This window comes from Aphelocoma coerulescens, unplaced genomic scaffold, assembly GCF_041296385.1.
Source record: "Aphelocoma coerulescens isolate FSJ_1873_10779 unplaced genomic scaffold, UR_Acoe_1.0 HiC_scaffold_46, whole genome shotgun sequence".
Taxonomy (NCBI): Eukaryota; Metazoa; Chordata; class Aves; order Passeriformes; family Corvidae; genus Aphelocoma; species Aphelocoma coerulescens.
In genome coordinates, this window is record NW_027183804.1 from 1,429,740 (window position 1) to 1,551,635 (window position 121,896).

Sequence of the window (121,896 nt, forward strand, 5' to 3'; positions counted from 1 at the left end):
GGCACAAAGCCTTTTCCACGTGCCTCCCTCACGTGGCCGTGCTCTCTCTGTTCCTCAGCACTGGCTTTTTTCCTACCTGAAGCTCCCCTTTCATCTTGTCCATCCCTGGATGTGGCACTGTCAGTTCTGTACTTGGTGGTGCCTCCAGCCCTGAACCCCCTCATCTACAGCCTGAGGAACCAGGAGCTCAGGGATGCCCTGAGGAAAAGGATCACGGCTGGTTTTCAGCAGCAATAAACTCTCATTCTCCTGCAGAGCTGCTCTGATGTGACTCATTAACTCCCACTCTGTGTCCAGTGTTTGTTGCTGCTGACACAGGTGTTACAATGCTGTGAATTTGTTCTCACAAAAATCTTTGTCTGTTCCAGTTTTAATTTGGTATTTGCCTTTTCCGTGTGACCCAGAGACTATATAAACAGGGAGCTGCACTACAGTATGTGTGTGCTGGAACAAAAGAAAGAGCCCTGTGTTGTCTTGTTTCCCTGACATCTTTCCTCCCTGACTTCTCTGGAGCTGCAGGGTCGGTGCCTCTGGGCAGAGCTGGGGGAGAAAAGAGTCCCAGCAGGAGGGCACTGCCAGGGAGCCCCAGGGCTTCTCCTCCGTAACTCCTCTTCCTTCCCTTCCACACTCCCCTGCAGAGCCCCTGCGTTGGTTTCAGGCCTCAGTGCTCTGTCAGCTGGGTCCCAGTCCTGCTGTGTGACTGCCCGGGGGCTGCAGGCAGGGACAGGCCGTGGGCACTGCTGGGACAGAGCTGGGCTCTGCAGCAGCATTTCCATCATGCGAGGGCATCTCCCCAGTGCAGGGCCTGAAAGCTTCAATCTCCTTCCCAGTTTTGTCTCCAGGATGTGCCCAACGCAGCGCCCTGGAGAGGAAACCAGCCCTGAGCAGCAAAGGGTGGCAGTGCTCAGGGTGGGGGCACCCAGCAGTGCCCTGGCAAAGCCAGCGCCGCTGCCAGCAGGGGCCTCTCTGCCCAGCTCACAGAGGTTGTTCTTCCCTCCATGGAGGGACATCCAGGGACCGGGTCAGGGCTCCGTGTTTGCAGTGCACGGACAAGACACAGCCCTGAACACCCTGTGTGTGGGGGGGGACATAAACCCAGCGAGCACAAACACCTTCAGCTGTTCCTGGAGTTCCCGGAGAGTGCCGTCCCCTGGGAACCCCCTGGATGCGGGGCTGGGATGAGCTCCTGTGCACAGAGCTCCCCGTGCCCATCCCTGCGGCCGTGGGGCACGTCGGGCAGGGACAGGGCAGGGTGACACCCGCAGGGCTGAGCTCCCTGCCAGGCTCTGGCAGCGGCAGCAGAGCCCAGGGAGCCCCTGCCCGTGCTGCAATGAACTGTCTGTGAGCGTGCCAGGGAAGGACTCGTGTCCCTGAGCAGCCCTGGGGCTGTGAGCAGGGCATGAGCCCAGCTCAGGGCTGGGCACCCGACAGAGCCCTGACACTTCTGGGTGTGCCCATAAGAGAAGGCTTGGGCAAGGTGACCCTGGTGAAACCTCTCAGTCCATCAAGTGACAACCAAGTGTCTCTGGCACTGTCCCTCCCCAGCCAGGCACCAGGAGAAAAGAAGCTGAGAAAACTGTGGGTCACCATAAGGAGAGGTTAATGGTTGGGGCAGGGAAGTAAAGAGCAAAGGCCAAATGCAGAAGCAAAGCAACCACAGGGAGGCAAGAATTCAGTGCATGGAGTGGCTGCTTTGAAAGACAAATGGATCAATACAGAAAATCCAGACACCCTCTGGCCCCCTTCCTTTCCCCAGTTCATTGCTGACCATGACGTCCCATGGAATGGGAGATCCCTTGGGTCAGTCCAGCCCAGCTGTCCCCTCCCTGTGCCCTCGGGAACACTTGCCCACCCCCAGCCCATGGTTTGGGGGGGCTGCAGGGACGCCTCATGCGGGGCCAGCCCTGCTCAGGGACAGCCAAAGCCTTGGGCTGGGACCAACCCCGCTGCAGCCACGAGTGCCAAGCACAGCAGCCCAGGGGCTGCTCTGGGCAAAGGCAACTCCAGCCCAGCCACAGCCCGGCCAAGGGGGCTCAGGGGGCTCTTCCCACCTCTGTCATTCCACGATTCCAAGAATCTTCTACCTGCAGAGCTCAGTGTCGACACAAGTGACAGAGAGGCAGAAGCAGAGCTATAAAATGCACCAGTACAAACACAGCAGCTCCTGTGAGGAATGAACCCTCCCAGGGCAGCGCTGGGGCAGGAAAAGCACCCAGAGGGAGGATGAGCTCAGGGCATGTGTGTGTGTCCAAGGCACAGAGGGGCAGGAGAAGCACCCAGAGGGAGGATGAGCTCAGGGCATGTGTGTGTGTCCAAGGCACAGAGGGTGAGGCTGGGCAGAGGTCAGGGCAGGGCTGGCAGTGGCAGGGCAGAGCCGGGGACAGCGAGATTGTCCATTGGGACACAGCAGAGCCTCATGGAACTCAGCAGGCCACTGTGCCAACATGGAATCTCATGGAAACACGGCTCCACTTTGACCAAGTGGGGCCTCATGGGACACCGGTGCCACTGGGCCATTGCCAGCTCCTGTGGAATCCAGTGTCCATTGGGACACAGCGCAGCCTCAGGGCAACCTGGAGACCACTGTGGGGCAAAGGAATCTCATGGAACCAAGGGTCACTTGTGACAGAGAGGGGCCCCATGGAACACAAGGGCCACAAAAACATTGCCAGCCCGAGTAGAAACAAGGTGCCATTGTGGCAGAGCAAGGCCTCGTGGGACCTAGGGGAGCACAGGGTCACAATGGATTCTCATGGGACCAAGGCCCCATTGGGACAAAGCGCGGCCGCATGGAAGGAAAGCCGGTGCCACTGGACATCTGCAGCCTTGGAGGAAGCAAGTGTCCACTGTGACACAGCACAGCCTGATGGATCCCAGGAGAGCACAGTGACGCCAGGGAATCTTGGGGAACCAAGTCTCAGCTGTTACAAAGAGGGGCCTCATGGCACCCAGGAGACCATTGTGACACCGTGGAATCTCATGGAAGCAAATGTCCACTGTCCCATGGTGTGGCCTCAATAGAGCACTGGAGACCATTGTGGCACAGGGGGAAAATATGGAACAAAGGCTCCTGAGGGACACAGCAGGGCCTCATGGAATCCAAGAGAGCATTTTGATGGAATGGAAACTCATGGAACCAAGTGTGCACTGTTTTACAGCGGGGCCTCATGGCACCCAGGACACCACTGTGACACAATGGAATCTTGGGGAACAAAGTGTCACCTTCAAACACAGCGGGGCCTCGTGGAAGCCAGGTGCCACTTGGACATTGCCAGGGCACGTGGATCTCAGTGTCCACTGTGACACAGCACAGCCCCATGGAACTCAGCAGGCCATTGTGACAACATGGAATCTCATGGATCCAAGGCTCTGCTTTGACAAGGCGGGGCCTCAGAGGACGCAGGTGCCACTGGGCCATTGCCAGCTCCTGTGGAATCCAGTGTCCATTGGGACACAGCGCAGCCTCAGGGCAACCTGGGGACCAGTGTGGGGCAATGGAATCTCATGGAACCAAGGGTCACTTGTGACAGAGAGGGGCCCCATGGAACACAAGGGCCACTGTCATGGTTTGACACTGTTTAAAATACCAGGTAGCCACAAAAATCGTTAACGAAGGAATCATGAGTTGAGATAAGGATTGGGAGAAAAACATTCTAAGTTCAAAACAGGCTCAAACTTAAAGGTATAAAGTAAATTTATTATTAACAGAGTAGGATAATGAGGAAGAAAAGAAGCCTTTCAAACACCTTTTTTCCCCTCCATCCCCTCCCTCTTTCCCTCCGACAGCGCACGGAGACAGGGCCTGGGAGTGATTAAGCCAGTTCATCACTCGAGATCTTTCTTCAGGTCCCTCAGGGAGGGGAGTCTCTTTCTTCTGGTGTGCCATGGGCTCCTTCCCACGGGAGACAGTTCTCTGTGCACTTCTCCAGCATGTTTCTAATTTCACGAGTATCAGTCCCGCCCAGCCTGCTGTAACCTGAGTCCCTCCCACGGGCAAAACAGCCTTCCCAAAACTGCAGGCGTGGGTCATTAGTCCATGGGGTGGAGTCTTTTAAGGATCAGCTGCTTCAGTTTGGAAGCAAGGGCCCTCTTTCTCTGTCTCTGGAAGCAGGAGCCCTCTCTCCCTGTTCAGGTCTCCCCCTGGATTACAGCTTTTGTAGCATCCACCCGCTCTGGCGTGAGCACCTTTTCCCACGGGCTGGGAGTGGATCTCTGCATCCCCCGTGGACTTCATGGATCCCAGGGAGACAGTTTGTTTTATCCCAGTCCTCACCACGGCTTGCAGAGAAAATCCCGACTCCCACCCTGGGAGCATCTCCTGCCCCTCTTTCTTTCCACTGACCTTGGTGCTGCCAAGTTGTCTTTCTCTACAAGTCCTCACTTCCTCCTCTTTCTACAACTAGGAGGAAAAAACTGCTGCTCGTAAATGATGTGTAAACATGTTAAGAATAACCTTTCTATGCAGGTATTAACTAGTTAACATTATAACTGGGGTCAAAGTTACAAGATGCTAATATAGCTTGAGTTATAAGATACCGGTATAATCTGGATCATAACCTCCTGTACAATGTAATAGCTGGTACAGGGTTAACTGCTGCTCCTAAGTGCCATTGCCACCAAATGCCCCCAGTTGCAGGATTTCTGCAGGGTTTCGCAGCACGGAGAAGTTGATTTGGTCTCGGTGCTGCCCCGGGCAATCGTTTGCCGTGTTTGCCCTGCCGGCCCCGTGGCCCCGCTGCCCCTGCGCGGGCGGTCGCAGCCGCCGTTCAGCGCCTCTCTTCATGCGGGCGCTGAGAAGGAGAAGCCGCCGCCGCCGCCCCGGCCTTTCTGCTCGCAGCGCGGCTGGCTAACAGCGGCCAGGCAGGCCAAGCTCGCCGCTTCATCCGTCCTCGCTCGCTCACTGGGCTTGGGGAGATCCTTGGTAAGTGATGCCCGGGAAGCCTGTGAAAACAGGAGTCAATCTGATTTTACCACTCGTGTGCTGTAATGCAGCCTCCAAAAGGAGCGATGCTTTTCTGCACCTGTGCACACACGTGTCTAAAGCACGTGAATCCTCCATTAGCTCCACATTCATTCTGAGGCTTTGCACCCAACTGTTGATTTGGTCCTGATGTTGCTCATTTTAGCTTCAATGGTTGCAAAACAAAGCAGATCAGAGGAAACAAGTAATACAAAATTTTTTAAAAAACCAAGAACACCCACTGACAGCACTGCAGAAGATTTTTTTCTAGTATAGTTTTTTATTAAATCTTCTGTCAGTAGATATGTTCCTCCTAATTCCTTTATGCCTTTTGAACCACAGCTATTTATCATTATTCCTTTTTAGTATTTATTATGCTTTTAAATCCCGTGTATAACAGGCTGATGCAATCAGAAGTAGTCTCCTATCGCAAATAGACTGAAAAACTCACTTCTTCATCCCAAAGAGACTAAAGCCGGTGTGTTTGGCGTCCCATCTCCCACAGCCGGTCCCGGTATCTCCGCAGGGGATTTCTGCCCTGGGGCAGCCCCGTGGCCATGGTGACACCCTGAAACATAGATTTAAAAGAAACATAAAGATTTTAGTTATAGGCTAGCTGTGTTGAAATGAGTTAGAATAAGAAAGAATTTGAGCTGGACTAGAGTTAATTAAACTAATTAAGAGAAAATAATAAGAGATTTGAAATGGTTTTTAAGATGTTAGTAATTGATTACGGAATAATTGATGATCTGTCATTTGTATGTTTAGCTGTGCTTAGAATGAGGAACAGAAATATTGATCAGTTGGTGTAGGGAACAAGGACAATTCCCAATTTCCTCCCTCTGTGGGAACCTATTCAAAAGTCAGGCAAGAGGAAATTGGGAGGTCACTAAAGTAATTAAGGTTGTTAAAGTTCAGAAAGGCAAAAAAGGTCCAAGTGAGGGAGATGAGCTTACTTCATCTGTCTGGGACCACCGACCCAATTCGAGAGCAGCGACTCAATTCAGAGCACGCACTGCGCATGCTTAATGCCATTAAAGCTCATTTCCATACGAAGCGGAGAATGGGAGGGGTCACTGTTAGAAATATGTATTTGTAGTTTGGATATTCATCACTTTTGTGGCTAAATGAACTCTGTAACCGTTCATACCTGGGCACTGCGCATTAGGAAGCTGTTCCACGCCGCTGTCCGGCGCCAATAAATCATTCACTTTCTAACTCTCACCTGTTAGAGAGCTTTTGTCTGTCTCAGCTGGATATCGATATGAGATCGATATTCACATCTTGGTAAATCAAGCCCCGAGCACGGACACTGGGGCCGGTGTGCAAAGGCGTTTGGGGCTGCACGGACGTTCTTTAGCAGCAATGTTTGTCTTTATTCTCTCTGTCTTTTCTCTCTCTATCTTTCCTCTCACTCTATTCTCTTTCTTATCGTCTCTCTTTTCCCTCCTCTCTTTATTCCCTCTCTCTTTACTCTCACTCTATTCTCTTTCTTCTTATCGTCTCTCTCTTTCCCCCCCTCTTTATTCCCTCTCTCTTCACTCTCTCTAGTCTCTTTCTGGAGAAAATGAATACAAAAGCTGAATTTTTTAGCAATATAATATTGAACATTTATTAGTTGAACAAAGGCAAATCACAGCGCTGGGGCGCTTGGCAATATTGCCAGAGGCGCCCTCCATTCATTTCACTGTGGACTTAAGGACTCTCTTAAACTGTTCCATATTCATTAAGCCCAGAAAGTCATTTACACTTCACTCAACTTTCCCCCTCTCCGGTCTCTGCCCCTTCCCCCAGCACGCCGCCGCCTCGGTGCTTGGGATCGCTTCAGAACTGAAGGCAGGCACCCCCCTCCGGTGCCTCCCCAGTCTCCAGCCTCATTTGCAGCTGCCAGTTCCCTTGGGAGGTGTGAGTTCTGAGGAGAGAACAGTCTTCCTGGGATCCACGCGGTTTGTCTTCTTTGTTCCTCTGAGATATCTCGGTTCCTGGCTCTGTAGTTTCTCAGCTCAAAAGACATTTATTACCATGTGTTTATAGAGAAATAAAACGATGTAATAGAAGGAAAAAAGAAAAAAAACCCTAAAAGTAAAATAGATTTTACAGTAAAATAGCATAAAATTATTATGGGAATAAAAAGAAAATAATGGCAGAGGTCATTCCGTTCGGACTTTGGGTCTCTTCTCCAAGCTCCGAGCTGGGTCTGAGCCAAGAACCGGTGGGCTGGGACAGATATCGCTGCTGAGGGGCTGAATATTTCCGAAACTGTCTTGGGGTGACCTTATGATGTGTATCCCATATCGCTGCCTATGCCCAGAAATTAACTTTGTGCCTTTCTATGCCTCTAAACTGAGCCTGAGAGGGGGAAGGAAAAAACTGAGCAAAACTTTCTCAAAGCAGTTTGCAGCTTGTTCAAGGTCACACAGAGATAGCAGATTTTTTTTTTCCCCAGCTGCAGCAGGGGAGCGAGGAAGCACCCGGCTTGCTGCTTTCCAGTCAGCTTTTGGCCAGTTGTTTCAGTTTCTTGTTCTCCAGAGAGAGACTGAGAGTTGGACTTTGCTTTTCCTTCTCTGGAATTCCAGATTTTCTCCCTTTACTACTGGACTGCTTTCAACCTCAGAGCACATCGGGAGGACTTTCCACTGGGCACAGACGGCCTGGCCCTGGCCCAAGCCCCAGCTCCGAGGAGACCAAAGGGAGGACTCTGACACTTTCCCAGGTTTTTCCTCCACAGCGAAACATTTCATTATTTAGCATTATTTTCCTTTTCCTGTGATTTTGGTAAATAAATAGTTTTATCTCCTTCACTTTCCTTCAAGGAAAATTTATTTTTTCCCAAACCTGGGGGGGGGGGGGGGGGGGGGGGGAAGGGGTGGTTGTGCCTTCTCTCAGAGGATATATTTCTAAATTTGGCCAAACTGGAAAAAATTTAGTGGCGCCCAACTGCGTGGCTCGAAGGAAAGTGAAAATAAAAAACTGTGCTAATTACATTTTGGTTTGAATTTACTTATTCTGTGTTGGGGTAAAGTAGTCACCATTCTGGTTGAGTTCATAATGTCTCTCTGGATCAATGTACTCATGTCTTTCTGGTCCTTAGGCTTCATTGAGGTACTAGTGCTTTTTTGGTCCCTAGGGTTGTTTGCCTATCCACAACTTGCTCCAATCTTGTCCCTGATATGTAAATTTTACAGAGCAGGGAGACAAATCAGGATTTCTATTTTGCTGTGCTCGGTGATAATGATTTATAAGAAGTTGACAGAGGCACAGGCAGCTGTTTGAGGTGTGTGTGATAAGTGGTTTCTCCGTCCTAACCCCAGTCCTAGCTTCGGTAGCCTGTTTTGGGAATTTATTAGTAATTGTACCCAGATTGTTAGAGGAGGAGGAGATGCGGTTTCCCTTCTCTTTAAATTTGATAGGTTATCTTTTGAGAATGTTCAGTATCCCCTGGATGTTAAAGAGACCACCCTCCTGGTATTTAATCTGGTAAGTTTCCTCTATGTGCTCTGTATGTCTCGCAGCTTGTCTAGAATAAGAGCTCAGATTTCCTGGGTGACTGCTGAGACACCTGACCCAGAGGTGGAGCATCCTCAGTGGTGTGAGGAATGGGAGGACATCAGCCAAACCCTAAAGAAATTCTCCGACCCGATAGTTTGGGATTTCCCATCTGGACAAATTCAGAAACCAGCTGAGGTGGGGAAATATCTGAAAGAGAAATACAATGACAATTCCAATGAGAACAAGCTCCTTGTAATATGTTGGGCTTTGGCATATGCCTATCGCACACTGCAGCCGGTAAGGGTAGAGAGGCAGGAAGATCAATCAGCAAAGCCTGCAGCCACCCCAGTCACTCAGGCTGCAGATAAACCAGACAGCCAGCCCAAACCAGATGGAGAGTCTAAGCCACTGACAGTGGCTCCTGTCACGAGGAAAAAGCACATAACCAAAACTGATTGCCCAGTGAAAGATGATGATGATGCAGGGGAAGGGACCTCAAAAGATGCAGGGGAAGGAACCTCAAAACCACCAACGGACTCAGGCACAGAAACCATTACTGAGTCCATGTCCATAAAGGACCTTCACAGCCTAAGAAAGGATTACACCCGACGGTCTGATGAATCCATAATAAGTTGCATGGTCCGTATTTGGGATGCAGCAGGTGATGATGTGATGCTGGATGGTGCTGAAGTGAGGCATTTGGGATCCCTGTCACGTGATCCAGTGATCGACCAAGCAATGAAAAGGGGGGCTGACTCTACCAGTGTCTGGAGACGTGACTGAAAGATACATGTGCGGAGATGATCTCTACATGCAGCAAACCCCGTGGAAGACCATAGAAACAAGGGATCCAATGCCTGAGAGAACTAGGGGTGGTAGAGGTTATCTTCGCAAATGACCCAGGATTGAAAAGTCCAGACCGGGCCAAAGTTATTCCATATATGCGGCGAAAACTCATACACCTTGGGCCACCAGAATACGCTTCTGCTTTAGCAATAATGAAACTGGACTACGGTGCGAATGAGACTGTGAGGGATATGGCAGTGAAGCTCCGAGCATCTGCAGACTCTGTGCATGGCCCAACACATGCAAAAATAGCAGCTGTGGAAACACATATCCAGAAAATGGAAGATGAAATGAAGAAGAGTCTCCAGGAGATTAAAGAGTGCCTTCCCCAGAAAGAAGGTACATCCCACGAAGTGAGCTGTGGAATTTCCTGTGTGACAGTGGGGAAAACATGAGGAAGTGGGGTGGACAACCCACTTCTGCTCTGGCAGCACGAGTGAGTGAACTGAAGGAGCGCAAGTCTCAGAAAGGAGGATCTACCAAAAAGGAAGTAGCTCCAGTTGCCTGTAGCCAAACTGCCGGAAATGATGGAAAAGAAGATGGCATGTCCAATTCCCATGAAGGAACCTCTAAGATACAGGCCCAGGGAAAGAAGGATAACCAGGCATAGAGGGGCCCTGCCTCTAGCCAGGTAGAGGTCAGGGAAAACCGTGTTTTTTGGACTGTGTGGATTCGTTGGCCTGGTACATCAGAACCACAAAAATACGATGCCTTGGTTGACACTGGTGCGCAGTGTACAATAATCCCATCGCAGCATGTGGGGGTAGCATCTGTTTCTATTGCTGGTGTAACAGGTGGATCACAAAATTTGACCTTGGTGGAAGCTGAGGTGAGCCTGACTGGAAATGAGTGGAAGAAACATCTCATTGTGACTGGCCCAGAGGCCCCGTGCATTTTGGGCATAGACTTCCTCCGGAACGGGTATTTTAGAGACCCAAAGGGACTCAAGTGGGCTTTTGGAATAGCTGCTGTGGAGACAGAGGGCATCAAGCAATTGAACACTTTGCCTGGGCTATCAGAGAACCCGTCTGCAGTCGGCCTTCTGAAGGTGGAAGAACAAAGAGTACCAATTGCTACCTCGACAGTTCATTGCCGACAGTACCGGACAACTCGAGATGCTGTGATTCCCATCCACAAGGTGATCCGTGAGCTGGAGAGCCAAGGGGTGGTCAGCAAGACCCACTCACCCGTCAACAGCCCCATTTGGCCTGTGCACAAGTCTGATGGGGAATGGAGATTGACTGTGGACTATCGTGCCTTGAATGAAGTGACTCCACCGCTGAGCGCTGCTCTGCCGGACATGTTGGAGCTCCAGTACGAGCTGGAGTCCAAAGCAGCAAAGTGGTACACCACTATTGACATTGCCAATGCATTTTTCTCCATTCCTCTGGCAGCAGAGTGCAGGCCTCAGTTTGCCTTCACCTGGAGGGGTGTGCAGTACACCTGGAACCGACTGCCCCAGGGGTGGAAGCACAGTCCCACCATCTGCCATGGACTGATCCAGGCTGCACTGGAAAAGGGTGAGGCCCCAGAACACCTGCAGTACATTGATGACATCATTGTGTGGGGGAACACCTCAACAGAAGTGTTTGAGAAAGGAGAGAAAATCGTCCAAATTCTCCTGGAAGCTGGTTTCGCCGTCAAGAAGAGCAAAGTCAAGGGACCTGCCCGAGAGATCCAGTTCCTGGGAGTAAAGTGGCAAGATGGACGGCATCAGATTCCCACTGAGGTTGTCAATAAGATCAAAGCAATGTCTCCACCGACCAACAAGAAGGAAACACAAGCTTTCCTAGGTGCCATAGGCTTTTGGAGGATGCATATTCCTCAGTACAGCCAGATTGTGAGTCCTCTTTACCTGGTTACCTGAAAGAAGAACAATTTCCACTGGGGCCCCGAACAGCAACAAGCTTTTGCCCAAATCAAGCAGGAAATTGCTCATGCCATAGCCCTTGGCCCAGTCAGGACAGGACCCAAAGTGAAGAACGTGCTCTACTCTGCAGCTGGGAGCCATGGTCTGTCCTGGAGCCTTTGGCAGAAGGTGTCTGGTGAGACTCGAGGTCGACCACTGGGATTTTGGAGCCGAAGCTACAGAGGGTCTGAAGCCAACTACACCCCAACAGAGAAGGAAATCTTGGCAGCTTATGAAGGAATCCAAGCCGCCTCAGAGGTAATTGGAACTGAGGCACAGCTCCTCCTGGCACCCCGACTACTGGTGCTGGGGTGGATGTTCAAAGCAGAGGTTCCCTCTACCCACCACGCCACCAATGCCAGATGGAGCAAATGGATTGCTCTCATCACGCAGCGCGCCCGTATCGGAAAACTGAATCGCCCTGGAATTTTGGAAATAATCACAAACTGGCCAGAAGGTGAAAACTTTGGTCTCGCTGATGAACAAGAACAAGTGACATGTGCTGAAGAAGCTCCACCGTACAACCAACTGCCATCAGAAGACACACGCTACGCTCTTTTCACCGACGGTTCTTGTCGCATCGTAGGGATGAAACGAAAGTGAAAAGCAGCCGTATGGAGTCCCACACGACGGGTTGCAGAAGCTACTGAAGGAGAAGGTGGATCAAGCCAACTCGCTGAACTCAAAGCTGTTCAACTAGCCCTGGACATTGCTGAAAGAGAGAAGTGGCCAAAGCTCTACCTCTACACTGATTCATGGATGGTAGCCAATGCTCTGTGGGGATGGTTAGAGAAGTGGGAAAAAGCTAATTGGCAGCGTAGGGGAAAACCAATCTGGGCTGCTGAAGAGTGGAAAGACATCGCTGCCCGAGTAAGAAAGCTGGTTGTGAAAGTCCGCCATGTAGATGCCCATGTCCCCAAGAGTAGGGCTAATGAGGAACACCAAAACAACAAGCAGGTAGATCAGGCTGCAAAGATAGAAGTGTCACAGATAGATTTAGATTGGAAACGTAAAGGAGAGTTGTTCCTAGCTCAATGGGCCCATGATGCCTCAGGCCATCAGGGCAGAGATGCCACCTATAAGTGGGCACGAGATCGAGGGGTGGATCTAATCATGGACAGTATCTCCCAGGTGATCCATGACTGTGAGACATGCGCTGCGATCAAGCAGGCCAAGCGGGTGAAGCCCCTGTGGTATGGTGGGCGATGGTCCAAATACAAGGATGGGGAGGCCTGGCAGATTGATTCCATCACACTGCCTCAAACCCGCCAAGGCAAGCGCTGTGTGCTCACAATGGTAGAAGCCACCACAGGATGGCTGGAGACCTACCCTGTGCCTCATGCTACAGCCCAGAACACCATCCTGGGCCTGGAAAAGCAAGTCCTTTGGAGGCATGGCACCCCTGAGAGAATTGAATCTGACAATGGGACTCATTTTAAGAACAGCCTTATTAATACCTGGGCTAGAGAACATGGCATTGAGTGGGTGTACCACATCCCTTACCATGCACCAGCTGCAGGCAAAGTGGAACAGTGCCATGGATTGTTGAAAACCACCTTGAAGGCACTGGGTGGGGGAACTTTCAAAAATTGGGAGCAGCATCTGGCAAAGGCCACCTGGTTAGTTAACACCCCAGGTTCCACCAAGAGAGCTGGTCCAGCCCAATCTGAATCCCTGCATACAGTAGATGGAGATAAGGTCCCAGTAGTGCATGTCAGAGGTCTGTTAGGAAAGACTGTGTGGATAAATTCTGCCTCGAGTACAGACAAACCCATCTGTGGGGTTGTCTTTGCTCAGGGACCTGGTTGCACGTGGTGGGTAATGCAGAAAGATGGAACAACACGTTGTGTACCGCAGGGAGATCTGATTGTTGTGTGAAAACCATCTGTAATGTGGAATGCCTGGGTACCACTGCTTGCTGATTGTCACTCTCACTGTTCGTACATAGCTGTGTATATGTATATGTATATGTATATGTATATGTATATGTATATGTATATGTATATGTATATGTATATGTATATGTATATGTATTGATGTGTGTGTGTAGAGTTAGAATATCTTAGTTTGGGCATTGAGCCAATGATATGGGATAAGGGGTGGAATGTCTTGGGGTGACTTTGTGATGTGTATCCCGTATCACTGCCCTATGCCCAGAAATTAACTTTGTGACTTTTTGTGCCTCTAAACTGAGCCTGAGAGGAGGAAGGAAAAACTGAGCAAAACTTTTTCAAAGCAGTTTGCAGCTTGTTCAAGGTCACACAGAGATAGCAGATTTTTTTTTTCCCCAGCTGCAGCAGGGGAGGGAGGAGGCACCCGGCTTGCTGCTTTCCAGTCAGCTTTTGGCCAGTTCTTCAGCTTCTTTTTCTCCAAAGGGAGACTGAGAGCTGAATTTTTTTTCATTCCCTGGAATTTTGGATTTTCTCTCTTTTCTGATGGACTGCTTCAATATCAGAGCACATTGGGAGGACTTGCCACCGAGCACAGAGGGCCTGGCCCTGGCCCAAGCCCCAGCTCCGAGGAGACCAAAGGAAGGACTCTAACATTTTCTCAGGTTTTTCCTCCACACTGAAAGATTGTATTATTTAGCATTATTTTCCTTTTCCCGTGTGTTCGTTAAAGAAATAGTTTTTATCTCCTTCACTTTCCTTTGAGGAAAACTTATTTTTTCCTGAACCAGGTTCAGGGGAGGGGTGGTTGTGCCTTCTCTCACAGGATATATTTCTAAATTTGGCCAAACTGACACATATGCAAATGAACCAAACTTACAAAACTGTGAAGAACTCGTGACCTGTTGTCCATCTTGGGGTCCCTCTTGGCAGTAGCCTCTGGCTACCCTGGGTGTACCTTTGAAGGCCTTTCAAATAAATACCTACCTTTATTCCCTTATTCTGGTCTAGCCTCTGTTTTTAGGTGGCCTCTCAAGGCATCAGGAGGGGCTGCAATTCCACACTTGTGGAGACCAGAACCACCCCCAGGATCCCAACACTGCCTGACAGCACTCTGGACACCGGGATGGTCGCGTGTCCGAGTCTCGGCCACTGTGCTGCTGCTTCATTTGCTCGTAGGCACACCCAGAGGCCACTGTTAAGCCCGGATGGTCTCTGGTTCTGCCCTCTCCCTGATCCCGTGCAGGGATGGAGCACTGCTGTGCTTTCAGGAAGCTGCTCTTGAAAGCTTCCAGCATTCCAAGCTCCTTTGCCCTCTGTGGAGGCTTGCCACGGAATCCCTCACAGCTGCCTCCGGAGCATACTCCTGTTGGCTGTTCTAAAATCCAGGGCCTTCGGGGTGCTCAGCAAGACCTCTGACTCCACAGTGTTGTGGAACTGGACCTTCAGGACAGGGACCTTTCCAGCCTGAGCTGCCCTCGTTCCTCTGTGTCTCTGCATAAAATATGGCATGGTGTGGATACAAAAATGCTGCTAGCAAGGATTTTCTTGCTATTTTCTAAGCCCGTGAGAGACTTTTCTCTCTCACAGAAGAGGCAGCAGAGTTATGTAAACAACCAAACACCTGCAGCCTTGAAAAGTCTTGTTTATAGTACAGTAGAAAAATATTTTGACAATGGATGCTTTAGGATTTTAGCCAATCACCCCAAGGGGTGGCTGATCCTTTGTCCAATTAGACTATGAAGGAAAAAGTCTATGAAAGAGTTTGCAAAATAATTAAATAAATCAATCTTGCTGCACAATTCCTGCCTGCTGGATCTTCTCTCCTCCTCCCTACGGCTGCGGGACACGGTGATATACCCTAGGGTTGCAGTAATAGCATGGAAGAGAGCGGCAGGAGGGGCCTGTGTGTCCCAGGGCTCAGGTTTTGCGCCGCTTCAGCACCACAGAGATGCAGGTCAAGTGAAGAAGCCAAACTGTTTATTAATATGAGGCGAAGCAAAGGGGATGAGCTGGGAGGAAAAAAGGGGATGGGCAGGGTCTGAGGGCTGGAGTGATGGAGCTGTCAAAAGGGAGGGAGGGCAGGAACTATGGGAGCTTCCCACAGGCTCAGCTGTGACCATCATCAGCTGTGCCTGGAGGTCCAGCTGCTCTACTCTGTCTCCAGATGGTCTCATCTTGCAGGATATCTGGAGGTCTTAAAGGGACTCTGGTTCTGAGCCAGCAGATGAACGTAGTTCTGCAGCTCTTTTGTTGAATATTTCCTGAACTACGATGTTTGTCTGGGAAGGGCTGTCATCTCTCCTCAGGGCTTGAAGGGCTGGAAGAGACAGGAACAGAGCCACGGTCAGAGCCTGGATCTGCGGGAATCCAAGCAGACCTTACTGCCAGGGCCATCTCACCCAGCTCCTGCCATGGCCAGAAGACAGCAGGGGCCAAGGAGATCAGCCAGAAGGTGCTGGCCATGAAGCTCCCCACCGTGTCCCTGAAACCTCTCTGTGCTCTGCCCACTTCACCCCAAGTCCACACATGGAGCAAAGCCCCCACAGCCAGGGCAGGGATTGCAGCTCCCGAGCCAGGCATTGCAGCTCGCCCCCGCCAGCCCCCGCTGACAGCCCGCTGCCCTCACTCACCCTCACTGAGGACCTGGAGCTCTTCCTTCTGCCCCCTCAAGAGCACCCTGGCAGTCGCTGGGAGCACAGAGGCGGTCACGGCCCCGCGGCACAGCTCCCTCGCAGCGGCGCTGCCAGCCCCGTGGCCACTCGCTCTCCTGCCCTGGCAGGGCTCAGCCCGGGCCCGTGCCGCATCCTGACGCCCGAGGGCACGGCTGCGAGAGGGCGGCAGCGGCCCCGAGGGCAGGCGGGGCTGCACGGCCCCGGGCCCGGATGCCGCTGCCGGGGCAGCAGCCGGGGCTGGGGCCGAGCTGCGGCGGGGCGGGGAGGGGCCCCGGGCTCGTGGCTCACCCATGAACCTGGCGGCCGCCTCCCGCAGGGACTCCTGTGGGCTGCCCACGAACGGCAGGGCCTGGTGCAGGAGCTCGGCCGCTCGGCTCCTGTCCGCTGCCAGCTGCAGAGAGCGCCAGGAGGGAAGGGTTGGCGCGGGCTCAGCCCTTGGCCGGGCTCTCTGCGCCCAGCCCTGGCCTCCCCTGCCCGCACGGCCCCGAGGCCCGGCCAGCAGCCGCTGGCGCCGGGCTCTGGAGGGGGCCGAGGGCCGGCTGCTGCCCGGGGAGCCGCGGTGCCGCCCCGCGCCACAGCCCAGCGGGGCCGGGGCTCCATCGGCAGCCGGCTCGGGGCCACAGGAGCCTGGAGAAGAGCCCAGGCAAGGGAGCGGCGTGTGGGGCGCAGGCTGGCGCTCCTGGTGCAGCACCGCAGCCAACCCCACACTGGGTACCAGGGGCAGGGGGCTTCTCCAGGCTCAGCTTGGGCTTCCAGGCAGTCCTTACCAGGCACTCGGCAAACTTCAACCTCTGGTCCTTCTTCAGCAGCTGCTCGAGATCTGTCCTCTTCAGGAACTTGGCTGCACAAATCAGTGTTTCACGAGAAGCCTGGAGAGCAGCAGAGACCCAGAGATGGCACCACGGCCCAGGGCACAGGACTCGTGTCCCTGTGCCAAGGCTGGGAGGAGGCTGCAGCCCGGGAGGCGCCAGGGCTGGAGGCAGCCGAGCCCCCTCCCAGGGATGCAGCAGCATCCCACAAAACCTTACCTTTGCCACACGCCAGTTCTCATCATCCCAGTAGATTAAAAGTGGGTAAAGGCTCTGGTTCACAATCGTCTTCAGGGGCTTTTTTCCCTCCTCCACTACCAACTCCATCACCTTGGAGAAGAGGTGAATGGAGAGCAGCTGCACATGGCTATTGTCCTGGAGGAAAGGAAACCAACTTGATGCCATGATGATTTTTTTGCCTTTTCTTTCATACCCCGTTTATATACCTTTTTATAGCTTTTTGTATTCTTAGTGGTTTTTAGCCTACATTCTTAGACTTATTTTGTTAAGCTAGGAGACTAAACATCTTAGAAACGCCAGACACCAATGTCCTCTCCAGAACACATTTTGTCAACTAAGATAGGACCATTGAGGGGGAAGGTTCCTTGGGAAGGGGGGCTCAATTGAGCCTCTCACTGGGGAATCTTTGATAGATATGCTAATTAGTAAGATCTATAATGTTATACCCAATCTATCGTGTGTGTGCATTGCGGGGCGCATTTTGGCCCATTCCACGTGGGCGTGGTGCACCTAAGGATCCTTATAATAAATACAGAGGTAAAAGCCCTTTCTCCCTTCTAAGCGTGTTTGACTCTTGATTTTAAGACCAGGAAAAGGCATCAAACTACTCCAGGCCCACCTAGGCAAAGGCCTGAAAATGCAAAAGGCACAGCATTTCTGGGCAGCACCCAGTGCCTATGGCTGGGGCACAGAGCCTTACATTTGCAAAGAGTGGCAGGAGCGCCTCAGCCAGTTTCGGGGCGGTGGTGCTGGATACCAGGATGTCTTTGTTCTCCAGCACATTCATGAACACAGAGAGGGACATCCTGACCACCTCTCCGTCTGCATCATCCAGCAGCTCCACAAGCCGTTGGGACAGGCTGCCCATCCTTCTGGTCTGTGTGGAACACAAGGCTGTGCTGTGAAGCCATGAACGGCTGCACTGCCTACACCACCCCGGCCCTGCAAGCCCACCCTGCTGCCGCAGGGCCCGGTGGCCAAAGGCCTGTCCCGAAGCACTGGGGCAGCTGAGCCGGGAGGCAGGAGAGCTGGGAGCAGCTGCCTCAGCTCCTGAAGCCCAGCCAAGCCCATGTGACTGCTTTCCCCAGCGCAGCTTCAGCCGCTGCCGCCTTCTCACCATCGCGGGATCCTTGCTGAGCACCACGAGGCCTCTGAGTGCCAGGCGACATCTCTGCCTGCACTCGCTCAGCAGGTACCTGGACATCATCTCCAGGACACTGTCACTGCATTCCCTCAAGTCCAGGCACTCGAGGACCTGAAAGGCACAGGGCAGTGACAGGGGAGCCGGCCGGCAGGAGCCCGGAACCGCCCAGGGCTGGGCCCAGGCAGCAGCGCAGGGCGCGGGCACCGTCCCAGGCAGCTGCGGCTACGAGAGGGCAGAGAGGCGGGAGGCAGCTCAGCGAGGCAGTGCTGGCCATCAGGCTCACCTCCACAAGGAATGCCAGGAAGGGCAGATCCCAGCGTGGCTCCTCCCTGCTGAGCAGCCTGAGCAGGTGGAGTGTGATGCGGGAACACAAAGGCATCAAGATCTGGCGCATCTCTCTGGCAGAGGAAAAAACGCACCAAGACCCTGATGTGAGGGGCAAACGTCTCCCAGGATTGACTCACAGAGGTCTGGTCTTTCCCCAGCACCCCTGCAGGGGATGTGGGTGCTCTGGGAGGTGGCTGCTCCTGAGCACCCTTCTCCAGCCTTTTCCAGTGCCCTTGGCCATCCCTTATTGACCAGGCCCTCTGGCCCATGACCACAAGGACGATGTGGGGCACCTCGGGCACAGGGCACAAGTGCCGGGGGCAGTGGGGAGAAGGGGGTCTCACCTGGCCAGCAGACCCACTGCATAGTGCTGGGTGTCAGCACACAGCAGCGTGTCCCAGCCACGCTTGCGCTCCACAGCAACCACCTCATTGTCACAGCGCAGTCGACAGAGCAGAGCCTTCATGGCCTGCACTGCAAACCTGTGTGCAGAGCAAAGCCCAGGTCACACTGGGAGCACTGGCGTTGGCCACAAGGGCATGGGAAGGACAGGAGGACTGGGACCTGTTGGGGTTGGTGGGAAGGCCGTGTTCCTCCCGGCACGCTCTCCAGAAGTGATCAACTTCCTCTGGCGTCTGCTGTGTGGTGATGACAACATGGGAGAGCAGAGCCACAAAGATGCGGGAGGAGTAAAGGTTCATTGCCTCGTGGCACCGAGGCACCTGGACAATCACCCACAGCGCCAGAGTTGCCTGCAAAAGAAGCAGCCCGAGACAGCGCTCAGTGCCGAGCTGTCCATGTGGCAGGGCCCGAGGGGAGATGCAGGGGGAGCACCGGGCCTGGTGCCCCCTGAGCCTGCCCCTAGCCCAAGTTTCACCCAGCGCCTGAGTCAGGGAGAGGATGGAGAGCTGCTGGAGCGGCAGCTTGGGGGTGAACAAAGGCCAGTTCCAGAAACTCACAGCCAGGGCAAGGACAGGTGTGTCGTCCCCATCAGAGGTGGACATGCTGTGCAGAGGCCAGTCCTCCATCACACAGAGCAGTGTTGGCAGCACCTTCTCCAGTGTGCTGCCTGACAAGCCTATGAGACTCCACATCATTGTGGCAGCTCTGTGGGATCAGAGCTCTGAGTCAGGGGCGTCTCAGTCACAGTACCATGCCCTGTGCAGCTGTGGGGGCCCAGGTGACAGAGCCCCAGTGCCCTGAAGGGCAGGGAGGGAGCATGGCAGCAGGCTCAGGAAACAGAGGGGCCCGAGGGTCCTGGAGCTCTCCACCTGTCTGGCAGACCCCATAGGACAGGCGGCACAGGGCAATGGGCCCTAAGGGCTGGTGAGCCCTGAGCTCTCAAGGCAGCTGGGCCCCGTACCTGTCGCACGATGGGGCACAGCGCAGGAGGGTCAGCACCACATCAGCGGGGTGCTCTTCAGCCAGCCTCAGAAGGTTAATGGGCAGCCTGGCATCCACAGTGACATGGGACCCGAGACTCTGGTGAATGTTCCTCACCATGGCTGGCACCTGGAGGAGGCATGGGGAAGACTCGGAGCACTGTCCAAGGGAGCAACTTCCCCAGCCGCCCCCAAGAAATGCTTCCCTTCTCGACTCACTGCTCTGGTCTCAAAAGCTGAGGGGGCCCAGAAGCCGTGGCTTGAGGGGGCACACGATCCTTGGAGTGTCCAGCCCTGGCCCCAGGCTGCTTACCTGCTGCTGAGGAGAAACAGCACTCTCTTCAAAAAAATCCAGTTCGGGAGCATGAATCCCAGTGGGAGTGGGCGTGGTGTCAGGATTTGCGATGCCCTGAGTCTCTCCGGTGTCGGTGTTTGTGATGGCCATGTCCTCAGTCCCTGCCAAGTCCTCAGTCCCTGCCATGTCCTCAGTCCCTGCCACGTCCGTCTTCACCGTGTGATCATTCATGGGACTGTCAGAGTCTTCTGAGCACTCAGGTGAATCTGTGCTGACACCAGGCTCTGCCTGGAGCTCGGTCAGCCCAGAGTCAGGCTCAGCTGTGCCCTCAGTTGCTGTGGTGCTGGTCATTCCACGCCGAATGCGGATGAACTTCCGGAACACCTGCAGGAGAACAGAGGACAGGGAAGAGAGGGATGTTCCAAGGGGTGCTCCAGGTGCGGTGCTCGGCTGAGCAGCGACAGCAGGCCCAGCCCAGGTGGGGATGGCTGCAGGTACCTGCGCTGTTCTTCTCCGGAAGTGGCCGTGGGCATGGTCCTGCTCTTGTGTCCGGTCCAGGGCTGCATCTGGCAAAGAGAGAGTGCAGCCAGAGCTGAGGGGCTGCGGGAGAGGCCGGAGAACGCAGCCCAGCCCTGCGCTCCCCAGGTAGGGACAGCCCCAGGATGCCCAGCGTCTGGCCTGGCCCCTCTTCCGTCCTATCCATGGGCCTGTTCTCCAGGGATGGGATGGGATGGGATGGGATGGGATGGGATGGGATGGGATGGGATGGGATGGGATGGGATGGGATGGGATGGGATGGGATGGGATGGGATGGGATGGGAGCCACCAAGCTGGCTTCTGCCATCAGCCCTGTGGCCCAGCTCTGTCACTCACCTTCCTGCTGTGGCTGGAACTGCTCCAGCTCTTCGGGCTGTTGTGCTGGGGCAGCTGCAGGGCCTTTTTTCCCCCTGAACACTTTGAACAGGCCACGGAATCTGCCCGCCATGCCACAGTCTGGCCTCGAGGGCACCTTCAAGAGAGATGCCTGGGGAAAGCTCTGAGTGAACAAGTCCTGCACTTGTGCCTTGAAGGCACCAGCAGCAGAGAAGCCTCAGGAAGGCTACAGGACAGCAAGTCCTGCACTCTGGTCTCAGAGGGCTCTTGCCACAAGGACAGGAGACTCCTCGTCAAGGATTGTGGTCAGCAAAGCCAACGGTCTGGCCTTGAGGGCACCGGCCACAGGGATGGGAGATGCCTCGGAAAAGCTCCGGGGCACCAAGTCCCATGGTCTGCCCTCGAGGGCACCTGCAAAAGAGAAGCCTCGAGAAGGCCACAGGTCACCAAGTCCTGTGGTCTGGCCTCGAGGTCACCTGCAGGAATAACGCCTCGGAAAAGCTCCGGGTCAGCGAGGAACGAGTGCGCTGTGCGGGGGCTCCTCACGGCACCGCTCTGTCCCGTCCTGTCCCGTCGCGTGCTCCGAGCACTGTGGCGTGGCCGCTTCGCTGCCAGCCCCAATGTCAGCACGTGTCACAAAGGGCCCTGGGACACCCTGTCCCGTTCCATCCCACGGTGACCGTGCTGCGCCGTGTCACAAAGGGCCCTCGCACACACCCCACCTGCCCTGGGGCCGCCCCCAGCCCACCCCAAGTGGCCCAGGTTGGAAGGAATGCCTTGCCCCAAGTGTCTAAGGCAGCCCGACAGGAACTTTAGCATCAGCTCCAGCCATAAGCAAACGCTCCCCTGCTCTGCGGGCTCGGGGTAGCACCAGGAGCCCCCACGGCTGCCGCCGCAGCTGCTGCGGGAAGGGCTCGGGGTCTTCCACAGAAGCTGGCACGGCCTCCCTGGGACACGTCCCGGCCGGTGGCCATCCTAAAGCCAGGGCTGTGACACAGACAAGGAACGTGTGGGCCAGGGCGCGAATGCTGCTCTGACCCCTGGGGCCCGGGGAGCGCTGAAATCAGCAGGGGTGGCAGAGTCCCCTCCGAAGCAGACCTGCCGCCCCCGAGCCCTGGCAGCGCTGGTGCCCATCTCCTGCCCCAGAGACCTGTGCCCCCGGGGGCTTCTCTGCCAGAGGGCAGCCAAAGCCAAGGTGCATTGGGGTCTGTGCTCCTTCCTACAGGGGGCTGTTGGCAGGAGCAGCTGGAGTGACTGGGGCCAGCGCTTGGTATCCGACAGGAGATGTTGCTCCATCCTGGAGTGAATTTTTTCATGGAAGGGATTAGCAGTAGCACCAGAACAGCATCAGCTGCTGAGTTTCACAGGGCAAAGAGATTCTACAGAGACACTGTGACGTTTCCTTGTGCTTTTCTATCTTTCTTGCATTCTGGAAATGAAAGAATCGGCCCAGCCTCTGATATTCAACATTCCCGTTGCTGCGTGTCTGGCTGTGGCAGCTCACGTTCAAACACAACTGCGTCCCTGCTGAGCAGGGCAATGGACGGCCACAAACAGGGAGGTTCCTCAGGGAACATCAAGGGAGACACCTGGGGAAGCACAGAGAATAGGGATAGCTGTGGGAGGAGAAGCTGTTCTGTGTCTCTGATGATGGTGCCAGCACCCTGAAGGAGCAGCCAAGACAGGCGCTGGAAGCACACAGGTCCCACCCTTTTCTGCTGTCACATGGACTCGGGACACACAGGTCCAGCAGTCGTGATGCAGGAACAATGGAGGGCCATGCACTGGTAGGGAATGGCCTCCAGCAAGAGCAAAGCAGGATCCTCTGGCAGCAAAGCCTGAGCTTGTGAACCGGGCCATCTCCTCTGCACACAGCAAAGTGCTTCCCTCCGCCCCCGAACGTCTGCCAGCACTCCCTGCTTTTCTTTAGTGCCAGCTGCATCTTCCTTTGTTCCAAGCAAGTCCAGGATTTCGTTTGGAAGCTCATGTACGTGTCTTTAAGGGGCCTGCATGCAGGAGAGGGATGGCACCTGCAGTGCAGGGCTTGTGTCCCATCAGAGTCTCTCTCTCACGATGGCACCAATGCCGCTGCCTTGGGACGCCTGACTGTGGAAGGCGAGTCAGCCCTCAAGCACGGCCACTGAAGTCAGTCAGGGGCACAGGCTGCAGCTGAAGCTGCCAAGCGTCGCTGTGAGGCTGGCAAGGCAAGAAGAAGCCATTGTGGCCAATTCTGCTGGAGCCTTTTGCCAAGCCACGTGCAGCTGCGCCCACAGTATGGCCCCGTTTGGCGTCCCGGCTGGTGCGGATGCCTTGTTGAGCTGGTGCCGGCATTGGGGCTCCTGCTGTTCCTGTGCACGCTCTGGTGCTGTTTCTGTGGCGTCCAGAGCTGTTTCGGCAGCAGCGACTCGGCAGCCCTGCTCGAGGAGACATCGCCGCCCTCCCCATGGTGGCAGCAGCTGTGCGGGCCCAGAGCTCTGTGTCAGGGGGGCCTCGGTCACAGCCCCGTGGCCTGGGCAGCCGCGGGGGCCCGGGCTGGCCGCCAGCCCTGCCTCTGCCCACCGCCCCTTCTTGGCAGCAGCCAGGGGCCGTGCCCCAGCAGGGCCCCCCCGCCCTCCTTGTCCCCAGCCAGCCCAGCCTCGGCACCTCGGGGTGCTCCCCACCCTCCTGCTGAGGCCCGGCCTTGAGGGCTTCTGCCGCAGGCCTGGGAGATGCTTCGGGGAAGCGCCAGAGCAGCCGGGCGGCAGGAACGAGGCGGCTGCCTGGAGGCTGCTTATGGCCTCTGACAGCCACTTCCTCGGGCCTTCCCACCACCCCAGCCCCTCAGGGGCCTCCTGTTGTTCTGCCAAGGGGCAGAGGCGATTTAAAGGACACAGACAGCACTGGAAAGAATGCTCTTATTTTACTGTGAAATTAAGGAACCTCAAACGTAAAACGATACATTCAGTAAAACTAGGGGCTTGGATTTAGCAACAAGCAAAAATAAGCAAGGTAATGCACCTAATTATTACTATCCAAGAGAAAGGAGAGTGATTTAGAAAGATGCATCACCAATTGCCTAAATACCTTACCATCATCCAGATCTGCAGTCGTTGGGGAGCCCCATTTCGCAGCAAGGATCTGGAGAACCCTTCCCATCAATTGGGAGAATCCTATGGGTGCATCTACCCGTATGTGAGGCTTCCACATTTGCCCCAAATGTGGGTCCAGCTTTTATAGGCCCAAATCAGGAAGTCCAAGTGACTTGATTGTGTTTTTAGTCCGGAAACACCTGGGTCTGATGGCACACTTTGCAACCAGCAGGGGCCACAGCTTGGCCAGTGCCCAGGCCTTGCCTGGGAGGGTTTCCCCTCAAACACCCTGCAAACAAACCTTTATTCATGTCAGCTGGGGAAAGTTTCTTAAATTATCCATTTCTTGCAGATAACTGTACACGGTTATGGGAAAGTTTCTAAAGCAGCCCATTTGGCGTTAAATGGCTAGCAGAAGCATCTTTGTCATCTGTTTTTAGCTAAATAATACTGAGGGTGTTAGTCACAGATTGGCCAGGGTTCATCTTGTAGGTCAGCTCCGGCTGAGGCCTGCTGCTCAGGCCTCAGCACATCAGTCGCTCCTCTGACTTACAGGATGAATCACGGCTGTCAGACGGCCTCTGCAGTTGTTGCACATAGGGTTGGTTGATCTTGAGGTGTAGCTGCGAGCTGCCTTCCCTGTACTGTGTGCTGGATGAGTCGTACAGTACAAGGAATGAAACAAGGAATAAACAAGAAGGTAGCAGCTTCACAAAGGGAAAGGAGAAAGGGCCCCTTTGAGCCACAGACTCCCTGGCAGCCACAAGAATATATCTGGTTCCCAACATTCCCATGTCTGGGTTGGTACATGGGCTAATTTTCTCATCTCCCGAGTTGTCTGTTTTCCTACTTTTCCATTGTCATCAATTTGTAAGCGACAGTTGGATTCATTTTCTTTCCTGCAAACTCCTCCTTCTTCTGCCGGTAGTCTAAAACCCCGTGATGCTGGAAAATCGCATTCCGTGTTTGCGTGGATTGGCCGGCCATAAGGTCAGGGGTGGCAGCTCTCTGGTTAGTTATTATCTCCGAGACAGCTTGCAGTCTTCTTATCCAATTCAGATGATAGGCAGGTTCTCTGGCCCCTGGCACCAATTGGCTAGGGCTCCATGGAGCCGGTCCATAATGTTGTAGAACTCTCTCAGGTGGCCGTTCATCATGTCCCCATCTTTGGGAGCTTCCCTTACTTAGGGAGGTGTCAAGAGACCATGTTTCTCTGACCAGATCATGATATACTTTGACTCTGAGCGCCGTCCCCTGACTTTGTGTCCATGTCCCTGATGGGCCTATTGTTAAGGATGTGCAGTGCATCAGTGAGATGGGTTCTCCACCAGGACAGGTGTCCATCTCCCAGGTTTCTCCACTGCTCTTTCAATAGCCCATTCATTCGCCCAGGTAATCCCACAGCTTGGGGATAATATGGTGTGTGAAAACCCCACTGAATGTTTTTCTGCTCAGCGTACTGCTGAATGAATTTGTTCTGGAAATGAGACCCATTATCTGTTTGACTCGGTAATGGCATTCCGTAATACAGAATTACTGTGTCTATAGTACAGATGGTGCTATGCTGAGTGGCCTTCTCACAAGGATGGGCAATCAAATACCCAGGATATGTGTCTATGGCAGATATATTTACACCCTCGGTCCTGGGGTAAAGGTCCAATGTAATCCATTTGCCAAGTTGGTCCGGGCAATTTTCCTCTCCCCAGCTGTCCTTTTACAATGTTTGGCACCGGGCGTTTGTACATATGTTGGCACACGGGGCAGTGAGCAATTCTAGTTCTACTCATATCGAGTATGAGCCCACCTGTAAGTGGCTCACACTCTTGAGCCCACCTGTAAGTGGCTTTTTGTCCAAGGTGCACACATTTTTGGTGTGCACATTTTGCCAGGCCTTCGTGATCCTCCTTTGGAGGGAACTCCGGTCTGGCTTGGGAAATCTTTGCCCGGTTGCCTGCAACAGAGTTATAAAGTAGCTCTAAAGTGTCTGTGTCACTATGGGCATCAACATGAATCACAGTCACATCAGTTCTTTGCACCATTTCCCAAAGGTCACTCCACAGTTCCTTTCCCCAGACCTCTTTGGAGTAGATTTTCCAGGCTCTGCCTACCCATGTCGGTAGCCACGGAGCGAACCCATTTAGCTACCGACCAAGAAGCAGTATAGGAAAGGCATTCTCCTAGATCTTCTTGTTTTAAAGCCATATCAATTGCATAGAATTCAGCATATTGACTGCTTTTCCCTTCTCTGGTCATTTCTAAAAACTTTTCTGAATGAGGATGGTCAGCTACTGCTTTCCAAAACCTTTTCCCTCCTATATACTCAGCTGACCCATCCGTAAACCAAGCATGTTCTTTTTCCTGTGGCATTAGTTGATCTGAAGGCTTTTCCCACTTCCCTGGAGATTCCCTCTCAGCTGTGAAGCTGGCACTCACCTCTTGGTCCCTCCCGGGGGCAGCTGCTACTGGCTCATGAAGAGTGGCTATCCGCCCCGTTCCCACCTTGGCCCTATCCTGAATATACCACTTCCACTTTACAGTACCACACTCCGGAGCGTGCCCAATCCAATGGGCTTTTGGGGACCTTCTGACCCACTGCACAATAGGAATTTCCGGATGAAGAGCCACTTCGTATCCTATGGTAAGTTGTTCTGTTTCCATCAGTGCCCAATAACCTGCCAATAACTGTTTCTCAAAAGGTGTGTAGTTGTTTCCTGCTTCTGGCAACTTCCTCCCCCAAAACCCCGGGGGAACCTTTTTCTTTCCCTGTTTCTGCCAGAGGCTCCCATCAGCATGTGACCCATTAACAGGTACATTTAACTCAACTTCTCCCTTTTGCATAGGCCATAGATCTAAAGGCCTTTTTGGCTAATAGCCTCTTTGGCTAATTCAAAGGCAGCCTGCTGCTCACTTCCCCATTCCAATTCCCTATTTCCCCTGGTTACTTTATGCAGAGGGGTTGAGATTTGTCTCAGATGCAGAATATGTTGTCTCCAAAAGACGAATAATCCAATAAACCTTGGTGCCTCCTTTTTATTTTGTGGCACGGCAAACTCTAAAATTTTCTGTCGGGCTTTGGGGAAGATTTCCCGATGCCCGCATTGCCACTGAATTCCCAAAAATTTCACTTGAATTTTGGTAGGGTTAATTTCCCAGTCTTTCTGTTTCCTATGATCCACAACTAATTCAAGGACTTGTTGCACTTCCTCCTCATTGCTGCCCTGGACCAAGATGTCATCTCTATAATGAATGAGTTGCGTATCAAAGTCAGTTTGATTTAATCCAAGTGCTCACCGCTGTTCGATGACAAATTGTTGGGCCGTGCACACATGCCTGGGGCAATGTGCTGAGTGCGTAGTGTCGTCCCTGCCACGTAAAGGCAAAGTGACGCCCCTGCTCCTCGGCAATGGGCACTGCAAAGAAAGCATTAGCCAAATCACTTACTGCATACCAGATTCTTCCAGAGTGTTCCTGGATTTTTTCTATTAAAGTAACACTATCTGGTACAGCTGCCGCAAGAGTGGCTGTGTTTATTTGATTCTCTAAAGTCCACGGTCGTTCTCCATGACCTGTCCCTTTTCTTGGCAGGCCAGACAGGGTTATTCCAAGCTGTTCTAGTGGGTTTTAAAACATCCACTAAGTCTTTAATTGCCAGTGAAATGTCTTCATGCCCCCCTGGGATTTGGTGCTGCTTCATGGTTACCAATTTAGCTGTGGTAGGAATCTGCACAGGGGGCATTTTCACCTGCCTGACTAAAACTGGCTGAGCACTGATATACGGCTTTGTCCCAAACTGATATAAACCATTGGATAAATTTAAAGCCAGTCCCATTAAGATACCAATCCCAACTATATATTCAGGGACCAGGACATTCATAACTGAATGCAATCATCTGGGAAGGTTCCCTAATTTCATTTTGATTTGTGTTTGCACAGCTTCAATTTGTTTCCCCCCACCAAACCTGTAATAATCACTGGTTGTCCTTTAAATTTCTTGGGATTCCCATAAATGTAAAGAGGCCTCCGCTCTGCTGTCAATCCAGGCTTTTACAGTTTGTGAGGACCAGTTTTTCCAAAGTATCTGAAGCTCCACGGGAAGCCCGGCCGGGGCTCCCGGGCACGAGCAGCAGCAGCGCCGGCCCTTCCCGCCCGCTCCTGCCTCGGCTTCCCAAGGGCTTTTTCCAGGTGAATTCTGGAGCAGAGCAACCATCACCCCCAAACAGCCCCGATTCCGCAGGGCCCGGCTGTGCTGCCCTGAGCCAGCCTTCAGAGAAAGGAAGGATCGGGTTCCAGCGCTGCTCTCAGAACGGTTTTACTCCCCCTGAGCTGACAGCACGGGGCTGTTGTTGCCTTTGCCTTGGGAACTGGAGATCGCGGCCGCTCTTGCCCCTCTTCTGGTTGCCACCTGAATTTTATCAGGAAAACTGCAATTGCCTCTCTCCATCAGTGCTACCCACGGTGCTTTCGTGACAGTGAACTCAGTATTTTTGTCACAGGCATCATGATTAGCAGAGACTGAAATGCTCACAAGTCCCTGAGCGCTCAGTTGAGGGGAATTGAAGCCATCCAGACCACATTCACAGTGCTCAAACACAGCCCTGTTGCTGGTGCTGTTGAAATAAAATCAGCTTACAGAGCCCGTTTCAGAAATTGCCTCTGGAGTGGCAAATAAAACTAAGAAATCCAGCAGGAGAAAGAGAAACCAGAACTTCTTGACTCTCTTCATGGCTTCTTCCCAGCAGCAGAAATGGGAGATGCCCAGAGATGTTTGCAGCTGCTGCTGATCCCAGCTGGAGCCCAGCCTGCCGCAGGGTCCCAGCGGAACCGGAGCCCAGCCCGGGCAGCTCCCGCAGTGTCGGGAGCTCAGCGCACGCGGGGCCAGGCCCGGAGCCCTGGGCACGGCCGCTGATTGCGGGGCAGCGGCGCAGAGGGAACGTACTGCGGCCCAAACCTCCTGCTCCTCCCACACAGCGCCCATCGCTCTCCCCCTCCTGCTCTCCCAGCACGGCACAAATTCCAGCTGGGAGGAGGCTTCCCAAGAGAGGGCTCGGCTCCTGTTTCAGCCTGAGTGTCCCTGCAGAAGAACAGGGCATCTTTCAGGCAGTTCCACAAGCTCAGGGTTCTCATTTGATGAGGAATCTGGCATGCAAATGGCCTTGTTAGGAAGGATAAAAGCAGAGGAAATGGATTAGAAATTATTAGAAAAAATTATCCTTCTTCTAGACAAAGCTCACCAAATCATTCTCTGCATTTCTCCTTTTCAGATTATTTCAGTCTGAGAGGTCCAGCTTGCATGAACTGATTGTGCTCTTGATTTATACCAGTGCAAGAGATGTAGACTGATCTAAACTGAACACAGAAACAAAGTACCTCTGTCAGCCCATTTTCATGTTCTAGATCACTTTCCAGATGCCCATGGAGATGTGGGAATGATTATCACACACCTCTCCATTTCTGGCTGCAGGCTCTGGGGATTCTTTCTCTGAGTTCAGCCAGGGTTGCAGTGCCTAACAATTCCTGGTTCCACCTCCTGGTTTCTTAGGTTACAACAGCCACAATGAAAACCTCAATGATGGCACAAGTGCCCAGCCCACAGGGAAAAGAAAGGACAACTTGTAAAGTTCTCCCAGCAGTTGTCCTGCTTTGCTGCAGCAGTCGTGCTGCACTCACAGTGTGGGAAGCCAAGAGAAGCTGCAGTTGGGGGCACATCTTGTGACAGGAGCTGCACCTCGTTCGCCAGGAAAGGTTCTTGAAAAGAGCAGACAGGACTGCGGAGAAGATTCCCAGAAAACTGAAACAGCTTTCCAGAAGTGAAATGAAAATGGAAAGAAACAATCCGAGGTGTTCTCCTCTCTATTTCTGTGCTCCCCTTTTCCATGTTGCACTGCTTCTCCATGCCATGAATTCCAAATGGATCTCACCTCTAAGATCTGTGCCTTAGCGAGTTTTAGACACTCTGAAATACCGTGAGCTGCACACAGTTTGCCTTCCCCTGTTTTTATTGGAAAGCAATGCTGGAGACAAAAGTGCAGAGCTTGGGTGGGGCACGAATTCTACAGGCAGGGAATGTGGCCCGGCAGTGTCTGACCCTCAGCAGGGCCAAGGCACAGCAGCAGCCGAGGGGATTCCTCTGCCACCGTGCAGGAGCCAGGACTCTGGATCCGGGCTGGACACGGCAAAGTTGCCGTGTTTGCACAGACTCAGGGGCTGCCCCCGGGGCGAGCGGGGCTCGGCCGTGGGGAGCGTGGGGCGAGCGGGGAACGGACACGCGGACACTCGGACACGCGGACACGCGGACACTCGGACATGCGGACAAACGGCCCCGGCGCTTCAGTTGAAGCGGCAGCAGCGACAGCACAAGCGACTCTACAGACTCTCTCCTCTTCGTGCTCTTGCTCCTCCTCTCCCTCTCCCTGTGTTCCGCACCTTCCCCCCGCCTCCCCTTCCCGGTCTCCCCCTCGTCTCTCGGTGTCCCTTTCCCGGTGTCCCCCTCCTCTCCCGGTCTCTCCCCCTCCCCCTGCCGGGCCGGGCCATGCCCCAGGCCCGCCCCCGGCCCCGGGCGGGGCCGCCCCCTCCCCGGCCCCGGGCGTCCCGCCGCGGTCTCGCCTCCGCCCGGCTCTCGCCGTCCTGGCTGTGGCGCTGCCGGGCGGGCATCGGTGCCCGGGGCTGGGGCGGCATCGCCACCCTTTGGCTCCGCCTGTGCCGAGCCCGGCCCTGGCCCCGACGCGGGCTCCGGCTCCGGCCCCGGCTCCGGCCTCGGCTCCGGGCCCGGCTCCTCCCGGGGCCCGCGGAGGACACCCGGGGCGCGGCCGCTCCCGCCGCCTCCGCTGCGGCTTCCCCGGCCCGAGCTCCGCCGCTCGGCAGCGCGGCCGCCGGCCCCGAGCCGCCGGTGTCCCGTTCGGATGGGGATGCCCGGGCCGGGGCGGTCGGGGGGCGGTCGGGGGCCGTGTCTGGCCCCGGGCCGAGCGCTGACGGCCGCGTGTCGCCCGCAGGGAAGGCGCAGGAGGCCCTGCAGGAGCGGTACCGGCTGGGTTCGCTGCTGGGCAGCGGCGGCTTCGGCAGCGTCTTCTCGGGCACGCGGCTCGCGGACGGCGCCCCGGTGAGTGGCGGGGCCGGCGGGGAGGAGGAGGAGGGCGGAGGAGGAGGAGAAGGAGAAGGAGAAGGAGAAGGAGAAGGAGAAGGAGAAGGAGAAGGAGAAGGAGAAGGAGAAGGAGAAGGAGAATGCAGGAGGAGGGCGGAGGAGGAGGAGGAGGCCGGGGCGCGGCGGGGCGGGCGGCGAGCTCAGCCCGCTGCTGCCCCTTGCTCGCAGGTGGCCATCAAATGCGTGCCGTGGGACCGCGTCCGGCACTGGGGCGAGCTGGTGAGTGAGCGGGGCCAGCGGCAGAGGCGGGGCGTGCCGGGCGGCGAGGAGCCGGGGCCCGGCGGGGTGGGAGCCGCCGGGAGCCCCGGAGGGAGAGCGGGCGGGGGGTGAGCGGGGGGCGCAGAGCGTCCCGGGCTGGGTGAGGGGTCCCAGAGCCCTGGCACGGCCTCAGCCCCACCGACGGCACCGTGCTCCTCCCGCAGCCCGACGGCGCCCGTGCGCCCCTGGAGATCGTGCTGCTGGACAAGGTGTCCACTGGGTTCCGTGGTGTCATCCGGCTCCTGGAGTGGGTTGAGCTGCCCAGCAGCTTCTTGCTGGTGCTGGAGCGTCCGGAGCGGTGCCAGGACCTGTCGGGTTTGCTGGCGCAGCGGAGGTTCCTGCCCGAGGAGGAGGCGCGGGGGCTGTTCGGCCAGGTGCTGGAGGCCGTGCGGCACTGCACCAGCTGCGGGGTCCTGCACCGGGACATCAAGCCCGAGAACATCCTGCTCGACCTGGCCACCGGGCAGCTGAAACTGATCGACTTTGGCTGCGGCGCCTTCCTCCAGGACACAGCCTACACTCAGTTTGCAGGTGAGCCCTCCCAGGGGATGCTCCTGGGCATCTCATGGCCCAGCCTGGGTGTAGCACCGGGCTTCCCCTCATTGTTGCCAGGATGGGATTAATTCTTGAACCAAGTTGCTTTTGGGTGGGGCTGGGAGGGGGCCAGTTCCCGGCCCTGCTGCCAGCCTTCAGCACCCACTCTGCCCTGGGCTGGGGCTGGAGCGGGGGCAGCCAGCCCAACAAAATCCCCCGTGGGGGTAGCAGAGAGGGGGGTCAGACCCCGTGCACCGGCCGGTTTGGTGTGCAGGCGAGGAAGGGCCTGGACTGCTCCGCTGCCCTGGTTTGCCTTGGCTTATTGATGTATTTTGGGGCACTGCAGGCAGGGAGGAGAGTGGGTTTTCCCCACCACTGGGTGGGTTTTTCATTTGCATGTCATGGTTGGGCCTCCCCAGGGATTCCGCTGCCCTTTCCCAACACCAGTGGCCTCTTTTCCAACACCAGTTTGTACACAAGTCACAGGTGCAGGCGAGAGGGCAGCGGGTCACCCCGTGTGCCACTGGTGCAGCCCCTGCGTGCCCAGGGATGCTGGGGCGAGGCTCTGGGAGCAGCAGCATCCCCCAATGGACTCGGTCTGTGTTCCACAGGAACCCTGTTGTACAGCCCACCCGAGTGGATCCACCACCAACGCTACCACGGCGAGGCAGCGACGATCTGGTCCCTGGGCATCCTGCTGTACCAGCTGGTGGTGGGGAAGCACCCGTTCAAGAGGGGCCAGGAGATCATCTGGGGGCGGATCCTGTTCCCACGACGGCTCTCTCCAGGTGGATCCTCATCTCTGCAGCACAGGGGGAATAGCAGTGCTGGGAGCCAGCAGCGGGCTCAGGAGCATCCCGCTCTGGCAGCTCTGAGCAGGTGGCACATGTCCTGCTCTCCTGCTGCCCTCCAAAGCACAGAATCCATGAGCAAGTTTAGGCCCAGCTGTGGGCACAGCCAGCATGGCCTGGGCACGGGAACGGGGGGCAAAGCGGGCGGGATCCTTCTGCAGCTGCCTGGTGGTTTCTGCTTTCTGTGCCCAGAGTGCCAGGATATTCTTAAGAGGTGCTTGTCCATGCAGCCCTTGGACAGGCTGTCCTTGGAAGAGCTCTTCAGTGACCCTTGGCTGCAGGGTGTTCATGTGCCCTAGAGGATGGCAGAGAGCCACGGGCACAGTGTGATCCAGGGGCCTGGCAGGTAACAGCCCCACACATCTCTTGGCAATCAGTGGCAAAGCAAAGCAGACTATTTTGTCCTGCCTGTAGCTCTGAGCAGGAAGCATCAGAAGGGAACACGCAGCTCTTGGGCTGCAGCTGAGCTGGAGGCCTGCTCTGGCAAGCACTGGTGGCCACCATCCCCCCTGGTTTTGCTTGTCTGGTTCACTGATGGCTGGGGCCCTGGGCAGAACCCTGAGAACCTGGTGTGGCTCCAGGGAAGGAGAAGGAGCCCCTGGAGAAGCTGTAGCAGGTGGGGCTGCTGCTGCTGGAGACACCAAGGACGAGCTCAAGGCCGACAACCTCTTCCTGGAGCTGGCCAGCAGCAGCTGAAGATGATGGCCTTTGATTCTGGCACCTTCTCCAAAGACACGCTCCACGGCCAGTGTGCAGGTGAGTCCAGAGCCAGGGGGATGCTGCCAGAGGTGGGCATGGCACGGCCTGGCCGGGCACCAAAGGTTCCCCCTTTGCTGGGGCGGCTGCAGGGAATTCTTCAGTGGCTGCCAAGCTGCTTTTGGGCTCTGGGCAGCTGCTGAGGAGGTGGCTGTGCCATGGCTGGCTGCAGGCTGGGCACATGTCCTGCCCTCCTGCTCTGCTCCCAAAGGCAGCAATGCTGGGCAGCTTTGGGCCCAGCTCTGAGCACGGCCAGCACGGCCTGGGCACTGCGGGCGGCTGGGACAAGGGGACAGGAGGCTTCAGCTGACGGGCGGGTTCTGGTTTCTCTCCTTGCAGCCGGGCTCTGCCGATGCTGAGGCTGCTCCGGGCTCTGCCAGGGCTCTGCTGGGGCTCAGCCCCGGGCACGGCTGGGCCCGCTCTCCCCTCACAGGGCTCTGACAGCTTTGCATCAGACGAGCCCCTTGCGAGCACAGCGACGGAGCTTTCTGCTTTTGCAGGTGAGTGAGACTCTGGTGCAGGCCAAGAGATTGCAGTCAGGGACACACATGCCACTGGAAAGAACCCAAACTCTGCACAGTCACAGCTGAACGCCTGGATCTGCACAGGATGTTCTGTCTGTCCCACTCTTCCTTCCTTTTGGGCTGGAATTGTGCCATTGCACTTTCTTCCTCCTCTGGAAGTGCCACGAGTGGGCCCAACCTGGCAAGTGGGCCGTGTTCCTGAGGCAGTGCAGCCTGGAGCTGATGGATGAAGGATTGCCCTTCTCCAGTGCCAAACCAGAGCAAAAAGCCCTAAGTGGGACTTTACTTCTTTAAGAACCCCCTGACAATTTCCAAGGGAATGTGCAGCTCACTCGCAGGGTGAGAAGGAAGGGCATCTTCTCAGTGAGTTGGGATGGGACAGAGTTTAGATTGCCAGTCCTGCTCGGAGCTGGCAGGGCACAATCAATTTCCTATTGCTTCAACCACAATTTAAAATAACAATGTTGGAGACAAAGCCCAAAGTCTTTAAAAAAGGGCTGCTGAGGTCAGTAAGATGGATCAATGCCACCAGCATATTTACAAATACCTGAGTTGTCTTTTTGAAAAGATCAGTTACCTCTTAATCCAGAGTTACAAAAGATTTTTCACTCCACATTTGGGTTTTGGTTTTATGTTTCGTAATATTTTCTGGTCTTTTTCTTTTGTTTTTTTCTATCAATTAAACCAAAAACGTCCTAAATGATGGAGCAGCACTGCTGAACACGGGGACACGCAGAGGGACCAGAAGCAGCTGCCTTTGTCCCCCTGCAGCTCCAAGGCCCAATCTCAGAGCAGACAGGGCTGGCAGAGACTGGCAGGCTCCCTGTTTGCTGTGCTGCCCCACTTGTGAGCGGCCCAGCTTTGCGTGAGGCACAGGGAGAACAAGGGGCAGCTCCCTGCCAGCCCCGCAGCCCAGGCACCCCTCGGGCCCCGGGGCTTGGGGCACTGTCAGCACCCGCTGCTCCAGCGCCCGCTCCTGCTGGCACTGACAGCAACCCCCAAACTGTGGCTGATCCCGAGGGAGCAGCAGCAGGGCCTGGATCTGATCCCTGACTCTGGGGCAGGGCTGGACAAATGACCCCCACAGCAGCAGCAGCAGCAGCAGCAGCAAATGGAGCTGACTTTCAGCACAGCCCCTGCCGCTGTTCCCTCCCGTTGGCAGCGGTGCCACAGCAGCCTGGGGCACCTGGGAGCCCTCAGTGCCAGCAGGGACTGGAGATGGCAGCCCTGGGCTCCTGCAGGGTGTGCAAGGAGCAGAGGTGGGCACTCCCTGTCCATGTGGAGCTTGCAGGTGGCAAAGGCTGCTGTGAGCAGGCAGCTCCAAGGGCAGAGAAAGGAGGGTCTCGAGCACTGGATCTGTGCCAGTGCCACAGCCCTGGGCAGCAGCCACCGAGCCCCGGGGCCACAGAGGGCACAGCAAGAGGGACAAAAGCAGTCAAGGGCAGAGACTGGGCAGGGCGAGAGCTGGGAGCAGGAACAGCTGCTTCATTGCACTCTTGGAGAAAGCTCTTGGCTGTTTCAAAGCGCTGAAAGGCGTCAAGGGCACAGAGGAGGCCACAGCAAACAATGCTCCTGTTTTCACAGCCTCCCCTCTCCGTGTGCCAGAAGGAATGGGATGAACTGTATTCTTCTCTCCGAGTCGTCTCGTTCAGCATGAGCAGCTCAGCAGCAGGAGCTGAAGGAGCTGAAGCCTTAGGCCACAAGAGCTGAGCAAGAGGAGACTTTTGGGCAAAGTAATGCAGGTGCCATGGACCTGGCTGAATGCAGCAGACAGAATCCTGGAATTACAGACTCCTTTCTGTTAGAAAAGACCTCTGAGCTCATCGAGTCCAACCATTAACCCAGCACAGTCAAGCCCAGCACTAAACCACGTCCCTGAAGTGCCAAGGCCTGGACAAGAGGCCTGACTGAGGCCTGAACAACAGGCCCTGAGCCAAAGGTGACCTCTGGATGAACCTTCCAACCAAAGGTTATCTTTGTATCTGCTCATTACCGAAATTTCCATCATCATTAGTGCTGTGATTGATGTATCCCCTCATTAGTGAAACATGTATTGACCTTTCTGTGTTTAGACACCAGACAAGGCCATGAAATCTGACATCTGGCCTTGTTTGGGGCTGTATGGTCAAAGTCAGCTCCCTTGGCTCCTCCTTGAGCCCTGGCCAGGCTTAGGAGGAAGCCAAGAGGAGGATGAAAGCAGATGTTCCCGCACTGGAAGTGCTGTCAGTTTGTTTCTCCAGCACTGTCAAAGCTGGGCCCTCTCGCAGCTGGGTTGGAGCCTCAGCTGTGGCTGGAGGCAGCTGCAGGAATTCCCAGTGTCCGGGAGTGGCTCTGCAGTCCTTGGCTGGGACAGCTTCCCCCAGCTGATGGGTGGCTCTGGGTGATGGTAAAGTCTGAGGGTCACTGGGGCTGGATCTTGGTTAATCACTGCAGGCAATCTTTGGCACTGATGACTGGGGGCTTTGCTGAGCTGCTCCTGCTGTGATTCTTTGCTAATGATTATGTGCTTTGCTGAGCTTATGCTTTTGTAATTCTTTGCAGCTTTGCATTTTATAAATTGCACAATCCCTTCAGTTGGTGTCTGTGTCTTTGGTGCTGACCCTGCCCACTGGCAAAACAGGGCCCCATCCTGCCTGAGTGTTACCTGGGAAGACAAAAACCCTCACTCCAAATGTCCCCCCTTCCTCCTTGTTCCCCCCACTTTATACACTGAGCATGATGTCCTGTGGTCTGGGATATGCCTGGGGTCAGTTGGGGTCACCTGTCCTGGCTGTGACCCCTGCCAAGCTCCCCTGCACCCCCAGCCCCTCCCCAGCGTGGCCGGACGAGGGGCAGGAAAGGCCTTGGCTCTGTGCAAGCTCAGCAAGAACAAAACCATCTCTGTGTGAGCAACGCTGTGCTCAGCACAGAGCCAAACACAGCCCCAGAGAAAGGCCTGGCAAGGAAATTCCCTCTGCCCCAGCCCACAGCAGCACCCCATGGCCACCCACCATCACCACGGCTCCACGGGTTCCTTTCCATGGCCCCGGCCCTGGCCACGGGACCTTGGGCTGGTGGCCACGGCAGCCGACTGTGGCCCAGGGCTCCGTGCCCGTGTCCATGGCAGCAGTGGCCGGCCACGGGCCCTGAGTGCAGGTGAGCGTGCCAATCCCCATGGCAGCGGGGCCAAGCGTTGGTGTCCGTGGCACCAAAGTGAGGAACGGGTCCCTGTGGCCGCTGCCGTGGCACCTGAGGGCATCAGCGAGTGTCAGTGCAATTGTAGCTGGCACCAGCCCCGGCACCGCTCTGTCCTGAGGGCTGCCATGGCAGCCGAGGGCAGCCACAGGTCTGTGGGCAAGTGGCCACGGACCCTGAGTGCAGCAATGGCTCCTGGGGGGGTTCCCAAGGGAACTGGAACTGATGAGGGTTGCCATGGCATCCAACCCCTGGGATGTCACACAGCCACCCTGGGATGTCGCACAGCCACCCTGGGATGTCACAACCACTCAGTGATGTCATAGCCTGCTCTATGATGTCAGACCTCTACCCTGTGATATCACAGCCTTATCTGCAATGTCACAGCTCACTCTGTGATGTCACATAGACACCCTGTGATGTCATAGCCACTCTGTGATGTCACACAACCTGGGATGTCACAGTCATCTCTGTGACATCACACAGCTGCTCTGTGATGTCATACACCCACCCTGTGATGTCACAATCCACTCTGGGATGTCACAGCCTGTTCTGGGATGGCCCAGCCCCCCCCCGTGACATCACACCAATACTCTGTGATGTCATACAGCCACCCTGTGATGTCACACAGCCCCTTTCTGACATCACAGCTGCTCTGTGGGTCTGGGACACAGGCACAGAGGTGTTGCCAAAACTTCAGTGAAACAAAACCTCCTCAGCACCAGCGCAGCACGAAGCAGCAGCATTCTTTATTGGGCCGGATGCACGAGGGGAGAGCCCCTCCCAAAGTCGTGTGTGCCGAGTTCAGGAATGTTCCTGTTTGCAGACTGGGTTTCACAGACACATTCCCAGACTGTCCCACAAGAAACACACACACGATAATCATTGCCCCAAAATCATTGCATATTTCCCCCACCCCTTTGCACATCCCTTCTTCTGCCCTGGGGCTCTCTTTGGGGGTCCCTGGTGCTCGGTGACCCCAAAGCCAGCCCTGACTGCCCGGTGAACTGGTGAAAGTTGGCACACCTGGGCTGGTTGCTGCCTACAGAATCAGCCTTGTGCGGTTCCATGGCCAGTGGCTTTTGGAGAAGAAGCATTGTATGAACCCACCAGGTGCAAACGCTTTTTCATCTGGCAAATTTCCCCCCCTTGGAGGGTTGTGAAGCTTCTCTTCCCTTCAAGCCTTCAGAAGCCTCACTCTTCTCCTTTACTCACATCCCACGAGTTCCTCAGCTGCTTTCACAACCATGTTCTTTACACAGCTCAAAGCAAGTGTCAGAAGCACAAGTATTGCTGTGATCCCAGTCAGACTTTGCAAAAGTGAGGCCAACCATCAGTCAGGGGAAATCCAAGTCCTTTAAATATTTTATCCAAACAGTTACTGTTGAACCCTCCCCTTAATTCCCTGCTGGATGCAGCAAGCGATTTTATCCTCTCTACCCGATCATCCAATCCAGCATCACATTTGGAATGTGCACACAACAAGTGTTGCTGTTTCAGTTCAAGAATCCACATACTCCCTGTCCATGTAGCAGCAATAGGGCTAAAGCCAATCTGCTATGTAAGGTCATTTTAGCTGTGGCTGGCAATTGTTCCTTTATTTCAGCAAACCCCAAAGGAGCTGCATTCCCTAAAGTTTCCATCTGCAGAGCCCAATGGTGTGTGGCTGGTCTGTTCCTAAAGGCAGATCTGTGCGGAGCAGAGATGGATTCTAAAATCCATCCCGCTGTAGTTCCCGCACTGGGATGTTTCCAAGTTCCATCCCCTTTAACCTTTCCCCACAGTCGGGTTCCCGGTGGTGACTCCTTGCACGAGGGACGGAACGTTAATACCCCCAGTGTCCATGGTGCTCCTGATTCTCCCAGGGGCAAACATCTGCTCCAAATTCCATCACTTCCCACCCATCCTGGGGCTCCTAAGGATCTGACCGTGCCCTGCTGACACTCTGTGCCTCTCCAAGGCTCGCTGTTTGTTGGCTGAGCCCAGGTGTCCCTGAGAAAGGCAGAATCATTTCTACAAACACAGCCCAGCCTCAGAGCCTGGGCCACAGCCAGGAGCTGCTGGACCTCAGGATTCCAAACAGCTCAAGTGTCTGTCCCAGGGCAATCCCACTTTTCCTTTGTCCTGGAATCCTTTGACCTTGACCTTGTTCAATCAGGATATTTTATCCCCACCTGTAAGGGGTCCCGTGGAAGGCCTGGGCTCCCTTCCCAGCCCAGACACCCCTGAACTGGCTGGAAACATTCCCATTGTCCTGTCTGAGGGCAATTCCATACTTCTGGAATTTGACAGCGCCAGGGGGTATCAGTGCAATCTGTCAGCTGATCAATATTTCCTGAGGTAATTTCCTGACCCGGTTTGGAAATGTTACAATTCTCAGCAGTATTGTTCTGATGTGCCCATGGTAAGGAATATTCTCCTTCCATCCCTGTCCAGGTGCCCTGGGTGCTATTTCCTTCCCACACGTGTTCCCAGATTTTTGTCAAATTGCTGACTGAAGCTCCCCACAGAACTGGATTTTCTGCAGAGGTTGGTGTTGGCAAACAAGCTGTTACAGGGGTCACATTCTGTCATCTGCCAACACCTTGCACTGACTTTGAAAACCACATTTCCCTTCCCCGAAGTCAGGAACATTGTTTCTATTATTATTATAAATACACAATTATTGATCATCTTCATCCAGATCCAATAAATAGTATCCCCTTAGAAAATCCTATTCAATACCTAAAACAATAGGATTTATGTAAAAACCCCAAACTCCATGGTGTCAGACAGTCTTGTTTCTGCTGTGTTTAATGTGTGCTCGCTGGTTTTACCCACATGTGATGAACCCCGAGTTTGATTCCTTCTACCTTGAGTGCAGGGTAGGTTACCAGGAGGACTTGAGATGGTCCCTTCCACTTTGGCTGGATTGTTCCAAAATTCCAGGTTCTGATGCACACCGCATCTCCTGGTTGGAAAGGATGTACAGGCGAGTCCAGCCCCAATGATCTGTTGAGAACCATGCACCTTTTAAGGCTTACAAGAGTTAGTCCCAGTGCTATTAAATATTCATTTCAGCAAAACTTCTGAGCCTTCCCTTGTCTTGTTGGTGCCACATGGGAAAGCTTCTGGCCATCCAGAAAAAGGATCCACCAATACCAAAATGTGCCAGTCCCCCTTCTGCCTGGGCAGTTCTGCAAAATCCGTTGGCCAAAATCACCTGGTGATTCCCATGTAATGAGCCCTGGAGGCAGCCTTCTTCCTTCAAAACCAATCCCATCTTTCTCAACAACTGATCTATTATTTTTTGCCATTTTTGTGCTTACTAGATGCCTTTGTAAACTGGCCACCATATTCTCCATTTCCTCATGTGTTTCCTGATGTTTGAGTTCCGTTATACATTAATTGTGGAGCTACAATTACCTGCCCACCCATTGCAGGTTACCAATCACCTGCTGGGATTTTCCATAGCTGCTGCTGCTGGGGCTGACTGCCTGTCCTGATCACTGGAATCTGGTTTCTGTTGCAGAACATTCCAGTTTTTGCCAGGTATTAGTGCAAGGAGAGCTTTTTCAGCACCCTCTTGAGCTGTTTGGTAAGCCAATGGATTCCCTGGATTACCTGGGGAGTCTCCAAACCCATGGGCTTTACAAGGGCATCAGGGCCACTTCTTTTGGCTTTGGCACACTCTGCAGTAGGTGACTGATTTCTTGTTGTACTCACTGGAGACCTCTGTGCCCTTTCCTTCCATGTGGCTCCCTGGGCGTGTATTATTCCAAACCCAGAGTTCAAATCAGTCCATATGTTCACCCTTTTTCCTTCAGTGATTTCTAGGAAAGGTCATTCATTCTGCTTTTTGTGCTGCTGTGTTCAAAGCTAAAGCCTGGGCTTCTATGACCTGGCTCGAGGTTGCCACTGCACACCCAGCTGCCCGTTTCCCATCCGTACCACGCTGCTCCCACCAGGGTGCAGGTCCAGTGCTGGCTCCTGCATGGGATTGCTGTGGAGGTTCCAGAGTCTGCCAGAACACACTTGTTCCATGGATCCCAGGCAGTCATGGCACAAAGAGTCCAAGCCTTCTCTTAGAAGGGACTCGAACACTTCCCTGTTCCAACCTTGGGTACCTTGAACCAAACCCTGCAAAGCTTTTGCTGCACCTTACAGGCAGGTCAACAGTTTACACCAGGAAAGGAAAAAGGATAGGGAAAGGGAAAAGGGAAAGGGAAAGGGAAAGGGAAAGGGAAAGGAAAAGGAAAAGGAAAAGGAAAAGGAAAAGGAAAAGGAAAAGGAAAAGGAAAAGGAAAAGGAAAAGGAAAAGGAAAAGGAAAAGGAAAAGGAAAAGGTGCCTTTATCTTACCAGGGGTCTTTCTCTGATTTCCTTTGGAGCAGGGATCAAAGGTTCTCCCCAGAATCCTTCAGGGCTGCCTGCAGGTGCTGCCATCCCTCAGATCTGTTGAAATTCAAGAGGATGAGGCCACGGGGTGTCCCAATGGTGCCTTGGTTCCATGGGCCCTGTAGTGTAACCATGGTGTCCTTGGTTCTGCAGTGTCACAATGGACCCTTCATTCCATGAGGCCCCACAGTGTGGCAATGGTCCCTTGAGTCCATGAGGCCCCACAAGGTCACAATGGTCCCTTGGTTCCATGGCCCCGCACTCTCACAAGGCTCTCCTTGGCTGCACAAGGTCCTGTAATGGAGCAAGGGTTTCATTTTCTTCTTGATTTCTTTTAGCTTTCTTTCTTTCTTCATTCTTTCAACTTTTTTCTTTCTTTTTCCTATTTTTTTGGTTGCTTTCTGTCTTTCTTCTTTCTTTCTTTTCTTCTTTTATTTTTTCTTGTCTTTCCTTTTTTTTCTTTCTTTTTGATTCTTTCCTCTTTTTCTAAATTTTTTTTTGTTTCACGTTACTTAGTCTGTCTTTCTTCTTTTCTTTTTCTTCACTTTTAAAATTTTCATGTTGATTTCTTTTCATTTTCTTTCCTCCTTTTTTCTTTCCTTCATTTTTTTTACCTTTTTTCTTTTTCTTTCTTTTTTGTTGCTTTCTGTCTTTCATCTTTCTTTCTTTTTTTGCTTTTGGGACATGGGAAAGCTTCTGACCATCCAGAAAAAGTATCCCATCCCATCCCATCCCATCCCATCCCATCCCATCCCATCCCATCCCATCCCATCCCATCCCATCCCATCCCACCTCTCCTGGACACCAATTCCCCTTCTGTGCTTCCTGACTCCCCACAGCCGGGCCTTGGGGCTGACGGATCGAGCCATTTGGGGCTGCCATCAACACATTGGGGCTGGGATTGGGCTTATTGAAGGCACCCGCTCAATCCCTCCATCCCAAATGGGAGCTTGGAACCTCTCCTCAGCCCTTGCTGTGCCCGTGGGCTCACCTCAAGTCCCAAAATGAGAGCCAGGGCCCCACAGCCCATTCAGAACCTCTCAACATTGCCAGAAACAGCAGCATCCTTCCCAAAATGGGCTCCCCGGCTCCCTGACAATAGGTCCCCCTTCCAAGTACCAGAGCCCCCCTCTCAGAACCCCTCCCGAAGCATTGGGGGGACCCCAAAACTGCCTCAGGAACGGGACATACCCTGACATCCCTTCAGGAATGTGGGATACCCCAGAACCCACTGAGGAACGGGGTCCCCCCGGCCTCATCATGCGCAGCCTTCAGCTGGCTCAGCCAGAGCCCATCCCGCCCTCAGCAGCCCCAGCCCAGCCCTCCTGGGCAGGAAGCCCCAATGGCCGAGCCGGCCTGGGACACTTGCAGGGATGCGGGGGCAGCCGCAGCTTCTGGGGCCAGCCTGTGCCAGGCCCTGAGCGCCCTGCCAGGGAACCATTGCTGCCCCACATCCCATCTCAGCCTGCCCTCGGGCAGCGGGAAGCCGTTCCCTGGGGCCCGGCCCCGCAGGCCCTTGGCAAGAGTCTCTGTCCCCCAGCAATTGCTGCTCCTCCCTGCTGCGGGGCCCGAGCTGCAAGTTGATTTTCTGCCGCTGGCCCCGGCCCAGCCCCGAGCCAGGGCCAGCACCTTGCAAGAACTGCCCCCAGCAGAGCTGTTCCCTCCTGCAGTAGTTACACCTGCACACCCACAGCGCCTGAGACTGCAAGCAATGAGCATTCCCTGGGCACATGTGCAGCCCAAGCAGCTCGAGGACAGCCTTGCAGCAGGACTGCTCTCAGCTGAGCCAAAAAGGCCCCTCTGGCAGCTGCAGGGCCATTGCAAAGGGCAAGGGCCAGAGCCTGGGCCCACGGGGGAGGAAAGGGCTCTGAATTCCCCTGCCCTGGCACAGAAACCCTGTTCCCAGGCTGCTTCCCACACAGGATTCCTCTGCACGACTGCAGAAAGCTGAGAGGCAGCTCTGGCTTCTCCACTTTTCCTGTGCTAAAGCTGCCTGGCAGAAGAAATGGAGGGACAGCTCTGGTGGCACAATCCCTCCCAGCCCAGGGCACAGCACTGGGAAGGTCTTTCCGTGCCGAGGCTTTGCTGCGGCCAAGGAAAGCTCCTGGCTCAGGGTCACCTTTCCTGCTGGGCCAGACCCCCCGAGTGGCCCAGCAGCAGCAGAGAATTCCAGCACAGCCCCGGCACGGGCAGGGCGGCCCTGGGCGGGCTGCGGGAGCCGGCAGCGCCTGAGCTCAGAGCAGCTGAGCCCGGGGGCTCTTGGCCAAGGCCGAGGCCCAGCGAGCATTTCTCAGGTCGCAGGGCGGCCTGGAAAGGTGCTGGGGGGGATCATTCACCCCCCAGTGCGGTCCCAGTGGCTCCCAGGATTTCCATGTCCGTGGTCCCAGTGCTGCTCCCAGCCCTGATGCGTGGGGATGGGAATGTCCCGCTCCCTTCCCGGGGCAGGCTCACACCTGAGCCAGGTGTGCAGGGCAGGACCTTGCCCTGAGCCCAAGCCCTGTCCCCCCTGCAGGATCTGCTTCCCATCGGCCTCTTCCTCCTGCGGCCCCAAGCCCAGCTCGGTGCTGAACGAAGGGCGCTGGGCTGGGGTCATCCCCCGGCGGGGGCTGCGCACCCCCTCTGCCCCCTCCCCAAATTCCCTCCCGGGGCAGCAGGGGCTGGCTCAGGAGCCCTGTGGGCAGGGAAAAGGGGGTGACACCGGGATGGGGGGGTCACACACGCTCTGGGGGGACACACACGGCCCCTGGGGACCCCCCTCACCTTCTCCTGCAGTGCCAGGAGGATGAACCCCAACATGGAGCCCCTGACCCCCAGCAGCATTTTGGGGCTGGGGTCTGGTGGCAGCTTTGGGGCCTGGGGGAGAGGCCCTAAAACCCCCTTCCCAGTCCCACAGCCACTCCCAGACCCCTCAAACCACCCCACAGCTCCCAGCCAGGACTCCCCCAACCACTCCCTGCAATAGAAATGGCCCCAAAGCCACCAAATCCCCTTCCCATCCCCCCCAACACCCACCCAAATTCTCTGCAAGCCACAGAGCCATGCCAACACCCCAAAAGTCCCTTAAAGACTGCCCAAAAACCCCCCCAAACCCCCTCCCAACACCTCAAATGGCCCCAAGAGGCTCAAAAGCCTAGTCCATGCCCCTCAGACCCCCTCCCACCCCCCACGGCACTGACCAGGACAGGCTGGGGGACAGGAACATCCACAGCCCTGAGCAGCTCAGGCGCTTCAGCAGCGATTTGGGCACTTTGGGGGGGACACCCCCGATGGGCAGACCCAGGGCACAGGTTGGGACAGACAACCGGAATTCCTGGAGAACAGATAGGCTCAGGTGGACATGTTCTGCCAGCACAACTGTGAGATTGTGGCCCCAATCTGCCTGGCTTCACAGCCCCACAACACTCAGATCCTCCCGAATATTCCCCTGAACCCCAAATTCACCCCAAATTGAAGGAAAATGGTGCCGCTTTAGATGCCTTTGTTTAATTTCTTTATTTTTACCCCAAATTTTTGCTCTTTCAATGGGATTAACATAGAAATTACTTAGGTTGCAAAAGACCTCCAAGATCATCCAGGGTGGCTTGATGCCACCAGAAGAAACATTTGGACAGAGCAGATGAAAATTTTGGGGTGTAAAGGTAAAAAATCAGCTCTTCCCAATGAATTTCCAATGTTGATCTGAGTCCTGATGGATGTTCCTGCCCCTGCGTTCACCCAGGTGCCTACAGGGATCCAGGAGAATGTGGAGAGCACCAGCCAGGGGTCTTCCCAAACTGGATCACAGGGAATGTGGGCTCCTCCCCGCATGGGTCCTCTGATGGGGGATGAAGTTGGAGCAGAGGACAAAGCTCTTCCTGCACTCAGGGCACTCGCAGGGCTTCCCTTAGTGGTGCCTCCGTTGGTGTCTGGTCAACGCTGAGCTGTCTGAGAAGCTCTTCCCACACTGGGGACACTCGTAGGGCCTCTCCCCGGTGTGGATGCGCCGGTGGGTGACGAGGTGGGAGTTGTACCTGAATCCTTTCCTGCAGTCGGGGCAGCGGAAGGGCCTCTCATCCGTGTGAATCCGCTGGTGCCGGAGAAGAGTGGAGCTGGTCTGAAACCTCTTCCCACACTCGGAACACTTGTAGGGCCTCTCCCCGGTGTGGGTGAGCCGGTGGATGATCAGGTGGGAGCTGTACCTGAAGCTCTTCCCACATTCCCCACACTCGTAGGGCCTCTCCCCGGTGTGGACCCTCTTGTGGCAGATCAGGTGAGAGCTGTGGCTGAAGCTCTTCCCACATTCCCCACACTCGTAGGGCCTCTCCCCGGTGTGGACCCTCTTGTGGCAGATCAGGTCAGAGCTGTGGCTGAAGCTCTTCCCACATTCACCACACTCCCAGGGCCTCTCCCCAGTGTGAACCCTCTGGTGGTCGATCAAGTGGGAGCTCCGTCTGAAGCTCTTCCCACATTCCCCACACTCATAGGGCTTCTCCCCAGTGTGGATCCTCTGGTGGTTGATCAGGTGGGAGCTCCACCTGAAGCTCTTCCCACATTCCCCACACTTGTGGGGCTTCTCCCCATCGTGAAGCTGCTCATGAACCACCAGCTCTGATCTCTGGCTGGATCTCCGGCCGCCTTCCCAGCACAGGGTGGGTCTTTCCTCCTCAGAGCACCCTGGGCTGTGTTTGCAGCCCCTCCTCCTGCGGGATCTCCGGGGCTTTTCCTCCCCGTTGGATTCCTGCGCCATGGAGCCGCTCAAAACGGCCTCTTCCACCAGGTTCTGCCACGGGGATTTGTCCTCCCTGGGCTCTGTCCTCAGCTCCTTGTCTGGGGAGGAAGGACAAGGAGAGGATGGGATTTGCCTCCGTGCCACAGGGAAGGGGAAGGAGATCCCCCCAGTCCGTCCCCGGCAGGACGGCGTCGGCAGCGGGGTTGTCCTGCAGCTGGGGGTGATGCTGGGCTGGGAGATGGAGCAGGAGAGAGGGGGAAAGGGGCACTGACTTCCTCCTCACCTGCCTGGGAGTCCTGGGGCATCTTCCTCTTCCTCGCAGCCTCCTCCTCCATCTGGCCAAGCGTTGGGAATGGGAAATCCTGGTTTGGGGAGAAACAAGGGATGAGTGTGTTGGGTTGGGGGTTCCTATTGCCCAAGTCCAGCTCTAGAAGTCACCGGGTGCCTGGTGTCCATAAAACCAACAAAAAACCAAGAGTGATGCCAAAAAAACCCTCCAGGAGTTCCCCCTTTCCAGTCTCCTCACTTTGGGGTTCTGGGGGTCCCCCTTGTCAGGGCTGCTGGGGGTCCCGTGGGTCCTGGGGATCCCCCTCTCCGGGGTCCTGCTTAGGGATGCTGGGGGGTTTTGGGGGTCTCACAGGTCCCTTTTTTCCTGATTCTGCTTTGGCTCCCAGAGGTCCCAGGGTCCCCTCTTCAGCCTCCCTCCACTCCAGGCACTTGGGGCTCCCCCCTCTCCTCACTGCCCCTTTTAGGGCTGAGAGATCCCAACTCCACCTCATCTCCAGGCCCCCCCACCCCTCCAGGCTCTTGGGGGTCCCCCAGCTCTGGTATCATCCCTCTCTGCTCTCCCCACTCCAGGGGTCCCGTATTCCAGCCCCCAGCTCTCCTGGGGATCCCCAAAGCCAATGTCCAACCCCGCCAGGACCAGGCAATCCTCACATGGACACCCCAAGACCCCCAAGGGGCAATTATGGCTCAGCTTTGGAGTCCTGCAAGATCCACATATCCTCTCTGGCCCAAAAATCCCTCCCAGGGACATGCAAGGACATCTGGGGCTCGATTCCAGAATCTGCAAGCTCCAAACACCCCTCAAAAAAAACCCCTCCTGGTGACCCCCGACAGATTTGGGGTGAGCTCCCCCTCCCCGCTCACCTGCAGGATGGGGGGGAAGATGCTACCGGGGCTGGGGGTGCTGCGGACACAGTGGGCGGGCGGTGGAACCTCGTGGTTCTCCAGCTCCTCCTCCTCCTCTCTCCCTCCTCTTCCTCCCACTCCTCCTCCACTCCCACCCTGCCCCCCCCTTTCCCACCCCCTCTGCCCCACGGCTGCCACAGCACCGGCTGCTGTGTGGGGGGAGCCCCCGATCAGCCCCAGGGATGGACAGGGGGGTTGGGGACCCCCCCAGTGCGGATCCCTCCCTTCCCCAGAGCCCCAGGGAATCGCTCCAGAGCTCAGGTGCTGGGGGACAGGGCTGCACCCCCATGGAACCGCTCGTCTTCTGTCCCAACCCCACCTTTCCCTCCCCTCCCCTCTCCTCCCCTTTCTCAGCGTTCCCCCAATCCACAGCCCCATTCCAGCTCAATTTGGGTGTCCCATCCCGCTTTCTTTGGGGGTCCCAGCCCCCTCTTCCCCCCCACCTCCTTCTGCACCTTCCCCATCCCCAATCCCCACCTCCCCTCCCCCGGCCTTGGTTTTGGGGGTTTCAGGCCCCTCCTGCTCACTTTGGGGGTTCCATTCCCCATTTCGCTCCATTTGGGGTCCCAGACCCGCCCCCCTTCTCACCGCTCACCCCGCGCCCGGTGGGGCTCCCAGCACCACCAGTGCCACCAGTGCGGCCCCAGCTGCCCCCACACGCCCCATGCCCAGCGCCGGGCGCTGCCGACAACCCCAAAGCAGCCGCGCTGTGCCCTGGGGGGTCCCCAGAGCGGCCCCGCCCCGCACGGCACTGGGAGCACCAGTCCGGACCAGTGCGGAGCGCGGGCGGGCGGCATCAGCCGTGCCCGGGCAGGGCCGGGCCCCGCGGGGCTCCCGCCCGCACTCGGCCCCCGCCGGGACAGCGCGGGGGGGCCCGGCCTGGCCGCCCCCACCTCCCCCTCCCCAAATTCCGCTCCGGGGGGCGCTGGGGGCGGGGGGGGCTCAGCTGGGGCCAGAGGTGCCGGAGCCACGTGTCCCCCGCTGCCAGCACCGCCCCCTCAGGATTAGGGGTGCCCCAAAACTCCCTCGGAGCTGGCGGATACCCCGCAGGCCCCTGAGGACTGGGGTCCCCCCGGCCTCATCATCCCCAACCTTCGCCTGCCTCATCCCAGGCCCCATCCCGCCCATCCCCCTCCCCCACACTTCATCCCACACCCCAATCCACATCCCACCCTTCCCGGGCCCCATCCCGCCCCATCCCGCCCCATCCCATTTCTCCCGGCAGCCGCTACCGGGACCCCCAAAACCCCGCGTGCCGGGGGCTCCCCAATATCCCCCAAGGGGCATTTGCGACTCCCATTCGGAGCCCTCCAAGATCCAAACATCCGCCTCCCCTCCCCCGCCCCACCAAACCCCCCTCCCCCAGGAACCAACAAAGATATTTGGGGCTCGGTGCTGGAATCCTCCAAGCTCCAAAAATCCCCTCTCCCAAAACAACCCCAGGCACCGCCCAAGATATTTGGGGCGAGCTGCCCCTCCCCGGTCACCTGCGGGATGGGGGGAGCGGTGTTCCCGAGGCCGAGAACTGCGGACACAGAGAGCGATGGATGCACATGGAGGCTCCTCTTTCTGTCCCCTCTAGCCCACCTCTTCCTCCCGCCCCTCCCCCTTTATCCCTCCTCTTCCTCCCACTCCTGCTCCTGCTCCTCCAGCCGTCTTCCGTCCAGCAGCTCCGCTGCCGCCCCCAAACCTCGGGCTGGAGCGTGGGGTCTGGGACACAGCCCCGTGCTGGGGGGCAGAGCCGCTGCTGGGGCCATCGCTGTGTCCAGGGCATCCTTTGTGGCCCTCGTGCAGCTCCAGGCTCCCGAGGGCTCCCCGAGGCTTTCTGTGGCTGTCCCTGCTCCCCAAATCTGTCGCGTTTAGTGCCCGAGCGCGGCAGCCCCGTGCCCTGTGGCAGCAGCCGGTGCCGGGACACAGCCCCGGGAGCTGCGCTAATGCCCGGCCGTGCCCAGGAGGGACTGAGGGGAGGGGACTTCATAAGGATCCCCCCTCTGCGCCCCTGGCTGCGCACGGAAAGGTTCTTTAGTGCATGGGAGCGATTTTCCGGGGTTTCTGGGTGACACGGGCCGGCGGAGACGCCCCTCGGTGCGGCTCTTTGATCGGATTTCCTTCTTTTCTCGCGGTTTTCTCTCGTTCCCAGCTCGCCCGTCCCGCCGAGCGGCTCTTTCAGGGGCCCGGGGCGGCACCGAGCCCTCGGGGCGGCTCCAAAGGGCCCCGCCCGCCGCCGCTGCCCGAGGCCTCCCCGCTGCTGCCGGGGATCGGACACCGCAGGCGGCCCCGGCCCCTTCCTCTTCTTCCTCTTCTTCCTCTTCTTCCTCTTCTTCCTCTTCTTCCTCTTCTTCCTCTTCTTCCTCTTCTTCCTCCTCGCTGCTGCCGGGGTTCAGCCCCCGCCGCCGCCCGGCTCCTTCTGCCGCTCCTGCCCGGCACGAAGCGGCGCTGCCGCCGACGGGGCCGGAGCGCGGCTGCCCCGCGACTGCCCCGCGCCTCAGGGCCGGGCCGGGGAGTGACCGCACGGCTGGGGAGGGACCCCCCGCTGGCCAGGGCAGGGACTGAGCCCATGGCAGGGACCCCCCCGCTGGCCAGGGCAGGGACTGACCCCATGGGAGGGACCCCGCGCCAGAGCAGGGAAGGATTCCTGTTCCCGAGGGGGAAGCAGCGGCACGAACTGAGCGCGACTCCCATCCCTTCTCCCTGCCCCGCTGGGCACAGCAGGGAGGAGCCGGGCATAAAGTGAACTCCGGCAAGGAGAAAGAGGTCGGGGGAAGGTTCTGTTCCAGGGTTTATTTTCCTCCTCACTCTCCTGTTCTGATCCGCTCCGTCCCAAATCCAGTTCATTCCCCACGTCGGGGCTCTTGTGGCCGCGATGGCGATCCCTCAGTGACCTCTCCCTGCCCTTAGCCCGAGCCACGAGGACTCGGATCTGTTCCAGTTCCGTGCAATTCACGGGCATTTGGGGCAGCTGGAGCGAAGCAGCTGGAAACCACAGCGGGCTCGAGAGGGACTCAAGCAGGGCAGGAGCCGGGGCTGCCCCGAGGGACCTCTCCCGACACGAACCTTGCCGGGCTCTTTCGACGGGAATTGCGGGGAATGTTTCCATTCATCGCTACAAAGCAGAGTCACGAGTGGAGCTGAGCTTTCAGCTTGAAATGAGGGAATCGAACGTGTGCGCGGGGACTGCTGGAACCTCCAGGTGCCACTTGACACTTTAGTTTCGGAAATATTCAGCCCCGCAGCAGCGATGTCTCTCCCAGCCCACCGGTTCCTGGGTCAGACCCAGCTCGGAGCTCGAAGAGACCCAAAGTCTCAACGGAATAAGCTCTGGCGTTATTTTCTTCTTTCATAATTATTTTATGCTATTTTATTTTATAATCTATATTACTCTTGGTTTTTTTTGTTTTGGGTTTTGTTTTTTTTTTTGCTTTTATTCTTAGTTTCTTTCTTTCTTTTTTTTTAAAATTTTTTTTTCTACCACAACTTCGGTTTTTTTCTCTATTTTACCCACTCAGCCTTTGTTCCCCTCCCGGAGGTTTGTGGTGAGATGCTGCCCTACCGTTTCTCCCCCGGAAACCAACGAAATCAATCGAAATAATTATGGATTTTTGAACTCTTCCCGCCGCTGTTTCCAGAAGGTCCCGAGCGGATCCTGCCGGGAGGAGCCGGGGGCGGGGAGGGGCCTCAGGGCTTAATTGGGGAGAACAGTTTAATTGGGGCGAGAAACACTTCAATTCTGGGGAGAAAATGTGAATGGAGGGGAGAGGAAATGAACTGCGGGGAGGAGCCCCCCAGCCCCCGGCTGTGCCCCGAAGGTGCTGCCCGCGGCTCCCCTGCTCCCACCCCCGGGCTGGGGGCGCGGAGCTGCCGCTGCTCCCGGGAACGTCACGGGATAAAAACTCCATTCAAGCTTTTCCAGCCGCGGCAGCGACGCTCAGCGTTCCTTGGACCTTCCACGGTCCGTGGACATCCCGTGTCCCTCGGCTGTTCCGCGTCCCCCGGGTGTTCCATGTTCGCCCAGTTTGCTGCCCCGCACGCCTCCCAGTCACTCCCAGCTGCTGCCAGCTGCACTCAGCACGCTCCCAGTTTCTCCCAGTCCTCAGAGTGGTCCCTGTTGCTCGCAGTGTGACCTCTGTTACCCAGTTCTGGTCCCAGTGGGTTCCGGTCCTGGTTCTGGTCCTGGTGTATCCTGGTGTCCCAGTCCATCCCAGCCTGTCCCAGTCCATCCCAGCCTGTCCCAGTCCGTCCCGGTCCCTTCCCGGCAGCCGCCGCCGTTTCCCGGATCCTGCCCCTCCCGCCCCCGGAGCTACCGCCGGATGCCCCCTAAGATGCTGACGGGGGCCGGGGGCTTCGTGTTGGGCTTCGTCCTCCTGGGCTGGGGCTCGGCCTCCGCCTGCGGGAGGAGGTGAGGGGGGATCTCCGGGGGTCGTGTCCCGCCAGGAGCCCTTGAGCCCCTCCCAGAATTGCTCCTATGCTAGGGGTTGCCCCCTTTTCACTCTCCTAGAGCTCCTGACCCAGTTCGTGCCCCTGCGGGAGGGGGCTTTAGGGAGCCCCCCCTTTCCTTTACCCTGAGACCCCCTTGAATCCCCATTCCTGGGCACTGGGACCCCCCTGCACCCCTCATCCTGCACCAACACCCCCTGCACCCCCTGCCCCGGGTATCCTCCTCTCCCAGCTCCTGCATCCCCTATTTCCCTGACCCCGGGGACCCCTGGACCCCATTCCCGGCCATCCCGGAGCACCTCAGCCCCAGGCCTCCCTTTCCTGGGAAACCCGAGCTGAGCACGGGGCTCTGCAGCCGCTCCGGGATTTATGATCACCCAAAGGAAAGGGAGAGGAGAAGAGAGAGAGAGAAGGAGATTGGGAGTTAGAGATCGGGGGTCACAGCGCCCAGTCCTGCTCCGCCGGGGGCAGTCCCCGCTCGCCGGGCGGATCCCGGTGGCGCAGCTTGGGAGCCGCGGAAGTGCCCGAGGGAGCGCGGGGGCGGGGGAAGAGGGGGTGTGAGGGATTATCGGTGCGGGATAAGGGGGCTCGGGGGGGTCTCAGCGCCGGGGATGGAGGTGCCGGGCGGTCCCCGTGCACGGGAGTGGGGGTTCAGACCTGGATATGGGGGTGCAAGGAGGTCCCGGTGCGGGGAATGGGGGGGGGGTCAGGTGGTCCCTCTGCCGGGAACGGGCAGATAATTCATCATTATTTCAATTGATTTCGTTGGTTTCCGGGGAGAGCCGCTGGGACAGCACCTCACCACAAACCTCCGGCAGGGGAACAAAGGCTGCGGTAGGTGAAAATAGTGAAAAAGCCGATGAAATGGAAGAAAAAATAAAAAGGCAAAAAGAAAAAAAAGACAAACTAAAAGTAAAATAGATTATAAAATAAAATAGCATAAAATAACTGAAAAAAAAAAAAAAGAAAACAACAGCAGAGCTTGTTCTGTTGGGACTTTGTGTCTCTTCTTCAAGATCCGCGCGCCGAGGCGGCGGCGTGCTGGGGGAAGGGGCAGAGACCGGAGAGGGGGAAAGTTGAGTGAAGTGTAAATGACTTTCTGGGCTTAATGAATATGGAACAGTTTAAGAGAGTCCTTAAGTCCACAGTGAAATGAATGGAGGGCGCCTCTGGCAATATTGCCAAGCGCCCCAGCGCTGTGATTTGCCTTTGTTCTACTAATGAATGTTCAATATTATATTGCTAAAAAATTTAGCTTTTGTATTCATTTTCTTCAGAGAGAGAATAAAGAGAGAGAGTAAAGAGAGAGTACAGAGAGAGAAAAGAGAGAATAGAGAGAAAGAGAGAGAGAAAAGGGAGAGTAAAGACATAATAAAGAGAGAAAGTAAAGAGAGAGAAAGACAGAGAGAGTAAAGAAAGAGGGAATAAAGAGAGAGGGGAAAAGAGAGTGACGATAAGGAGAAAGAGAATAGAGTGAGAGTAAAGACAGAGAGAGTAAAGACAGAGAGAATAAAGACAAACATTGCTGCTAAAGAACGTCCGTGCAGCCCCAAACGCCTTCGCACACCGGCCCCAGTGTCCGTGCTCGGGGCTTCATTTACCAAGATGTGAATATCGATCTCATATCGATATCCAGCTGAGACAGACAAAAGCTCTCTAACAGGTGAGAGTTAGAAAGTGAATGTTTTATTGGCGCCGGACAGCGGCGTGGAACAGCTTCCTAATGCGCAGTGCCCAGGTATGAACGGTTACAGAGTTCATTTAGCCACAAAAGTGATGAATATCCAAACTACAAATACATATTTCTAACAGTGACCCCTCCCATTCTCCGCTTCGTATGGAAATGAGCTTTAATGGCATTAAGCATGCGCAGTGCGTGCTCTGAATTGAGTCGCTGCTCTCGAATTGGGTCGGTGGTCCCAGACAGATGAAGTAAGCTCATCTCCCTCACTTGGACCTTTTTTGCCTTTCTGAACTTTAACAATCTTAATTACTTTAGTGACCTCCAAATTTCCTCTTGCCTGACTTTTGAATAGGTTCCCATAGAGGGAGGAAATTGGGAATTGTCCTTGTTCCCTACACCAACTGATCAATATTTCTGTTCCTCGTTCTAAGCACAGCTAAACAAACATACAAATGACAGATCATCAATTATTCCGTAATCAATTACTGACATCTTAAAAACCATTTCAAATCTAGCTAACTATTTTAATTAACTCTAGTCCAGCTCAAATTCTTTCTTATTCTAACCAATTTCAACACAGCTAGCCTATAACTAAAATGTTTATGTTTCTTTTAAATCTATGTTTCAGGGTGTCACCATGGCCACGGGGCTGCTCCAGGGCAGAAATCCCCTGCGGAGATACCGGGACCGGCTGTGGGACATGGGACACCAAACACACCGGCTTTAGTCTCTTTGGGATGGAGAAGTGAGTTTTTCAGTCTATTTGGGATAGAAAACTACTTCTGATTGCATCCGCCTGTTATACATGGGGTTTAAAAAGCATAATAAATACTAAAAAGGAATAATGATAAATAGCTGTGGTTCAAAAGGCATAAAGGAATTAGGAGGAACATATCTACTGACAGAAGATTTAATAAAAAGTATACTATAAAATGATCTTCTGCAGTGTTGTCAGTTGGTGTTCTTGGTTTTTATTTTAATTTTGTATTACTTGTTTCCTCTGATCTGCTTTGATTTACAACCATTGAAGCTAAAATGAGCAACATCAGGACCAAATCAACAGTTGGGTGCAAAGCCTCAGAATGAATGTGGAACTAATGGAGGATTCACGTGCTTTAGACACGTGTGTGCACAGGTGCAGAAAAGCATCGCTCCTTTTGGAGGCTGCATTACAGCACACGGGTGGTAAAATCAGATTGACTCCTGTTTTCACAGGCTTCCCGGGCATCACTTACCAAGGATCTCCTCAAGCCCAGTGAGCGAGCGAGGACAGATGAAGCGGCGAGCTTGGCCTGCCTGGCCGCTGTTAGCCAGCCGCGCTGCGAGCAGAAAGGCCGGGGCGGCGGCGGCGGCTTCTCCTTCTCAGCGCCCGCATGAAGAGAGGCGCTGAACGGCGGCTGCGACCGCCCGCGCAGGGGCAGCGGGGCCACGGGGCCGGCAGGGCAAACACGGCAAACGATTGCCCGGGGCAGCACCGAGACCAAATCAACTTCTCCGTGCTGCGAAACCCTGCAGAAATCCTGCAACTGCTGGCATTCGTTGGCAATGGTACTTAGGAACAGCAGTTAACCCTGTACCAGCTATTACATTGTACAGGAGGTTATGATCCAGATTATACAGGTATCTTATAACTCAAGCTATATTAGCATCTTGTAACTTTGACCCCAGTTGTAATGTTAACTAGTTAATATCTGCATAGAAAGGTTATTCTTAACATGTTTACACATCATTTACGAGCAGCAGTTTTTTTCCTCCTAGTTGTAGAAAGAGGAGGAAGTGAGGACTTGTAGAGAAAGACAACTTGGCAGCACCAAGGTCAGTGGAAAGAAAGAGGGGCAGGAGATGCTCCCAGGGTGGGAGTCGGGATTTTCTCTGCAAGCCGTGGTGAGGACTGGGATAAAACAAACTGTCTCCCTGGGATCCATGAAGTCCACGGGGGGATGCAGAGATCCACTTCCAGCCCGTGGGAAAAGCTGCTCACACCGGAGCGGGTGGATGCTACAAAAGCTGTAATCCAGGGGGAGACCTGAACAGGGAGAGAGGGCTCCTGCTTCCAGAGAGAGAGAAAGAGGGCCCTTGCTTCCAAACTGAAGCAGCTGATCCTTAAAAGACTCCACCCCATGGACTAATGACCCACCCCTGCAGTTTTGGGAAGGCTGTTTTGCCCGTGGGAGGGACTCAGGTTACAGCAGGCTGGGTGGGACTGATACTCGTGAAATTAGAAAGACGCTGGAGAAGTGCACAGAGAACTGTCTCCCGTGGGAAGGAGCCCATGGCACAGCAGAAGAAAGAGACTCCCCTCCCTGAGGGACCTGAAGAAAGATCTCGAGTGATGAACTGGCTTAAACACTCCCAGGCCCTGTTTCCCTGCAATTTTGGAGGGAAAGAGGGAGGGGATGGAGGGGAAAAAAGGTGTTTGAAAGGCTTATTTTCTTCCTCATTATCCTACTCTCTTAATAATAAATTTACTTTATACCTTTAAGTTTGAGCCTGTTTTGAACTTAGAATGTTTTTCTCCCAATCCTTATCTCAACTCATGAGCCCTTCGTGACAATTTTTGTGTGTAGCTGGTATTTGAAACAGTGTCAAACCACGACAGTGGCCCTTGTGTTCCATGTGGCCCAGGTCTGTCACAAGTGACCCTTGGTTCCATGAGATTCCATTGCCCCACACTGGTCCCCAGGTTGCCCTGAGGCTGCGCTGTGTCCCAATGGACACTGGATTCCACAGGAGCTGGCAATGGCCCAGTGGCACCTGCGTCCTCTGAGGCCCCGCCTTGTCAAAGCAGAGCCTTGGATCCATGAGATTCCATGTTGTCACAATGGCCTGCTGAGTTCCATGGGGCTGTGCTGTGTCACAGTGGACACTGAGATCCACGTGCCCTGGCAATGTCCAAGTGGCACCTGGCTTCCACGAGGCCCCGCTGTGTTTGAAGGTGACACTTTGTTCCCCAAGATTGCATTGTGTCACAGTGGTGTCCTGGGTGCCACGAGGACCCGCTGTAAAACAGTGCACACTTGGTTCCATGAGTTTCCATTCCATCAAAATGCTCTCTTGGATTCCATGAGGCCCTGCTGTGTCCCTCAGGAGCCTTTGTTCCATATTTTCCCCCTGTGCCACAATGGTCTCCAGTGCTCTCTGAGGCCACACCATGGGACAGTGGACATTTGCTTCCATGAGATTCCACGGTGTCACAATGGTCTCCTGGGTGCCATGAGGCCCCTCTTTGTAACAGCTGAGACTTGGTTCCCCAAGATTCCCTGGCGTCACTGTGCTCTCCTGGGATCCATCAGGCTGTGCTGTGTCACAGTGGACACTTGCTTCCTCCAAGGCTGCAGATGTCCAGTGGCACCGGCTTTCCTTCCATGAGGCCGCGCTTTGTCCCAATGGGGCCTTGGTTCCATGAGAATCCATTGTGACCCTGTGCTCCCCTAGGTCCCACGAGGCCTTGCTCTGCCACAATGGCACCTTGTTTCTACTCGGGCTGGCAATGTTTTTGTGGCCCTTGTGTTCCATGGGGCCCCTCTCTGTCACAAGTGACCCTTGGTTCCATGAGATTCCATTGCCCCACACTGGTCCCCAGGTTGCCCTGAGGCTGCGCTGTGTCCCAATGGACACTGGATTCCACAGGAGCTGGCAATGGCCCAGTGTCACCATTGTCCCATGAGGCCCCACTTGGTCAAAGTGGAGCCGTGTTTCCATGAGATTCCATGTTGGCACAGTGGCCTGCTGAGTTCCATGAGGCTGCGCTGTGTCCCAATGGACAATCTCGCTGTCCCCGGCTCTGCCCTGCCACTGCCAGCCCTGCCCTGACCTCTGCCCAGCCTCACCCTCTGTGCCTTGGGCACACACACATGCCCTGAGCTCATCCTCCCTCTGGGTGCTTCTCCTGCCCCAGCGCTGCCCTGGGAGGGTTCATTCCTCACAGGAGCTGCTGTGTTTGTACTGGTGCATTTTATAGCTCTGCTTCTGCCTCTCTGACACTTGTGTCTCCACAGAGCTCTGCAGGGAGAAGATTCTTGGAATCGTGGAATGACAGAGGTGGGAAGAGCCCCCTGAGCCCCCTTGGCCGGGCTGTGGCTGGGCTGGAGTTGCCTTTGCCCAGAGCAGCCCCTGGGCTGCTGTGCTTGGCACTCGTGGCTGCAGCGGGGTTGGTCCCAGCCCAAGGCTTTGGCTGTCCCTGAGCAGGGCTGGCCCCGCATGAGGCGTCCCTGCAGCCCCCCAAAACCATGGGCTGGGGGTGAGCAAGTGTTCCCGAGGGCACAGGGAGGGGACAGCTGGGCTGGACTGACCCAAGGGATCTCCCATTCCATGGGACGTCATGGTCAGCATTGAACTGGGGAAAGGAAAAGGGTGAGAGGGTGTCTGGATTTTCTGTATTGATCCATTTGTCTTCCAAAGCAGCCACTCCATGCTCTGAATTCTTGCCTCCCTGTGGTTGCTTTGCTTCTGCATTTGGCCTTTGCTCTTTACTTCCCTGCCCCAGCCATTAACCTCTCCTTATGGTGACCCACAGTTTTCTCAGCTTCTTTTCTCCTGGTGCCTGGCTGGGGAGGGACAGTGCCAGAGACACTTGGTTGTCACTTGATGGACTGAGAGGTTTCACCAGGGTCACCTTGCCCAAGCCTTCTCTTATGGGCACACCCAGAAGTGTCAGGGCTCTGTCGGGTGCCCAGCCCTGAGCCGGGCTCATGCCCTGCTCACAGCCCCAGGGCTGCTCAGGGACACGAGTCCTTCCCTGGCACGCTCACAGACAGCTCATTGCAGCAGGAGCAGGGGCTCCCTGGGCTCTGCTGCCGCTGCCAGAGCCTGGCAGGGAGCTCAGCCCTGCGGGTGTCACCCTGCCCTGCCCCTGCCCGAGGTGCCCCACGGCCGCAGGGATGGGCACGGGGAGCTCTGTGCACAGGAGCTCATCCCAGCCCTGCATCCAGGGGGTTCCCAGGGGACGGCACTCTCTGGGAACTCCAGGAACAGCTGAAGGTGTTTGTGCTCGCTGCGTTTATGTCCCCCCCCCACACACAGGGTGTTCAGGGCTGTGTCTTGTCCGTGCACTGCAAACACGGAGCCCTGACCCGGTCCCTGGATGTCCCTCCATGGAGGGAAGAACAACCTCTGTGAGCTGGGCAGAGAGGCCCCTGCTGGCAGCGGCGCTGGCTTTGCCAGGGCACTGCTGGGTGCCCCCACCCTGAGCACTGCCACCCTTTGCTGCTCAGGGCTGGTTTCCTCTCCAGGGCGCTGCGTTGGGCACATCCTGGAGACAAAACTGGGAAGGAGATCGAAGCTTTCTGGCCCTGCACTGGGGAGATGCCCTCGCATGATGGAAATGCTGCTGCAGAGCCCAGCTCTGTCCCAGCAGTGCCCACGGCCTGTCCCTGCCTGCAGCCCCCGGGCAGTCACACAGCAGGACTGGGACCCAGCTGACAGAGCACTGAGGCCTGAAACCAATGCAGGGGCTCTGCAGGGGAGTGTGGAAGGGAAGGAAGAGGAGTTACGGAGGAGAAGCCCTGGGGCTCCCTGGCAGTGCTCTCCTGCTGGGACTCTTTTCTCCCCCAGCTCTGCCCAGAGGCACCGACCCTGCAGCTCCAGAGAAGTCAGGGAGGAAAGATGTCAGGGAAACAAGACAACACAGGGCTCTTTCTTTTGTTCCAGCACACACATACTGTAGTGCAGCTCCCCGTTTATACAGTCTCTGGGTCACACGGGAAAGGCAAATACCAAATTAAAACTGGAACAGACAAAGATTTTTGTGAGAACAAATTCACAGCAGCGTAACACCTGTGTCAGCAGCAACAAACACTGGACACAGAGTGGGCATTAATGAGTCACATCAGAGCAGCTCTGCAGGAGAATGAGAGTTTATTGCTGCTGAAAACCAGCCGTGATCCTTTTCCTCAGGGCATCCCTGAGCTCCTGGTTCCTCAGGCTGTAGATGAGGGGGTTCAGGGCTGGAGGCACCACCAAGTACAGAACTGACAGTGCCACATCCAGGGATGGGGACGAGATGGAGGGGAGCTTCAGGTGGGAAGACATGGCAGTGCTGAGGAACAGAGAGAGCACGGCCAGGTGAGGGAGGCACGTGGAAAAGGCTTTGTGCCGGGCCTGCTCAGAGGGGATCTTCAGCACGGCCCTGAAGATCTGCACATAGGAGAAAACAATGAACACAAAACAGCCAAAGAGCAAACAGGCACTGACAGCGATGAGCCCAAGTTCCCTGAGGTAGGATTTGGAGCAGGAGAGCTTGAGGATGTGTGGGATTTCCCAGAAGAACTGGCCGAGGGCATTGCCCTGGCACAGGGGCAGGGAAAATATATTGGCCGTGTGCATGAGAGCGTAGAGAAAGGCACTGGCCCAGGCAGCTGCTGCCATGTGGGCACAAGCTCTGCTGCCCAGGAGGGTCCCGTAGTGCAGGGCTTTGCAGATGGACACGTAGTGGTCGTAGCACATGATGGTGAGGAGGAAATACTCTGCTGAGAGGAAGAAGAGAAGCAGAAAGAGCTGAGCAGCACATGCTGAGTAGGAGATGTGGCTGGTGCCCCAGAGGGAATTGTGCATGGCCTTGGGGACAGTGGTGCAGATGAAGCCCAGGTCGGTGAGGGCCAGGCTGAGCAGGAAGAAGAACATGGGGCTGTGCAGGTGCTGGCCGCAGGCTCCGGCGCTGATGATGAGGCCGTTGCCCAGGAGGGCAGCCAGGGAGATGCCCAGGAAGAGGCAGAAGTGCAGGAGCTGCAGCTGCCGCGTGTCTGCCAATGCCAGCAGGAGGAAGTGGCTGATGGAGCTGCTGTTGGACATTCCTTCACTCTGGGCATTGTGGACTGTTGGAAGAAGGCATTGACAAGCTGGGACAGATTCCCCTGAGTCGATCCTGTTCTATTTTCTTAGGAATTCCCGCAAAACCACTTCTCCTCCTGTGAGGGAACTTGGCTAAGCTTTTTGATTTCTGAGCTGAGGTTTGTGCTGCTGCCTCATCCTCAGCATTGCTCTCAGCCTGAACACTGGGGGCCCTGAGGGAAAACAGGGCTCCCTGTGCCCCAGTGCAGTCGGACCTGCTGGTCCCCACACAGGTGCCCTTTGCTCATTTCACCTCCCTCTATTTCCCGGTGATTGTACTTAAAATGAAAAATAAAGTGACTTTTTGAAAGCTCCAATTTCAAAACCATTGCTCTAAACCCTTCTCCCTTTCCCTGTGCAGCTGGGGTTGCTCTGGCTCTCTGCTGCCTGCAGTTGTGCCTCCTGGCAGCTGTTCCTCTGTGTCCAAGGCTTATCCCTGCCAGTGCTGCCAGAGCCCAGCCCAGCCCTGGGGGCTCAGCCCTGCCCTGCAGAGCCCTCCCAGCACAGGGCACTGCCCAGGGGCATCTCCCTGGCAGCAGGGCCTGAAGCGCAGCTCAGACAGAGGGAGATGCTGCAAGCCAAGGTGCTGCTGGTGGTGTCTGCAGGCAGAGGAGTGTGAGGAGGCACTTCCTGAGGGAGATCTGAGGCAGAGCTGCTGATCCCCAGGGTGGCAGTGCAGGAGTCTCAGTGACACAGACAAACCTGAGAGCCCCTTTCCCTTCCCTTGAGGAGAAAGCTGAGAGCAGCCCTGGCCATGCAGCACCACCTCCCCAGCAGGAGGAGTCTGCCCTGAGGGGGGTCGCTCCTTCCACCTCCAACTCCTCCCCACAGCCCATGGGGAGCTCCCAGGCAGGCTGAGAGCTGCCCCTGGCAGGTGGCAGATGCCCTGGCCTGGCAAAGAGCCCTCAGGGCTGCAGGAGCTGCTCTGCAGGACAGCCCTGGGCACCCCTGGCTGCTGCCCACCTTCAGAGCCTGCAGCCGGCCCTGGCAGCAGGAGCCGTCCTGCCCTGTCCCTCTGACGGTGCCCAGGGCAGCCCCGCTCTGCAGCACATCCTCCCCCAAGGCAGGAACGGCAGCAGAGCCATCCTCACAGCCATGGCAGCCGTGTCATGGGCCAGAACGATCTCTGGGAGCAGAATTCTCTGAGTCTTTCCACTTAATTCTCTGTGCCTGTCCTTTCCCTGGGTGTCTGTTGCAGATGGAAGCTGCTGGTGCTATTCTCAGCTTGAAGCCCTCTTTTGATGCAAGCAGATGTTGCCAGCTGTGTTCAGCAGCTGTTGCTCAATGTTTCTGCAAAGCTTTTGTGTTCCTCATGGAACCAAGGAGCCTTGGTGACACTGCAGGGGCTGATGGCATCAAGGAGACAATTGTGACAGTACAGAACCTCCTAGAAACAAGGCTCCATTGTGACACCGTGGGGAATCATGGACTCAAGGAGCCCATTGTGACACGGCCAGGCCGCATGGAACCAATGGTCCATTGTTACACTGCGGATTCAAGAAGACCATGGTGACACCATGCAACATCATGGAACCATACGTCCATTGTGACACAGCGGGGCCTCATGGAAACAAGGGCACCATTGTGGCAAAGCAGGGCCTAATGGAAGCATGGAGAGCATTGGGACATTGTGGGGAATCATGGAAGCATGGAGAGCATTGTGACACTAAGGAAACTCCTGGAACCAAGATGACCACTGGCACATCATGGAACCTCATGGAAGCAAGGCTCCATGATGACTTTGGAGGGCCTCATGGAGCACAGGATCCATTGTGACACAGCAGGACCTGGTGCAACCAAGGAGCCTTTGTGATACTCCAGATCTGCATGGAAGCCAGGGTGCACTGAGACACAGCGGGGCCTTGTTGGAACCAAAGACACCTCTGCAAAAAGCAGGCGAGCTCATAGAAGCAAGGAGTCCATTGTTACAACATAAAACCTATGGAACCAAGGGACCATTGTGACACTGCGGGGCCTCATGGAACCAATTGTCCATGATGACAATGCGAATTAAAGGAGACCATGGTGACACTGCGGAACCTCATGGAACCAAGGAGCCAGTGTGACACAGTGGGGCCTCATGGAATCAAGGAGCCATTGTGACCCAGGTGTTGCATGTGAAGGCAAGGAGCCATTGTGCCACTTTGGGCTTCTTCCCTTGAGCTCTGCAGCTGGCTGTCTATTGGGGTTTTTAGTTATGCCTAGTTTTTTTCCTGTTAAAGGAATTTTTTCCCATTTGCATGTTGCTAGGGGACAAATGGCCATACTTAAGAGAAGACAAAAGGCTTTTGTTTTCTCCTGGGTGTGAGTTCAGTTCGCTCTCAGTGCCTGGAGAGAGAAGCTCCAGAGAAAGGAGCTGCTGGTTCCTGTTTTCGGCCGTCTTTTTTCTGCTGGAAACAACGCTGGGATCCCAAAGCTGCTTTCCCTGCCCTGCTGGAGGCTGGGCTGTGGCCGTCCTGCCCTGCTGCTGCTTTGAGCCTTCGCTGCATTGTAGCCGTGCTCACCCTGCCTGCCTGGACCTCCGGGGGGTTCCCCTTTTGGATACATCTCGTCTGCCACCCAGGATTTGTGTTTGTGCCTGCCACTCCAGCCTGCCGTTCCAGCCTGCTGTTCCCGAGAGTCCGGGATCGGCTGCCCAGGGGTTTGTGAAGCTCCTTTGTTCCATCCCTTCCCCGGGATCCCAGGGCACCGGTGCCGCGTGCTCCCCGAGCTCGCTCCGGAGCGCCCCGTGCAGCCGCGGGGGAACCATCGCACCTGCCCTGCTCACCGGGAGCCGCCAGCGCCCCTGCCGGCTGCGAGCGGAACTGCACCCGAGGGGAAAGGGCCTGACAGCCGAGAAGGCTGGGACTGGGTTTGTGTTTGCTGTTACTGCCAGAGTTGTTGTTGTTTGTTTGACTGGTTATATATCTATCTATCTATCTATCTATCTATCTATCTATCTAATAAAGTACTGTTATTCCTATTTCCCACATCTTTGCCTAAAGGCCCTTGATTTCAAAATTATAATAACTCAGAGGGAAAGGGGTTATATCTGCCACTTCAAGGGAGGCTTCTGCCTTCCTTAGCAGACCCCTGTCTTTCAAAACCAAGACACTGTCCCAGCCCAGTGCACCATGTGCCACCTGCTCTCCTCAGGGCTCTGCCTGCACACAGGCCCAGGAGAAGTTTTCCTGTTTGGAAGAAAAGAATGGAAAAGCCTGAGCAGGTTTCCTAAACAACAAACCCCACTCAGGAGCTGTTGGGGAAGATGAAACAGGAAAGCCTTATAAATATGATTGCCTGACAAAAGATTTTGGGAATATGAAAACTATAAGCGACATTGAAATGAAGGCCACCTTTGAGATACCAAGCCGTAGTTACTGAACAACTGGAAAACAATGGTATGCCGACTGAAGGTAATCCCCTCTTGATTGAACAATACCCTCTGCTTGCAGACAGGTCCAAGGGTCAGAGCAGACGCTACTAGCTCAGCAGAAGGGTTCCAAAGAGTCGTTTTTAGGAGTTAAAATGTAACACTCTATGGTAGTATAATAACTCTTATAGGCTGTATGTAAATGCTATAGGATTTGTATCTTGTACTAGATTGGCTAGTGAGAATTAGAATATTCAGTACAGAAGATGATTTATTGTATTGTAATGTGGACTTCGGTCTCTCTCTCTCTCCCTTACTTAATTCTCCTTCGCTCATTCTTACTCTGCTCTTACCTACTTGCTTTTACTTTTACATTCTTGCTCTCTTGGGCCTGCTCCGAGCTGCAGCTGGCAGCTCTAAGCAGTGCCCCTGTACCCATGCCCTTTGCAATAAACCGCATGTTCAAAGATCTGACTTCAGAGATCTCTCGTCTCCGTCCGTCCCAACCGTCCAACCCACCCCAAGCTCCTACAGCAGCCCCTCCTCCTGCGGGATCTCCGGGGCTTTTCCTCCCCGTTCGCTTCCTGCGCCATGGAGCCGCTCAAAACGGCCTCTTCCACCAGGTTCTGCCACGGGGATTTGTCCTCCCTGGGCTCCGTCCTCAGCTCCTTGTCTGGGGAGGAAGGACAAGGAGAGGATGGGATTTGCCTCCGTGCCACAGGGAAGGGGAAGGAGATCCCCCCAGTCCGTCCCCGGCAGGACGGCGTCGGCAGCGGGGTTGTCCTGCAGCCGGGGGTGATGCTGGGCTGGGAGATGGAGCAGGAGAGAGGGGGAAAGGGGCACTGACTTCCTCCTCACCTGCCTGGGAGTCCTGGGGCATCTTCCTATTCCTCGCAGCCTCCTCCATCCAGCCAAGGGTAAGAAATGGGAAATCCTGGTTTGGGGAAAACAAGGGATGAGCAACATTGAGTTTGAAATTCCCTCTGCCCAAGTCCATCTCTAGAAGTCACTGAGCACTGTGTGTCCATAAAAATCTGCTCTCAAAAAGCCTCTCAGGAGTTCCCTGTCTCTGGTCTCTCCCCTTTGGTGTTTGGGGGTTCCCCCCTGTCCCAGCTGCTGGGGGTCCCTCTTTTATTGGGGTCCCCCTCTCTACTTGGTCTCCACCCTCCCCAGGCTGCTGGGAGTCCAGGAATCCAAAAGCTCCCCTCTTTGGTCTTCCCACTTAGGGATACTGGGGGTTATGGGATCCCCAGGTCCCATCTCCCCTTATTCTCTGTTTTGGGGTGCAGGGGGTCCAAGGAGTCCCCCCTCCCCCTCTCCAGGCTGTTGAGGGTCCTGCGAATGGCGGCGCTCCCCCCTCTCTGGGCTCCCAACTTTGGGATCCTGGGGCTCACAGGGGTTTGCTCCTCCAGACTGCCGGGGCTCCCCTGGTCCCGGTACTGACCCTCTCTGCTCGTCCCACTCTGGGGGTCCCGAGGTTCCCCCTCCGGCTCTCCCAAGGGGTCCCACAGCCCCCCTGGCTCCGGGCTGGAGGTGACCGTGCCTGACCCGGGCAGACCCAACCCCCACCACGGGGCGTACCCCACATCCCCCTGCCCGCTGCCAGGGCTCTGCTGGCACCGCCACCGGGACCCCCAGAAACACCTCCTGGGGACCCCCAATGTCTTCACAAGGGGCATTTTCTGCTCAGCTTTGGAGTTCTTCATTCTCCAAACATCCCCCCAACAAAACCCAACCCAGGGAACCCCCCTGGGATATCTGGGCTGAGCTCCCCCTCCCCGGGCACCTGTGGGATGGGGGGCGATGATCCCACGGGTGAGGGGCTGTGAATTCAGGGAGTGCTCAACCTCATGTGGGGAGTGACTGGGTCTGAACTGGGGGCAACTGGGTTCAACTGGAACCACACTGGAAGATAATGGGAGCAGCTGTGCCCATGCTGGAGTCATACTGGGATCCTACTGGAAGTGACTGGGATCATACTGGGAGTATCTGAGAGTGACTGTGATCATACTGGAATCAGACTAGGAGGGACTGGAAAGGTGCTGGACATGACTGGAACCATACTGGAGGTGACTGGGATCAACAGAGACCATGCTGGGAGCAAATGGGATCATATTTGGAGTAACTTGGAGTGACTGGATTCATACTGGGAGCAACTGGGCCCATACTGGGAGTGACAGGGAGTCACTCTGGCCATGACTGGAATAATACTGGGAGTACCTGGGACTGACTGGGGTCATACTGGGGGTGACTGTAACCATGCTGGGGGTGACTGGGTGCAACTGGGATCATACTGGCATTGAGAGGGAGCAGTTGGGATCATACTGGCATTGAGAGGGGCAACTGGGACCATACTGGAAGTGACTGGACCATACTGGGAGTGACTATGGGTCCTACTGGGATCATCCTGGGAGCCACTGGGATTACAGCAGGTGTGAATGGAACCTGACTGGGGGTTACTGGGAGCTGCTGGGCCCATGTTGGGAGGAAAATGTGGACACATTGGGAGCAACTGGGATCAACTGGAAGGTACTGGAACCCTGCTGAGGGCACTGAGGCCACAACTGGGATCATACTGGGAGCAACTGGGAACACACTTTGGGAAACTGACAGAAACTGGGATCATGCTGGAAGACCCTGGAAGTAACTAGGAAAAACTGGGATCATTCTGTAGTAACTGGAACCTTACTGGGGCAACTGGGAATGACTACAAGAACGTTCAGGGCAACTGGGATATACTGGGAGTGTCTGTAACCATACTGGGGGTGACTGGAACCACACTGGGAACAGCTGGGATCATGCTGGGGGGAAATGAGACCATGCTGGGGGCACCTGGGAGGAACTGGATCTATGCTGGGGGAAAGTGGGCATGACTGGGACTATTCTAGGGGCAACTGGGATCATACTGGGAGGAACTGGGAACAACTGGAACTATGCTGGGGGCAACTGGGATCATACCGGAATCACAGTGGGTCCATGCTGAGTGAGACTGGGATCATACTGAGGGTGACTGGAATCATACTGGGATTGACTGGGAGTGGCTGTGAGCAACTGGAATCGTGCTGAAAGCAACTGGGAAGAAGTGGGAGTGACTGGGAGCATGCTGGGGGTGACTGGGATATACTGGGAGTGACTGGGAGTCACGGGGATCATACTGGAGGCTACTGGGCTCATGCTGGCATTGACAGAGAGCAACTGGGAACACCCTGGGGGTCACTGGCATCATACTGGGAGTGACTAGGGCCTTGCTGGGATTATAGTGGGTGTCAATGGGGGTTACTGGGAGCTACCAGGCCCATGCTGAGATCCTACTGGGGATGCACTGGGAGGAACTGGGAATGATAGGATGCATGCTGGTGACAACTGGGATGTACTGGCAGTGACTGGGATAAATCTGGGGGCAACTGATCCATGCGGAGGTAACTGGGAGTGCCTTGGAATGACCACAAGAATGGTCAGGGCAACTGGGATATACTGGGAATGTCTGAGACCATGCGGGTGGTGACTGGGACCACACTGGGTGTGACTGGGAATGTGCGGGGGGGAACTGGGACCACACTGGGGGCAACTGGGGGCAAATGTGAGTGACTGGGACCACACTGGGAGAGACTGGCATCATACTGGGAGTGACTGGGACTATGCTGGGGCAACTGGGAGAACTGGGAACACACTGGACAAAAGTGGGAAGTACTGGGAGCAACTGAGACTGTGGTTGGGACAAATTGCATCATAATGGGGAATGACTGGGAGTGACTGGGTTCATACTGGGAACAACAGGGATTCTGCAGGGAGTGAGGGGAAATGACCAGGATCATACTGGGATCATACTGGGCTCATACTGGGAGCAGACCTTTCCCGGCCCCAGGACCCCCGAGCCCCTTTCCCGGCCGTGCCGCCCCTGCAGCCCCCAGACCCCCCCGCCGGGGTCCCGCCAATCCCAGGGGTTCCCCCTCTCGGGCTCCCCGCTTTGGGCTTCTGGGGCTCTCCTCTCTCCGAGGTCCTGCTTAGGGAAGCCGCGGCTCTCCCGGGGGTCCCCAAAACCGGTGTCCCCCCGCCCCCCCGGCCCCGCGCCGTCCCCACGGGGCCCCGGCAGAGCTCGGAGGGCCCGGCCCGGGAAGCCCAACCCCCAACGCGGGGGGACCCGCATCCCCCCGCCCCCGCCGGGGCTCTGCCGCCACCGCCACCGGGACCCCCAAAAACACCGCCCGGGACCCCCCGATATCCGCCCGAGGGGCATCTGCGGCTCGCCTTTGGAGTCCCGCAAGCTCCAAACATCGCGCCGCCCGCCCCGACAGAGAGGATGAAACAGCGAGCCCCAAATAGATTCCTGGGAGCTCCAAATATCCCTCCCCCCTCCAAAAGCACCGCCCGGGATGTTTGGGCCGAGCTCCCCCTCCCCGGGCACCTGCGGGATGCGGGGCGGGCGATGCTCCCGGCCCGAGCGGCTGCGGATGCAGAGAGCGCTGCCCGCACGTGGAGCCTCCTCCGCCTGCTCCGCCTCCTCCTTCTTCCCCCCGGCCCTCCTCTTCCTCCTCCTCTGTCCCGCCTCCTCCTCCTCCTGCCCTTCCTCCGTCGCTGCGGCCGCGGCCCGGGAGCTCTCGGGGCAGCGGGGCCGGGCCGGGCCACGATGGGAAAGGGCTGGGTCAGCCCAGAGCGAGCTGGGGCAGCGGAGGTTTGGGGCAACAACGGGAAGGGGGTGGGAGAGGGGGGATCCGGGGAGGTGGGACAGCGGGAAAGGGGTTCCACTGGGGTCCCCCAGTTAACCCCAGCACCCCCAAACCCCGTCCCAGCCCTCCCCGTTCCCTCCCCACCCCCGGCTGAGTGGGGGGCTCAGCCCAGGACCCGTCGCCGTTCGGGGCTCCCCCGAGTGCAGCAAACGGGAGAGTGCCCCCCGGGTGAAATTTTGGGGTTCGCTCTGCCATCGGCGCTTTAAGATGCCCCGGGAAAGTCGGTGCCCACTATAACTCCCGTTAAAAGGGCAACACCACTCCCGTTGATTCCGGCAGCGGAGCCCCGGGGGGGGGGGGTTGGGGGCCTCGGGAGGGTTTGGGGGTCCAGGCAGGGTTTGGGGGTACCTGGGTGGTGCCGATGATGGCGATGGGGACCCCGTGCTGGGTCTGAACATTCGCGAGGGGCTCCTGGGGGGTTTTGTGGGTCCCGGGGGTTTTTGGGGTCCCGGTGGTTTTGGGGGGCTCCCTAGGGAGGTTTTCAGGGGTCCCAAAGTGGGGGTTTGGGTGATCCCGGTGGGAATATTTGGGGGTCCCAAGGCTGTTTTGGGGTGCCTGCCTGTAGAGAGCTTATCTGAGGAATGGCTGCACAGCAGAGGACATGATAAGATAGAGCCTTGCAGGATGTAGGAGTCAGCCTGTCGTGGAAAAAGGGGTTTCTTATCAACAAGGTGTCCAACAGGACACAAGCCAGAGCAGACTGGAATGAGGAAACCATCGCCGCGGGGTGTGTTGTTCCCACGAGAGAAGATGAGCAATCATGAGCTCAGGTTTTGCAATATGTATGAGCTGTTTAAGTGTTGTATAAATAAGAGATGAAAAGACAATAAAATCGAGGCTTGCCGATCATGAAATCATGAGCTCGTCTCCCGCGCCTTTCCCGACATCTGACGCCCGAACAGAAGGCACGTCATGTACCCCCCCCTACCCCCACTTCCACAAGGAAAGGTGCGTTGGGTTCAGGTCCTGCAGCTAGACGGACGGCAATAAGAGCGGAGGACAACTGTGTTCCCGTCTCCGTGCCCGAACGACCACACCGGTGGGTCCGCTGATACGTGCTGCCGAAGCCTGGAGGGCTAGCAACGGTACCGTAAGTATGGATAGGCAAGCAGCACAGGATTTATTTAAAGCTTTTCTTCTTAAGCATCACTTTAAAGCTTTTAACTTAGAAAAAGACCTCCCTTCCCTACTAACTCACGCGCGTTCCTATGGTTTCTTTCCCGACCCTCACAGCATTCACGAATTAGCAGAATGGCGGAGGTACGGGGATGAACTTTTTAGCCTTGTTTTAGACGATGATAAGTCAGCCAAGAAAATAAGCAAACTTTGGAAAGCAGTTCATAATGAGCTACTGTTAGTGCAGGCAGAGAAGCGAGCAGTCATAGGCATTAAGATAGCGCATTCCCGTAACCAAGATAATGACTCCTCGGTTTACCCTACGGCCCCCAACCCCCCTGCCTTTGCCACTATTGAGATTCCGCCAGAGCCACCCCCCGCTGACAGTCAATCCCCCGCGCTGCCTACCCCCCTGCCCGCTCCCCCGCCTTCCGCTTCAATCGCCGCTTCTGCATTAACCCCCTCATGCCCGCCGCTGCCGCCCGACCCCTCTAATGCCACGAAGCCTGTCCCTGGGGCAGAATCTGACCCGGCGGAGGCTATGGCAGCAAGGAGGAGAGAGTTGTGGCAGGCGCTTGCCCGAGACAGCATGGAAAGGGGAGATTCCGAACTCCTAGCAGCGGCACAAGAAGCGATGGCTTTCCCTGTCGTTTTCACTACTAATGCGCAAGGGGGTCAGAACGCGCAGTTTGCCCATCTCGACTGGAAACTCCTGTCCCAGCTGAGAGCAACAGTCAGTAACTTTGGGGTGTCTAGTGAACCAGCTAAGCAGATGTTAGATTATCTTTTTAATGCCCACATTCTTCTGCCTGCCGATATCCTGGCTATCACGAAACTCATTTACACCCCCTCTCAGAGATTGCTTTTTGAGGCAAGGTGGAGAGAGGAAGCGGCAAGTAGCGCTAATCTCCCCAGACCCCAAGGGGACCCCTTAACAGGCCTTACTGTAGACGAGCTTATGGGACAGGGCCCGTATCTCAGAGTTGAAGCTCAAGCTGGACTAGGGCCACATAAACTTAGGGAGGCAATGGCAGTAGCTAAGAGAGCAATAGATAAAGTCAGGACATCAGGAGGGACCCCCCTATATATGAGCATCAAGCAGGGTCGTGATGAATCGTTAAGCTCCTTTGTTGATAAGGTTATGGATGCTATCTCTAGGGCAGGGACACCCGACCATATGCAAGATGCCATTTTAAGACAGTGCATTTTGCAAAATAGCAACCCTAGCACCAGATCTTTGATTACCTCTATACCTGGTGATTGGACCACTCCGGCATTACTAGATAAAGCTGCGACCTTGCCCACAGGTGCTCAAGCCTTTTTAGTCCACGCGTTAGAAAAGCTGGGGGAGGGATTGAAGGAACAAGCAGCTAGTGCTCAGTCGCAGGTAATGGCCGCCCTTGCTCCCCTCCAAGCAGCAGCCACGCGCCCCCGGTTGCCTCCAGAGGGAAACAGAATGAGATGCTATCGATGTGGCCAGTCAGGCCACCTTCGTCGGGAGTGCTCAGCATCCGGAGTTTGGTGCAACAAATGCCAATCCAACACGCATAACTCGAATGCCTGCCGTAACAAGAAGCGGGGAAACTCCCGGAGCAGCGCGTCCAGCAGCCGCGCAGGGACACAAGTAGCAGCTGCAAACCCTTGCCCTGCCTCCAGCCAGCAACAGGGGGCAGCATCGGCCTGGACTTGGCAGCCTCAGTAGACTGTGATCTCCTGACGTCTGAAATCCATAACATCCCTACAGGACTAACAGGACCCATCTGCCTCAATGGTACACCAGTAGGAGGCTTGATTCTTGGCCGATCATCTGCCACTGCCCTAGGACTGTTCGTTCAACCAGGCGTGGTGGACGCTGACTCACAGGGTGATATCTTCATACTAGCTTATACTGTTCATCCACCTGTAAGGATTCCTAAAGGCCAAAGACTAGCTCAATTTGTACCTTTGCCTCAAGCCACACAAGGCATGCAACCCTTGCAGGCTCAACCAAACGCTCATACAGGCTGCGGCTCAACTGGGGAACTAACCTTGCTCACCATCGATCTTAATAGCCATCCACGGAAGCCGTGTGCCCTAACCTATAAAGGAGAAACAATCACGTTACAGAGCCTCCTAGACACAGGGGCAGACTCCAGCATTGTCGATGTGAACACATGGCCCTCACATTGGCCTCTTCTGCCAGCAATGACAGCCATCACTGGTGTCGGAGGAATGAAACTAGCACACAAATCTCCGCTGATAACTGTAGAAATTGAGGGCAAGAAAACTACCGCAACTTTTTCTATCGCCCCTCTACCCCCCACAGTTGACTGCCTCCTCAGAAGAGATGTATTGGCCCAAATGAGTTTTGTGCTTACCGATGATCGCCATTTCTGCTAAGGGCCGTTGCTTGGAATTTCCCGCTGCCACTAAGATGGACTGACAACGACCCTGTAGTGGTTAAGCAATGGCCTTTAAAACGGGAAAATCTGCTTCAAGCACACGCTCTAGTCAATGAGCAGCTTCAACAAGGACATCTTAAGCCGTCGACAAGCCCATGGAACACCCCAATTTTTGTCATCCAAAAGAAGAATGGCACGTTTCGTCTGCTACAAGACCTTCGAACTGTCAATGCTCGTATGGAGCCTATGGGAGCGCTGCAGCCAGGACTCCCTAATCCAGCAATGTTGCCACAAGATTGGCCTCTTCTTATTATTGACTTGAAAGATTGCTTTTTCACAATTCCACTACATCCAGATGATACGAAGCGATTTGCCTTTTCATTGCCTGCTCTTAATCGTGGTGAACCAGACAAACGTTTTGAGTGGACCGTATTGCCGCAGGGAATGCGCAACTCTCCCACCATATGTCAATTGTATGTTGATGCAGCATTGCAACCACTGCGACAAAAGTTACCTCAGACCATCATTTATCATTATATGGATGATATTTTGTTTGCGCAGAAGGAGCCTTTTGACCAAACAGAAATTCAGCTTATTACCTCCTCTCTTCAAGAATGGTCTTTAGTAATAGCTGCTAACAAAATTCAAATATCCTCCCCGTGGAAGTATTTAGGATGGGTCATCACCAATCAAAGAGTGAAGCCTCAAAAACTACATATCCAAGCCTCAATCACCACTTTAAATGACGCTCAAAAACTGTTAGGTGATCTGCAGTGGTTAAAGCCAATAGTAGGAATCCCTAATGTTCTTTTAGACCAGCTCCGTCCCTTACTAAAAGGATCAGATCCATGCACACCAGTACACCTGACGCCGCAGCAGCGAGAAGCTCTACAACAAATCACCACCTGTATCACAGACGGTTTTGTTTCGCGTCTTAATCCAGACATCCCCCTCTCTCTTACTATTTGGAATTCTGAAACTCACCTCCTCGGCGCAATTACGCAGCTAAAGAAAACGGGGGAGCTGGCGGTTTTAGAATGGATATCACCACAGTTGCAGCAACGAAAAACTTTTACCACAAAACTTGAAAATTTGGCTAATTTAATTAAGAAAGGACGTTTGTGCATTCTGGAAATTGGAGGACAAGAATCTGAGTGCATCAATTTCCCAATGGAAAAACCTGCCTTGGACTGGTACTTGCTAAATTCTTCATTACTCACGGAAGCCCTGTTGTCCTCAGGAGCCAAAATTCAGACCGGTCCCCTGTTTCCCAAGGCATTACAGTGGATAGGAGCATGGAACTAGATTTCAAAACCCTTGCGAGAAGATAAGCCTATCCGCAATGCCATTACTGCATTCACAGACGCCGGAAGAAAGACAGGGAAAGCAGCTCGAGCTCATCGCAATATAGAGAGATTAAGCTGCTGGGTAGTGAAGCAAGCAAATGGAACAAGTAGAGTACTGTCTGCGCTAGCAGATGATTTAAGCACAGTCCAACATGCTGTATTACAAAATAGAGCTGCTATTGATTTTCTGTTGTTAGCTCATGGACACGGGTGTGAAGAATTTGAGGGACTATGCTGCATGGATCTAAATGATCATTCTCGCTCTATTCATGCAGAGATTCAACAGCTTATAAATCACTCTCAAAAAATTAAGGAAGATACAGGTTTCTTTGGCCTAGATGGGCTGGTCAGTGAACTGGGATTGGGTGGTTGGGTAAGAAGCATGGTAAAAACATTGTTTCTCTTATTGATCATGGTTTTGGTAGGATTAGTCCTGTTCAGCTGCGCTCTAACTTGTATCAAGAGGGTACTGCTAAAAACAACAACTCTGAGCATGATAGCACATAAAGAAAACGGGGGAAGTGTAGAGAGCTTATCTGAGGAATGGCTGCGCAGTAGAGGACATGATAAGATAGAGCCTTGCAGGATGTAGGAGTCAGCCTGTCGTGGAAAAAGGGGTTTCTTATCAACAAGGTGTCCAACAGGACACAAGCCAGAGCAGACTGGAATGAGGAAACCATCGCCGCGGGGTGTGTTGTTCCCACGAGAGAAGATGAGCAATCATGAGCTCAGGTTTTGCAATATGTATGAGCTGTTTAAGTGTTGTATAAATAAGAGATGAAAAGACAATAAAATCGAGGCTTGCCGATCATGAAATCATGAGCTCGTCTCCCGCGCCTTTCCCGACACCTGCCGGTGATGGAGATGGGGACCCCGTGCCAAGTATAAACCTTCTCAAGGGGGTCCGGGGGGTGTTGGGAGGTTCCATGGGAATTTTGGTGTCCTGAGAGCATTTTGGGGGGTCTGTATAGGGATTTGTGGTCCTGGGGAGTTTTTGGATGGTCCCGGGGATATTTTTGGGGTCCCAGGAGAGGTTGGGGTTCCCCGGGGGGGAGGGTGTTGGGGATTCCCGGGAGGTTTTGGGGTACCTGGGCGATGCCGGTGACAGAGCTGGGGACCCCGTGCCGGGTATGAACCTTCTCGCTGCGCACGGGCAGCGTCAGCGTGTTCAGGGAGATCCTGGGGGCCCGGGGGGTTCACCCCAAATCCCAGGGGAGCCCAAATGCTGAGGGACCCCCCGAACTCCCCTCACCGCTGGATCTGCTGCAGGCAGGGGGGCACCAGCACTCGGCCCCCACCCCCCACTCTCACGGGGGGGCTGCAGAAGAAATCTGGGGGGCACAGACGGGTGAATGGGAGCTGGGGGTCCAGGCCTGGGAGCCGAGGGCTGGTGGTTCCAGAGCTGGGTGAGGGGGCTGGGCAGGTCCAGGGCTGGATGCTGGGAGCTGGGGGGATCCAGGGCTGGATGATGGGAGCTGGGGGATCCAGGGCTGGATGATGGGAGCTGGGGGGATCCAGAGCTGGGTGATGGGAGCTGGGGGGATCCAGAGCTGGGTGATGGGAGCTGGGGGATCCAGGGCTGGATGCTGGGAGCTGGGAGGATCCAGGGCTGGATGATGGGAGCTGGGGGATCCAGGGCTGGATGCTGGGAGCTGGGAGGATCCAGGGCTGATGCTGGTTCCGAGGTGCTCAATGGATGCTGATTCTGGTTTCAGGTTCTACTTCACTCTGCATCAGGAAGACTCTCGAGCTGATAGTTTCTTCTGTCACTTCCCTACCTACAAGCCCCTGGCCCCGCCTACCAGCAGATTCACAGGGTCTGTTTGCAAGGACACATTCATCACATTCCTTTCAATGTTTCCCTGAAATCGCTGTATTGTTACACTGAATTCAACAAATCTTTGCTTTTGGTGGATGCCTTTTTCTTGGAATGGACAAGAGACCTTCATGTGTGCAAGCCGTGTGCCTTCCTGCTTGCTCTGCTCTGAGGGCAAAAGTCGCTTTCTCTGTTCAGCTGTGCTGCTCCTTTCCACCGTGGTGGCTCCAACAATGGACACTGGCACTTCAAACTGGTGGGAGGAGTTGGAAAATGTGAGTGTAAATAGATTATCCAGAACCACCCTTGATCTGTCCTCGATCACTCACTGGGCTTGAGGAGATCCTTGGTAAGTGATGCCCGGGAAGCCTGTGAAAACAGGAGTCAATCTGATTTTACCACCCGTGTGCTGTAATGCAGCCTCCAAAAGGAGCGATGCTTTTCTGCACCTGTGCACACACGTGTCTAAAGCACGTGAATCCTCCATTAGTTCCACATTCATCCTGAGGCTTTGCACCCAACTGTTGATTTTTTCCCGATATTGCTCATTTTAGCTTCAATGGTTGTAAATCAAAGCAGATCAGAGGAAACAAGTAATACAAAATTTTTTAAAAATCCAAAAACACCCACTGACAACACTGCAGAAGATCATTTTATAGTATACTTTTTATTAACTCTTCTGTCAGTCGATATGTTCCTCCTAATTCCTTTATGCCTTTTGAACCACAGCTATTTATCATTATTCCTTTTTAGTATTTATTATGCTTTTTAAATCCCGTGTATAACAGGCGGATGCAATCAGAAGTAGTTTTCTATCCCAAACAGACTGAAAAACTCACTTCTTCTTCCCAAAGAGACTAAAGCCGGTGTGTTTGGTGTCCCATCTCCCACAGCCGGTCCCGGTATCTCCGCAGGGGATTTCTGCCCTAGGGCAGCCCCGTGGCAATGGTGACACCCTGAAACATAGATTTAAAAGAAACATAAACATTTTAGTTATAGGCTAGCTGTGTTGAAATGAGTTAGAATAAGAAAGAATTTGAGCTGGACTAGAGTTAATTAAAATAGTTAGCTAGATTTGAAATGGTTTTTAAGATGTCAGTAATTGATTACGGAATAATTGATGATCTGTCATTTGTATGTTTGTTTAGCTGTGCTTAGAACGAGGAACAGAAATATTGATCAGTTGGTGTAGGGAACAAGGACAATTCCCAATTTCCTCCCTCTATGGGAACCTATTCAAAAGTCAGGCAAGAGGAAATTGGGAGGTCACTAACGTAATTAAGATTGTTAAAGTTCAGAAAGGCAAAAAAGGTGCAAGTGAGAGAGATGAGCTTACTTCATCTGTCTGGGACCACCGCCCCAATTCGAGAGCAGCGACTCAATTCAGAGCACGCACTGCGCATGCTTAATGCCATTAAAGCTCATTTCCATACGAAGCGGAGAATGGGAGGGGTCACTGTTAGAAATATGTATTTGTAGTTTGGATATTCATCACTTTTGTGGCTAAATGAACTCTGTAACCGTTCATACCTGGGCACTGCGCATTAGGAAGCTGTTCCACGCCGCTGTCCGGCGCCAATAAAACATTCACTTTCTAACTCTCACCTGTTAGAGAGCTTTTGTCTGTCTCAGCTGGATATCGATATGAGATCGATATTCACATCTTGGTAAATCAAGCCCCGAGCACGGACACTGAAGCCGGTGTGCGAAGGCGTTTGGGGCTGCACGGACGTTCTTTAGCAGCAATGTTTGTCTTTATTCTCTCTGTCTTTACTCTTTATTCCCTCTCTTTACTCTCACTCTATTCTCTTTCTCCTTATCGTCTCTCTCTTTTCCACTCTCTCTTTACTCTCTCTGACTTTCTCTCTTTTTGCTCTCTCTCTTTATTCTCTCTCTCTTTCTTTATTCTCTCTTTACTCTCTCTTCACTCTCTCCTTTTCTTCTCTCTCTGAAGAAAATGAATACAAAAGCTAATTTTTTTAGCAATATAATATTGAACATTTATTTGTCGAACAAAGGCAAATCACAGCGCTGGGGCGCTTGGCAATATTGCCAGAGGCGCCCTCCATTCATTTCACTGTGGACTTAAGGACTCTCTCAAACTGTTACATATTCGTTAAGCCCAGAAAGTCATTTACACTTCACTCAACTTTCCCCCCTCTCCGGTCTTTGGTCTTTGCCCGTTCTCCCAGCACGCCGCCGCCTCGGTGCTCGGGATCGCTTCAGAACTGAAGACAGGCACCCCCCTCCCGTGCCTCCCCAGTCTCCAGCCTCATTTGCAGCTGCCAGTTCCCTTGGGAGATGTGAGTTCTGAGGAGAGAACAGTCTTCCTGGGATGCACGCGGTTTATCTTCTTTGTTCCTCTAAGATATCTCGGTTCCTGGCTCTGTAGTTTCTCAGCTCAAAAGACATTTATTGCCATGTGTTTATTAATACATTTCTTAGCGTATTACAGCTATTTCGAAGTTACAATTTACCTTAATCTCGTTTTTACTTAACTGCATTTTACCTTAACGCTATTTCTACATAGTACATCATCACTTCTAAATGTTAAAATCATAGATGCGAAAGACAACATTTATCATTCCCTCATTTCTCACAATTGGAATCTGGATTGCAAAAGCTGACAGACAGAGCCCGAGCGCCGACGGACACCCGTCCCCGGCGTCACGGCCCAAGGGATCGGAGCTGCGGCTGGCGGGGCTGGAAGCTGCGTCCAGCAGCTCCGCTGCCGCCCCCAAACCTCGGGCTGGAGCGGGGGGTCTGGGACACAGCCCCGTGCTGGGGGGCAGAGCCGCTGCTGGGGCCATCGCTGTGTCCAGGGCATCCTTTGTGGCCCTCGTGCAGCTCCAGGCTCCCGAGGGCTCCCCGAGGCTTTCTGTGGCTGTCCCTGCTCCCCAAATCGCGTTTAATGCCCGAGCGCGGCAGCCCCGTGCCCTGTGGCAGCAGCCGGTGCCGGGACACAGCCCCGGGAGCTGCGCTAATGCCCGGCCGTGCCAGGAGGGACTGAGGGGAGGGGGCTTCATAAGGATCCCCCCTCTGCGCCCCTGGCTGCGCACGGAAAGGTTCCTTAGTGCATGGGAGCGATTTTCCGGGGTTTCTGGGCTCGGCGGGGCCGAGGCGGCGGCAGCGGGAGCCGCGGGGCCCGGCCCGTGGGGGCGGCCGGGCTGGAAAAGTGCGCGGGGCCCCAGCGCGGTGCCCGAGGGCTGAGCGGAGCTGACGGGAACAAGCCCCGGAACCCCCCGGTGCCCGAGGGCTGAGCGGAGCTGACGGGAACAAGCCCCGGAACCCCCCGGTGCCCGAGGGCTGAGCGGAGCTGAGGGGAACAAGCCCCGGAACCCCCCGGTGCCCGAGGGCTGAGCGGAGCTGACGGGAACAAGCCCCGGAACCCCCCGGTGCTGCTTTCTTAGTCACTGCGCAGCCGCCACTCCCGGTGGGGCTCTTTTATAATTTTTCCTTCGAATCTCTATATTTTACTCCATTCGCACCTCCCATCCCCCGCCCTCCGCTGCGGCTCTTTCACCGCCGGGCTCCTCGCCGGTCTCTCGGTGCAGCTCCTTCAGTGCCACGGGCCGGCTGAGACGCCCCTCGGTGCGGCTCTTTGATCGGATTTTCTTCTTTTTTCGCGGTTTTCTCTCGTTCCCAGCTCGCCCGTCCCGCCGAGCGGCTCCTTCAGGGGCCCGGGGCGGCACCGAGCCCTCGGGGCGGCTCCAAAGGGCCCCGCCCGCCGCCGCTGCCCGAGGCCTCCCCGCTGCTGCCGGGGATCGGACACCGCAGGCGGCCCCGGCCCCTTCCTCTTCTTCCTCTTCTTCCTCTTCTTCCTCTTCTTCCTCTTCTTCCTCTTCTTCCTCTTCTTCCTCTTCTTCCTCCTCGCTGCTGCCGGGGTTCAGCCCCCGCCGCCGCCCGGCTCCTTCTGCCGCTCCTGCCCGGCACGAAGCGGCGCTGCCGCTGACGGGGCCGGAGCGCGGCTGCCCCGCGACTGCCCCGCGCCTCAGGGCCGGGCCGGGGAGTGACCGCACGGCTGGGGAGGGACCCCCCGCTGGCCAGGGCAGGGACTGAGCCCATGGGAGGGACCCCCGCTGGCCAGGGCAGGGACTGACCCCATGGAAGGGACCCCCCGCTGGCCAGGGCAGGGACTGAGCCCATGGGAGGGACCCCCGCTGGCCAGGTGTCGCGGGTTGGGTTTGTAACCGGGCAGAAACACCAATTTAGTTTAGTGGTTTGGGCTAAAATACTCATTACTGTTTATCTTCTGTGAGATAAGAATTAGGAGAAATGCAAAGCAGGCACCAAACTTGAAAGAATATAAAGAAGTTTATTAACACACCTAAAAGAAGAAAAGGAGAGAAAAAAATATTATACCACCTTCAGAACTCTCCTCCTCCCCCCACCTTCCTCCCTTCTCCCACTGACAATGTAAAGACAACCCTTAAGATGTTCAGTCTGTTTACCACTTCCATAATAACCTTGTTCAGTCCATTTAGAAAGAGAAGTCTCTTCTTGCTCGGGCTATGAAAACAGTATCACACCGAGACAGCCACCCACTTCCAAATATTGTTCAGTCCATTCAGGAAGAGGAGTCTCTGCTCGCAATGTGAGTCCCTTCCCCCGACTTGCAGCTTTTCCCGCAACTGCTTTCGAGGGTCCACTCTGGAAGTTTTTTGGGGTACAATTTTAAGGTTGAGCTGTTCAGAAACAAAGAAACAGAGGCCCTTCTCCTTCCCTGGGAGCAAAGGGTCTTCCTCATCTTCATCATTACAACTATCTCTGGGAGCATCTCTAGGAATTGAGGTTTTTCTCCTTTCCCATGTGGAGCAAAAGTCCTCATCTGGTTCATCTGGTTCATCTCTCTCTCTGTCCAAACTTCTCATGAAATTACAGCTGCATCAGCATCTGCCTATTGCTTAGGAGTTGAACGCTCCACCCCCCATATCTTCATGAAATTACAACAGGATACTCTGATATATCATAGCTTCACAACAGACTTTCAGCTTTAAGCATCTCCTCTCTCTCTCTTCCCTCAGGTTTTCAGCTCTTCCCAGCAATAAAAGGGTTAATCTCACCTCGGCCTTGCAGCTGGAATGTGGTTTATCACTATTGGTCACCGGACCTCTGCCGGACAGAGGTGCCGCTTTGCTGAAATCTTGGTCGAAGTGGAGGGGGGGGGGGGGGGTTCTGAGCCTCTCTGGCCGCCCACGGCAAGGCAGTGGGGGGGGGTTCCATGGCTGGAACAGGCCCATGGCTCCAGGCTGGCCGTGGCCCGGCCCAGCCTGGCCCAAGCAGGGCCTGGCCGGGCCTGCTGGCCCCTGCACGGGGCCTGCAGCCACCTGTCCCAGCGCCGGAAACGAGAGAGAGCTTGGGGGGGAGTTTGTCTATTCTTAAGTGTGGATCACAGAGGCGGTCACAACTTTAAGTGGCTTAAAGAATTGTCCATATTCAAACTGGCCAGCTGATAGGTTCTATCAGGTCCCAGAGGAAGCTGTAAGCACCCCTTAGCAACGATATCCCTTCCAGGACTATGCTTGCTAGCCTATGACACCAGGGCAGGGACTGACACCATGGGAGGGACCCCCCGCTGGCCAGGGCAGGGACTGAGCCCATGGGAGGGACCCCCCGCTGGCCAGGGCAGGGACTGACCCCATGGCAGGGACCCCGCGCCGCAGCAGGGAAGGATTCCTGTCCCCGAGGGGAAGCAGCGGCACGAACTGAGTGCGACTCCCATCCCTTCTCCCTGCCCCGCTGGGCACAGCTGGGAGGAGCCGGGCATAAAGTGAACTCCGGCAAGGAGAAAGAGGTCGGGGGAAGGTTCTGTTCCAGGGTTTATTTTCCTCCTCACTCTCCTGTTCTGATCCGCTCCGTCCCAAATCCAGTTCATTCCCCACGTCGGGGCTCTTGTGGCTGCGATGGCGATCCCTCAGTGACCTCTCCCTGCCCTTAGCCCGAGCCACGAGGACTCGGATCTGTTCCAGTTCCGTGCAATTCACGGGCATTTGGGGCAGCTGGAGCGAAGCAGCTGGAAACCACAGCGGGCTCGAGAGGGACTCAAGCAGGGCAGGAGCCGGGGCTGCCCCGAGGGAGCTCTCCCGACACGAACCTTGCCGGGCTCTTTCGACGGGAATTGCGGGGAATGTTTCCATTCATCACTACAAAGCAGAGTCACGAGTGGAGCTGAGCTTTCAGCTTGAAATGAGGGAATCGAACGTGTGCGCGGGGACTGCTGGAACCTCCAGGTGCCACTTCATCCTTTAGTTTCGGAAATATTCAGCCCCTCAGCAGCGATGTCTCTCCCAGCCCACCGGTTCCTGGCTCAGACCCGGCCCGGAGCTCGGAGAAAAAATGCAAAGTCCCAACAGAATGAGCTCTGGCGCTATTTTCTTTTTTCCCCCATAGTTATTTTATGTTATTTTACTGTAAAATCTATTTTACTTTTAGGTTTTTTCCCTTTTTTTCTTCTATTACATCGTTTTCGTTCTCTATTCCCCTCACGCAGCCTTTGTTCCCCTCCTGCAGGTTTGCGGTGAGGTGCTGTCCCAGCGGCTCTCCCCGGAAACCAACGAAATCAATTGAAATAATGATGAATTGTTGAACTCTTCCCGCTGCTGTTTCCAGAAGGCCCCGGGAGGAGCCGGGGGCGGGAGGGGGGTCCCGGTGCCGGGGGCAGTCCCCGCTCGCCGGGCGGATCCCGGTGGCGCAGCTTGGGAGCCGCGGAAGTGCCCGAGGGAGCGCGGGGGCGGGGAAAGAGGGGGTGCGAGGGGGTATCGGTGCGGGATAAGGGGGCTCGGGGGGGTCTCAGCGCCGGGGATGGAGGTGCCGGGCGGTCCCCGTGCACGGGAGTGGGGGTTCAGACCTGGATATGGGGGTGCAAGGAGGTCCCGGTGCGGGGAATGAGGGGGTCAGGTGGTCCCTCTGCCGGGAACGGGGGGGGGACGGGGGTCCCCGGCCCAGAGATAGAGTTTCAGGGGAGTCCCGGGACCCAGAAACGGTGGCTCAGGGGGTTTTCCTGGGACGGGAAATGTGGGTACAGGGAAGTCCCCTTGCCGGGAATGGGGCTTCAGGGACGTCCTCTTGTCAGCTAAGGGGAACAGGGGGTCCCGGTGCTGGGCAGGGGGATGCAGGGGGTCACAGTATCCGGGAATGGTGGTTCAGGGGGTTTCGGGTAGGCCCCGGGGCCAGACAAGGGGGAACAGGGAGGTGCTGATGCTGGGGAAGGGGATGCAGAGGGGGTCACAGTATCCGGGAATGGTGGTCCAGGGGGGTTCAGGGAGGCTCCGGAGCCAGACAAGGGGGAACAGGGGGTCCCGGTGCTGGGGAAGGGGATGCAGGGGGTCACAGTATCCGGGAATGGCGGTGCAGGGTGCTCTAGTACCCGGAAATGGGAGCTCAGGGGGTTCCCGTGCCCGGGAGTTGCGGTTCGGGAGTTCCCGTGCCGGGGGTCCCACTCGCCCCTCGCCCCCCCAGGAGCGCCCCCGGCCCCAGCGCTGGAGCCATCGCGCTGCTCCGCTGGGCCCCGCCCCCAGCCCGGCTCCGCCCCCAGAGCCGCCTCCGGCCCCGCCACTGGCGCCGCTCTTTCCTGCCCGCCAATGGCAGCTCGGGCTGCTCGTGACGTCACCGGGCGCCGGGCAGATCCCGGCGGCGCAGGGCGGGAGACGGAGAAGCCAAAGGGACCGAGGGAGCGCGGGGGGAGGGGACGGGGCAATTCCAGGGAATTCCCCTGGGTCCCCTCCTGCCATCCCCCGGACCCTCCTCGGCCGCGCCCTGCGGGACCCCCGGGCCGGGCCGGGCTGAGCTCCCGGGCCCCGCGGCCAAACTCTGCCTGGAACCCGCTGGGTTCGGCCCGAAGCGGGGCAAGCAGCGGGACCCGCGGATCCATTTTGTCCTGCGGCTGCGGGGCCCCAGCCCCGGCGGGGCAGGACTGGGCGCTGGGACCCTGATCCCTGACTCCCAGTCTCCTTCTCTCTCTCTCTCCTGTCCCTTTCCTTTAGTGATCATAAATCCCAGAGCGGCTGCAGAGCCCCGTGCTCAGCTCGGGTTTCCCAGGAAAGGGAGACCTGGGGCCGAGGTGCCCCGGGATGGCCGGGAATGGGGGTCCGGGGGTCCCCGATCAGGGAAACAGGGGAGGCAGGGGCTGGGAGAGGAGGATACCCGGGACAGGGGGTGCAGGGCGTGTTGGTGCAGGATGAGGGGTGCAGGGGGTCCCAGGGCTCCCAAAGCCCAGGGAATCCAAGGGGATTCAAGGGGGTCCCAGGGCTCCCAAAGCCCCTCCCAGGGGGGAGCAGGAGCTGGGTCAGGAGCGCTGTGGGAGAGAAAAGGGGGTGACCCCGGCATGGGGGGACATGGGGGAATCACACGCGCTCCGAGGGGGGACACGACCCCCGGGGACCCCCGTCACCTTCTCCCAGAGGTGGAGGCCGAGCCCCAGCCCAGGAGGACGAAGCCCAACACGAAGCCCCCGGCCCCCGTCAGCATCTTGGGGGGCGTCCGGCGGCAGCTCCGGGGCGGGAGGGGCAGGATCCGGGAAACGGCGGCGGCTGCCGGGAAGGGACCGGGACGGACTGGGACAGACTGGGACACCGGGATACACCAGGACCAGAACCAGGACCGGAACCCACTGGGACCAGAACTGGGTAACAGAGGTCACACTGCGAGCAACAGGGACCACTCTGAGGGCTACTGGGAGAAATTGGGAGCATGCTGAGTGCAGCTGGCAGCAGCTGGGAGTGGCTGGGAGCGTGCGGGAACAAACTGGGCGAACATGGAACACCCGGGGGACGCGGAACAGCCGAGGGACACGGGATGTCCACGGACCGTGGAAGGTCCAAGGAACGCTGAGCGTCGCTGTCGCGGCTGGAAAAGCTTGAATGGAGTTTTTATGCCGTGACGTTCCCGGGAGCAGCGGCAGCTCCGCGCCCCCAGCCCGGGGGTGGGAGCAGGGGAGCCGCGGGCAGCACCTTCGGGGCACAGCCGGGGGCTGGGGGGCTCCTCCCCGCAGTTCATTTCCTCTCCCCTCCATTCACATTTTCTCCCCAGAATTGAAGTGTTTCTCGCCCCAATTAAACTGTTCTCCCCAATTAAGCCCTGAGGCCCCTCCCCGCCCCCGACTCCTCCCGGCAGGATCCGCTCGGGACCTTCTGGAAACAGCGGCGGGAAGAGTTCAAAAATCCATAATTATTTCGATTGATTTCGTTGGTTTCCGGGGGAGAGAAACGGTAGGGCAGCATCTCACCACAAACCTCCGGAAGAGGAACAAAGGCTTTGTGGGGGAAATAGAGATAAAACCCGATGTAATAGAAGAAGTAAAAAAAAAAGAAAAAAAAAAAAAAAAAGAAACTAAGAATAATAAAAAAAAAGAGTACTAAAGAGTATTATAGATTATAAAGTAAAATAGCATAAAATAAATATGAATTAAGAAAATAACGGCAGAGCTTCTTCCGTGGCGACTTTGGGTCTCTTCTCCAAGCTCTGAGCTGGGTCTGAGCCAGGAACCGGTGGGCTGGGAGAGACATCGCTGCTGCGGGGCTGAATATTTCCGAAACTAAAGTGTCAAGTGGCACCTGGAGGTTCCAGCAGTCCCCGCGCACACGTTCGATTCCCTCATTTCAAGCTGAAAGCTCAGCTCCACTCGTGACTCTGCTTTGTAGCGATGAATGGAAACATTCCCCGCAATTCCCGTCGAAAGAGCCCGGCAAGGTTCGTGTCGGGAGAGGTCCCTCGGGGCAGCCCCGGCTCCTGCCCTGCTTGAGTCCCTCTCGAGCCCGCTGTGGTTTCCAGCTGCTTCGCTCCAGCTGCCCCAAATGCCCGTGAATTGCACGGAACTGGAACAGATCCGAGTCCTCGTGGCTCGGGCTAAGGGCAGGGAGAGGTCACTGAGGGATCGCCATCGCGGCCACAAGAGCCCCGACGTGGGGAATGAACTGGATTTGGGACGGAGCGGATCAGAACAGGAGAGCGAGGAGGAAAATAAACCCTGGAACAGAACCTTCCCCCGACCTCTTTCTCCTTGCCGGAGTTCACTTTATGCCCGGCTCCTCCCAGCTGTGCCCAGCGGGGCAGGGAGAAGGGATGGGAGTCGCGCTCAGTTCGTGCCGCTGCTTCCCCCTCGGGGACGGGAATCCTTCCCTGCTGCGGCGCGGGGTCCCTGCCATGGGGTCAGTCCCTGCCCTGGCCAGCGGGGGTCCCTCCCATGGGCTCAGTCCCTGCCCTGGCCAGCGGGGGGTCCCTCCCATGGGCTCAGTCCCTGCCCTGGCCACGGATGGTCCCTCCCATGGGCTCAGTCCCTGCCCTGGCCAGCGGGGGGTCCCTCCCCAGCCGTGCGGTCACTCCCCGGCCCGGCCCTGAGGCGCGGGGCAGTCGCGGGGCAGCCGCGCTCCGGCCCCGTCAGCGGCAGCGCCGCTTCGTGCCGGGCAGGAGCGGCAGAAGGAGCCGGGCGGCGGCGGGGGCTGAACCCCGGCAGCAGCGAGGAGGAAGAAGAGGAAGAAGAGGAAGAAGAGGAAGAAGAGGAAGGGGCCGGGGCCGCCTGCGGTGTCCGATCCCCGGCAGCAGCGGGGAGGCCTCGGGCAGCGGCGGCGGGCGGGGCCCTTTGGAGCCGCCCCGAGGGCTCGGTGCCGCCCCGGGCCCCTGAAGGAGCCGCTCGGCGGGACGGGCGAGCTGGGAACGATAGAAAACGCCGAGAAAAGAAGAAAATCCGATCAAAGAGCCGCACCGAGGGGCGTCTCAGCCGGCCCGTGGCACTGAAGGAGCTGCACCGAGAGACCGGCGAGGAGCCCGGCGGTGAAAGAGCCGCAGCGGAGGGGTGGGATGGGAGGTGCGAATGGAGTAAAATACAGGGATTAGAAGGAAAAATTATGAAAGAGCCGCACCGGGAGAGGCCGCTGCGCAGCGACTAAGAAAGCAGCACCGGGGGGTTCCGGGGCTTGTTCCCGTCAGCTCCGCTCAGCCCTCGGGCACCGGGGGGTTCCGGGGCTTGTTCCCGTCAGCTCCGCTCAGCCCTCGGGCACCGGGGGGTTCCGGGGCTTGTTCCCCTCAGCTCCGCTCAGCCCTCGGGCACCGCGCTGGGGCCCCGCGCACTTTTCCAGCCCGGCCGCCCCCACGGGCCGGGCCCCGCGGCTCCCGCTGCCGCCGCCTCGGCCCCGCCGAGCCCAGAAACCCCGGAAAATCGCTCCCATGCACTAAGGAACCTTTCCGTGCGCAGCCAGGGGCGCAGAGGGGGGATCCTTATGAAGTCCCCTCCCCTCAGTCCCTCCTGGCACGGCCGGGCATTAGCGCAGCTCCCGGGGCTGTGTCCCGGCACCGGCTGCTGCCACAGGGCACGGGGCTGCCGCGCTCGGGCATTAAACGCGACAGATTTGGGGAGCAGGGACAGCCACAGAAAGCCTCGGGGAGCCCTCGGGAGCCTGGAGCTGCACGAGGGCCACAAAGGATGCCCTGGACACAGCGATGGCCCCAGCAGCGGCTCTGCCCCCCAGCACGGGGCTGTGTCCCAGACCCCCCGCTCCAGCCCGAGGTTTGGGGGCGGCAGCGGAGCTGCTGGACGGAGGACGGATGGAGAAGCAGGAGCGGGAGGAAGAGGCGGGACAGAGGAGGCAGGAAGAGGAGCCTCCATGTGCATCCATCGCTCTCTGTGTCCGCAGTTCTCGGCCTCGGGAACACCGCTCCCCCCATCCCGCAGGTGACCGGGGAGGGGCAGCTCGCCCCAAATATCTTGGGCGGTGCCTGGGGTTGTTTTGGGAGAGGGGATTTTTGGAGCTTGGAGGATTCCAGCACCGAGCCCCAAATAGCTTTGTTGGTGCCTGGGGGAGGGGGGTTTGGTGGGGCGGGGGGGGGGGGAGGCGGATGTTTGGATCTTGCAGGGCTCCGAATGTGAGTCGCAAATGCCCCTTGGGGGATATTGGGGAGCCCCCGGCACGCGGGGTTTTGGGGGGTCCCGGTGGCGACTGCCGGGAGAAATGGGATGGGGTGGGATGGGGCCCGGGAAGGGTGGGATGTGGATTGGGGTGTGGGATGAAGTGTGGCGGAGGGGGATGGGCGGGATGGGGCCTGGGATGAGGCAGGCGAAGGTTGGGGATGATGAGGCCGGGGGGACCCCAGTCCTCAGGGGCCTGCGGGGTATCCGCCAGCTCCGAGGGAGTTTTGGGGCACCCCTAATCCTGAGGGGGCGGTGCTGGCAGCGGGGGACACGTGGCTCCGGCACCTCTGGCCCCAGCTGAGCCCCCCCCGCCCCCAGCGCCCCCCGGAGCGGAATTTGGGGAGGGGGAGGTGGGGGCGGCCAGGCCGGGCCCCCCCGCGCTGTCCCGGCGGGGGCCGAGTGCGGGCGGGAGCCCCGCGGGGCCCGGCCCTGCCCGGGCACGGCTGATGCCGCCCGCCCGCGCTCCGCACTGGTCCGGACTGGTGCTCCCAGTGCCGTGCGGGGCGGGGCCGCTCTGGGGACCCCCCAGGGCACAGCGCGGCTGCTTTGGGGCTGTCGGCAGCGCCCGGCGCTGGGCATGGGGCGTGTGGGGGCAGCTGGGGCCGCACTGGTGGCACTGGTGGTGCTGGGAGCCCCACCGGGCGCGGGGTGAGCGGTGAGAAGGGGGGCGGGTCTGGGACCCCAAATGGAGCGAAATGGGGAATGGAACCCCCAAAGTGAGCAGGAGGGGCCTGAAACCCCCAAAACCAAGGCCGGGGGAGGGGAGGTGGGGATTGGGGATGGGGAAGGTGCAGAAGGAGGTGGGGGGGAAGAGGGGGCTGGGACCCCCAAGCAAACCGGGAGGGGGATGGAACGCCAAAATTGAGCTGGAATGGCGCTGTGGATTGGGGGAAGGCTGAGAAAGGGGAGGAGAGGGGAGGGAAAGGTGGGGTTGGGACAGAAGAAGAGCGGTTCCATGGGGGTGCAGCCCTGTCCCCCAGCACCTGAGCCCTGGAGCGATTCCCTGGGGCTCTGGGGAAGGGAGGGATCCGCACTGGGGGGTCCCCAACCCCCCTGTCCATCCCTGGGGCTGATCGGGGGCTCCCCCCACACAGCAGCCGGTGCTGCAGCAGCCGTGGGGCAGAGGGGGTGGGAAAGGGGGGGGCAGGGTGGGAGTGGAGGAGGAGCGGGAGGAAGAGGAGGGAGAGAGGAGGAGGAGGAGCTGGAGAACCACGAGGTTCCACTGCCCGCCCACTGTGTCCGCAGCACCCCCAGCCCCGGTAGCATCTTCCCCCCCATCCTGCAGGTGAGCGGGGAGGGGGAGCTCACCCCAAATCTGTCGGGGGTCAGCAGGAGGGGTTTTTTTGGAGGGGTGTTTGGAGCTTGCAGATTCTGGAATCGAGCCCCAGATGTCCTTGCATGTCCCTGGGAGGGATTTTTGGGCCAGAGGGGATATGTGGATCTTGCAGGACTCCAAAGCTGAGCCATAATTGCCCCTTGGGGATCTTGGGGTGTCCATGTGAGGATTGCCTCGTCCTGGCGGGGTTGGATATTGGCTTTGGGGATCCCCAGGAGAGCGGGGGGCTGGAACACGGGACCCCTGGAGAGCAGAGAGGGACGATACCAGAGCTGGGGGACCCCCAAGAGCCTGGAGGGGTGGGGGGGCCTGGGTATGAGGTGGGGTTGGGATTTCTCAGCCCTAAAAGGGGCAGTGAGGAGAAGGGGGATCCCCAAGTGCCTGGAGTGGAGGGAGGCTGAAGAGGGGACCCTGGGACCTCTGGAATCCAAAGCAGAATCAGGAAAAAAGGGACCTGTGAGACCCCCAAAACCCCCCAGCATCCCTAAGCAGGACCCCGGAGGGGGGATCCCCAGGACCCACGGGACCCCCAGCAGCCCTGACAAGGGGGACCCCCAGAACCCCAAAGTGAGGAGACTGGAAAGGGGGAACTCCTGGAGGCTGTTTTTGGAGTCACTCTTGATTTTTTGTTGGTTTTATGGACACCAGGTACCCGGTGACTTCTAGAGCTGGACTTGGGCAGGAGGAAGGCCCAACCCAACACACTCATCCCTTGTTTCTCCCCAAACCAGGATTTCCCATTCCCAACGCTTGGCCAGATGGAGGAGGAGGCTGTGAGGAAGAGGAAGATGCCCCAGGACCCCCAGGCAGGTGAGGAGGAAGTCAGTGCCCCTTTCCCCCACTCTCCTGCTCCATCTCCCAGCCCAGCATCGCCCCCGGCTGCAGGACAACCCCGCTGCCGACGCCGTCCTGCCGGGGACGGACTGGGGGGATCTCCTTCCCCTTCCCTGTGCACAGAGGCAAATCCCATCCTCTCCTTGTCCTTCCTCCCCAGACAAGGAGCTGAGGACGGAGCCCAGGGAGGACAAATCCCCGCGGCAGAACCTGGTGGAAGAGGCCGTTTTGAGCGGCTCCATGGCGCAGGAAGCGAACGGGGAGGAAAAGCCCCGGAGATCCCACAGGAGGAGGGGCTGCAAACACAGCCCAGGGTGCTCTGAGGAGGAAAGACCCACCCTGTGCCGGGAAGGCGGCCGGAGATCCAGCCAGAGGTCAGAGCTGGTGGTTCATGAGCAGCTTCACGATGGGGAGAAGCCCCACAAGTGTGGGGAATGTGGGAAGAGCTTCAGGTGGAGCTGCCACCTGATCCGCCACCAGAGGATCCACACTGGGGAGAAGCCCTATGAGTGTGGGGAATGTGGGAAGAGCTTCAGAGATAGCTCCAGCCTGATCATCCACCAGCGCATCCACACCGGGGAGAGGCCCTACAAGTGTGGGCAGTGTGGGAAGAGCTTCAGCCAGAGCTGCAACCTGATCATCCACCAGAGGATCCACACCGGCGAGAGGCCCTACGAGTGTGGGGAATGTGGGAAAAGCTTCAGAGACAGCTCTGACCTGGTCGTCCACCAGCGCATCCACACAGGGGAGAGGCCCTACGAGTGTCCCCAGTGTGGGAAGAGGTTTCAGAGCAGCTCCAATCTCCTCCTGCACGAGCGGATTCACACGGATGAGAGGCCCTTCCGCTGCCCTGACTGCAGGAAGGGCTTCAGGTACAACTCTGACCTCGTCAGGCACCGGCGCATCCACACCGGGGAGAGGCCCTACGAGTGTCCCCACTGTGGGAAGAGCTTCTCCAGGAGCTCTTACTTGACCAAACACCAACGGAGGCACCGCTAAGGGAAGCCCTGTGAGTGCCCCGACTGCGGGAAGAGCTTTGTCCTCTGCTCCAGCTCCATCTCCCATCAGAGGAGCCACGTTTGGCAGAGCCCTGGTGACCCACATTCCCTGTGATCCAGGTTGGGAAGAGCCCTGGCTGGTGCTCTCCACGTTCTCCTGGATCCCTGGTGGCACCTGTGTGAACGCAGGGGCAGGAACATCCATCGGGACTCAGATCAACATTGGAAATTCATTGGGAAGAGCTGATTTTTTACCTTTACACCCTAAAATTTTCATCTGCTCTCTCCAATTGTTTCTTCTGGTGGTATCAAGCAACACTGGATGATCTTGGAGATCTTCTGCAGCCTAAGTAATTTCTGTGTTAATCCCACTGAAACAACCAAAATTGGGGTAAAAATAAAGAAATTAAAGAGATCTAAAGCGGCACAATTTTCCTTCAATTTGGGGGTGAATTTGAGGTTCAGGGGAATATTCGGGAGGATCTGAGTGTTGTGGGGCTGTGAAGCCAGGCAGACTGGAGCCACAATCTCGTAGTTGTGCTGGCAGAACGTGTCCACCTGAGCCCGTCTATTCTCCAGGAATTCCGGTTGTCTGTCCCAGTCCCTGCCCTCGGTCTCCCCGTTTGGGGTGTGACCTCCAAAGTGCCCAAATCGCTGCTGAAGTGCCCGAGCTGCTCTGGGCTGTGGATGTTCCTGTCCCCCAGCCTGTCCTGGTCGGTGCCATGGGGGGTGGGAGGGGGTCTGGGGGTGCCTTGGGGGACTGGGAGGGGCTTTTGTGGCCCTTGCAGCCACTTATGGTGCTGGGATGGGGTTTGGGGGGCTTTTGGGGCAGTCTGTGAGGGAGTTTTGGGGTGCTGGCAGGGGTGTGTGGCTTGGAGGGAATTTGGGTGGGTGTTGGGGGGGATGGGAAGGGGATTTTGTGGCTTTTGGGGCCATTTCTATTGCAGGGAGTGGTTGGGGGAGTCCTGGCTGGGAGCTGTGGGGTGGTTTGAGGGGTCTGGGAGTGGCTGTGGGACTGGGAAGGGGGTTTTAGGGCCTCTCCCCCAGGCCCCAAAGCTGCCACCACACCCCAGCCCCCAAGATGCTGCTGGGGGTCAGGGGCTCCATGTTGGGGTTCATCCTCCTGGCACTGCAGGAGAAGGAGAGGGGGGGTCCCCAGGGGCCGTGTGTGTCCCCCCAGAGCGTGTGTGACCCCCCCATCCCAGTGTCACCCCCTTTTCCCTGCCCACAGGGCTCCTGAGCCAGCCCCTGCTGCCCCGGGAGGGAATTTGGGGAGGGGGCAGAGGGGGTGCGCAGCCCCCGCCGGGGGATGACCCCGGCCCAGCGCCCTTCGTTCAGCACCGAGCTGGGCTTGGGGCCGCAGGAGGAAGAGGCCGATGGGAAGCAGATCCTGCAGGGGGGACAGGGCTTGGGCTCAGGGCAAGGTCCTGCCCTGCACACCTGGCTCAGGTGTGAGCCTGCCCCGGGAAGGGAGCGGGACATTCCCATCCCCACGCATCAGGGCTGGGAGCAGCGCTGGGAGCACGGACATGGAAATCCTGGGAGCCACTGGGACCGCACTGGGGGGTGAATGATCCCCCCCAGCACCTTTCCAGGCCGCCCTGCGACCTGAGAAATGCTCGCTGGGCCTCGGCCTTGGCCAAGAGCCCCCGGGCTCAGCTGCTCTGAGCTCAGGCGCTGCCGGCTCCCGCAGCCCGCCCAGGGCCGCCCTGCCCGTGCCGGGGCTGTGCTGGAATTCTCTGCTGCTGCTGGGCCACTCGGGGGCTCTGGCCCAGCAGGAAAGGTGACCCTGAGCCAGGAGCTTTCCTTGGCCGCAGCAAAGCCTTGGCACGGAAAGACCTTCCCAGCGCTGTGCCCTGGGCTGGGAGGGATTGTGCCACCAGAGCTGTCCCTCCATTTCTTCTGCCAGGCAGCTTTAGCACAGGAAAAGTGGAGAAGCCAGAGCTGCCTCTCAGCTTTCTGCAGTCGTGCAGAGGAATCCTGTGTGGGAAGCAGCCTGGGAACAGGGTTTCTGTGCCAGGGCAGGGGAATTCAGAGCCCTTTCCTCCCCCGTGGGCCCAGGCTCTGGCCCTTGCCCTTTGCAATGGCCCTGCAGCTGCCAGAGGGGCCTTTTTGGCTCAGCTGAGAGCAGTCCTGCTGCAAGGCTGTCCTCGAGCTGCTTGGGCTGCACATGTGCCCAGGGAATGCTCATTGCTTGCAGTCTCAGGCGCTGTGGGTGTGCAGGTGTAACTACTGCAGGAGGGAACAGCTCTGCTGGGGGCAGTTCTTGCAAGGTGCTGGCCCTGGCTCGGGGCTGGGCCGGGGCCAGCGGCAGAAAATCAACTTGCAGCTCGGGCCCCGCAGCAGGGAGGAGCAGCAATTGCTGGGGGACAGAGACTCTTGCCAAGGGCCTGCGGGGCCGGGCCCCAGGGAACGGCTTCCCGCTGCCCGAGGGCAGGCTGAGATGGGATGTGGGGCAGCAATGGTTCCCTGGCAGGGCGCTCAGGGCCTGGCACAGGCTGGCCCCAGAAGCTGCGGCTGCCCCCGCATCCCTGCAAGTGTCCCAGGCCGGCTCGGCCATTGGGGCTTCCTGCCCAGGAGGGCTGGGCTGGGCTGGGGCTGCTGAGGGCGGGATGGGCTCTGGCTGAGACAGCTGAAGGCTGCGCATGATGAGGCCGGGGGGACCCCGTTCCTCAGTGGGTTCTGGGGTATCCCACATTCCTGAAGGGATTTCAGGGTATGTCCCGTTCCTGAGGCAGTTTTGGGGTCCCCCCAATGCTTCGGGAGGGGTTCTGAGAGGGGGGCTCTGGTGCTTGGAAGGGGGACCTATTGTCAGGGAGCCGGGGAGCCCATTTTGGGAAGGATGCTGCTGTTTCTGGCAATGTTGAGAGGTTCTGAATGGGCTGTGGGGCCCTGGCTCTCATTTTGGGACTTGAGGTGAGCCCATGGGCACAGCAAGGACTGAGGAGAGGTTCCAAGCTGTCATTTGGGATGGAGGGATTGAGCGGGGGCCTCCAATAAACTCAATGCCAGCCCCAATGTGTCGATGGCAGCCCCAAATGGCTCGATCCGTCAGCCCCAAGGCCCGGCTGTGGGGAGTCAGGAGCCACAGAAGGGGAATTGGTGTCCAGGAGGGGTGGGATGGGATGGGATGGGATGGGATGGGATGGGCACTTGGAGTGAGGCACTCCTGGGAGGAAAAGCAGGAGCTGCTTTTGGGGAGGCTCCTGCTGCTTTTTAACAATTTTGGGGCCTCTATGGGTCTTCTGGGAGGTTGCACTGAATTTGGGGAAGGTGCCGTAAACCCCCTGCAACTTGAGGGGGTGAGGTGAAGTCCCCACGTTTTGGGAGGGTGAGAGGACCCCAACTGGGAGGGGATGCTGCTGCTTTGCACCCCTTCAATGGGGTTAGAAGTGGCTTTTTAGGGAAGGAAGGAAGGAAGGAAGGAAGGAAGGAAGGAAGGAAGGAAGGAAGGAAGGAAGGAAGGAAGGAAGGAAGGAAGGAAGGAAGGAAGGAAGGAAGGAAGGAAGGAAGGAAGGAAGGAAGGAAGGAAGGAGTGAAAACAATATAAGTACTGAACAAAACCAAAAAAAAAGGTAAATAACTGAGTTCTCTTTTAAAAAATATCAATTCCCTCTGAATCCAAAGGTGCAGAAGACTTTTCACTCCACATTTGGGGTTTGTTTTTATCTCTCATACTTTTTCTGTTCTTTTCTTTTTTCTCTTGTTTTTAATAGATAACACCTGCTAGGAAAGGAATGCAGAGCAAAATGAGACCCATTTCTGGCAGGCAATGAAAGAGTGGGCTCCTGGTCTGGTTCCTTTTGTGTGGATCCCTCATCTCTGTGGCACAGGGGGAATAGCAGTGCTGGGAGCCAGCAGCGGGCTCAGGAGCATCCCGCTCTGGCAGCTCTGAGCAGGTGGCACATGTCCTGCTCTCCTGCTGCCCTCCAAAGCACAGAATGCATGGGCAAGTTTAGGCCCAGCTCTGGGCACAGCCAGCATGGCCTGGGCACGGGAACGGGGGGCAAAGTGGGCGGGATCCTTCTGCAGCTGACTGGTGGTTTCTGGTTTCTGTGCCCAGAGTGCCAGGGTGTTCTTAAGAGGTGCTTGTCCATGCAGCCCTTGGACAGGCCATCCTTGGAAGAGCTCTTCAGTGACCCTTGGCTGCAGGGTGTTCATGTGCCCTAGAGGATGGCAGGGACCCACGGGCACAGTGTGATCCAGGGGCCTGGCAGGTAACAGCCCCACACATCTCTTGGCAATCAGTGGCAAAGCAAAGCAGACTATTTTGTCCTGCCTGTAGCCCTGAGCAGGGAGCATCAGAAGGGAACACGCAGCTCTTGGGCTGCAGCTGAGCTGGAGGCCTGCTCTGGCAAGCACTGGTGGCCACCATCCCCCCTGGTTTTGCTTGTCTGGTTCACTGATGGCTGGGGCCCTGGGCAGAACCCTGAGAGCCTGGTGTGGCCCCAGGGAAGGAGAAGGAGCCCCTGGAGAAGCTGTAGCAGGTGGGGCTGCTGCTGCTGGAGCCACCAAGGACGAGCTCAAGGACAACAACCTCTTCCTGGAGCTGGCCAGCAGCAGCTGAAGATGATGGCCTTTGATTCTGGCACCTTCTCCAAAGACACGCTCCACGGCCAGTGTGCAGGTGAGTCCAGAGCCAGGGGGATGCTGCCAGAGGTGGGCATGGCACGGCCTAGCCGGGCACCAAAGGTTCCCCCTTTGCTGGGGCAGCTGCAGGGAATTCTTCAGTGGCTGCCAATACATGTGTGTCAGTACAAAGCTCTCAAGGGACTGATTAAAGCAGAGGACTGGAGACCATGACTGCACAAAGATCTCAGAGACTCAAGTGTGGAAAAAGGAAAGTACCTTAGAAAAACCAGAAGTACCTTGAAGCATTAATGAACTGCTGTTAATGACCAAGGCTCTCAAGGGACTGATTAAAGCAGATAATTGGGGACCATGACTGCACAAAGCTCTCAGAGACTCCCAGGCAAAAGCCAAAGCCAAAGCTCTTGCTGCAAGCAGGATGCAGAGGAGTGTGTATGTGTGTCCTTGAACAAACGCTCTGAGAAGTTTGTCCGGTTCCTTTTTCCTCTCCCCCCTCTCAGGCTCAGTTGAAAGGCACAGAAATGCACCAAGTTAACTTCTGGGCATAGAGCAGCCATAGGGGATACACATCCTAAAGTCACCCCAAGACACAGGCACAGAGAATTCAGTGGAAAGACTCCGAGAATTCTGCTCCCAGAGATCATTCCTGCTCACACGGACCCTTGTAGAAAGGGGACATCGTTCCAGGCAGCCTGTACTGAGCATGTGGCTCCTGAGCGGGGTTTGTTGTTTAGGAAACCTGCTCAGGCTTTTCCATTCTTTCCTTGCAAACAGGAAAACTTCTCCTGGGGCTGTGTGCAGGCAGAGCCCTGAGGAGAGCAGGTGGCCCATGGTGCGCTGGGCTGGGACAGCCAGCTGCAGAGCTCAAGGGAAGAAGCCCAAAGTGGCACAATGGCTCCTTGCCTTCACATGCAACACCTGGGTCACAATGGTCTCCTTGATTCCATGAGGCCCCACTGTGTCACAATGGCTCCTTGGTTCCATGCGGTTTTTGCAGTGTCACCATGGTCTCCTTTGATCCGCATTGTCATCATGGACAATTGGTTCCATGAGGCCCCGCAGTGTCACAATGGTCCCTTGGTTCCATAGGTTTTATGTTGTAACAATGGACTCCTTGCTTCTATGAGCTCGCCTGCTTTTTGCAGAGGTGTCTTTGGTTCCAACAAGGCCCCGCTGTGTCTCAGTGCACCCTGGCTTCCATGCGGATCTGGAGTATCACAAAGGCTCCTTGGTTCCACCAGGTCCTGCTGTGTCACAATGGGTCCTGTGCTCCATGAGGCCCTCCAAAGTCATCATGGAGGCTTGCTTCCATGAGGTTCCATGATGTGCCAGTGGTCATCTTGGTTCCAGGAGTTTCCTTAGTGTCACAATGCTCTCCATGCTTCCATGATTCCCCACAATGTCCCAATGCTCTCCATGCTTCCATTAGGCCCTGCTTTGCCACAATGGTCCCCTTGTTTCCATGAGGCCCTGCTGTGTCACAATGGACGTATGGTTCCATGATGCTCCGTGGTGTCACCATGGTCTTCTTGAATCCGCAGTGTAACAATGGACCATTGGTTCCATGCGGCCTGGCCGTGTCACAATGGGCTCCTTGATTCCATGATTCCCCACGGTGTCACAATGGAGCCTTGTTTCTAGGAGGTTCTGTACTGTCACAATTGTCTCCTTGGTGCCATCAGCCCCTGCAGTGTCACCAAGGCTCCTTGGTTCCATGAGGAACACAAAAGCTTTGCAGAAACATTGAGCAACAGCTGCTGAACACAGCTGGCAACATCTGCTTGCATCAAAAGAGGGCTTCAAGCTGAGAATGGCACCAGCAGCTTCCATCTGCAACAGACACCCAGGGAAAGGACAGGCTGTGCCGGTCTGGACAAATTTGGAGGAAAATATCCTCTGGTAGAAGGCAGGTTACACCCAGCCCTCCCCCAGCAGGTTTGGGAAAAAAGAATTTTCCTCAGAAGAAAGTGAAAGAGATAAAAACTGTTTATTTAACAAACACACAGGAAAAGGATAACAATGCTAAATGTTAAAGCCTCTCGCTGTGCAGAGAAACCTGGGATAATTTGAGAGTCCTTCCGTGTTTCAGTGGGGTCTCCTGAAACATCCCTAGACAGCCAGGCCCGTGGAAAGAAATAGGGAGCGATTCCTGAGAGAAGTTTCAGAGATCTTATCCAGCCACATGGGCGGGGCACTGCCAAAGAACTGAGCTATCCTGGGACAAGCAGGGCCCTCCTGGCACAGGGCAACACAAAATAACCAGTGCTGAACAGGCTTAGGGCACATGTGAGCAGGGAGCAGGGAGACCCCGTGCCCAGGCCATGCCTCTACGCCAGGGTCCCCTCTCCCATGACCTCATGGCAGGGGGGAGGAACCCCAACACTTCTGGAGGTGTAGTCTCCCTCCTCCTCCTTGGAGCTGGGCCATGGGCCCACATTCAGGGCCCCCACCTCGGGCGAAAATTGTCCCGGTGTGTCTGATGTTGAAACAGTCAAGAAGAGAAGAAGCGAAAAAAATCCCCAAAGTCCCAGGAGAACAAAGTTCAACTCTCCATCTCCCTGCAGAGAAAAGGAGCTGAAAACTGGCTCAAAAGCAAGAAGGTTGCTTCCTCTGCTCTTGCTGCAAGCAGGATGCAGAGGAGTGTGTATGTGTGTCCTTGAACAAACGCTCTGAGAAGTTTGTCCGTTTTTTTTTCCTCTCCCCCCTCTCAGGCTCAGTTGAAAGGCACAGAAATGCACAAAGTTAATTTCTGGGCTGTCGTGGGTTGGGTTTGTAACCGGGCAGAAACACCAATTTAGTTTAGTGGTTTGGGCTAAAATACTCATTACTGTTTATCTTCTGTGAGATAAGAATTAGGAGAAATGCAAAGCAGGCACCAAACTTGAAAGAATATAAAGAAGTTTATTAACACACCTAAAAGAAGGCAAAAAAAAAAAAATTATACCACCTTCAGAACTCTCCTCCTCCCCCCACCTTCCTCCCTTCTCCCACTGACAATGTAAAAAGACAACCCTTAAGATGTTCAGTCTGTTTACCACTTCCATAATAACCTTGTTCAGTCCATTTAGAAAGAGAAGTCTCTTCTTGCTCGTGCTATGAAAACAGTATCACACCGAGACAGCCGCCCACTTCCAAATATTGTTCAGTCCATTTAGGAAGAGGAGTCTCTCTGCTCGCGATGTGAGTCCCTTCCCCCGACTTGCAGCTTTTCCCGTAACTGCTTTCGAGGATCCACTCTGGAAGTTTTTTGGGGTACAATTTTAAGGTTGAGGCGTTCAGAAACAAAAAAAACCAGAGGCCCTTCTCCTTCCCTGGGAGCAAAGGGTCTTCCTCATCTTCATTGTTAGGACTATCTCTGGGAGCATCTCTAGGAACTGAGGTTTTCTCCTTTCCCATTTGGAGCAAAAGTCCTCATCTGGTTCATCTCTCCCTGTCCAAACTTCTCATGAAATTACAGCTGCATCAGCATCTGCCTATTGCTTAGGAGTTGAACACTCCACCCCCCATATCTTCATGAAATTACAATGGGATACTCTGATATATCATAGCTTCACAACAGACTTTCAGCTTTAAGCATCTCCTCTCTCTCTTCCCTCAGGTTTTCAGCTCTTCCCAGCAATAAAAGGGTTAATCTCACCTCGGCCTTGCAGCTTTGCAGCTGGAATGTTGAATTTTTCTTATCGCAGTGGAGGGGGGGGAGAGCCAAGCCGCTCCAGCTGCCCACGGCAAGGCAGTGGGGGGGGTTCCACGGCTGGAACAGGCCCATGGCTCCAGGCTGGCCATGGCCCAGCCTGGCCTGGCCCAAGCAGGGCCTGGCCGGGCCCACTGGCCCCCGCACGGGGCCTGCAGCCACCTGTCCCAGCGCCGGAAACGAGAGAGTGCTTGGGTGGGGGGTTGTCTATTCTTAAGTGTGTATCACAGAGGCGGTCACAACTTTAAGTGGCTTAAAGAATTGTCCATATTCAAACTGGCCAGCTGATAGGTTCTATCAGGTCCCAGAGAAAACAGTAAGCACCCCTTAGCAAGGACATCCCTTCCGGGACTATGCTGGCTAACCTGTGACAACTTGCTATGAATTTCAGCATTTTTGTCAGCAGGGGACTCCAAACCATAATTAGTAGCAAGCTGGTGTAGCTAACACCTGCCAGTTAAATGGAACAGGCTGATCGAGCGCTTGACCCCTGCCTCTGATAACTGGGAAAGCAGAAATTATAGGGTCTTTTGGCCCGTTGAATTTGGTGATTGCTGAATGATCTTAAGTTTTTCTGGGGCTTCAAAATCTCTATCAGATAATGCTTTGAGTCTGATATCTCTCCAAACAGCAGCAGGATCCCCCATGCCCCAAGTTACAGGTATGGGTTGCAAAGTTAAGGTATCTCTATAAAGCAAGCTATCATTTTGAACCCCTGGCATGGATTCCTTTGTGCCTTGTACAAAAGGATTAGTAGCAGCAGGCAGCGGGCGTGCAGCAGCGGGCAGCGGAGGTGCTGATGGCACACTCTCATTTTCACCTTTTTCATCACTGTCACCCCTCCTGGCGTGTGGTACAGGTAGATCAAAGGGATTTGTAGGGAAGGGGGGGGAGAAGCGGAGCGAGAAACAGGATCTGAAGAGAGAGGAGGCAAAGCCCTCTGTGGCTTGGGTATTGGAAACAATACAGGTTTTCCTTACCAGCCTGTGCCCTGCCACCCTCTTGCTGCAATGTTCCCAGTCCCGCCAGCATTATCTGTCTCTGTTCTCTCTGCTGTGCCAGCTGCTGCAGCGTCTTGCTCTTTTTTCAGTTCTTTCAAAGTGTCTAAAACTAACCTCCATGTCGTCATAAATTCTTTAACAGTATCATCTTCACGAGAAGCAAGGTCCAAAATATGCCATCCCACTGCTTCCCATGCCCATATACTAAAAGTGTTGACACGTCTCAATCCCTTGACTTTTGCACCGCAGTAACAGTCTTTGCAATATCAGCTTAACGTATTTTATGCCACGTCCTTTTAACACCAACGTCCATATATTAACTATTGAATTTTCCTCTTGGGATGTATTTGCTCCCATTCTGTTATCAACAGGCTCAACTTTAAAAGGTTGCAGTCCGATCCAGACCTTGGTAGCTCTCCTTGCTACTCTTCTCCCTTTGAATCCGTCTCCCCTGCTCTCCCCTCAGGCTTCCTGCTCTCCAGGCAGGCTCTTTGGATCACGTCTTGGGGTCACCACATGTGGCTGTAGTCGAGGTGGCCATAAAAGCACACACTAGTTGTAATGCATAGTCAAGAGAGGTAGAAAGATTTTTCATTTTCTCTACTGCTGTTCTTACACCTCTTCACAATGGCTGTGGCCTATTGAGATTGGCCGCTTAGCAAACAAAGACAAGGCTGCCTAACAAACAATCACCATTCAGGCAGTAAAGCAATCAGCTATACAAGCAAAGGTATCGTTGTTAAATATTATCCACAGGTTCTTCCTTGTACACTCTCAATGTCCCATAACAAGAACATCCTCCCCTTGTGTCCAGAACATCTTCTCTCATTGATTATCTTCTTGGCTTTCTCTGTGGGTTTCACTGAAGCTGCAGAATTTCACTGTAAAATTCTCACGGGTAGATTCTGACTAGTTTCAGGTCTGACTCTGTGAGATTGTCAGTTCAGCTGTCAATCTTAACACTACCCCATGGAGGGCAAGAGCCTAAATTTAAACACAGCCATTCATGAAGGAGGGAGGGAGGACAAAAAATAAGGAAAGAGAAAAGAGGAAGCAGTTAAAAAAGGGAAACAACGAAAGAATGAAGGAACGAAAGAACGAAAGAATAAGAAGGGAAAGACAAAATAAAAGGTTAGAAACATGCTGAGCAATGCCTGACCTGGGTGGAGGCAGTGGAAAGGACAAGGGCTGAGCCCCAGCCCTGGGGAAGGCAGATCCTGTCCCTCCCACCTTGCTCAGGGCTCTGCTGGGGGCACTGGGATGTGGGGGGATGCTGAGGGCAGGACAAGGGGCTGACAGTGCCCAGCCTTGCTGGGGCTGTGCCAGGAGGCCCCAGGGCCTCAGGACAAGGTGTCTCCTCCCAGCCCTTGGTGGCACAGACGCTGCTGTGCCCCAGGGCACCAAGACTTGGCTTCTCCTGGGCACTGCCAGCCTTGCCAGGGCCCTTGGCCATGTCCAGCACAGCTTGTCCTGCGCTGTCCCACCGCTGCTGCTGTGTCCCTGCAGGCTGCACACTCCCATCTCGCTGCCCCGCCAGCTCTGCCCGGCCACTGCCAGCCCTGGCCTGAGCTGTGCCCAGCCTCACCCTCTGTGCCTTGGGCACACACACATGCCCTGAGCTCATCCTCCCTCTGGGTGCTTCTCCTGCCCCAGCGCTGCCCTGGGAGGGACATTTCCTCCTCCTCATGCCCAGTGTCCCCCTGCCCAGCTGCTCTGTGGGGCACTGCGTGTCTCTCCTGCTGTTCCCTCCCTCCCTCCCAGGAAAGCTGCACCATGTGGGGCACGGCCCTTCCAGCAGCCTCCCAGCCCCTCAGCCTTGTTGGGCCTTTCCCCTGAGCAGACAGCAGCAGCATCTCTGTGCTCTGCCCAGCGTGCTCCTTTCATCACCAAACTGCAGGAAAATAGAAACTGTCCAACACCATCTCTGAAGTGTCAGAGAATCAGGCCCTGTGGAACCAACAAGCCCTTAGGACACGGGAGGATCTCGTGTAAGCCAGGGTCAGTTCTGCCACTGCAGATCCAAAGAGATCCTTGTGACACTCTGGGGCCTTGTGGAACCCTTCTGCCCTGGTCTCTGCACCAAGGAGACCCTTGTGCCACTCCGGGACCTTGTGCAGCCAAGGAGAGCATTGTGAGAGTGCGGGGCCATGGAACCAAGGGACCATTGTGCCCTTGTGGGGCCTCATGGACTCAAGGGACCATTGCCACACTGTGGGGCCTCATGGAATGAAGGGTCCATTGTGACACTGCAGAACCAAGGACACCATGGTTACACTGCAGGGCCCATGGAACCAAGGCACCATTGGGACACCCCGTGGCCTCATCCTCTTGAATTTCAGCAGATCTGAGGGATGGCAGCACCTGCAGGCAGCACTGAAGGATTCTGGGGAGAACCTTTGATCCCTGCTCCAAAGGAAATCAGAGAAAGACCCCTGGTAAGATAAAGGCACCTTTTCCTTTTTCCTTTTCCTTTTCCTTTTCCTTTTCCTTTTCCTTTTCCTTTTCCTTTTCCTTTTCCTTTTCCTTTTCCTTTTCCTTTTCCTTTTCCTTTTCCTTTTCCTTTTCCTTTTTCCTTTCCCTTTCCCTTTCCCTTTCCTTTTTCCCTTTCCCTTTCCCTTTCCCTTTCCCTTTCCCTTTCCCTTTCCCTTTTCTCTTTTCCCTTTCCCCTTTCCCTTTCCCTTTCCCTTTCCCTTTCCCTTTCCCTTTCCCTTTCCCTTTCCTGGTGTAAACTGTTGACCTGCCTGTAAGGTGCAGCAAAAGCTTTGCAGGGTTTGGTTCAAGGTACCCAAGGTTGGAACAGGGAAGTGTTCGAGTCCCTTCTAAGAGAAGGCTTGCAGTCTTTGTGCCATGACTGCCTGGGATCCATGGAACAAGTGTGTTCTGGCAGACTCTGGGACCTCCACAGCAATCCCATGCAGGAGCCAGCACTGGACCTGCACCCTGGTGGGAGCAGCGTGGTACGGATGGGAAACGGGCAGCTGGGTGTGCAGTGGCAACCTCGAGCCAGGTCATAGAAGCCCAGGCTTTAGCTTTGAACACAGCAGCACAAAAAGCAGAATGAATGACCTTTCCTAGAAATCACTGAAGGAAAAAGGGTGAACATATGGACTGATTTGAACTCTGGGTTTGGAATAATGCACGCCCAGGGAGCCACATGGAAGGAAAGGGCACAGAGGTCTCCAGTGAGTACAACAAGAAATCAGTCACCTACTGCAGAGTGTGCCAAAGCCAAAAGAAGTGGCCCTGATGCCCTTGTAAAGCCCATGGGTTTGGAGACTCCCCAGGTAATCCAGGGAATCCATTGGCTTACCAAACAGCTCAAGAGGGTGCTGAAAAAGCTCTCCTTGCACTAATACCTGGCAAAAACTGGAATGTTCTGCAACAGAAACCAGATTCCAGTGATCAGGACAGGCAGTCAGCCCCAGCAGCAGCAGCTACGGAAAATCCCAGCAGGTGATTGGTAACCTGCAATGGGTGGGCAGGTAATTGTAGCTCCACAATTAATGTATAACGGAACTCAAACATCAGGAAACACATGAGGAAATGGAGAATATGGTGGCCAGTTTACAAAGGCATCTAGTAAGCACAAAAATGGCAAAAAATAATAGATCAGTTGTTGAGAAAGATGGGATTGGTTTTGAAGGAAGAAGGCTGCCTCCAGGGCTCGTTACATGGGAATCACCAGGTGATTTTGGCCAACGGATTTTGCAGAACTGCCCAGGCAGAAGGGGGACTGGCACATTTTGGCATTGGTGGATCCTTTTTCTGGATGGCCAGAAGCTTTCCCATGTGGCACCAACAAGACAAGGGAAGGCTCAGAAGTTTTGCTGAAATGAATATTTAATAGCACTGGGACTAACTCTTGTAAGCCTTAAAAGGTGCATGGTTCTCAACAAATCATTGGGGCTGGACTCACCTGTACATCCTTTCCAACCAGGAGATGCAGTGTGCATCAGAACCTGGAATTTTGGAACAATCCAGCCAAAGTGGAAGGGACCATCTCAAGTCCTCCTGGTAACCTACCCTGCACTCGAGGTAGAAGGAATCAAACTCGGGGTTCATCACATGTGGGTAAAACCAGCGAGCACACATTAAACACAGCAGAAACAAGACTGACTGACACCGTGGGGTTTGGGGTTTTACATCAATCCTATTGTTTTAGGTATTGAATAGGATTTTCTAAGGGGATACTATTGATTGGATCTGGATGAAGATGATCAATAATTGTGTATTTATAATAATAATAGAAACAATGTTCCTGACTTCGGGGAAGGGAAATGTGGTTTTCAAAGTCAGTGCAAGGTGTTGGCAGATGACAGAACGTAACCCCTGTAACAGCTTGTTTGCCAACACCAACCTCTGCAGAAAATCCAGTTCTGTGGGGAGCTTCAGTCAGCAATTTGACAAAAATCTGGGAACACTTGTGGGAAGGAAATAGCACCCAGGGCACCTGGACAGGGATGGAAGGAGAATATTCCTTACCATGGACACATCAGAACAATAGTGCTGAGAATTGTAACATTTCCAAAGCAGATCTGGAAATTACCTCCGGAAATATTGATCAGCTGACAGATTGCACTGATACCCCCTGGGGCTGTCAAATTCCAGCAGTATGGAATCACCCTCAGACCGGACAATGGGAATGTTTCCAGCCAGTTCAGGGGTGTCTGGGCTGGGAAGGGAGCCCAGGCCTCCCACAGGACCCCTTACAGGTGGGGATAAAATATCCTGATTGAACAAGGTCAAGGTCAAAGGATCCCAGGACAAAGGAAAAGTGGGATTGCCCTGGGACAGGCAGTTGAGCTGTTTGGAATCCTGAGGTCCAGCAGCTCCTGGCTGTGGCCCAGGCTCTGAGGCTGGGCTGTGTTTGTAGAAATGATTCTGCCTTTCTCAGTGGCACCTGGGCTCAGCCGACAAACAGCGAGCCTTGGAGAGGCACAGAGTGTCAGCAGGGCACGGTCAGATCCTTAGGAGCCCCAGGATGGGTGGGAAGTGATGGAATTTGGAGCAGACGTTTGCCCCTGGGAGAATCAGGAGCACCATGGACACTGGGGGTATTAACGTTCCGTCCCTCGTGCAAGGAGTCACCACCGGGAACCCGACTGTGGGGAAAGGTTAAAGGGGATGGAACTTGGAAACATCCCAGTGCAGGAACTACAGTGGGATGGATTTTAGAATCCATCTCTGCTCCACAGAGATCTGCCTTTAGGAACAGACCAGCCACACACCATTGGGCTCTGCAGATGGAAACTTCAGTGAATGCAGCTCCTTTGGGGTTTGCTGAAATAAAGGAACAACTGCCAGCCACAGCTAAAATGACCTTACAGAGCAGATTTGCTTTAGCCCTATTGCTGTTACATGGACAGGGAGTATGTGGATTCTTGAACTGAAACAGCAGCACTTGTTGTGTGCACATTCCAAATGTGATGCTGGATGGGATGATCGGGTAGAGAGGATAAAATCGCTTGCTGCATCCAGCAGGGAATTAAGGGGAGGGTTAGACAGTAACTGTTTGGATAAAATATTTAAAGGACTTGGATTTTCCCTGACTGATGGTTGGCCTCACTTTTGCAAAGTCTAACTGGGATCACAGCAATACTTGTGCTTCTGACACTTGCTTTGAGCTGTGTAAAGAACATGGTTGTGAAAGCAGCTGAGGAACTCGTGGGATGTGAGTAAAGGAGCAGAGTGAGGCTTACGAAGGCTTGAAGGGAAGAGAAGCTTCCCAACCCTCCAAGGGGGGAAATTTGCCAGATGAAAAACCATTTGCACCTGGTGGGTTCATACAATGCTTCTTCTCCAAAAGCCACTGGCCATGGAACCGCACAAGGCTGATTCTGTGGGCAGCAACCAGCCCAGGTGTGCCAACTTTCACCAGTTCACCGGGCAGACAGGGCTGGCTTTGGGGTCACCGAGCACCAGGGACCCCCAAAGAGAGCCCCAGGGCAGAAGAAGGGATGTGCAAAGGGGTGGGGGAAATATGCAGTGATTTTGGGGCAATGATTGTCGTGTGTGTGTTTGTGGTGGGACAATCTGGGAATGTGTCTGTGAAACACAGTCTGCAAACAGGAACATTCCTGAACTCGGCACACACGACTTTGGGAGGGGCTCTCCCCTCGTGCATCCGGCCCAATAAAGAATGCTGCTGCTTCGTGCTGCGCTGGTGCTGAGGAGGTTTTGTTTTACTGAAGTTTTGGTAACAGCTCTGTGCCTGTGCCACAGACCCACAGAGCAGCTGTGATGTCAGAAAGGGGCTGTGTGACATCACAGGGTGGCTGTATGACATCAGAGAGTCTACGGTGACATCATGGAGCATCTCTGTGACATCACAGAGTGGTGCTGTGACATCACGGAGTGGGCAGGGACATCACAGAAGAGGTCTGACATCACAGGGCAGAGGTCAGATTTCATCCAGCAGACTATGACATCACAGAGCAATGGTGACATCACAGAGCAGGCTGTGACATCACAGGGTGCTGTTGTGACACCACAGTGCAGAGTTGTGACATGACAGATAGGGCTGTGACATCACAGGGTGCTTGTATGACATCACAGAGTGGTCATGTGACATCACACAATAGGCTGTGACATCGTAGAGTGGGTTGTGACTTCACAGGGTGGCTGTGTGACGTCATAGAGTCAGCTGTGGCATCACAGAGCAGCTGTGTGATATCACAGAGAGGTCTGTGACATCGCAGTTGGGTGGTGTGAGTTCACAGGGTTGCTATGTGACATCACAGAGTGAGCTGTGACATCGCAGATAAGGCTGTGATAGCACTGGGCAGAGGTCTGACATCATAGATCGGACTATGACATCGCTGAGTGGTTGTGACATCACAGAGTAGGCTGTGACATCACAGAGTGGCTGTGTGACATCACAGGGTGGCTGTGTGACATCCCAGGGTGGCTGTGTGACATCACAGGGTGGCTGTGTGACATCATAGAGTCAGCTGTGACATCACAGAGCAGTTGTGTGATGTCACAGAGAGGTCTGTGACATCACAGGTGGTGTGACATCACAGTGGCTATGACATCACAGGGTTGTCATGTGACATCACAGATATGGCTATGATATCACTGGGCAGAGGTCTGACATCCTATAGCAGACTATGACATCACTGAGTGGTTGTGACATCCCAGGGTGGCTGTGTGACATCCCAGGGGTTGGATGCCATGGCAACCCTCATCAGTTCCAGTTCCCTTGGAAACCCCCCCAGGAGCCATTGCTGCACTCAGGGTCCGTGGCCACTTGCCCGCAGACCTGTGGCTGCCCTCGGCTGCCATGGCAGCCCTCAGGACAGAGCGGTGCCGGGGCTGGTGCCAGCTACAATTGCACTGACACTCGCTGATGCCCTCAGGTGCCACGGCAGCGGCCACAGGGACCCGTTCCTCACTTTGGTGCCACGGACACCAACGCTTGGCCCCGCTGCCATGGGGATTGGCACGGTCACCTGCACTTCCTTCCTTCCTTCCTTCCTTCCTTCCTTCCTTCCTTCCTTCCTTCCTTCCTTCCTTCCTTCCTTCCTTCCTTCCTTCCTTCCTTCCTTCCTTCCTTCCTTCCTTCCTTCCTTCCTTCCTTCCTTCCTTCCTTCCTTCCTTCCTTCCTCCCTCCCTCCCTCCCTCCCTCCCTCCCTCCCTCCTTTCTTGCTTTCATTTTTGTATCTTTTTGCTTTCGTTTCTGTTTCTTGTTGCTTTCTTTGTTATTTCTTTTCTTTTTTCTTCTCTTTTTTCATTTTCTTTGTTGGTTTCTGTCATTGATTTTCTTTCTTTTTTTTCTTTTAATCTTTCTTTCTCCTTTTTAGCTTTTTGTTTCCTGTTGCTTTCTTTCTTATTTTCTTTTATTCTGCTTTTCTGCTTTTCTTTCTCCTTTTCTTATTGCTTTCTCTCTTCTTTCTTCTTTGTTTTTTTATCTTTTACTTTCTTTTTTCTTTCTTCATTTTTTATCTGTTTTTCTCTCTTTTTTCTTTCTTTTTCTTTCTTCTTGCTTTCTCTTTTTTTTTTTTTTCATTTTTCTTCTTGGTTTCACATTATTGAGTCCTCATTTTTTTAATCTTTGCTTTTCCCCTTTTTCTTTTTTTGGTTGCTTTCTTTCTTCTTTCTTTCTTTGTTTTCTTTCTTTTTTCCCCCTTTCCCCCCTTTTCTTGTTGGTTTTATGCTATTTAGTCTTTCTTTCTTCACTTTTTTCTTTTCTTTTTCTTCACTTTTTTCCTTTTCTTGTTGATTTCTGTCTTTTCATTTCCTTTCTTTTTCTGTCTTTCTTCTTTCCTTCTTTCCTTCCTTTCCTGCTTTCTTGCTTTCATTTCTATATCTTTTGCTTTCTGTTTCTGTTTCTTGTTGCTTGCTTTTTCTTTTTTAATTTATTTTTTTCTTCTCTTTTGCCTTTTTCTTGTTGGTTTCATGTTATTTCGTCTTTCTTTCTTTCTTTCTTTCTTTCTTTCTTTCTTTCTTTCTTTCTTATTTTCTTTTTTTCATTTTCTTGTTGATTTCTATCTTTTGATTTTCTTTCTTTCTTTCATTTTTATTATCTTTTTGTCGTTTTTTTTTCCTTTTTTTCTTCATTTTAATGGTGGAGTTTTTGTTGGTTTTTCTCTTTCTTTCTGTCTTTTCTTTTTCTTCTTTTCTTTCATTTTTTCTGCCTTTTTACTTTCTTTCTTTGTTTCTTCATTTTTTATGTATTTTTTCTTTTTTTTCTGTTTTTGTCTCTTGTTGTATTCTTCCATTCTTTTTATTTTTCTCTTTTTGCTTTCTTTTTCCTTTTTATTCTTTTTTGTTGCTTTCTGTCTTTCTTCTTTCTTTCCTTTTTGCTTGCTTTCTTTTTTGTTTTCCTTCATCTTCTTTCTTTCTCTTCTTTTTTTGTCTTCCTTGTTTCTTTCTTTCCTTCTTCTTTCATCTTTTTTTACATTTATTTCCCTGTTGGTTTCATGCTATTTAGTCTTTCTTTCTTCTTTGTTTCTTCTTTTCTTTTTCCTGCCCTTTTTTCTTGTTCATTTCTGTCTTTTGATTTTCTTCCTTTCTTTCTCCTTTTCTTTTTATTATCTTTTTGCTTGCTCACTTTCTTCATTGTTTAATGATTTTTCTTTTTTCTTCTTTTTTTCATTTTCCTTGTTGATTTCATTTTATTGAGTCTTTCTTTCTTTCTTCTTTTTCTTCACTTTTTTCATTTTCTTGTTGATTTCTTTTAGCTTTCTTTCTTTCTTTCTTCATTCTTTTACCTTTTTTCTTTCTTTTCCTGTTTGTTTTTTTGTTGTTGTTGCTGCTTTCTGTCTTTCTTCTTTTTTTGCTTTTTTCCTTTCTATTTTTCTTTCATTTTTTCTTTTGTCTTTCTGGGTGTTTTTATTTCTTTCTTGTTTCTTTCATCTTTTTTTGTTTGTTTGTTTTCTTGTTGCTTTCTTCTTTCTTTTGTTTGTGTTTTTTTTTCATTTTTCTTGTTCATTTCACACAATTGAGTCTTTTTATTTTTTCTCCACTCCTTTTCATTTTCTTGTTGATTTCTGTCTTTTCATTTCCTTCCTTTCTTCCTTTCCTGCTTTCTGGCTTTCATTTTTATATCTTTTTGCTTTCTTTCCCTGTTTCTGTTTCTTGTTGCTTTCTTTGTTTCTTCTTTTTTTTTTTCTTCTCTTTTTTATTTTGTTGATTTCTGTCTTGGATTTCCTTTCTTTCTTTTATTCTTTCTTTCACCTTTTTTCTTTTTCTGTTTCTTTTTTCTTTCTTCTTTTCTTTTATTCTGCTTTTCTTTTTTCTTTTTTCTTTTTTCTTTTCTTATTAGTTTCTGTCTTCTTTCATTTACTTACTTCATTTTTTAATGTTTTTTCTTTTATCTTTTCTTTTTCTTTGTTTTTAATTTTCTGTTGCTTCTTTCTTTTTTTTCATTTTTCTTCTTGGTTTCACGTTATTGAGTCTTTTTTTCATCTTTATATTTTTTCGCTTTGTTCATTTTCTTGTTTATTTCTTTCAGTTTTCTTTCTTTCTTCATTTTTAAATCGTTTTTCTTTCTTTTCCTTATTTTTTTGTTGCTTTCTCTCTTTCTTCTTTGTTTGCTTTCTTCCTTTTTTTTACTTTTTTTTTCCTTGTGCCGTTCATTCTGTTCTTTTTTTTCTTTGTTGTTTCTGTCCTTCTTTCTTTTTTCCTTTTCCTTGTTGTTTGATGTTACTGAGTCTTTCTTTCTTTCTTATTTTTTTTAAACTTTTGTTGTGGCTGTTGTTTTCTTTCTTTCTTTTTTTGCTCTCTTTCTTTTTCATTTATTTTTTCTTGCATCTTTCTTTTTTGTTCTTTTTTTTTTCTTCCTTGTTTCATTCTTCTTTTTTTCTTTTTTTTTATTTTTCCTGTTATATACTTGTTGGTTTCATGTTATTTAGTCTTTGTTTCTTCTTTTTTTCTTTTTTCTTCTCTTTTTTCATTTTCTTCTTGATTTCTGTCTTTTGATTTTCTTCCTTTCTTTCTTTCCTTTCTTTTATTTTTATTATCTCTTTGCTTGCTTGCTTCCTTCATTCTTTATGTTTTTTTCTTTCGATTCTTTCATTTTTTTTTTTTCTTGTTGCTTTCTTCTTTCCTCCTTCTTTTCCATTTTTCTTCTTGGTTTCATGTTAGAGTCTTGCTTGCTTGCTTGCTTGCTTTTTCCTTTTTCCTGTTCACTTCATGTTACTGAATCCTTTTTTCTTTCTTTCTTCGTTTTAAAATTTTTCTTGTCCCTTTTCTCTGTATTTTGTTTCTTTCTGCGTTTCCTCTTTCTTTCCTTTTTGCTTTTACAGTTTCCTGTGGTTTTCTGTACTTTTTTTCCTTTCTTGGTTGTTTCTTTCTTTCTTACATTTTTTCTTTATTTTCTTGTTGGTTTCCTGTTATTTAGTCTTGCTTCCTTTCTTTTTCTTTTCTTTTTTCATGACTTTCATTTCCTTTTTCATATCTGTCTTTTGATTTTCTTACTTTCTTCATTTTTTCTTTCATTTTTAATATCTTTTCGCTTGCTTCCTTTCTTAATTTTTTAATGTTTTTTCTTCATTTTCTATTTTATTGGTTCTTGTTGCTCTCTTTCATTTTTTTACTTCTATTCTATTTTTCCTCCTCCTTCTTTGTTGCTTTCGGTCTTCCTTCCTTCCTTCCTTCTTTCCTTCCTTGGCTGCTTCTCACCCCCTTAAAGAGGTGCAAAGCAGCAGGATCCCCTCCCAATTGGGGTCCCCTCATCCTCCCAAAATGTGGGGACTTCACCTCAGTCCCACAAATTGCGGGGGGTTTATGGCACCTTCCTCAAATTCAGTGCAACCTCTCAGAAGCCACTTAGAGGCCCCAAAATTGTCAAAAAGCAGCAGGAGCCTCCCCAAAAGTGGCTCCTGGTTTTCCTTCCTGGAGTGCCCTACTCCAAGTGCCCAAACCACCCCATCCCTCCCAAACTTCATCCCACCCCAACAATGCCATCCCCATCCCATCCCATCCCATCCCATCCCATCCCATCCCATCCCATCCCATCCCATCCCATCCCATCCCATCCCATCCCATCCCATCCCCACCCCATCCCATCCCATCCCATCCCATCCCATCCCATCCCATCCCATCCCATCCCATCCCATCCCATCCCATCCCATCCCATCCCACCCCTCCTGGACACCAATTCCCCTTCTGTGGCTCCTGACTCCCCACAGCCGGGCCTTGGGGCTGACGGATCGAGCCATTTGGGGCTGCCATCGACACATTGGGGCTGGCATTGAGTTTATTGGAGGCACCCGCTCAATCCCTCCATCCCAAATGGCAGCTTGGAACCTCTCCTCAGCCCTTGCTGTGCCCATGGGCTCACCTCAAGTCCCAAAATGAGAGCCAGGGCCCCACAGCCCATTCAGAACCTCTCAACATTGCCAGAAACAGCAGCATCCTTCCCAAAACGGGCTCCCCACATCCTGACAATAGGTCCCCCTTCCAAGCACCAGAGCCCCCCTCTCAGAACCCCTCCCGAAGCATTGAGGGGCACCCCAAAACTGCCTCAGGAACGGGACATACCCTGAAATCCCTTCAGGAATGGGGGATACCCCAGAACCCACTCAGCAACGGGGTCCCCCTGGCCTCATCATGCGCAGCCTTCAGCTGGCTCAGCCAGAGCCCATCCCGCCCTCAGCAGCCCCAGCCCAGCCCAGCCCTCCTGGGCAGGAAGCCCCAATGGCCGAGCCGGCCTGGGACACTTGCAGGGATGCGGGGGCAGCCGCAGCTTCTGGGGCCAGCCTGTGCCAGGCCCTGAGCGCCCTGCCAGGGAACCATTGCTGCCCCACATCCCATCTCAGCCTGCCCTCGGGCAGCGGGAAGCCGTTCCCTGGGGCCCGGCTCCGCAGGCCCTTGTTGCAGTGGGGATACTGCAACACGCCTATATCAAACCAGGAGTCCCGTGGAAAAGAAATATATACGGACGGATTCTTGCTAGATGTTTCAGAGATGTTTATTTCCCCAGCCGCATGGCCGGGCTCTGCCGAGGGACTGTTACAGTCAGCACCCGAGCTGCTTTGCCCGCGCAGGGGAACACAAACCAACCAATGGGGAACGAGGCTGAGCAGGGGCAGGGAAACCCCGTGCCTCCCTCAGGGCTCCCAGGGCTACAGGCGGGGGGAGGAGACCCCAACATCTCACCCGTTTTATTTTAATAAAAGGAGAATGAAGACAACTGGATAAACATAACAAGAACTGTTTCAAAACAAAACAAGCCACCCTCCTGAGTCTTTAAATGTCCAAACAGATTCTGTGGAACATCTTAGGGCTGACAGAAGGGAGACAGAACTCTCTGGACACGCTTTGTGGGGAAACTGAGGCAGGAGAGGGTTTAATTTCTTCCCTCCCCCTTTTCATCCCCCCACTCGGCATTGGAAAAGGATTTTTGGGGAAACAATTGGCAAAGGCAGGGTTTTGTGAGGGAAACCATGGATGAAAAAACGGATTGGGAATACACTGGGGGTAATAGGACATAGGGTAAAAGGGAAAGGTGGGATTAGGAAAGGGAGACTGTAGGGGGGGTTTACAATGGAGATATTGTCTAGCATGACTACGATTTTTTGCATATATACTGCCTTTTACAGGAACACCATCAGGCCCAGTGACCTGCGATGCTTGTAACCCTTTTCTACCTTGTATGATTTTGAATTCCACCACCTCTCCATCTCCCAAGCTTGGGATGCATTTTTCAGGGTTATTCTTTTTAATAGCAGTTCTATGCACGAATATGTCTTGCTGGTTATCACATCTTGTTATAAAACCATAGTTTTGTTTAACGTTATACCATTTCACTGTCCCTAAGATCTTAGCTACTATGGTCTTTTCCTTTTTCCGAGTGGCTGCCGTTTTCTGTCTCGCTGTGTCTTTGCTCTCTCTTTCGGTCGCTCCCGTGTTGGATATGTGGGGGCTGCTGGTTTCGGCGCGCTTTTCCCAGGGTCGCGTTCGGGGCTGCGCGGGCCGGGCCGGGCCGCGCCGCTCCGTTCTCCGTGCGTCGCCTCCTCTGCTCTCAGCTGCGTTGCCACTGCCAGGCGCTGCGCCCACGTCTCGGCTGGGCCCTCAAGCCCCCCCGTGCCCTGCTCCAGCGCGCGTTTCGGCTGGGCACGGCTCCGCTCCGCCGCCGCCAGCCGCCGCCCGTGCGCCGCCCCTCTCGTTCGGGCGCTCACGGGGCTCACTCCACCACGCGCTGCGCGGGGCCGGGCGGGCACGGCTGGGCCGTGCTGCTCCTGCCGCGCCTCATTCCGCCACTGACACTGCGGCCCGCGTGGCTCCGCCCGCGCACGGGAACCGTCTCGCTGCTGCTCGCAGAGCGCTCGGTGCACGTGGCCTGGGTCGCACGGTCCCTGAGCCAGGCTTCCCTTCGCCAGGACACAGCTGACATTGCTCAACAGTCTCAGTTATTAAATAATATTCACGAAAATATTCTTCCATCGGCATATATTTTGACTCAAATATTAACTGGGTCCAAACGGTCTTCCAAAAGCTCTTGGTAAGAATTAAATCCCAAGAAACATAGAAAAAGTCCTTAAACAACCATGCCAGGAAGTGTTTCAGTTCTTTCTGAGCTTGAATCAAGCTAAAATTTACAAATCGTTGTTCAAGAATCATTTTAAGATAAATGTCCATATGCGGCTCTGAAAGCCAAGAGTCTTCCCACGGTTCCTCCATAGTTTAGATATGGAATAGCAAAACAAAACCAAGAAGAGGAATCCAAAGTTTCCAGGGTTTACTCACACAAAGTCGCTTAGGGATCGGGGATCGTTCTGCCCCCAGCATCTCCACCATTATGTTGCAGTGGGGATACTGCAACACGCCTATATCAAACCAGGAGTCCCGTGGAAAAGAAATATATACGGACGGATTCTTGCTAGATGTTTCAGAGAAATTTATTTCCCCAGCCGCATGGCCGGGCTCTGCCGAGGGACTGTTACAGTCAGCACCCGAGCTGCTTTGCCCGCGCAGGGAAACACAAACCAACCCATGGGGAACGAGGCTGACCAGGGGCAGGGAAACCCCGTGCCTCCCCTCAGGGCTCCCGGGGCTACATGGCGGAAGGAGGAGACCCCGACAGGCCCTTGGCAAGAGTCTCTGTCCCCCAGCAATTGCTGCTCCTCCCTGCTGCGGGGCCCGAGCTGCAAGTTGATTTTCTGCCGCTGGCCCCGGCCCAGCCCCGAGCCAGGGCCAGCACCTTGCAAGAACTGCCCCCAGCAGAGCTGTTCCCTCCTGCAGTAGTTACACCTGCACACCCACAGCGCCTGAGACTGCAAGCAATGAGCATTCCCTGGGCACAGGTGCAGCCCAAGCAGCTCGAGGACAGCCTTGCAGCAGGACTGCTCTCAGCTGAGCCAAAAAGGCCCCTCTGGCAGCTGCAGGGCCATTGCAAAGGGCAAGGGCCAGAGCCTGGGCCCACGGGGGAGGAAAGGGCTCTGAATTCCCCTGCCCTGGCACAGAAACCCTGTTCCCAGGCTGCTTCCCACACAGGATTCCTCTGGAGGGCTGCGGAAAGCTGAGAGGCAGCTCTGGCTTCTCCACTTTTCCTGTGCTAAAGCTGCCTGGCAGAAGAAATGGAGGGACAGCTCTGGTGGCACAATCCCTCCCAGCCCAGGGCACAGCGCTGGGAAGGTCTTTCCGTGCCGAGGCTTTGCTGCGGCCAAGGAAAGCTCCTGGCTCAGGGTCACCTTTCCTGCTGGGCCAGAGCCCCCGAGTGGCCCAGCAGCAGCAGAGAATTCCAGCACAGCCCCGGCACGGGCAGGGCGGCCCTGGGCGGGCTGCGGGAGCCGGCAGCGCCTGAGCTCAGAGCAGCTGAGCCCAGGGGCTCTTGGCCAAGGCCGAGGCCCAGCGAGCATTTCTCAGGTCGCAGGGCGGCCTGGAAAGGTGCTGGGGGGGATCATTCACCCCCCAGTGCGGTCCCAGTGGCTCCCAGGATTTCCATGTCCGTGCTCCCAGCGCTGCTCCCAGCCCTGATGCGTGGGGATGGGAATGTCCCGCTCCCTTCCCGGGGCAGGCTCACACCTGAGCCAGGTGTGCAGGGCAGGACCTTGCCCTGAGCCCAAGCCCTGTCCCCCCTGCAGGATCTGCTTCCCATCGGCCTCTTCCTCCTGCGGCCCCAAGCCCAGCTCGGTGCTGAACGAAGGGCGCTGGGCTGGGGTCATCCCCTGGCGGGGGCTGCGCACCCCCTCTGCCCCCTCCCCAAATTCCCTCCCGGGGCAGCAGGGGCTGGCTCAGGAGCCCTGTGGGCAGGGAAAAGGGGGTGACACTGGGATGGGGGGGTCACACACGCTCTGGGGGGACACACACGGCCCCTGGGGAACCCCCCTTCACCTTCTCCTGCAGTGACAGGAGGATGAACCCAACATGACATACCCCAACAGCATCTTGGGGGTGGGGTCTGGTGGCAGCTTTGGGGCCTGGGGGAGAGGTCACATCTGCCCTAAAACCCCCTCCCAGCCCCACAGCCACTCCCGGACACCTCAAGCCACCCCACCGCTCCTGGCCAGGAACCCCCCAACCACTCCCTGCATCATAAATGACCCCAAGAACCACAAAATTCTCTCCAAGACACACGGCCCAGCCAAGATCACAAAAACTCTCTCAGAGACCACCCCAAAAGGCTCCTCCAAGCACCACAAATGCCCTCAAGAGCCACAAAAGCCCCTCCCAGTCCCCCAAGGCACCCCCAGACCCCCTCCCACCCCCCATGGCACTGACCAGGACAGGCTGGGGGACAGGAACATCCACAGCCCAGAGCAGCTCAGGCACTTCAGCAGCGATTTGGGCACTTTTGGAAGGGACACCCTGGATGGGCAGACCCAGGGCAGGGAGTGGGACAGACAACCGGAATTCCTGGAGAACAGATGGGCTCAGGTGGACACGTTCTGCCAGCACAACTACGAGATTGTGGCTCCAGTCTGCCTGGCTTCGTGGCTTCACAACACTCAGATCCTCCCAAATATTTCCCTGAACCCCAAATTCACCCCGAAATTCTGGTAAAATGGTGCCGCTTTAGATCTCTTTGTTTAATTTCTTTATTTTTACCCCAATTTTTGCTGTTTCAGTGGGATTAACACAGAAATTACTTAGGCTGCAGAAGATCTCCAAGATCATCCAGTGTTGCTTGATACCACCAGAAGAAACAATTGGAGAGAGCAGATGAAAATTTTAGGGTGTAAAGGTAAAAAATCAGCTCTTCCCAATGAATTTCCAATGTTGATCTGAGTCCCGATGGATGTTCCTGCCCCTGCGTTCACACAGGTGCCTACAGGGATCCAGGAGAACGTGGAGAGCACCAGCCAGGGCTCTTCCCAACCTGGATCACAGGGAATGTGGGTCACCAGGGCTCTGCCAAACGTGGGTGCTGATGGGAGATGGAGCTGGAGCAGAGGACAAAGCTCTTCCCGCAGTCGGGGCACTTGCAGGGCTTCCCTTAGTGGTGCCTCCGTTGGTGTTGGGTCAAGTTAGAGCTCTGTGAGAAGCTCTTCCCACACTGGGGACACTCGTAGGGTCTCTCCCCGGTGTGGATGCGCCGGTGCTTGACGAGGTCAGAGTTGTGCTTGAATCCCTTCCTGCAGTCGGGGCAGCGGAAGGGCCTCTCATCCGTGTGAATCCGCTGGTGCAGGACGAGACTGGAGCTGGTCTGAAACCTCTTCCCACACTCAGGACACTCGTAGGGCCTCTCCCCGGTGTGGATCCTCTGGTGGATGCTCAAGTCAGAGCTCCACCTGAAGCTCTTCCCACACTCAGGACAGTTGTAGGGCCTCTCCCCTGTGTGGGTGAGCTGGTGGCGGATCAAGTTGGAGCTCTGGCTGAAGTTCTTCCCACATTCCCCACACTCGTAGGGCCTCTCCCCAGTGTGGACCCTCTGGTGGTTGATCAGGTGGGAGCTCTGGCTGAAGCTCTTCCCACATTCCCCACACGTGTGGGGCTTCTCCCCATCGTGAAGCTGCTCATGAACCACCAGCTCTGACCTCTGGCTGGATCTCCAGCCGCCTTCCCGGCACAGGGTGGGTCTTTCCTCCTCAGAGCACCCTGGGCTGTGTTTGCAGCCCCTCCTCCTGCGGGATCTCTGGGGCTTTTCCTCCCCATTGGATTCCTGCGTCGTGGAGCCGCTCAAAACGGCCTCTTCCACAGGGGATTTTTCCTCCCTGTTGGATTCCTGCGTCGTGGAGCCGCTCAAAACGGCCTCTTCCACAGGGGATTTTTCCTCCCTGGGCTCCGTCCTCAGCTCCTTGTCTGGGGAGGAAGGACAAGGAGAGGATGGGATTTGCCTCCGTGCCACAGGGAAGGGGAAGGAGATCCCCCCAGTCCGTCCCCGGCAGGACGGCGTCGGCAGCAGGGTTGTCCTGCAGCCGGGGGTGATGCTGGGCTGGGAGATGGAGCAGGAGAGAGGGGGAAAGGGGCACTGACTTCCTCCTCACCTGCCTGGGGCTCCTGGGGCATCTTCCTCTTCCTCACAGCCTGCTCCTCCATCTGGCCATGGGTTGGGAATGGGAAATCCTGGTTTGGGGAGAAACAAGGGATGAGTGTGTTGGGTTGGGTCTTCCTCCTGCCCAAGTCCACCTCTAGAAGTCACCGGGGACCATTAAAACCAAGAAAAAATTGACAGTGAGTCCAAAAAAACCTCCAGGAGTTCCCCCTTTCCAGTCTCCTCACTTTGGGTGTTGGGGTCCCCCTTGTCAGGGCTGCTGGGGGTCCTGTGGGTCCTGGGGATCCCCCTCTCTGGGGTCCTGCTTAGGGATGCTGGGGGGCTTTCGGGGTCTCACAGGTCCCTTTTTTCCTGATTCTGCTTTGGCTCCCAGAGGTCCCAGGGCCCCCTCTTCAGCCTCCCTCCACTCCAGGCACTTGGGGATCCCCCTTCTCCTCACCGCCCCTCTTAGGGCTGAGAGGTCCCAGCCCCACCTCATCTCCAGGCCCCCCCACCCCTCCAGGCTCTTGGGGGTCCCCCAGCTCTGGTATCGTCCCTCTCTGCTCTCCCCACTCCAGGGGTCCCGTGTTCCAGCACCCAGCTCTCCTGGGGATCCCCAAAGCCAATGTCCAACCCCGCCAGGACCAGGCAATCCTCACATGGACACCCCAAGATCCCCAAGGGGCAATTATGGCTCAGCTTTGGAGTCCTGCAAGATCCACATATCCCCTCTGGCCCAAAAATCCCTCCCAGGGACATGCAAGGACATCTGGGGCTCGATTCCAGAATCTGCAAGCTCCAAACACCCCTCCAAAAAAACCCCTCCTGGTGACCCCCCGATAGATTTGGGGTGAGCTCCCCCTCCCCGCTCACCTGCAGGATGGGGGGGAAGATGCTACCGGGGCTGGGGGTGCTGCGGACACAGTGGGCGGGCGGTGGAACCTCGTGGTTCTCCAGCTCCTCCTCCTCCTCTCTCCCTCCTCTTCCTCCTGCTCCTCCTCCACTCCCACCCTGCCCCCCCCTTTCCCACCCCCTCTGCCCCACGGCTGCCGCAGCACCGGCTGCTGTGTGGGGGGAGCCCCCGATCAGCCCCAGGGATGGACAGGGGGGTTGGGGACCCCCCAGTGCGGATCCCTCCCTTCCCCAGAGCCCCAGGGAATCGCTCCAGGGTTCAGGTGCTGGGGGACAGGGCTGCACCCCCATGGAACCGCTCTTCTTCTGTCCCAACCCCACCTTTCCCTCCCCTCTCCTCCCCTTTCTCAGCCTTCCCCCAATCCACAGCCCCATTCCAGCTCAATTTGGGTGTCCCATCCCCATCCCGCTTTCTTTGGGGGTCCCAGCCCCCTCTTCCCCCCCACCTCCTTCTGCACCTTCCCCATCCCCAATCCCCACCTCCCCTCCCCCGGCCTTGGTTTTGGGGGTTCCAGGCCCCTCCTGCTCCCTTTGGGGGTTCCATTCCCCATTTCGCTCCATTTGGGGTCCCAGACCCGCCCCCCTTCTCACCGCTCACCCCGCGCCCGGTGGGGCTCCCAGCACCACCAGTGCCACCAGTGCGGCCCCAGCTGCCCCCACACGCCCCATGCCCAGCGCCGGGCGCTGCCGACAGCCCCAAAGCAGCCGCGCTGTGCCCTGGGGGGTCCCCAGAGCGGCCCCGCCCCGCACGGCACTGGGAGCACCAGTCCGGACCAGTGCGGAGCGCGGGCGGGCGGCATCAGCCGTGCCCGGGCAGGGCCGGGCCCCGCGGGGCTCCCGCCCGCACTCGGCCCCCGCCGGGACAGCGCGGGGGGGCCCGGCCTGGCCGCCCCCACCTCCCCCTCCCCAAATTCCGCTCCGGGGGGCGCTGGGGGCGGGGGGGGCTCAGCTGGGGCCAGAGGTGCCGGAGCCACGTGTCCCCCGCTGCCAGCACCGCCCCCTCAGGATTAGGGGTGCCCCAAAACTCCCTCGGAGCTGGCGGATACCCCGCAGGCCCCTGAGGACTGGGGTCCCCCCGGCCTCATCATCCCCAACCTTCGCCTGCCTCATCCCAGGCCCCAACCCGCCCATCCCCCTCCGCCACACTTCATCCCACACCCCAATCCACATCCCACCCTTCCCGGGCCCCATCCCGCCCCATCCCGCCCCATCCCATTTCTCCCGGCAGCCGCTACCGGGACCCCCAAAACCCCGCGTGCCGGGGGCTCCCCAATATCCCCCAAGGGGCATTTGCGACTCACATTCGGAGCCCTGCAAGATCCAAACATCCGCCTCCCCTCCCCCGCCCACCAAACCCCCTTCCCCAGGAACCAACAAGGATATTTGGGGCTCGGTGCTGGAATCCTCCAAGCTCCAAAAATCCCCTCTCCCAAAACAACCCCAGGCACCGCCCAAGATATTTGGGGCGAGCTGCCCCTCCCCGGTCACCTGCGGGATGGGGGGAGCGGTGTTCCCGAGGCCGAGAGCTGCGGACACCGAGAGCGATGGATGCACATGGAGGCTCCTCTTCCTGCCCCCTCTGGCCCGCCTCTTCCTCCCGCCCCTCCCCCTTTATCCCTCCTCTTCCTCCCACTCCTGCTCCTGCTCCTCCAGCCGTCCTCCGTCCAGCAGCTCCGCTGCCGCCCCCAAACCTCGGGCTGGAGCGGGGGGTCTGGGACACAGCCCCGTGCTGGGGGGCAGAGCCGCTGCTGGGGCCATCGCTGTGTCCAGGGCATCCTTTGTGGCCCTCGTGCAGCTCCAGGCTCCCGAGGGCTCCCCGAGGCTTTCTGTGGCTGTCCCTGCTCCCCAAATCTGTCGCGTTTAATGCCCGAGCGCGGCAGCCCCGTGCCCTGTGGCAGCAGCCGGTGCCGGGACACAGCCCCGGGAGCTGCGCTAATGCCCGGCCATGCCAGGAGGGACTGAGGGGAGGGGACTTCATAAGGTTCCCCCCTCTGCGCCCCTGGCTGCACACGGAAAGGTTCCTTAGTGCATAGGAGCGATTTTCCGGGGTTTCTGGGCTCGGCGGGGCCGAGGCGGCGGCAGCGGGAGCCGCGGGGCCCGGCCCGTGGGGGCGGCCGGGCTGGAAAAGTGCGCGGGGCCCCAGCGCGGTGCCCGAGGGCTGAGCGGAGCTGACGGGAACAAGCCCCGGAACCCCCCGGTGCCCGAGGGCTGAGCGGAGCTGACGGGAACAAGCCCCGGAACCCCCCGGTGCTGCTTTCTTAGTCACTGCGCAGCCGCCACTCCCGGTGGGGCTCTTTTATAATTTTTCCTTCGAATCTCTATATTTTACTCCATTCGCACCTCCCATCCCCCGCCCTCCGCTGCGGCTCTTTCACCGCCGGGCTCCTCGCCGGTCTCTCGGTGCAGCTCCTTCAGTGCCACGGGCCGGCTGAGACGCCCCTCGGTGCGGCTCTTTGATCGGATTTTCTTCTTTTCTCGCGGTTTTCTCTCGTTCCCAGCTCGCCCGTCCCGCCGAGCGGCTCCTTCAGGGGCCCGGGGCGGCACCGAGCCCTCGGGGCGGCTCCAAAGGGCCCCGCCCGCCGCCGCTGCCCGAGGCCTCCCCGCTGCTGCCGGGGATCAGACACCGCAGGCGGCCCCGGCCCCTTCCTCTTCTTCCTCTTCTTCCTCCTCGCTGCTGCCGGGGTTCAGCCCCCGCCGCCGCCCGGCTCCTTCTGCCGCTCCTGCCCGGCACGAAGCGGCGCTGCCGCTGACGGGGCCGGAGCGCGGCTGCCCCGCGACTGCCCCGCGCCTCAGGGCCGGGCCGGGGAGTGACCGCACGGCTGGGGAGGGACCCCCCGCTGGCCAGGGCAGGGACTGACCCCATGGCAGGGACCCCGCGCCGGAGCAGGGAAGGATTCCTGTCCCCGAGGGGGAAGCAGCGGCACGAACTGAGCGCGACTCCCATCCCTTCTCCCTGCCCCGCTGGGCACAGCAGGGAGGAGCCGGGAATAAAGTGAACTCCGGCAAGGAGAAAGAGGTCGGGGGAAGGTTCTGTTCCAGGGTTTATTTTCCTCCTCGCTCTCCTGTTCTGATCCGCTCCGTCCCAAATCCAGTTCATTCCCCACGTCGGGGCTCTTGTGGCCGCGATGGCGATCCCTCAGTGACCTCTCCCTGCCCTTAGCCCGAGCCACGAGGACTCGGATCTGTTCCAGTTCCGTGCAATTCACGGGCATTTGGGGCAGCCGGAGCGAAGCAGCTGGAAACCACAGCGGGCTCGAGAGGGACTCAAGCAGGGCAGGAGCCGGGGCTGCCCCGAGGGACCTCTCCCGACACGAACCTTGCCGGGCTCTTCCTACGGGAATTGCGGGGAATGTTTCCATTCATCGCTACAAAGCAGAGTCACAAGTGGAGCTGAGCTTTCAGCTTGAAATGAGGGAATCGAACGTGTGCGCGGGGACTGCTGGAACCTCCAGGTGCCACTTGACACTTTAGTTTCGGAAATATTCAGCCCCGCAGCAGCGATGTCTCTCCCAGCCCACCGGTTCCTGGCTCAGACCCAGCTCAGAGCTTGGAGAAGAGACCCAAAGTCGCCACGGAAGAAGCTCTGCCGTTATTTTCTTAATTCATATTTATTTTATGCTATTTTACTTTATAATCTATAATACTCTTTAATACTCTTTTTTTTTTTTTT

At 55.5% G+C, this 121,896-nt stretch overlaps 3 protein-coding genes across 3 annotated transcripts; 1 reads left to right on the forward strand and 2 right to left on the reverse strand.

Moving 5' to 3' along the window:
• Positions 1–15,051: 15,051 nt before the first annotated feature.
• LOC138101730 (maestro heat-like repeat-containing protein family member 7) lies at positions 15,052–20,950 on the reverse strand. Its single transcript, XM_068999512.1, has 15 exons — positions 20,839–20,950; positions 20,464–20,531; positions 19,984–20,349; positions 19,652–19,800; positions 19,248–19,395; positions 18,853–19,040; positions 18,633–18,770; positions 18,245–18,359; positions 17,935–18,072; positions 17,518–17,694; positions 16,797–16,952; positions 16,536–16,637; positions 16,057–16,159; positions 15,727–15,783; positions 15,052–15,413 (listed from the first exon to the last, which is right to left on the reverse strand). Exons 1-15 carry the CDS (start codon positions 20,948–20,950, stop codon positions 15,292–15,294), a joined length of 2,139 nt encoding a protein of 712 aa, XP_068855613.1. The 3' UTR covers positions 15,052–15,291.
• A 9,855-nt stretch (positions 20,951–30,805) lies between these two features.
• On the forward strand, positions 30,806–32,986 carry LOC138101754 (serine/threonine-protein kinase pim-1-like). Its single transcript, XM_068999539.1, is given in 6 exon segments — positions 30,806–30,823; positions 30,826–31,002; positions 31,213–31,263; positions 31,467–31,833; positions 32,448–32,624; positions 32,880–32,986. Coding segments are annotated over 6 exon segments (897 nt in total).
• Positions 32,987–45,399: 12,413 nt separating this feature from the next.
• LOC138101772 (zinc finger protein 135-like) lies at positions 45,400–121,589 on the reverse strand. The gene is made up of 4 exons (XM_068999557.1): positions 121,562–121,589; positions 116,375–117,142; positions 62,950–62,955; positions 45,400–46,103 (listed from the first exon to the last, which is right to left on the reverse strand). The coding sequence occupies exons 1-4, from the start codon at positions 121,587–121,589 to the stop codon at positions 45,400–45,402; spliced, it is 1,506 nt and encodes a 501-aa protein (XP_068855658.1).
• Positions 121,590–121,896: the final 307 nt, after the last annotated feature.

Bases quoted from the DNA above. Each gene is read 5' to 3' on its own strand.
- LOC138101730 (XM_068999512.1), bottom strand. From the start codon at position 20,950: ATGGCGGGCAGATTCCGTGGCCTGTTCAAAGTGTTCAGGGGGAAAAAA. The intron at 18,073-18,244 runs GTGAGCCTGATG...TGTGCCTTTCAG, and splicing joins TCCTGGCATTCCTTGTGGAG to GTCCTCGAGTGCCTGGACTT. The intron at 16,953-17,517 runs GTAAGGCTCTGT...CCTTTCCTCCAG, and splicing joins TCCTGCCACTCTTTGCAAAT to GACAATAGCCATGTGCAGCT.
- LOC138101772 (XM_068999557.1), bottom strand. From the start codon at position 121,589: ATGAATGGAAACATTCCCCGCAATTCCC. The intron at 117,143-121,561 runs GTAGGAAGAGCC...CTTCCTCCCCAG, and splicing joins AAACATTCCCCGCAATTCCC to ACAAGGAGCTGAGGACGGAG.